Genomic DNA, 106,487 nt, shown 5'->3' on the forward strand with positions numbered 1-106,487 from the left:
CATCTTGTGTGTTTTGAAGTTATGAGCAAAGAGGTATGTTGAGTAAGACTACTAGCTAGAAAAGTAGTCTCTTGGACTGCATGGACTTCTGAATATGTTGAGTATGGTTATGTTGAAGAGGTTCGGTATATGGTGAACCAAGAAAGCTCTAAGCTATTTTGAAAATATGCAACACCAGCACATTTTCTTGTTTGCTGAAAGTTTGTGGCATGATTCGATCTATAAACAAGGGAGGAGACCATTCTTGGTAATGCGTTCATTTATATATTTTTTGAATGTGGTTTATTTGCAAGGGGAAGGAAGCAAAGCTAAAACTTATTTCAAGAGGATGCAGTGTGATCACTTCTTGCCAAATACAATCACCTCCATTTGCATATTCAAGGCTTGTTCAAGTACAAGGGCTTTACATAGAGGAAAAACACAGAAAGTGCAAGAGAATTGGTTGTACATACTAAAATGAAATTAGATTTTGGGATGGATGCAGGAATTGCGCTATAGATTGGCTTCGATAGTTGCACAATCTCTACGGAAAGCATAGTGTTGTAGTTGATGTGCTTTTTTTTAAACTAATGGAACGATATTTTGTTTTGAAAAAAAAAGTGCCATAATCCCAAAATTCCATTAGTTCAATAAATAAATTTGGTTATGATATACAAATTCGATGGAAAGGAAACCAAACTAATTCCAAAACCATCATGTGAAAGTCGGTGATCTTTGTATATATCCAAAATAGCGGAAAACAACCAACAAGAGGAGAGAACTACTAGATCATCCTGCAATTTTTTATTTTATTTTTTGAATAAAGATTCGCCTTAGTATTAATGGAAAGATGCCCAAAGGCTACAAAGAACTCATACAATAAAATATTACCCTCATACCCACATCAACCAACATGTTGAGTAGCAAAAGCCCTCATGCATGGTCCTTCCATGACAGGGGTGGAAGAAACCATCTTGGTGGAGCATATCTCCACTTTATTTTGTCCCCAAAAGAGGTGAAAACCTCTACCTTTTTCCAAATTTCTCAAAAATGTTGTTGCTTACGTAACAACAACCTCAGGCTCACCAGTTATTGCCTCATATTGACCTCTTCGAGTATGTAGGAGCATCAACCATATATCCTTAACTAACTCAACAACGTTTTGTTTGACTTTCTGAAATACACATTTACATATTGCCTTCTACAATACCCCAACTACTAAAGAAGATATCATCGAGATCATCCTGATGTCTTCCATCTCAAGATTTGGAATAGAAATCTAGAGCTTTTGGTAAGCTATTTGTAATAGTATATCCATAATCTATATGTATAACAAAGTGCCATAATTGATATGGTGTATGCGAAATCATATAACTACTATAATTTACAACCAACTAGTAATGGTTATGTGTTTGCATTTTGATTAATGCAACTCAAATAGAAACGAGAAACAATAATTGCACAAGTAAAACGTAGATTCTTGTCATAAAATTATCGATCATTTCTACAGACATGCGTCCTAAGATGCACACCTGTATGAGCACTCATATACAGTCACCTTTCATGTTGTAGAGTTTTGTTGTATCCTTCAAAAAGTTTGAGATTCTTTTGTAACTAGGATTTTTGCCCACTCATTCAACCCATTGATCTCTTACAAAGATCGTGGCAGAGTCTATTAATGAGGGATTTGCCAAGATTTGTTTTGAAAGTTCATGTACCTTAGTGTGAGATGTAGTCTATAAATATATTAGTTCCATAATGCACTTCAACATTTATTCCATACGTTGACACGTAAATTTCATACAACTGAACTAAGCCTTATAACCTATTAAAAACTACGAAATTTGAGAATGCATCTATTCACAACAATATCTTTCACATTGTGATTTTACAAATATGATTGAGCACAAAAGTGGCAACTTTAGCTTTACTCCTTAGCCATTATAGGAAACATACTTTCATAGATGTTCCGAATAAATGCACCTTTTTAGTTTGTAATCAATCTGACGGTTTGCACTTTTATATGCACGATATAAGTTTACATGTGTAAGTGTGTACATAAAATATATCATTAAGCTCTATATTATAGCCCAACCAGAGAAATTATTACCCACATATGATTCATCATAACTTTATTGATAGGCATACTTACGTTAATACTGTTTAGGAACTCTCTATGGGGCATCTTCCATTGTTATAAAGTTAAAGAAAAGATAAAATCATGGGAAATGAGGATCACATCCTTCGACCTTCAAATTCTATATAAGGCATGTGTAGTGTATATAGTTGCATTGTTTGTAATAAAATTACATGACCATTGATTGGAAAACACGCAACCAAAGGTGTTGGCTTTTTATATTTAAAATCTTTAATATGTATAGAAGATTATTTTTTACTGTACTCCAAACCACAAAATTAACCTTAATTTATTTAAATTAAGTAAATTCCTCTGAAGCAATAAATTCCTCTGAAATATAGTTTGAATTAAATTCCTCTGAAGCAATAAGAGAGTGTGCAAGCTTGAACAAATGTTATTTGGATTCTTAGTCGATATATCACTTAGCAACTAGTTCATTTCTTTTTTATCAATTACAATGCCACATTGATGTATAGCAAAATATACATTGGGTGGTGCAATATCATGCATAAAATTTGAAAATAACCTATCATTTCCATTTACAATTGTTTTGAAAAATGTTTTACATGATCCATTAGGAGTTCCCAATCCCGTAGTCACCAAAATCCTTTTCCACAAAGATTTGTGCCATTTTTTGATAATGTAAATGATAGGCAAGTGGTTAGGAAAGTGAATTGTGTTATTTTGTGTGTTGATCTAGGTTTGCATTTTGTCCATATCCAAGGACATGGAGTTTTTGTTCAATATAAGATGAATCATATTCTAAGATGGCCAAAACTTCCTTCAAGGTAATGGTAGTTCAATGGCAATTATTCTCACAATCCAAAGTTTGTACATGCGAACAATGTGCCACACCATATGTATTGAAGTCTCGTATAATTTTATAGTGGTTGGGGAATTGTGCACTTTCTACAAGGTTTGTCCAAACTCAACACGAATAGACACTTGCTATGAAATTCCCACAACACTACATTATTTTCTAGGACTCCATTTTGGTGAGTGATTTGGTCTCATTCCAAAAGTTGCTACCTAGTACATTTGATTTCTATAATGAGTAAGGTTTCGGGATTATGGACGATATGGATATCATACAACTACACGATTCCCCATCAACCCATTTTCCATGAAATGGTTTCTCCCAACACTCTTTGAAGCAATCAATGTATGATGGTTTTTGTTGCATGATATTTATATTTAGCAATTTTAGACATCTTTCAATGCGTTTGAGCACACTTTGTAAAGTAGTATTTTTTGTGGGTTTTCACCTCGTCTCCACGTTTCCACCATTAATATAAAGCATTGCATAAAAAAGTGGAAGTAATTTCTCAAAATTAGATGTTTAAATATATTTATGGATGAGGGGTTGTTGAAGGATTGTCCCCACCCATACCTTGAGATGTTATTTGTCTATAACTCTCATATTTATTCATTAATTCACATAAATGTTAAAAAGCTCATGTGGCCTAACTATTTATGCTAGATCCCAATGCTTGGTACCAAGCAAAGTAGTTTGGATTGGATATGTTTGATTAAGGTTCAATAATCTTATTGCCATAACTATTGTGTCCATCTCGATTCTCAAGTCATGGTCTTAACTATCTAACACATTTCTGAATCGTACTTTGTTGGACCCCTGATCTTGTGCTAGAACTAATTTCTTTAGATTTGAAGCTAGAGGTCCAAACCATTATTATAGGCTTCTGTTACTAGTGTAGAAAGTTTGTAGAAGTTTCCATTTCTCACAACACACTTGGCTATTGTCATTGCTTATTTTAAAGTTGAATGTACCAAAGCAAGTTCATGATTTACCAAAGCTAGTTGTGCTTCAGGCTTACACTCCAACACCACCTCAACCTCACAATATTATTATCTTCTTATGTCCAATGATGTTCATCAACGTAAGTTGCTTCCCTCCACCTTATTATGTAACGATGATGACTACCAAGTGTCGTGATACGTGTGTTTGGAGTTAGCAATTAAGTGTGAGAAACACATGCTTGTTGGAGAGTATGCCATATCTTCATGAAACAATAATCGTGTTAATATTAAAAAATTTATACCATGACAAATGTCATTCTCGAACCATTTGACGCCCATTTTGGATGAACTTCCTCAAATTATTTGAATATTAGATTCCCATGTGAACCCTAAAACTATTTACATCTATGTACATACTTTAGGTATAGATAGCTAATGTGAAGACAAAGGCTTTTCAAACTACACCAGAATACATTCGTTCTACTATATGTTAATCATTCCATTCCTCTCCAAATATATCTTTGTTATCTTAATGTACTTGGTTTTGGTATCTTCATAAATAAGTAAAAAATGCCAAATAATTGTATGCTTTTATAACCTCACTTGATTGGTTGTGTTCATCTTCTCTTCACAAATATATACATAAAAAAACCATAGTTGGTAATCTTCTTCTTCTTCTTCTTCTTCTTTTTTCAAAACAGAATATCCTTTCATTAGTCTTAGAAAAGGCATATCACCTACAACCATAGTATGAACCATACGTGCATTCGTATTCAAGAATGTTTCAATCATTCGAGTATGGTAAACAACCTCGAAGTATGGTAAATACCATACTTTTGTATTCATTATTTATTATAAGGTAAATTTTTTTAAGGTAAGAAAGTTAAGGTAAAAAGCGTATAAAAAAAGCATACGCATTCGTATGAAAAAGAATGTTTGCCAATGCATACTATGAAGCGGCTATCCTTCCCAAACCCGTCTTATGTAAGACAATGGCTAGCCATGGATCCTTCGTTTAAATGAGCTAAGGAAACAATTCTATATACATCCAAAGTAGAAGAAAACAAACAACAAATGGTGAGAAAACTTCCAAATTATCTTGCAACCTATCAATCGAAGGATTGGAATGCAACTCTAAAGCTTTCGAAAAGTTATGAACATCGTGTTCTATAAAGACCAAAACTTCTGAAAAGTTATGAATATAGTTTGTAATCTTCTTGGTTTATATATTTGTGAACAAGCAAGAGTGGTTCATATATTTCTTGAGCTTAAACTACGGTCATATGCCATTGTTTTATTAGATGAGCCCAAGAAATGCAAGCCCTTACCGTCTTTGTCAAACAATATTTACCAATTGATAGCATCTCATCTTGAAAGCCTCCAACATATCCCATTCAATACACTTATTTCTACATTGACATTTAGATGTTTAACAACCCATCACATTTTGTGAAAACACCTTTTATGCATCAAAATGAACATTAGTGATTTATTTTGCATGTATGCGCCACACAAGTAATGATTTCCAGATCAATAACAATTTACCTTTGAAAACGACAAATGACAAAAATAGTCAATAAGTATGCTAGCTACCATCCATAATTTTGTGAACCCTAGTACGTGTAAATATGCTTCATGCTTATAGGAAATATAAACACGCCTAGTACACATCAAGCATATTTACACTCACAATGGTTCGAAATTTCATTCCAATCGTAATATTGCACATGAATTTTCAAAACTTGTTACAAGTTTTAAGTGATTAAGGCAATCCTTATATATCAAGCCTATAAAGGATATCTTTAAATCAAACCCCAATTAAGTTACTTTAAATTTGGATTCATATCAAATTTGTTGGTTTCAAGAAAAACCTCATAGATTCTTTGAGATCGATTTCTATAAAGAACAGAAATCACAATCCTTGTATAATCTCTCTATTCAAAAAGAATAAATGCCATCATGTTCGAATTCTAGGAATCCACACTCTAAGTGTAATTTTACAAATGATTAAAGAATGTTTATGCCTTCTCCCAAATGATAAAGAGAGCCAATAGTTACAAAACATAGACATTAAAAAGAGTATCCAAGCAAAGTAAGATTTATTACTAGTACTTTTAGTAACAGACAACATGTGTTGGTTAACTTGGGAGTTGCTAACTTGTCATCCAAAATTACTTAGCTCTCATATGACGTGGGCTCCATAATCTCTTCAAAAGGGTATACATATCATAGAAAGCCGTAAGAATATAATAAAATCAAGTGTTTTTGTATTGAGCATGGGTGGAAATAAGAACCCTAGAATGTGCAGAAAGGATACAAGGATAGAAAGAAAGAAATGTGCATAAAGTCCAACTAGAAGATATTTAAGAATCACGAAAGAAGACAAGGAGCGAAAAAGAAATAGAGGTAGGGCTTGACAACATTTTGTCACTATCATAATCTTTAGGTAATATTGCTTTAGGGGGGGGGGGTCCTAGACAATAAATTGTGGTGGTGAATGATTGAGAAATCACTGTATGTGAAAAGTTAGAGAATGCATGAATGATGGCTATGCCTTTTGTCTCGTCACTTGGCCCTTATCATGATTCGGATGTAAGTGAGGGTTGACTTGATTTAGATTAGCTCTAACATACATTCCCAAAGAGGGACATATTTATATGCAAAAGGAAATGTCCGGGATCCTCACACAATTGTTGAGAATAAAATCTCTCTTTGTATGTCACAATGAGTGCAAGACAACTTGGAAAGGGTAACAAGATGGAAGTGATTGTGTGTTTACACGCCTATAAATACATGGGAGGTGTAACATTCAAAATGACAAAAATCATCTTCTCCTCAAAGAGAGAGCTAGAGTCATTTTGAAGTTTTATGAAAGGAGATTGAGTATCTTAGAGAGAGACAAAGACAAAGAGAGGAAGGGAGGGATTGAAGAGTCACAAGAAACAAGGAGTTGAGTTTTTTCCAAGAGGAGTTGCAACAAAGAAGACGTTTTATGAAAGGAGATTGAGTATCTTAGAGAGAGACAGAGACAAAGAGAGGAAGGGAGGGATTGAAGATTCACAAGAAACAAGGAATTGAGTTTTTTCCAAGAGGAGTTGCAACAAAGACGACGTTAGGTTTTTGGAAGTATATGAAAGAAGAGTGTCAAGCTATAAGGTTTCAAATATAAGGGTATCTTTGTGCCTTAAAAAGTAGATAGGCATACAACTATAAAAAGAAGAATGAATGGTGAAACTTGGAAGGTTAGGGAGGGGGTAGGCATGATGACAAGTGTCATGGTTTTGGGTGTATCCATGATAATACTTGTGATATGGAAGAGACTAAATAGTTGGTTGTACGAGCCAACATTGAAGAAGGGACACGCACCATTGCCACCTGGTGACTTCGGATGGCCTCTCCTTGGAAACATGCCTCATTTTTTGTTTGCCTTCAAAAGTGGGAATCCCCAAGCCTTCATAGGTCGCTATCTTTCCAGGTAAAAATATATACATATAAGTTTGTTGTTTTATCTTTAGACAAGCTATGTAATGTGAAACCATTCTAGTTTCTTCTTCTTGTAGCCATAGGTTGTTGGTTCATTTATTATTGAAATCTTTGGTTCAATGTGCCTTAGAGGCAATAACCGAATTCTTTCTATATAATTTTGTTTTTATATTGTATTTATTTGCTAATTTGAGGGTGTTAGGAAATCGTATGGTGTGTGTGGAATGAATATAAAACAACAATATAATAGAGGAAAAAAAAATCTAGAAAGAGAGGTAAAAAAAAATGTAATTATTCAAGAAGAATATAATATCTAGAGAGATCTATGGAAAGAGACAGTAATGAAGTATAATGGAATTAAGAAAAAAAAGCATAGTTTTGGAAAGGGGTGGAGACTCTATAGAGAGAGGATGTACAATGACACACGATCAATTTCAATGAAAAATGATGGTGTGAATTGTAGGTATGGGCGGACCGGCTTGTACAAGGCACTTATGTTCGGGCAAGCCACGGTGTTGGCCACAAGTGTGGAGACATGCAAGGCAGTGTTGATGGCCGAGGATGTGATGGTGACAGGTTGGCCAACATCCACGTGCGCCCTCATGGGCCCCAATTCCTTCACGTGCCTAGGACGAGCCGAACACCATCGCCTTCGTCGCCTCACCGCATCATCTTTTAATGGGCATGCTACGCTTGTCGCTTTCCTCCCCACCCTCCATACTTTCATAATCCCTGCCCTTGTCTCATGGGCATCTACCTCTTCCCCATCCTCTCCCATTCCCCTCCTTCCTCTTCTCAAAAAGGTAGATCATGTGACATCTCTCTAAGTGAATGGCTTTAGGAAAGTCATGCATACATAGACATGTGTAGAATGGTTGAGAAAGAGAACTTGGCACAAAGATTTTTGCTAGTTCAAGCATTTGTAAGGCCATATATCTTACAATGGTACAAGAGCAAGCTACTTGCCTATCTTATAGTCTTCCTTAACATGTGGCTAAAAATGCATGCTATTATCATGACAAGGCAATCAAAGAAACAATTTAGAGGAGAACTTAATACCCCATGAAACATCGAAGTAGTTGCCAATAGGTGAAGATGATGGTCCTCTAGGGTGAGGTGAAAAGACGAGGGTCATATGATAAATCAGGTTCTAAGAGAGATATGATACTACTTAGGCTTAATACATGAGTTAGGTCTTAAGCATATGATATCCAATGAAGTTTGCACAATGAACATGATCAAATGCATACTAGACACAATGAAAACAAGGTTCTTGAAAGACAAGGTTAGGGGTTCTTGACATTGCTAACTCACTTTTTGAATTTGTATGTGTATTATGCACACATGAGTGTGGGTATGCCTACTAAACGGGTAGCATAATTGCATATTGCTTTCATGGGAGGGTCTAGACCTTGGCTAATGAGATATAAGTTTTTTGTCTCATGCGAAAGATTCTTGTTGGAAATGTGGGGTAATGCACAATGGATATGCCAACTTTATGAAACAACCCAACGAAAAAGTATCAACAACACATTCTTGGAATAACAATCCTTAGTGACTTGAAATTTGTTTTAACAAATACAAACAATTTTAGCACTGAACATCTTTTTTTGGAAAAAAAAGGATAATTAGGGCTATATTATTAGAGCAAAGACATTTGAGGGGCATAATAATATTGAGCCAACCCTGAGTTTAACTGGCACCATACAAGTCGAGTGTTGAAGTCTCATTTATGTCAATATGTAGGATAGAGATGGTGTATTATCAATAGGCACTAAATTTGTATTACAAACTATTCTCAAACCTTTCAAATTTGATATCCAAATGGACATAAGTTTAATGGAAAAGAGACAGAAGGTGAAAAACTATGTGTGTCACCCAAGTGAAGTACTCAAAGCTCATTTAGGTCAGGGTGTATAATATATTATAGAGCATGTTGCATATTCATTTGGCCAATATGATCTATTTTCCTTGGAATCTATCAAACTAAGGGAGTAATTTCAATATAGACTAATGGCATGTAAACTATACATACTCATATACATTGTGTATAACTCATCTACTAGTGAAATAAACCTTATCTATCTTGCAGCTCACATTTCATATCATCGCAAAGATTCTCATTGGTTTCGAATATGGAGAAAGATATGATATATTGGAAAAAGCTTACAAAAATCTTAATCTTGGGATGAGAGCTATGGCAATAAACCTTCCTGGAACGGCATATAACACCGCGCTCAAGGTATGCATAAGTTCTAATTTGTATCATCAATAAAGTGGTTAGTTTCTATCACATTGAAGGAAATGTGAAAATATTTAGAGGTCACAAGTTCATCAATTTACAAATATAACACCTATTTGGGAATAAAGGTATATTGTTGTTGTCTTGCACAATGACAATTGTTGTTATTGAAACATTTTGGTGAACTTCCTGAATACTTCATATGGATTCTTGTTTTGATATTATCCATAGGATTCAATTTACCTACTTTCTTTCTCCATTTGTATACAACGTTCATTTCACTTGTCCTTAGTAATCATTATAATATCAAGAAACAATCTATATATCCAAATGTCATCATTGATATGGATATCTAGAGATAATAGTCATATATTAAGAGTTAGATTTGGGAACTATTGTCGGCATGTTTGGCATGATGAATCTTAGCGAAGAAGACAAATCAATGGTTCCTCCACAATGCTCATAAAGACATGAAATATCCATGCCAAGTCGATAAGTTAATGATTCCATTCCACAAATGTTCGTAAAACAAGGGGGGGAAATGAAAGCCCTACACCACCAAGCAGAAGTAGCCTAGAATAAAAAGGAAGTAGACAAAAGGTTAGTTAGGCTCACACAATATTATAGCATTATGAAGTTTTCTTGCAAGATGAGAGAGAGAGAGAGAGAGAGAGAGAGAGAGAGAGAGAGAGAGAGAGAGAGAGAGAGAGTGTGTGTGTGTGTGTGTGCGTCGTTTTCCTACTAGTGCGGGGAAATGCTATAATAATGGGCAAAAAGTAAATTTTCATCCAACTCTGATGTTTCAAATGCAAAGATATCTAAGCCTAGTTGGACCACCATTTCACAATAATTTCAAGATAATCTAAAGTAAGCTACTAGGTGTATAACAAGTTGTATTGGCGACCTAAGGATTGTCTCATGATACTCCTTTGTTATACGAACTTATGAATAGATACTTCTTTCAAAGAAAAGAATAATGCATAGTTTAGTCATTTGATAAAAAAGGAGCATATAATAAAGCATAAACTAATGATAAAAGCCTAAGTCGAGAATATATATAATACAATTCGCAAGACAAATCGTCTCCAACCTCAAATTTGATTTTTCCAACATCTACACCTATATTTTGTATTTCAAATCTCTTAGTTGGATTCACACTATATCAAAAGGAAAAACCATCGCCCTTTGGCCTTTTTGAATGAAAATCTGTTCTTCCACCATGATAGAGCATCACGCCATAAGGAAATTGTCACATGAGGCACTTGTCCTGGCTTAAACACTCTCTCTCATTTCAATACTATAGAACACATTACTTCTCCACTAGGAAGGTATTTCTTGTACACAAATTAGTGGGGCCAATGGGAGAAAAAGAAATAAATGTTGGATTGCCTTATATAAGGTTGTGTTTCTTCAAAAGTGTTTTGGTTCTCTTTGATCGACATACAAGAACCAATCTTAGGAATATCATTTTGCGAGTATTAGCACAAGTTAACCATGCAAAACAAATAGAATTGAAGGAGCTCTATGGTTTTGATCTATAACAACAAATACTAAGTAAAATAACTATTGAGTAGAGGATACATTCATAAACTAGAGAATTGATGAACGATGTGCCTTTGCTAAGTGTAAGACGTGACAACCATGAAGAGAAACTATAGCCTACAATAAAACATAAACAAATACTAAGTCATTAGGGATGTAGCATGTCAATGTATAGTTTTTGAAATAAATGCATAAAATAAAAATAAGGTGTGTAAATGTGCATTCTCAATGAATATGCATTTTGTTTGTTTTTATATTGTATACAACTATTGAGCAGCTAAACAACACTTCTGTTAGAGTTTAAGAGTAGCTAAATTGGGGATAGAATTAAACCATATGTAAAAGTGTTAAAGGTTATATTAACGAATTTAAAAATTGGTATATAATGATTCTGGTTTTGTATGTTTATATATTAATGATTTTTTACTTTCTTACAGTCACGCAAACTTCTTGTAAAATTGTTGGGACGAGCGATCGAGGAACGAAGAAAGTTGATGAGCTTTAATAAATCGAGGAAATGGAATGACACAATGGAGGCACTTATTGTAACTCAAGACGAGGATGGACGAGTATTGCGTAATGATGAAATTATAGATATATTACTTATGTACCTAAATGCTGGGCATGAGTCATCGGCTCATTCTATCATGTGGATACTCATATATTTGAAGAAATACCCCCAATATTTCCACAAAGTCAAGGTGAGGTTATCAGTCTAAAACTTATATACCAATTTGAATGATATATACCCTTCGATGGAAGGTGACGTAGTGCAATAATATTTTATTTATTTATTTATTTATCCAAAAAACTCCTTCCATTAGTTATAAAGATTTTACAAATGAGATTATTATACATATACAAATCCCTATAGGGACATGATAGGTCCATCTTATGTGGATGCCCATTGCCTCAAGAAAGGGAGAGGACAACCATTGTTGGATAAAGGCTAGTCGTTGTCTTTCAACTCTATTGGAGTCGCCCTTGAGGCCATCATATTGGCTCTTTAGAGTGGCTACAACTTCACTCCATATCTATTGCATTAACATTATTGGTTGCACGCTTTCGTTGGAGAAGACCCGTCTACACTGTTGTTTCCATAGAATCCAAAGAGTTATTGGGCTGACCAAGTCCAACACAACTTGAGATTTGGCACTAATAGGAGTGGATTGGATATTGCCGATGGTGGAGAAAAAAATCTCTTGTGCTTTTATAACCAAAGTCGTCCCTCTTCCTGATGCTCATAGCTATCAATTGGGGTCTCCCATGATAGCCAACATACATTGCCCCACTTGATTGAGCCTTGCACTTGATATAATTGCAATAAGTGGCCAACCCCCCGCCATATTCGATGGAACTCTGGGCAGTCCCATAGAGCGTGTCGTATGGATTTTAATATAGTTGGACACGCTACACAATAAGGAGAGCTGAGGTTCCCACGTTGCCATGCACCAACCGGTAGTGACTTATGTATTAATAGTCATTGGAAAGTGGTGATTCGCCTCGCGTGTTGTTGTTTCCAGAGTTTCTGGCAAAACTTGGTGATAATTGTGTAAGGAACATGATATGTGTGCCAGACCTTTGTAGTAGACGGCTCTCAGACGAATTGAGCGGCTATAATATGGTGACCCAATCTAGTTGTGAATTGAAAGAAAGGGATAGGTTTGCTTCCTTGCCTGGCGTAAGGATCACACCATGGCCATTGCGAAGGGTCCCAATTGACCTTACGTAGCCATGTGTTTTCATGAGTACATATGTGCCAATTTGGTTGTACTTTGATCGGATCAAGATCTACAATCCATTTATGCCTAGTATATGCTAGTACTTGAATTGCCTTATGTTATGTTGATGTCTAGTTGTCCTGCAATTCAGAGCCTTCGATCCGGTCCGGTGTGTCCCTACCTCTTGGGATCAAAGAGTTCTCCTCTTGTAGCCTATCCATTTCTCTGTTGTCGTCCTTTGATGAGCAGCTTCCCAAATCAGTAGTGTGTTAATGATTACAGAACTCATAGCCCATCCGCCCCTAATTCCATGGAGGATGTTGGCTTGGTCTTGTATTGGCAATGACATAAACCGTCTCCAACATTCTATACTTTTTCCTGGACCTTCCAACATGTATCCCCATGACAACCCCTTACTTGATCGAATTAGTTGATAAGATTCATCCCTAATACATGGGTTCCATAGGATACGTTGACTGAGCTAGGCAGGTTCGGAATTGGGTTGATCGCACTTGAGTCCTCGTCTAATGTCACACCACGCCTTCCACATGGATGTACTAAATCTATCCTCTAGTTGGCGGGAGAAACTAGGTTTGAGGTCCATGTTTAGAGTCCATCCAGTTTGGGGGGGCCAATTGGTCCCTTTTCGTGGCCTAAAGTAAGCGATGCGTAACCGTAGTAACATTTTACAACAGTCAATCATGATAGGTTATCATTAGACTAAATTAATTATATAAGATCTATTATTGAGGATTATACCTTATCATTTGCAGTATTATCAAGATAGAATTGTTCTTACATATCTAGACATTTGTAACTTAGTTGGTATGGTTGTTAAACAGAGAACCAAAGTTGACACGTTCAAAATCTACAATCCGCACTAGCATTTAATAAATTAGGAAAGATATAGGGTGTAAATTGTAATAAAGAAGTGGGAATGTCAAGCCTTGAACCCAAGACCTTATGTTGGTTGTATAATAGTTTCCCATTAGGTTAAGTTATTATGAAAAATGATATGATATTTTAATCACTATAGCTTATTTTTCATATTGTTTCAATGTAAAACATTTCCTGCATTTTGCGACTTGTTATTTTCATGGATATGCTATAGTCCTTTTGTATGTTTGATTAATAAGGTATGGCCTAACAACCCATGTTTCATTTACTAGGAGGAACAAATGCAAATTCGAAAGAGCAAAAAAGAACATGAAGAGTTGACCTATGATGATTGTCGAAAAATGAGATATTTATCTCGGGTAAGTGACAACATATGAATTTGTTTCATAGTTGTTAAAAAACACGTATTCTACGTTTAGATCATGTTTTACATTTTTGAAGTATTCTACGTTTTAGAACAACTATTTTTAAAAATTTGACGTATTCTACGCATTTAACAGGTATTTACCTCTTTTTTTTTAAAATTATTTTATTTTTTTGAAAAAGAAAGCTTTAAATTTTAAGAAGCATTTAACGTATTTTACAAGTATTCTAAGTATTCTTCACAGATTCTAAGTATTTAACGTATTTTATCTATAAAATATGTATTCTATGTAGTTTTAAAAAAAAGTTAGAATACTTAAGAGTACGTAATCTACACGCATTTTATGCTAAGTATTTTACAACAATGATTTGTTTATGTTGATTTTGCTCCTTACATTTCAACCTCTTCAAAATCCTCGTCACACCATGTTTTCAATTCAATTTATCTTACAATTGCAAAATCTTGTAAATTTACTTACGTGCATTGATATTCTTGTTGCTAGGTTATAGATGAGACACTAAGAATCATAAATATTTCACCAATGGTGTTTCGCAAGTCTCTGGAAGACGTGGAACTCAATGGTATGTAAATTTTCATAGCTTACAAGAGCAACTATGTATATTGCTTGCGTGATGATACATATCCTTTAACTGTCAAATAATAATCAAAGAACAATTGGCTTCTAGGTTACACAATTCCTAAAGGATGGCGTGTTCAAACATGGCTAAGACAAGTTCATTTGGATCCAGAAGTATATAACGATCCCCTAGAATTCAACCCTGATAGATGGGAGGTAATTTAACAATCAGGGTTCCCATTTTTGTTATAAATCATAAAAGTGTAATTGAGCCTTGATGCTAATGGTTACATTTTTTTCTTTTGCAACACTAGAACATAGTGCCAAAACCTGGAACATTTATTCCATTTGGGGCTGGCATTCACATGTGCCCGGGAAATGAGTTTGCCAAGCTAGAGATGTCTGTATTTATGCATTATGCCATCTTGGACTATGAGTAAGACATTGACTAGCTATGCTTAAACTTCATCTTTATAATTATTTATATGCATGTTTGGCGTTCTAATTGTAGAAATATGGTTGTAGGTTTGAGCCTTTAACTCCAAACGCACCTATTGTCTATCTCCCTCACCCTCGACCGAAGGACAACTACCTAGTTCATGTATATAGAAAGGAGCCATATAACCACAATGACGAAAAGTTTTCTCAACATTCTCTTCGGACACAGTTGAAGGTCAACAAGCACTCCTTTTAGCTTGCACATACAAGAACTCTATTTTGTGAAGTTGGGTAAGCATCGACAAAGGAACTTCTAATTTTTTACATGTATGTAATTATCGACATGGCAACATCTGAGTAATTTTCAACCCTAGACATCATTGAATCGATTGTGTGAAAAACATGAGTTTGTAAATTATGCTATGAGAAACTTATAGCTAACACTAACATTATATAATATAATATTTCAACATTTTGCAATACTTCAAAAGGTTTATTGTTTCTTCCACGCCTCTCTTGTGCAATATTAATTTATATTCACAATTTAGAACCATACTTAATGGAGGAAACAATTGTTAAATTAGTTATTTTTGTGTCTTGTTAAATAATGTTGCTACAAAAGAAAAGTCAATCATTCTGAAGTATGTAAAAATATGAGATTGGACAAGGGTACATTGTGAATATAAGCAACAAGGTTAGTCATAGTAACTTTATAATAAACCTATGATAATGTTGTAAATTTCATGGGGAACAAAATTTTTATATTGAAATGAAGAATCTTTAGTTCAACACAAAATCAAGAAAAACAACTTTCCACTTTTGTAATACTACCCTTGGTCATCACAACAATGAACCATAAATATAACAAATGTATTGCTCATGGCTAATTGGCAATTAGTGAAAGCAATTGTTAATGGCAATATACAACTGATCATTGATTACAATCTCAACTAATGGCTAGGTCTTGGATTTTGATTGAAGATGAACTCCAAGTTTGTAAACTATGATCTCTAATCATGTTTCATAGAATTATATCTTAAATCCAAGTTAAAGATAATAATGTTATCCTTGAATGGTTTGGAAAGTTTGTTTTGCATTTTACTCATGGGGGAGCTATACAAAAATGGAGTAAGACAGTATATTCTTCTTTGGAAAAAAAAAAAGAATCGAGGAAGACATTTTAAAAGTAGAGCCTTTTGCGGGGGAGACCGTTTGAAGAAGAGAGAGCTAAAATTAGGAGTCTTTTGTCATGTCCAAAACACTTTGGAAATTATTTTTGTAGCTTTTAAAGAAATCATCCGCCTATTCCATGGGAAGGTCATTGCCAATAATCAATCCATGGTTTGGTAGTCTTCTTTTTTTTTTTTCCAAAAAAACACTACTTCGCATTAGTTAGCAAACAAAATTACATCATAGAACACCCAAAGTTCTTCTCACCATCCCTCACTCTGGCCTTCCCACCAAAGTGGACATAGTCCCCACCTCATTTTCAACAACCGTATCCAAACAACTCCAATAACCTAATAATTTGTACCATATCTATACAGATTTACAGCACCTAGATGCTGTTGGAAACCGGAAACAGCCATCGGGGTGCTTGGTAGTTCCATTGAGGCCCTGATGAGGATCTGCCCACCATAGGAGAATTACCCCATTTCAGCAAGAACTTTGATCGAGATCTTTCAGCTGCATCAGATTCCCCCTTGATTGAGTCGTATCGTCCCCGCAGCCAAGATACCAACTCAAACCAGATATTTAATAATACCTCACCGCTAGGGATCTTTTGTTGTTGAAAAACAAATTTACAACGGTTGGTCCAAATGTGCCAGACCGATAAACAAGACACCATCATCCATATCTCCTCAAAAAATTCTGTGTTAGTGCCATGTCGAACTCCAGCCCGTTGAAACACCTTGCCATCCTGCACTATAAAACCATGTCCGTGGGGATTTAACTGTTCAGCCCAGCCTTCCCCTGTTAACTTCAGCCCTTGTACGGACCCCCATACAACTCTCCCATTCACTCCGCATGCTGCCACTATCCTGAGACTTCTACCCCAAATGTTAATAGCCTCGCTGCAGTTCCAAAACAAATGAGGAATTGATTCCAAAGGGTGTCCACACCTTTTGCATCCAGCCTCACCACCACGACACCTAAGCCACTCCCCCACTGGCACCGCTTTGTGGCTAAGAAGCCACAACCAAAGCTTTATTTTTTCTGGCATATCAAACGCCCATAGCCTCCTCCAAAACGACTTCAACCAGTCATCAGAAATGCCTTTATCCTTCCAACTATTGCGAATTAGGCCAGCACCCATCAATTTAGAGCCAATGATTTGCCTTCCTAGCTTGGTAGTGTACTCGAAAAACCGTTCAAGTTTGTCTGTACCCGGTTTCTGCCACCACACCTCTAGTGGATCCCAATCCAGATCACATATGGGCTTGTTGTCAACTATCCAGAGTTTACGATCAGATTCCAGCTTCCCTGGGTCCGGGTTTACTAGCCACTCCTTACCTTCCAACATTGCCACTCGCACTGCCAACCATTGGCCATTGTCTGCCAAAGCACTTAGGTTGCCCCACAAACGATACTCATTAGATGGGCACCTGCCTCGGATAATTTGCGCATCGCCCTCACCTACAAACCACCCAAACCAGACCCCCTCTTCTTCATTCAGCCTAGCTAGACCATCAACAGCCTTATCTATCAAGTGGGTAACCTTTTCCAGCCTGCCGGTAAATCTAGGACTTCCAACCAGACCCTCCCTTCTTCTCCTTTTGAACTCCTCCCAGTCTCTTACTGAACTAACATTGTACCCTACCATTTTTCCCCATGGCAAGTATTTTTTCTGACCAAACATCATACCATCATCACTTCGAATCCTGGGGTTCCAAAACAGAGGTTGACGGAGTTGTTCCTCCATTGTTTTTGGCTGCATTAAGACCAGCCCCTCTCTTAAACTTGACCAGGCCCTCATTATGGTGCGGGCCACCCTATCCTCCATGCTAGTAGGTTACAATCTACTAATAGGGTAGTCTTTGTTAACAATCTACTAATAGGTTACATGTTCTCCATTATGGACAATGAGCTTATCATAGAGTGTGTCTTTGACTAGGTGCGCATATTTGTATTATAATCCTAGTTGGTCTCTAGATTCATGAACCTTCTGAGTAAGAACTTGAACAATGGAGGTTTTAGTATCGTTGTACATATAAAGGACATCATTCTAAAGTCCATCGCAAAATGTTTGACTCCTAAGAAGAATTGTCCTAATAAATCTGTACATTGCATTGTTTGATGGTTACGTAACCACTAACATACAACAATACTCCACTTCGTATCTCTCAAACATTTGATCTTCTATCATTGTATGTGACGTTTGTCATCAATCCTCTACATTTGTGTGCCAAGGAAATGGGGATTTTGAACTCCACTTCTATTTATTTTTTTAAAATTTAGAGGTATCAAATATTGGTGTGCATGTGTTCCATTGTGCCCCCCTTTTAGCACACCCTTTTAAGCATACATGTACCTAAGCCAACCCACCCTTCTAGCACACCCTTTTTAGCACGCATGTAGCTAAGACAGCCCAAATGGGTACCCTTGTATCTGTTGGGGATTAGGTCCCTCCGGATGGGATCCGGAAACCGGATCTAGGGACATATCTGTAAATATGTTTTTGATATGCATGTCATGAGTCATGACTTAGGGCAATCACTTCCAAAAGCAGTGTTGTTGTAGTTGTTGTCATGATTTATTGTTGTATAGACTAAGAGAGAGAGAGAGAGAGAGATAAAGAAATCTTTTCTGTTGTAACCGCCAGTTAGCGAAGATATAGGGCTCCATGTCGTTGCCTCTGAGTCTCGCATTGTATCCTCTCCTTATAGTGATAGGAAGTTTAGGACTACCTTAGGTATTGGGTTTATTGGCCATTGTTTGTTGGTCTCAACTGAGAACGTGGGTTTCAAAGAAAGAATTGAACTTGATGATTCTCCCATCCTCTACATATACACTGTTTCTATGAGAGAGACACTCTTGGTCTAAATGAACAATTAACTCATTCATGCACATCAGTATTGCACCTTCAACATGAGTTGTGATTTGGAGGATCAAGGAACAAGAAGTCATTAGCATCATTGTTCCACTATCAACTTGAGTTTTGGACAAAGATAGTTTTTGTTAGAGTTCAATGGAATGAGAACTCATGCATGTCATAATTGCACCTTAAATGTATGAGTAGAGAGAGAGAGAGAGAGAGAGAGAGAGAGTCAAGGTGTTTATTTGGAGAGTTATGGTTGGAGTTTTACCATTAGAGGATGCATTAAAAAAAAGAAACATTACTAAAGGATTGTGTTTCTTTTGTTCGGTGGAATTGGAACATAGTAGGCATCAATTTATTTCATGCCCGATGGCAAGGATGGTTTGGAGGTGTATCAATTTAGTGTGGATGTCTCTAACAGGAGTAAGTTTATCTTCCTTCAGTTGGGTTTTTGCACATATGGAGAACAATGAACCGATGCCTCATTTTCAAATTATTTTTGAGTTCTTGAGGCCTATGGTTCAATTGGAATATGCGGAATGCCTTCATTTTTTATTCGCAAGTCGGGGTGAGAAAATATGTTCTAAAGTTAAAAGGACTTCTTTCGTGGCAATTGACAGTGCTAGAGAAGTCACGAAATCTCAACCAGGAAGAGAGAGAACTCTGCAAGGTCACATATCATCATACTCGCCATTTGAATTGGTGTGTAGGGTGGCATTGAGTTTGGTGTCGTAGTATTCTTTAGATCCCTAGATAGAAGGGTTCTATACTTTGTAGTAAGTTAGTCATGGTGGTGTTTTTTCTTTCGTAATGAAAGCCATTATTTACGAAGAGAGAGAGAGAGAGAGAGAGAGAGAGAGAGTCTTGGAAGTTGGTGTAATAGTTGGTCTCACAATCTCTTTATCAACACAAGTCATAAAGATATTTGAACATAAAATTAGTGCTAGATTTATTATATTAAGAAATATATCAAAGTCATGGTATGATACTCATATCATGTGTAGGCGATATGGAGTTCATGAATGACAATCAAAACTCGAATAGTTTGTCTTGGACAATATAAGAACTAACTTTCCTTTTATTCAAAGCATGGAAATAGGTATGTTCTTGATGAAAGGCTTCTTCTTTGGCACAGTAACCAAGAGGATACCATTCTCATCAAATGCAGTAATCTCCTCTGGCTTCACATACCCTGGAAGGAAAAACTTGCGAAAAAATGTGCCAGTGGCCCTCTCCTTTAAGTGCCATTTTCCATATGTAGTTTCCTCATTTTTACGCACGCCAGCTATTTGAAGAGTATCCCCACCAAGAACTTGTACTTTCACATCCGTGGCTTTCATACCTAAGTAAGAGAAAAGTCTTATTTTTATTATTAGAAAATAAGATCTTCATTACATATACATTTAAATTTAGACCGTATCAATGAAGCACCTTACGAGAAACATGAATAAGAGAATGAGGTTATGCACGATATAGTCTTTCCAAATTCCTATTCTAGAATTATTTTGAGAATAAAAATCTAAATTTATGGATGCAAAAAATAAGGTTCCTCAATATGCATGCATTTAAATTTAAATAGTGTCAATGAAAGACCTTACCAAAAACATGAATGATCAAATCAAAATAGGTATTTTGGTAAGGTGGAGTGGTTCTACTCAACACCAAAGTGCTTATTCAAGCCAATGGTTAGACTTTAGAAAAATATAGGGGATCGGTATAGCTTGTATGTTTAGCCTTATGGCGGTTTTCTAATACTAATGTAGTATCTTTTTTTTGAAAAAAAAAAAAATATATATATATAGGAAATGAGGTTATTGTAGTTCTAATATTTTCAATTCTAACACCTCTTTCACAACAAGTTTTAGTTTTAACATAATCAACCACCCTATTTAAAGTTTAATCATATTCTTAAACATTTTATGGGATGAAACACATTATGGACACATTAGCACCATACCTAATCAAGAGATGATGAGTACAATACAATCAATATTAAGGTCAATGAGAGAAATTTGGGATTACTGACATTTTCCATCATATAATCATATTATCCATTCGGTTGATGCCACTCATTCAACATATGCCGTAATTATTTAAAAATATTAACCATAGAAATTATTAGTGAGTGGTTAAAGCATGTACTAATGCAATCAAGTTTAGAAGAATATAATAATGACATACTTACTCTTTCAAGAGTATATTCTTTAGCTCTCCAAAAATCCTTACAAACTATGAAGCAAGTGTCTATGGGTGTTTCCCTATCCGATGATTGTTTTGAATTTCTAAGTGGGTATAGTTTATGCCCATACGGTATACCCATACCCATTAATACACTCAAATACTTGTCGTAAATTAGTATATTAATCGAAAAACTCCAAAAAGCTCTTAAGTTTCCCTTAATCCACAGAATACCTCTAATTTTTGTTATTTCTCCTAATGCCCTTGGTCAACCCCTTTTCAATCAAATACATGTCTTAGAGGGAACCACGAAACATAGCAAAAATTTGGGGGCATTCAGAAAAAGAAAGAAAAACTCGATGGTATTTCAAAGTTTCTCCCTAAAATATAATATTATACTTAACAACAATTCTATTGAATGTGTTGTCAAATCTAAGTATCATGATTAATGCATTCTAGTATTTGGAAAGCATGTTAGCGATGTTGCAGAAACCTGGCAAGTCAAATTTGAAGACATGAGCATTTTCATCCTCGAGCCAGTCCACATTGACATTGCCGTAATTAGAGGGAGAGGACATGATATGAATGTAGCGAGTGAGGTCGTGGTTGTGAGTTTTAAAGATATGATGGGCTTGGTGTAAGCAAGTTTGAGATGAATTGTTAATGACCCATTCATACTCCAATTTATATTGTATTCTCCATCATTATCCTTTACTTCCCCTTGCACTTGTCCCTTGCTTCACCTCAAAGTCATATGTTCAACCGAGGAATTTTCTCTATTTCATACTTTAATTCTTTATCCTATGCTTTGTTTTGCTTTTGACCTCCCCTAGAAATAGAGACATATTGGAAATTGTTTTTCTTCTATAAAAGTGGCAACGTATGCTTGGCCTAGTTCATATCATTTTCTCAAAGAGGCTCCTCCTTGGAAGGAATTGCATTGTGAGAGGATTTTGTTTTCCATATCAATCTATAACTCCTAAAAAAGGGAGAAGCCAAGACCTAATTACGTTTTGTCATGACTCATATGTATATTACATATATTTTTCTCACAAGGTTATGTCGGTTCATAGTCTCTATAGTGCATTGTGTTTAGACGCTTGTATTTTAAAGAATCGAGAAGAATGGAACATGAGACACAATGTCGTGGACCATGCCAATGTATGTCAATAAAGACAACAATTGATAACTAAATATACATGGTGTGATGGATTTCGTAAAGGAGCCAACGACATGGAAACATGTCACCACTTGCAAATCACCAAGCAAATCTTTTGAACATAAAAAACAGTATGTAATGTGTGCAATTAAAAATAGGGGTCATAAATCGTCATATAATTAAAAAATCTCCATTCATATATGGCCTAAATATCATGTATATCCTTGACAATGTTTACAAAAATTTCAACGTCACCCTTCCCAATACCAAGAGATTGAAGTAGAATTTTAATGTACATAATGATTACTTCATTGACGTAATCTTATCGTTTATTTCTTAATGGCTTCATTAAATAGCTTAATTAGATAGTTTGCGTAAAGGGTATCTAAGACACCTTAATTAAATGATGAGGGGTATTATTTAGATTACCCATTATTATTATTTTTATATATTCATGCAAGTGTTTTTTCATCCTTGTGGTCATACTTTTTTCCTTCAGGCTTTGTAGAAACTTTTTCTCAAATCCAAAATTATCACAATGGTTCCTATAAAAACCATACATTTTCTTCATCCTAAGATATCAATTCTACATACATAATTTGCTTTATTGATATATTTTTCTTAAACATATCTAAGGTAAAAAATTTATACCAAGACCCAAACCCAAACCACTCTTGGCCTCTGTTCTAATTTTGTTTTATTTTTAGGATGAATATTTTGTGGACAGATTGATGATGAATGTGCCTAGTTATCACATTTCTACTTAAGGATATAAAGTTTATTTCACGTCACTATCTTAAAACAAAAGGGCATCCATTGAAGTGAAATGAGAGATTTTACACATATGATATCACAACATGTGTACGAAAACAATATCTAGAACATACATATGGTGCTAGTCATGTGTCTATACAAATTTGTGTAATTTTTAAATGATTCAATGCTATGAAAAGAGTGTGATGATGGTGGTCAAATTTGATCACAATTGTTAAAATCACCTATTCTCTTTTTTTTGTTTTTTTTTTCCAAAAAAAACTCCTTCCATTAGTTATAAAAAAACACTTACTCTTAGCAAGATCTTGCACCATACAAAGTAAATAAAGTTGCACCATAAAAAGAAAGAGACCATTAAAACTTTGTCTATACGCTAAAAAGAAAAGGTGATTAGCAAGTTTCGAATCAAGTGATTTTTTTAAAAAGAATAAATCAATCAATCCAAAAGGCAAATCGGTTTGTAAACTTGGAAAAATGACGTTGAATTCCTACAACAACTATTTTATGGTTATCCTTGGTTAAAGATCTTAACTTTGAACTTTTATCAAATCAATATATAAGGTAAAATATATGTGGTATCATGAGAAAGCTGAAGTCCATTCACTAACATGTTTATGTCTTCCCAACGCTACAAATTTTTGTGGTGTTAAGAAGAAACTCATGTTTGTGCATGACCTCAATCTCTTATGTAACTTGGCCAACTAGCCTTATCCTTGGTGTGTCCTATTTACAACATTGTCGCACCAAAAGGCCACACATGACTAATAGTTTACAATCTCCATCTATGTACATGCATACACATAACTTGTGCATGCATCTACAATAGTAATTGTGCATGCATTACCACTCCTAGTTGTGTAGAAACTCCTCCACCTTGTACCCATTTCCTATTCATAGATACTGAATAAGTAGATTATTGGATTTGAAACATGTATCAGCTAGTCCCAATAATAAGCGCATTCATTGTGTTATTTGCCATGTTCACCGTCATAAGTGTGATCTTGTTCTACTTACTACAATCTTGAATGAAGTGATTTCACATTTCTTCTTTGAGAGCCATTGCGCTTAATGTTTGCACAATTTTCTAGCTACAAAGTGATGTAGATAGGATACATTAGAGGGGAACGTCAAATTGATCATTCATATATGTGTTCCAGATCATGTCTGTTAGAGGCACCTTAACAAGGTTTGGAAGAGGAGACACTAAGAAGAGAGACACGATTATAAAGAGAATGGATGTTTTGGTATTATTTAAGTTGTGCTCCAAGAGCAAAAAATTGTATAGCAAGAGTGTCTCGGCCCCAAATGTGAAACACCAAGCACATATCTTTGCATTGAACTCATGGCTAATCATTTGACATCTAGTTATATCCCTATTAAGGTCAAAAGTAAGACCTATTTAGGTCATACTGATGGGAGTATGGAGGTTTGAATTGGGGTGTTGATAGGAGATTGAGAAACATTAAAATGAGTATGATTTCTTGGATATCAAGGTCAAGGGTGTTGATATAGTTATCAACAATGTCCACCATGAGTCGACACGTCCCAAAGGGTGAGGGGTCTAAGCTAGCTAGTGTAGTGAATTGTTATGTGAGGGGGTGAAGCATAGGGAGGGTGTGGCCGTGCCTGCGACAATGTGGCAATTAAGCATCACATGATCTTTTCTCGGAACAAACATCACACGATCCTTCATTAGTCAGCACCACACGATCCTTTCCTAGAACAAACATGTCCATTGGTTGTGTAACAACAAACTTCCCGATACTTCGAAGATGTGTTAGCTTGATCTGATCATACATGCATGTCGGGACCATCTCCTTGGGAAATGGTTTCGAGTTTCATCGATCTATTGTTTCGGTCTAAATTCACTAATGACATTCCGTTACATCTCAGATCCTCTTTGGGAATGGTTCAAAACAGGAAAGGGTTTATTATTTGGGTGCTCAGTGAGAACTCAGGTGTATTCTGGTGATTGTTCCTTTTTGGCCTTGCACTTCGGCATTAGAGATGATGATATGTATATCTGTTCTTTGATTCTTAGCTATGCAGAGAGAAAATGATACCTATTTGTATTGGAACAACGAAGAGAGACCCTACCGTGTTTTGTTTTGCTTTTAGGTTTTCTGAATTGAAGTTTTTGGGATTGTGTTTCTCGTGTGCCTCTCGTTTTGTTGTGTTGTGTATGTAGATAGATGCCTATACCTGGAAAAGGAAAATGTAAGCAATTTATGACTGGAAATGATCATGCACATTTTGGGTTTGTGGAATTGCTCAAGGTTTGTGCCAAAAACAAGGATCTGTGTGAAGGAACAAAGCTGCATGGTGATGTTATTAGGAAAGGATTGCTTAATAAGAGTCCCTACATAGCTACAACATTGATCAATATGTATGCACAATGTGGTGCTCTTTCAAAAGCTCAACAAGTTCTTGAAAATCTCACCATTCGGAGTGTGGCCTCTTGGAATGCTTTGATATCCGGATTTGCCCGACATGGCCAAAGTTGTGAAGCATTCAATTGCTTTGAAAGAATGCAAAGAGAGGGTCTCTCTCCAAATGCCATCACTTTCACTTGTGCTTTGAAAGCTTGTGGAAGCATGGGCGACCTCAGAAAGGGTCGGCAAATTCATGATGAGATTGCATACAGGGGCTTCCTGGCAAAAGACATTTTGCTCTGCAATGCTTTGATTGACATGTATGCCAAATGCGGCGAGCTTGCAAAAGCAAAGGAAGTGCTCGAATCACAAACTCTTCGGAATGTGGTCACTTGGAACACACTAATTGCCGGATATGCCCAACAAGAACGAGGGCATGAAGCTCTCCAGTGTTTTGAGAGGATGCAATGGGATGAGGGTCTCTCTCCAGATGAGGTCACATTCACATGTGTTTTGAAAGCTTGTGGAAGCATACGAGCTATAGATGAGGGCAGACGTATACATGACCACATTGTTGAGAGAGGCCTCCTGGAAAACAACGTTGTACTTGGAAATGCTTTGGTGGATATGTATGCCAAATGTGGTATGCTTGAAAAGGCTCGGCATGTGCTTGAAGAGCTCCCAATAAGAAATGTAGTCTCATGGTCTGCCCTAATTGATGGTTATGCCCAGGAAGGGCGAGGTCATGAAGCACTGGAATGCTTCGAACGCATGAAACGTGAGGGCCATTCTCCAAATGATGTGACCTTTATTTCTATTCTTAAGGCCTGTTCTAACATAAAGGATGTTGAGAGAGGCAAACAAATTCACAATGAAATTGTCGATAAGTATATTTTGGAGAAGAAAATTGCTCTTGGAAATGCATTAGTGGACATGTATGTCAAATGTGGTGCACTTTCAAAAGCAAAGCAAGTGCTGGAGGAACTTTCGGTTCGAGACATAGTCTCATGGTCAGCACTAATTGCTGGATATGCTCAAGAGGGTAAAGGTCATGAAGCCTTGGATTGTTTTGAGCAGATGCAAAGGGAGGGTCTCTCTGCGGATGACGTCACCTTCATTTGCATTTTAAAGGCGTGCAGTAATTTACGGGCTATTGAGAAAGGAATGCAAATCCATGATGAGATTATTCATAGGAACTTACAGAAGAAAAATGTTGTGCTTGGCAATGGTTTGGTAGATATGTATGCGAAATGCGGTATGCTTGCAAAGGCTCGGCAAGTGCTCGAAGAGCTCCATGGCAGAGATGTAGTAACTTGGAATGCTCTAGTATCTGGATATGTTCAACACAATCAAGGTCACGAAGCACTAAATTCCTATGAACGGATGCAAAGAGAGGGGATTGCTCCAAATGGAGTCACCTTCACTTGTGTCTTGAAGGCTTGCAGTAGCATCGGAGCCATCAACAAGGGCAAACAAATTCATGATGAGATAATTACTAGGGGTTTGTTAGAGAAAAATATTGTGCTCGGCACCGCATTGGTGGATATGTATGCCCACTGTGGTCTTCTTACAAAAGCACAAGAAGTCCTTCAAGAGCTTCATGTCCGGGATGTGGTTGCATGGTCTACTCTTATTGCGGGGTATGCTCAAGAGGGGCATATTGAAGAAGCTTTGAAATGTTTTGTACAAATGCAAAAAGAAGGTCTTTCTCCTGACGATATAACCTTTGTGAGTGTGCTGAATGCCTGTAGTCACTCAGGAAAAATTGATGAAGCACAAGACTATTATGAGAATATGAAGAGCAAGTATGGGATAGCACCAAAGATAGAGCATTATACTTGCATGGTGGTGGTTTTTGGATATGCAGGGCGCTTTGACAAGGCCATTTCAGTAATCCGGACAATGCCTTCTCCTGATGACCCGTCAGTTTGGGTTGCACTGCTTAGTGCATGTCGGAAGCGTGGTAACGTGAAGCTTGGGAAACTGGCTTTCGAGCAAGCAATAGAGCTAGATAGTAGTTATTGTGCAGCATATGTTCTCATGGCTAATACCTATGCGGCAGCAGGCATGCAGGAGGATGCCGAAATGGTCGAAGCCATGAGATTGAGGTATGTTGCTTGAAAGACTTCAATGAGAAATGAGGATGCCAATTCAGATGTGGTTTTGCCTTTAATATCAACAATTTCAACATTTTGTGAGCTTTTTCATGGTGGATCCACTGACACTTAAGAGTGTAACAACCAAGCAAAACCAGTGATCTATGATGCATCTGGTTGTTTTGAAAAATATGCAAGAGCTCCTCGTAAGGTCTTTCATGCAACCAAAGATATATATTTATATTCATTTTTTATATGACCATAAATAATGCGTCAAGTTTTTTCAGATAATGGGGAAACATACATAGCTTGATATGTTTTAGAAGGCGACAAGGTGGGAAACTTCTGCATACCCAACCTGTTTCCAACTGAAAAAGAAAGAGGCATTAGTAATGGTAAAGAACCCAGCCAAAACCAAACTTTATGCTTTTTGGAGCATCGATGACCATGTGAACATTACTATCGGTGATGCATCTCTGAGGACTGTGTACAAAGTTCTAAATCTTTGCATTGGGTTGATTGCGATAAGATGTCCAATCACTTAGGATTGTGTTGACGGCCAATGAGTCTCCAATCACATAATGTGATAAATAAGAGGAGGCAAGCAAAAGCACATTGTCCTACTGCAATGTAAATAGATGTGTGTCATTGTTTTAAAGCATTCTGAACATTGTCTTGGATAATCACGTATGTTTTAATAAAATTGCCAACATTATTGGCTTTAGTGCTCAAACCTTTCTGTAGACCTTGGATTTTCATCACCCTTAAAAGCATTGAACCATTTAACTTATTTTATTGTAATCCATTTTCTAATTTGCAGTTGGTGAAATTGAAATTTCTATTTAACACCAATTGATATTTTATGACTCTTTATTGCCAAAATGTAGCATTTTTCTCCGCTTTTTGGCCCTATGATCATATCCCCAAAATTTTCCCAAGTTCTTTCTTTTGACCATTTTTAGAAAAATAATCTACCAAAAATCAACAAACACATGATAACCTCACCAAAATCATACTACGCGATATTTTGTTTCTTTAATAATTGTGTTAAATCTTAAAAGCGATATTGCTGGAACCAATCACTTCTTAGTTTCGGATAAGTGGTGCCAGAGACAGAGTAAGCAAGAAAGTGACAATATCCTCTAGTATAGCATGACTCTTAACCTTGATATACTTTTGCTATTTGGTTCGCACATGATCATTTTCAGGATATGGTGGCTAAATATGACCCTTGGGACCTAGAAAGTGTCCAATGTAGTCAACAATAACGGTGTAAGTGTTAGGGTGGAAACTTTGGGCAACTTTCTTTCCATTTTCTTTAAGTAGTGCCCTCTATTTTGTTATCATCCTCTCCAATCAATATAATCTTGATATGGTTTAGACTTTTTGGGTAGGAACTATCATAACAGATCATAAAAGCAAGATGAATCGCACCTCAATATATGAATGGTTTTGCCATGACACCAGTGGGAAAAAAAATTGGACAACCCTTGGTCGATGTAGATGGTAATGTGGCGCTAGAACATGTGGAAAAAAGCCTTGGTGTGGGTTCTATGAGAGGTGGAAAGAGAAGAGCCATTGTTGGTGGGTTCAGCTGTGAAGAAGGCTACTTTTATAAATAATACAAACGAAAGCCCTACTCCCATTCACATTATCCTCCCTCCCTCCTTCAAAAACAGAGGATCCTCTGTTCCCTTCTTCTTCTTCTTCTCCCCCCTTTGAAGAAGCAGTAAAAGAGAAGCTTTCATCACCATAGCCACAGATGCCATCTTCTTCACCATCATCTCTGTGTCTGCACATATATACACACATATTTGTGTGTATATGGTTTCATTGTAAGTTACCACTTCCTTCCATCCTTTTTTGTAAGATCTTCTTTTTTTTCTGTCTGCATTATGTACGACTTTATTCGTATGCTTTTCAAAAGTATCTCATAAATTTCCTATCTTATTTTATTAGCTGTAAGTTACATGTAACTTACCACTTTCTCGCATCTTTTCGAGGCTGTGTCTGACTTCAACACAAATATATGAATCTCCATGTTTTGTCTGACAGAAACCTCAACCCTTTTACTTTGTTTAATATGAAGCACTAGGTTTTACATAAGAGAGATTAAGAGCTATCTATCCTCCGAACAGATATGATAATACGATATATCTAAATTATAAACGTACACGTTGAATGACTTGATCATCTAGATTTTGACCTATTAATGATCATTTGCGTTGATTTTTAGGGACGCTTCATACAAATGTCATAATTTACCAGACTCCTTTTGATTGATTAAACTATCACGCTTAAAAACTTTGAGCAATTCCTTAATCTTAAGCTCATCTAAAAATATATTATCCTTCAAGTTTTACTGTATCGTAGTTTTTTCTTCCTTTCATGAACATTCAGGGAGAATATAATGCTGGATGTTGCATGTGCAACCTAAACATGTTGGAGGACATCATCTACCTAATCAAAAAATAATTACATGACGAGATTGTGATGAAGTGTAGCATATGCTACACATCCTAGGTTGATGATGATTCCAGACTCATTCAAATTTGAAAGCACGCTGATGACAATCATTCACATAGTTTTCCTTTGACATTGGCAATGGAAACCCACTACTTCAAAATTTTCAAATCTCCATTAATGGTGATAAAGCTAATGATTTAGTGCACTTGTTTGTCTTGAATGAGTATGGAGTCATCATCTACCTAAGCAATGTATAATTACGGGACCTATTGGAAGTGAATAAGCAATGTGTAATTACCTAACAGCAGGGTCTTTGGTCTTTGGTCATCAGAGTATTAAACTAGATTGGTGCAACTGAAAACATCATTCTTAGATCAAGTTAAACAAATATAATTACATCTGGGGAGCATATGCATATCTAAATGATCTGCTATGTACTATATGACATGGTTGACCCAAAAAATATTGCACTTAAAGAATGATCAGAGCGACTTACATATAATGCCCGTGTGCTCACATTGAAGTTCTGTTTTCGTTTGATTCAAGTTTGTACACCTGGTCACAGAAGGAGATTTATTATTTGATTGCGCATTTTTACCTTCTCATTTTGTGTAAATGTGTATTTGTGCCTGTGCTACCTGATTAGTTAGTCCTTGGTAATATTAAACATACTTTACAGGGAGCATTTTAATCAATGGTAGCATTCAAAAAGATGTGATGTTCTGATTTGTGACATTCATAAATTTTCACCTCGCAGTTACTCAACGTGGAACAGTCACACATCATTAATATTTTTAGGCCACAGCAATGCCACATGCTTGTCTGCACACTGATACACGATGGAAAGAGTAAAAAATGCAGCTGTGCCCAACTGATCAAATTTAACTCTAAAGAGGATATTAACAAATCATATTGGTCATTAAATATTAATGACATGTAAAGATTTAATGAATTAGGATTCCACATATTCAATTAAATAATTAAGAACACTTTTGATTACATAAATCAATTACTTACAGATCTAAGAGTTACAACAGTCCAAGGCAGGTACCATAGAACAAGCAAAGGCGAACAAATTTGCTCCTGATTTGCATGATTGCGTTATAGTGTGAAACTACAATACATTGGTGTATTGTTGCTATCATATATTTGGTCATTTAGGTCTAGCAGATGTTTGTGCTTTGAGATGTCTTCTTCAGAGTTACACAAGCAACACCATTGACTTGAATGTGTGCTTCCACTTAAATTACACTATGGTCAACTAATTAGCTCATGATCATTAATAGGTACTATGAGTGAGGCATCATCAGCTTGCTGTACACAATCCATAGAGATCTATACGTGCACACCTATGACTGCCACATCATTGCTCAACATTACATTTTCTATCTTGCCCCAAAAGTTGTGTATATTAATTATTTGAAACGCCAGACAAATACACCATAACTGTTTAAATAAAACTCCCCCCGTTATAACGTTTTCTAATTACAGAGGCTGAAGGCTTGCCACCTAATGAGAGCAAATTCTATATAGACTATTTTAGAAGAAATGTAACTTAGTAGTGAAAAGACACTTCTTGATACATCCATGATGTGAGCCAACACTAAGTAAGCAAACATTGATACTGACAAGAGCATCATCATGTGAAATGCTTCTGATGGCATACATACGTAGGCAAATGAGAAAGATGGGAAAGAGGGATATATACCACACACTTATTAAAAGCTAGTTTGAGCCAAAATTCGGCTGGCACCCCAACCCCCCCCTCCACAAGGAAACAAAGACGAGAGCATGAGAAACCAAGTAATAAATTGGTAGTAAAGGGTATATAGTATAGTGAGCATTTGCTGTTTATCCGAGTAAGAAGTGATCAGGTTTAGTGAGCATAACATGTATGAAACATTCCATTCACTCAAATGCTTCCCAAATATCATCACAAGAGAGACGGTGATTGAGTTGGCTGACACGCCGAGGTGTGGTTGCAGTCGAGATCATGGGTGTTGAAGGAGTTGATCGAGGTGTGGATGCATTTGATCGAGCTCGGAATTCGAATGATGTATCTGACGCTCCATCATCGCACTTTATTAGCAAACTACTTGTCATCACATTATTAGGGATCATCATCATCTTCCTTTCAGAGCACACATCTTCCGTGTGTTCCAACGCTTGCAGCATGCACTGATTTTCAGGTCTTGGCATCTCATCCACACATTGTTTCTCATCATTCTCTATCTCTTGTTTATGAGTAGCGGTAGTTGTTGCAGTCTGACAAAAACTAACATGTTTAAGCCAATGGAGAACTAGTGCATTTCTCTTAACTTTGTATCATTTGCTAGAAACGTCTACCTTAATACTCATGTTCGGGTTGTCAATGTTGCATGTCTCCAATGGCAATAACAAGAAGGCATCGGAATCCATCATCTCAACTCCAACATTTTTACAATCTTCGTTGCTCAATTTGATGATATCTGGAATGATCATTGGAATCAGGTGTTTGCGCTTTTCAAAAACATACAGTACAAATACTAAAGGACCTTCAATCCTCACTCTTGTAGCATAAATGCTAAAACCTTACCATCAAATCCTTTCCAATAAACGTCAAACCTTACCTCCAAAAACATTCATATTTAAACTCTTAAATCCCAAATGCCAAAGCCTTAACCATAGACCTTAAACTCTAAACTCCAATGGAAAACCCAAAACACTACATTCTAGACCGTAAACACTGAATGCTAAATCTAAGTGCTAAACTCTAAACCCTCAAAGCCAGATAGAAGTTCAACCTTAAACCCCCTAAGTCCTAAACTGATCGAATCCTAAGCTCACCCAAAGTCCAGCAATTTACTGTTTACCTTGTGAAGAATGTTGATTGTCGATTAAAGCAGGGATGGCACAATCTGTAATGTTTTCAGGGCTAGGATCATTGGCCTCGTTTTCATTGACCCTTGCTTGGTTATTATTGCCATGGTGCTGATAAGAAATCTCGTGGGAATAAGCAGGAATATTACTTGTCGGCAAATATTTGGCCTCGGTTTCAAGATATTCTCTAGTCCACTCCACAGGAGAGTTCATACATCCCTCATCATTATCTGGAATCAAACCAATGACATCCATTACATCAAAACTAGCACCATCCTGGGACATGTCCTTCTCCAATTCAACGACATTCCTAGCATATCTTTTATCATTGAGGCTTGAACCATTCTCAACAAGGTCAGTTTGCATAGGTGTGTCAGGTGATGTTGAAACCATCAAGCTTGAGACTAAATGGAGTGGATCTTTCACAGTTCTGGGCCATGAATTGGCTCGTGACGTGATGCATTTCCCGTTCAAACCCTCTACCTCGTCCTCTCTTTCTTGCATCTTGTTTTGCTCCATGATAGGGGCCAATTTCAGCGAATCAAGAACCATTCTCAATTGACTATAGAACACCATCTTTTGATCCTTACCCATCTCAGATTCCGCAATGGAGAGGAGATTTAGGACTTTCCGTATTTTCAAAGTATCAGCTTCAGTGTCAGTTAACTTCATGGCCATCAATGCAGCCAAGCCTGTCGGTTTTTTCCCAGATTCAAACTCTAACCCGAGCCCTTCTTGTGAACAAATGTTGGAATAGAAACTTGGCCTAGCAAACGCATCCATTGCAGCTTCTTTTAGCAGGATATTCCGAGCTTGTTGTGCTTTCATGTCTTTCCTCGGAGAAGAGGAACCTTGTACATTGAAAAGGTCAATATCACTCTCCATCTCAGCTTCAGACTCATCCATTTCTGACAAGAATGTGCTTTCTGTGTTCATTTCTGATAATGCCTCAATGATGGATCGTATCCGGTCATGCATTGTTCCCGGATACATTGCAAGGGTATCACTACAGTTTTCCTTGGGTTTTTCTTTCAAGCTTTCCTTGGATCTTACTTTAGAGTTCTCCTTAGAGTTCTCTTTAAATCTTTCCTTAGAGTTTTCCTTGTATCTTTCCTTACATATTTCCTTAGGCTTGGTTGTATAATAAAGAGATGGGTCCTCGATTTGCATTTTGCTTTGATGATTAGATAAACACTCCTCATAAACCTCATTTTCAATGATTGACATATCTTTGTTTTCCAAGCCTTCATTTAGCTTAGCTTTTGTAATAACTTTCTGCTTATGATGCTTCAATGGAACTTTCAAACCTACATCCACCAAGTTTGGTGTGCAATTGACAGATCTCTCTCTTAAAGCTGATCTTCCCTTCATTTGATTGTTCTTTGGAGAGCCACTTGCGTGCATTATCTAAACCAATACAACATTGCTTAGATTATATTCTTTAAACCCAATATTAGATAATATCCTGTACAAGATAGTCTGTGTGAAAATCCCTTAAAGGAAACACAATCACATGCGTATGTTCATGGAAAAAGGCCAATAAATAAACTCAAATTTGAAATTTTTTGTCACAACATTAATCAAGAAGACATCCAAATTCCTTCAAATTAATACAAAAAGAACAACCTTTGTTGCAATGATTTAGGTAGACAATAATACTGATTATGTGAGTAATTGACATATTGACCAAGATATCCTAATGATGCCAATTATACAGGGAAGAAACCCTTTTGATGCAATATGATTACGCTATCCTAACCATGCAAATGAATATGGAAAAATATTCCATTCACACATTAACCAAGACATCCTAACATGCAAATTGACATAGCAAAATTCCCTTACAATACAATGCGACTTCATTGAACAAATGCCAGATAGAGCAGATACAATGAGATCTTGCCAGCAATCCAGATATTGTAATCATAAAAGTCATATAGAAAAAGCATTAACTCAATCCAATTGGTAATTTGACAAGCCAACATTTGGTAAGACAAAATGCTAGATAGAATAGATAGCACACTAATGTTCCTAAAGTATCATAGTCTGTGATAACAAGTAATTGTTAAATTGATCAAGCTGTAGTGAATGTACGCCTTTAAGTACGCCTTTAAGGAACAACAACAAATATGAAGACGAAGACATGAAGAAGAGTAGAATAGAATCACCTGAGTGGCATTTTGATTTTCTTGAAAGTAGCCAAACTGGTCAACATCAGCCACTTTCCCAGAAGAAGAGTGTCGCAAGGGAGACCTTCTGGATGAGTGATTTGGATTCATATTGGAACTAGAGTAAGCCTTGAGGGCATGATCATCATCACCATAATCATTATTTTTCCTGTTCTGTCCTTTCTTCGCCATGGCTTGTCGAGCACAATATTGATCATCATCATGATTATGTTGCCGCCGTCCTTTCCTAGCAGCAGCTTGCCGGGCATGAACACGATACTCACCGGATGCTTCTTCTCTCCTCACGGAGAGCCTTGGAGAGAGGATCGGATGCTCGAGAACTGAGGCCGAACATATGGAAGAAGGAGTCATTCTCTTCAGATAGCTCGACTTCTCATCTCCGTCTCGGCTCGATGATCTCTTATGCGAGATCGCGGACGGGTTCTTAGTTGAGGATTCGGCGCACTTGTTGTAGAATCTCTTAGGAAGGGATCGAGAGCGAGTGGAGCGCTCTTCGAGCGTGTGCATCTTAGAGGGATTGTAGTGACGGAGGGGCGTGTGTGAAGATGCTCTTAGGGCAGCAGAGATGAGGTCGTGGGCACCATTGACACTGGGGGAGCGTCCAAGCGGAGATGAGAGGGCTGCAAGGTCACGAGAGAAGGCTGCAAGATCACGAGAGAAGGAAGCTCTGCTAACATAGAAGAGAGGCGGGGGCGGCAGAGAAATATAAGGGTTTGCTCCCATGGTTTCAACAGCATCACTACTTTCACCGCCATCGCTAGTTTCATCATCATCAGAATCACTTCCATCATCATCATCATCTTCTTCTTCTTCTTCTTCATCGTCATCATCTCTATCTCTACCTATTCCTTCTTCTCTAATTCTGTCCCTATCTCTACCTCCTTCTCTATCCTTATTTTTATCTCTATCTTCACTAATTCTATCTTTATATCTGTCTTCATCTTCTGCTTCTTCTGCTTCTCCTCCTCCTTCTTGCCTTGCTATTGAAGCCATGGCTTTTGCAGCAAGATTAGCCGAGCTTGGAGATGATTTGAACTTGCTCGGGGAGGCCATTGGTAGCCTTATCTCCACCACATGCTTATCTGTGGTGTTTGTCTCTTTGCTTTCTTCTCCAGAAGAAGAAGGTGAAGAGAGATAAGTAGAAGGGGTGGAGTATGGTCTGGCTATTGGGATTGGCAAGCTCGGTTCATAAGAATAAGGAGCAGTTAGTATTGTGGTGATAGTGTTAGTATTATTGGTAATGGCTATGGAGAATTGCTCCGTTTCTTGAGATTTCTGGGTTAGTGAAGGAGATGAAGACGAAGAAAGTAGTACAGAAGGAGCTACAGGAGTTTCGGCGCCTTTCTTGTCTTTGCTCATACAAGTCCCCATGGCTATGGATTATGTTTCTTACAGTATTAGTTCAGCTTCTTTAGCGCATGCTCTTTGTTTCTTCTTCTTCAGAGTATAAATGTTTTCTAATTTACTCTGTTTCTTCTCTTTCTTTGCTTATGTTCTCGTGTTTTTTTGCTCTTCTTCTTCTTCGAGACTATAAAGCTTTATTATTTCTACTCCATTTCTTCTTCTTCTTCTTCTTCTTCTTCTTCTTCTTCTTCTTCTTCTTCTTCTTCTGCTGCTGCTTCTTCTTCTTCAGACTATATAATGCACTGTTTTTTAACTTTGTTTTCTTCTAGAGCTTCTTTTTCGTAGAGCAAACTCCCCATTTTACTCTGTTGCTTGTTCATCTTCCCTCTTTCTTCCTCTACTTTCTTGATTCTTGGCTATGGTTGGGTGATGATGGAGAAAGGGGATGGTCTTCATCTTATGCACTTCTTCTTCAACTTTTACTCTGCTTTTCGTTTTTACTCTGTTTTTTCTTGTTTGGAAGGGGGGGGGGGGGGGGGGGCTGATTCTGTCAGAACCGATCAGAGAGAGAGAGAGAGAGAGAGAGAGAAAGCTCATTCATTTCATGCAATTCATTCATTTCATCTCATTCCTTCTTCTTTTCTTTGATCCGCTCCACCCCTGTTTTTAATTTGGATTAAATACTGAGGCATGTGTATGAGAGTGAGCGAGTGAGTGTACACACACACACACACAATTCACATGAAATGACATGAAAGCAGAGAAGGCAGAGGAGAGAAGGATTTCCACCATAGCTGAAAAGGCACACAAACAGAGTAGATACATAATACATACATACATACATATATGTATGTATACGTATATGTTGTATGTACGTATGTATACACACAGGGAGATACCAAGTAGTGGTGGTATGTATAAGAAGAAGAAGAATTCACAAAACTTGTCTACTTGTACACACACATACATACATACATACATACATATACATATACATACATACATATACATATACATACATACATATACATACATACATACATGCACACATGCATACATACATGCACACATGCATACATACATACACACACATGCATGCATGCATCGACAACTTGGGAGTTCAAGAACGAAAGAAGGAGACCGAACGCAAGAGATTTCCATACACTCTCGTAGACATGTAGGTGCCTCTCGTCTCTACTACTTAACCCGGCGTCCGAGCTTTTGTCACACATGTGACATAAAATTCTCTAACCCTCTCACGGAAATCTCCGACGTGGGCCAAAATCCATCCCCTAGTGGACGAAGCGCGTTCGGTTAGTGTCGGGTGGTCATTGCCTCGGTTCATCGATAACAAGAATGAAATGGCCGTTTTCCACGTCAAGAGGGAAGAGAGAGTGAGAGGAGCCCTCCAAATCCTTCTTTTTTGAAATTTGAATTTTTGTAGTCAAAGTCCTCCCCATCTAGGGAGGAGCCTTCTTGCTCTTTACCAATATGAAAAAGGCAAAAAGATATAGATAAAGACCATCCCATTCAATGAATATGCATTAACTAGGATGATAATAATAAAAATTGACATGTTCTTCTTCGTCGTCAAAATCCAAGCAAAAATAAAAAGCATCTCTCGAGTTTCCTGAGGTTCTGGGTCGGGTCCACGTTGCACACACATCCCCAGTCCACACACACTCATTCGCCAGCACCATCGATCTTTTGCCAACTATGCTCCGCTCCTCCACAGTACACACACACAATCCAATCGTGGCTTCATTCGTTAAAGCTTCATCTTCACCATCATTCGATGTCCTTGTGGCCATGTGTTAGTTAGCCCCTATCCTCGTAATTCGTCAAGTTATATGCTTTTAGCATCGTCACAAATATCTATGAGTCATGTCATGCCAAGGTACATAGATAACCTTCATCCCCTAAAATAATTCACATTGTTCGAGCCACACACACCTTCATCTATGGACTATATATCTATACATTATATATATTATGGACATTGAGAATGACATAACCCCCAATTTCCTAGGTATCCATCCATCCACTATAGGCAATAGTTCTCATGCTCCTAGGCATTCGATTATTGCCATTTACAAATAGAACTTCTTATCGTGATTGTACTTCTTGTTGTATCGAAGTAATGATTCAACTATTTACATTTGAGTACGACTAGATTCCACAAGGCCTACCTAGACATTCACGTTTCATGGCAATGCTCGTGTTGGTCCATATTTCAAGTTTATGTGTTCCAAAATATTCTTTGCAATTCATACCATTGGTTTATGCATTACAAATATTGTTCTTTGATTTTGAACCTTCCTTACACAAATCCTCTTAATTTTTTTGTGGGACTAAAATTTAAGTTAATGGTTTTTTCAACTTATCTCGTAATGCAACACTATGAGGAAATCCTCTTAATGTTCGAGTGGAATCATCACCCAAATCTATGTTTTGGAACTACTTATTTTGAATATGATACTCAATATAGCTCAGTCATAACTAAAATGGATGATTTCTAGCAACCTCATATGAATGTATGCTTTCTACTATAATTTTCTTGACTTAAAGTTACCTACTATTGATGTTTTTTAAATCTTCATCTTGAGTGTAATGAGTTTTGAGTATGATGCCAAGTAGCTTGGTCATGACCTAAATCAATGCTTTTCAAATACTTGTTTTGAACATGATTCCGAATAGGGGCGCCATAATCTAACTTCATGTTTTCTTAAGTGCTACATACTTGGTTTAAGTTTAGTGCCCTATAGCTAGCACCCTTTCTTAAATTTCGACGCCGGACCATTCTTAGATTAATGAAATGATTCTATTTATTTCAATTGTTCACCTTGACATGTGGATGCGGCAAACAATTTATATGGTGCATAAACACCCTTGTTGATCACATGTAATTCACACATGGGTTTTTATCATTTTTTAATCCTTCAAGTTGTATTCGTTAATATGTTTATTATCAAAACACTCGCACAATTGTTGGCGAATAAGCATGTTTAGTCTTCTCTATTGCAGTGCATTCATCTATATCTCTCTCTATGGGTATATGAAACACAAACTTGAATTCAAAGAATAAAGGTGAACTATTTGCCATTATCCAACCAATCATAAACTCAATCACAATATAATCAATCCAAAAAGCAACATTAACTAATGGAAGTAGAATTTTTTTGGAAAAAAACAACAACATTAAACATGGCTTAATCCCAATAAGTTCAACATATTGAACTAAAACATGGGGGTTCAACAACATGTTTTTTCTATTTTAGTAGACGATCAACACCCATACAATTATCTTGTTATGAAATTAGGTCATAGGCCTCAAGATCAATATTTCTTATCTTTGTACAAACATAATATTCACACGTTTATTATGTCGTGTTGATCTTTCTCTACAATGATACACGAGTAAAATAAAGTATGGTAAAAACATTAAAACAAAAACTTATATATTTTTCTTGATTTGTTTATTGTGAGAGAGTGACAAAAACCATTTGACTCGAAGGTCAATTATGACCTATGAGACCAAAATGCAACAAGTTTCACGGGGTGCATGGAGTTGATAAGTGATTAGTGATCTTGAAAAATTTACTAATAAATGTTTGCAACCAAGAATGCAAACCTTGGTTTGGAACTATGTTATGAGCTCCAAATCTCTATCAATCAATACAATTACAACCCAAAACTTACATTTTGTTATTCTCACTTCACAAATAAAACAAAATCATGATCAAATGTAGACCACAATTACGTCCCACTCTCGTTGAGAAAAGTAACAAGCAAGAATCAAGCAAGTTACTTTGCCATTAGAGGGAATAATCATATGTTGTTGTTTGCTTGGGGTCTTACCAAATGCGATAAATCTCCAAATCTTGGTGTGGATTTGGTATTTATTCTACTATTGCCATGACGAAACTCAGTTGGGAGTGGTTAAGGCAACACCTATGTAGATGATTCTTGAGTATTGATACTTAGAGGCAACCCTGAGTATTAAGGTCAATATTTGAAGAGATGTTTTCTACTCTCTCTATATCCTTTATATCACTCTTGTCTTATCGTTAAAGATCAAACTTTAATCATGTGTTCATTTTTATCTTCATTGTCAATCAAATAGCATGAAAGTTGATGATGTCAACTTGGGAGTGTTGAGGATTTGGTTCTCCCGTTGTTCGTTAGTGGAGCCACAATGTTAACGCCATCCATTACAACCCACGATAACAATTATGGGATAGAGAGAGAGAGAGAGAGAGAGAGAGAGAGAATGGAGGATTAAAACTAAAGCTTTAACATTCTTCCGTTTTCCAATAACCCTACGAAGCTTCTTCTTGTAGTTATGGAGTTCACTAGCAAGCAAGAATACATACACATATAGCCAAAGCTTAATTACCGCACAACCAAGCTCATGACTATAAAACACAAGAAATAGAGTTTACTCAAAGACTTGTGACTTGTGACTATTGAGATGGCCCGACAATACGAGGCATTAGAAACCCTCAAAGAGTTGAGGCCTAAAAACAAAATTTTATAGATCTCGTAATTGATTATATCATTATTGTAGCTTGAAAAAAAGTCACGAATGACATGCATTTGGAAGCAATTGTCCATTGCCTTTAGCTTGCAACAAGTGGATCCATAAGCTTCATCGGGTTAGTGTGAACTCAAATGGGGCATATTTTGCTTTAAGCTTTTGATCAACTCGATTTCTTTATTAGGTGCTATAAGGAGCAATTACTTCTATGAGTTATGGCAGTTAATGTATTATTTGGATTCACACATTCTTGATCCCATCACATCAAGATATTTGTATGGACAATTTTGCCAAATATGTCTTAGATAATATTATGACAATATTTTTATTATTATAAATTGTAAATGTTTTAGTTGGCATGATGGGCCACTCTTTCAAAAAACAATCCTTTGAAGCGCCTACTTATCCAAACATTATTGATTTCATTCATAAGGATATTTTTATGGATAAATTGTCAGAGATATTTTTTATAATATTATTCTTGTACAATTTGTAGATGGCCCAATTGGCACAACGGGTTACTCTTTCAAAACAATCATTTGAATAATTCATGGATTCAAGCATCCTTGATTCATGAACATATAAGTGTGGACAATTATGCCTAAGGTGTCTTAGATAATATTATTCCAAAATTGTATTATTGTACTAATTGTAAGTAGCCTAGTTGGCATGACATGCTACTCTTTTGAAAAAATCCTTTGTGTACTCTTGATGGCCCTTCTCAATTCCCAATCTTTCAATATTGTTGTGATGTGCCAATGGTTGGGAATTTTGGAGTCTTCAAAACTATAGAGTTCGTTACTCGTGAGTAATGGTGACCTAATCTTTGTATTTATCTAAAGGATTATGTTCGCATATTTGTTGTCATTGTCAATCTAAAATCACTTGACATCAGCCATGTGGATTTTTGCAACCATTAGCAATATCGATGGTTTGTGGAAATTCATTACCTAGACTTTATGGTAGATCTCTCACCACCCGAGTGTTTTTATGTCATCCTCGTCGTATGGATCAATTCATTAAAATGACATGTCTGTTTTGGCCATGCACCATGGTCCATGACTACCAATAGTGAATCGGAAGCCAAAACTAGTGATGAGACAAGTATTCAAACATTGCGGTTTCCCGAAAAATAAAAGTAGAACATTATAACCTTTTGAAATCTTCAAAGTTCAAGTGTTAAAGTTGTACAATAAGAGGATTGGTAACTAATAAAAACCTAATGATGGAAATAGTGCATTTCATCCATATGGCATTTGGAAAGGTGCTTTGATCGAAAAAAAACTATCATGGACGTTGGAGACTTGACAAATTCAAGTAACAACTTGGGGATTTTGTTAGTAGTTAACGAATGTTACAAACTCAAAAGGTTGATTTGTTATAGTTGTAACACTTCCTTCTTTTTTAATAAAAAATATCCTCCATTGGTATTAAAATTAAAGTGGTCATAGGCAATATACAAAACAGTCCACTATTCAATGAATATTGCATATCCTGTTATTAGTGATGTCCACGAGACAACATCTTTAACTGGAAAACTGTTGAACACTCATGTAGCTTCAGCAACCCAACCTTATTTACCATCCATATCAAGCAAGGAATTGCCACCAACAACATTGGTTAATTTTTTTAAAAAAAACTGTTTTTATAAGTTGACTACGGATTTCTTGGCCTTTATCAATGGATTCTATGCCATTGCAACCTTGAAATCCAAAGAAACTGTTATTGCATTCAGAGACACTCCCTCAAGCTGCGAACAAGCTTTGATAAGGGCCACAAAAATGTGTTGTACCATGTATTACTCAACATTCCTCCATTTTTTGATGCAATTTGATAGCATCATATGGCATTCGACATCTCACATGCAATTTTCTTATCTTCATCTATAATTGATAAGTTGACAAGGCAAGAAGTCAACTAACATCATTTATTTAAGTGCGTTTGTTACTATATTTACGCGGTGAAAACTCTAGATTGAGTTGTACCACTAATGTACGTAACAAGGTGAAACACATGAATGCTAGATTGTATTGGATATGAGTGGAATGCTCTTCAAAGTTCAAATATGGATGTTCGCCTATCTTTGTTTAGGAAACATTATTTTGTAGACAACTATGGAATCATTGGTTTCCATTCTTTTTGCTTCCTCAAAAGGGTAATGACATTGATTGGTTTGGTTATTGAATCTACATAAAAGAAAGTATAATTATGTGGTAGGTGTATATTCTTAGTGGATAATTGTGGCTCATGGTTTTTGTTGCTATTATTCTTGATGAGAAAAAGAAAATTATATTCTTTATGAAGACTTATTCATGTTTGCTTTCTTTGAGGTTATCATCTTCCCTTGTGTGTTGTGAGTGTTCAAATAGAACAAATTCTACGAGGGAATATTACATCTTCTCGTACATAAAAACAATGGGGGTTTACAAGCCTACCTTTACAAGACTTTTCCGAGTGTTCTTTCTTTGAGATTGTCCCCTTCCCTCGTGTGTTATGAATGTTCCAAGAGCAAATTCTACAATGGAATACTACATCTTCTCTTACACAGAAATAATGGGGGTTTACATACCTATATTCTGTCCATGTTGTATGTAATATGATAGCATAGCGCTTTGTCTCCCACAATACATTACTTCTATCACTATGGCTATCTAGATTTGTATAGGGTTATGTGTATTATTATGATACAACGATTCTTGTCGCGACATGCAACCTCCACTTCTTTTTTTCATGTGTGGTGTGACTCTTTGTAGGTTATTCCACGGTCGTGCTATCGAATACACATTTATCATGTCATATCCACTGATGTCTTTATACTACGAGTATTGACTATTCTAACCAAGAATGATGAAGACACATTTTAATACGTACATTTTACTTTTACATGCATGCATGTGCCAAACGACATTAAGCCTGTAATGTAGTTTGTTCACAAGTAAACATTTATCATCATTTGACATATCGTGCTTTGCAAAGGTCTTATGCATCTTGCCATACAAACACCAATGACAAAGCACATGAATGCATATCTTATATACAACATCCTACTCCTTGTCCACGAGTGAGCATTTAACATCACCCATCATATACGCTAACCAAGTGAGGAGAATATTCAAATTCGTGCAAAGGTTTTATGCATCTCGTCATACAACCTTGGAGACAAAGTGAGTGGATGCATATCTTATATGCAACATCCTTCTTTTGGGGTCTTTGGATGTATCGAGTTGTCTTCTAAAAAACTAACACAAGAATATATAATTTTATGTTGTCTAAAACAATAATCATATGTTGTGTGAAAAGGTTGCCTTTCACAGTTACCAAATGAGGCAAAAAACTCAACATAAAACAAAATTAAGTACTAGCTCTTGTTAATGACATGGTGACATCATTACGATTCAAAAAAAGTTACAAGTTTCAAACAAGGAAATTAAGTTTCATTGACAATCATGTGGATGACTTGTAATAGGGAAAATGGAATGTAAATGCTTTGTGGATAACAAAATTATAAACCCATATGAAGGTCACAACTTTAGTAAGGTCAACTCTAAGATCCTCGTAAAATGAGCACAACGGTAACACCACCATTGACACGATTCAAATAAGTCACAATCACAACATGAGGTGCTTCTCTCTTCCTCAAGGTTGGTTGCCACCAACATGATGTTAGCACCACGAGAGGCATCATTCAAAGCTCATCGCGTCGGCCACGATTCAAGATGGTTTTCTCTTTATTTATTTATTTTTCCGGATGGCTACCATCAAGACGATTCCAACACGATTCAAAAGGCCAGGATGGCAGTCAAGAAGCCACGATCGGAGATGGGCGAGAAATAGTCGAGTGATTGGAGCGTGTCATTGGTCAGTGTGCGATGGAAGCATGACGAGTCTGAGCAAGAGAGACGGGAACTCCATGAACCCAAGATACATGAACATGTTGGATTGGGGAAGAGGGCAAGAGGCCTTCATGCTTCTTCTATGTATGTATTTTTGCATGTATGTAAAATGTATGTAATAATGTATGTAATAATGTATGTAATAATGTATGTATGCATGTATGTATGCATGTATGTATATGTGTATTTATGTATGTATGTATGAGTATGTATACAGTATAAAGTCCAAAGTGTCGTCCACGCACAAAGACACACACACACACACACACACACACACACACACACACAGAACAGAATACAGCTCTCCTTCTCCTTCTCCTCTTCTCCTTCTCCTGCTGATTAGGGTTCCTGCACGTGAGACCGCACTGATTAGGGTTCCTACACGTGTGACGATGGCTGACATCCACATGAACGAAGAAGAAGAAGAAGAAGAATCCACCGCACCTTCTCCACTTCCTCCTCCATCTTCATCGTCTTCACCTTCGGTTCTCAAACGTAAGTCTGTCTCTCTCTGTCTCTCTCTTTCTCGCGTATGGATCACATCTGTTTCCTTTCGTAGCGTCCCATGATTAACGTTTTCTCATGCACTCTCCATTATTATTGTTTTATTATTATTATCTCGCTCCTCTCCATTTTTCTGCCTGCGGAAAAAAGGAATGACCGAATTAGAGGAAGAAGAAAAAGACATTATTTTCGTTGTTGTTGCAGAGCTAAAGAATGTAGCTTCCACGGTGGAGAGAGGAGCCATTTCCAAGGAAATCCGTCTCATTGGGAGAGCTCTCCGCACCATGATGCTCCTCAGGAAACGCCTCAACTACTCTATTGTCTCTGCTTTCCTCAAACATTACCTTCCATCCTCCTCCGATCTTCTGCCTCGACTCCTCTTTTGTGTATCAAATAAGGTACGTTCATGTTCTGTTGTTTCGTTTTTCTTATATGTTTCGAAGATTGCGTGTCAAATAAGGTAAGCTTGTGTTCTTTCTCTAGGTTTTTGTTGGTACTTTCTCATATGTAGACATGCTTGTGGCCTCTTTCTTATGTTTCTATCAAGGATATCTATGAAATTGCCACATTAACTTTTCCAAAACCTTTAACATATAAACGTGATAGCAGTATATTGTTGAAGATTGTGTTTTGAACTTTAATTCAGAAGCTACTCCTCCATCATAGCATCGTTTGCCGACAATTGAGAACGTAGAGAATATCTACAACAATTTGCCTCTGACTTCAACAAAAGAATTGAAAAATCTAATCATGGTACCTAGAATTTGATAGAAGCTACCTAAAGTGATGGCTCCATATACAAGGAAAATGAAGTTAATGTCCCTCGATCATCAAGAGTTGAGAGTCACTTTGTTCCCAGCTGGAGGGCTTTGATTGAGATGATATTGGAAGTATCTGCCATACTTCTTTGGAACTTTGAATTTTTGAAATAGGGCCATGCATTTGGAGTTATTTTTGCGGCCCAATGTTGCAATGTCCCATATCTCCTGCATTTTTCTCAGCAATCCACGGATATATTTGAATGGTGAGTGTATTAGTTGTTATGAACGCTTGCTCCAAATGTGAACTGTTTGTGAATGAAATTTCTTTGTACATCAACCACTTCCAGAAAGCATGTGCATGAACTTTGTGCATCATTGAATCAGCCAGGTTAATAACTAAATGCCTCCCTATTGTTGTCCTCCACTTGAGCATACAGAAGAGTAAGACTGGATGGCTGAAAGCTGACCCCAATATAGAGTGACTGGCTTGCTGCAGAACTCTATAAATTATGGCCTCCCAAAACGAGGGCAATTAATTAGTTTTATGTCATTGCCTAATCCATGAACAACCAACTCTGCTCTGGACAACTCAACTCATTCTTTGCCCATCATAAAACAAGCTTCACCCATGCCTCACAAAGTTGTGTCGTTGCTCGTAAAATTGTGAATGGCATGTTGGAATGCCAATGTTTGGGCTTTAAACCAACAAAGTGCAGCATCAACACTACCTATACAACAAAGGTATTCGTTTATCCATTGTTAGCTCCTGATATGCAAATCATTTAAGCTATCTTCATAGTGGATGCAAGGTGTGCCAATGGGGTAGAGTGGTGAATAGAACCAGTCCTACCATAGAACCTAGGAGCTCTAATTCGACCATGCATTTGATAGAAATTTTTATAATTAAGGAAAAGTTGCATAGTTCTGCATACTTTGTATGACACAGCACACTATTTCCCTATCCAGAGAAACTGATGTACATGTGAGTCATATTAGTTTTTCCAAGATGTTGTGAATGCAACACAAGTCATTTACAATCTTGTCACATTGCTAACAAATGCTTCTTATTTTCAATTTTTTTTAACATTAGTGTTTTTCGCGCCGTTAAAGTTAGATTCCTAAAGCGGTATTGCAAACTGGGCTCTTAAAAAATGTAAATACCCTCAAAGTCATAAATTGCTTTTCCAAACTAATGGAAAGTGAAGAAGTGAAAGTATCAATGCAGATTAGTACACCTTGCCAACACGGGCAAAAAAGTCTTCAAGATATGTTCTCCCCAAATCGGCCAAACACCTATTGAGTCAAAGCTTGAGCTCTTGGAAGGTTTTCCTTCAGTAGAGATTGAGTAATTATGAGAGGCAACAACATGGAGCTTGCTGAAATCAAAGGTGGGTTGTCTACCCTACAAAACACATGAGAAGTTTGAGACAATTTGGCACTGCTAAAGCAGAGTTTGGTGAAGCCAAGGAACAAATGGTGAAGCGTTTTATTGTAGAGATCATTGTGAATATCAATGAGGAAGAACATGTGGAGGGAGTTGGTACGTGTGCTCGAATAGGTCAACTCCCAAAAGGCTGATATGATCGAGAAGTTTTCACCGATGAAGAAAAAAATGAAGTTTTCATAGCATTGTTCATCTCATTGATCTAGGAGATCCATACTCCATCTACAAGAAATGGAAACATATCAGTCTCAAAAATAAAGAAACATGATGGAACAGTTTGAGTTCTTTGACAAGAGAACTTGCTAAGCTTTGGATGACAGGTTACCTTGCACCACTACAAGTTAAGGAATAAAAATGTCAAGCTTATGAGTTTTGGCCAAATGCAACAAGTGCGAGCAATGCTTTTTGGAAGCCTACTTCAACAATTCATACAATGCTCTTAAAACCAAAACTTAAAACAGATTATTTGTATGGTTATTTGTGGCTTTGATGCAAGAGTGGTTTTCAGATGATCAGTCTACAAATGTGTGAATTGCACTATGAAACCTCAGAAACTACTTGCATTCTGATGATAACCTTAAAATAACCATATATAGGAAAGAGTATGTCCTTGGCATGTACATACTAACAACAGCTAGTATCTCACTTAATCAGCAATAAACCTAGTTTAATACTATATCAGCAAATTGTGCCTTCATGTAAAAAGCTGTAATTGCATATGCATTTTCTATGTTGTTGAACCATGTTCTAAACAAATGGAAACTACACTGGCGTAATCATCTGTAGTCCATTCCATGACCTCCTAATATCCATGTACGCCAGAGTGGCAGAATGGCTATGGTTTTGTAGAGTACATGAAATGATAATATTAAATGCTTCTACAATGTTCACCTCAACATTGTATGTTATATTTTGTATTTTTACTGTAGGATGCTGGGAAGGAGATGGAAATCGATAACCCAGTACCAACTTCTAATGCAATTTCTTCAAAAACAACTGTGATCCCAGAGCTAGAGGTCCTATGCTACCTCTTGGTGCTTGTATTCCTAATTGATCAGAAGCAATACAAAGAGGTAAGATTTGCACACCTTAAGAAAATCTTTCATATGGTGATCTTGAGAATTGTTACATCTGAATGCTTGCATGCAGGGAAAAGAATGTGCTTCTATGGCAATTAATCGTTTAAAGACACTGACTAAGAGGACTGTAGATGTAATTGCAGCTAAGCTGTACTTTTTCTACTCCTATGTTTATGAATTGACCGATTCTCTTCTTGAGATACGAGGGTGCGTCTTGTGTTCTTAAAAAATCAGATGAATGATCAGTGTATGTAGTTCTAGTGTCAAATTATTCTCTTAATTTAAAACATTGACTTGAGCTTGATTGGGCATTTCAGTACTTTATTATCTCTCCATCGCACTGCTACTTCACGTCGCGATGAATTGGGCCAGGTATATTTGGGAGCTCTATATTAAGAGAGAAAATAATGCTCATGCATCTGATAGAGTATGATACAACAACATTTATACTACAGGAAACTTTGCTGAATCTCCTTTTGAGGAACTATCTTCAATACAATCTCTATGATCAGGCTGAGAAGTTGCGAGCAAAAACACAGCGTCTTGAATCACATTCAAATCAGCAGGTACCACAAATTTTAATTTACTTGGGGTTTCTTCTTCAGTTTTCACAAGTATTTGACAACACACTTTTGCCCCATAGCTTTGTCGCTACTTATTCTATTTGGGAAAAATAAGGACAATACAACTCGAGTATACAGATGCCAAAGATAGCCTTCTACAAGCAGCACGGAAGGCTCCTGGTAAAGCCAGAGGTTTTCGCATTCAATGTAACAAGTGGGCTGCTGTTGTCCGGTTGCTGCTGGGCGAAATACCTGAAAGAACAACTTTTATGCAGCCTGGCATGAAAAATGCTCTCAAACCCTACTTTGACTTAACAAATGTGAAGTATTAGATGTTTGCTTTCCTAAATTCGTTTTTTAATTTCGGAATCCTTCCATATGTGATTGAATTATTTATGTGCATATGATGATTGGAGTTCATAAATTCTCATTTGCATACTATGATTGGAGTCCATAAATTCTTAGTGTATGATTGGAATCCATAATGTATATGACTGAAATCCATAAATTCTTACTTATGTATGGCTTGAATCCATAAATTCTTATTTTGTATGTTTGGAATGCATAAATTCTTATTTGCATACTATGATTGGAGCCCATAAGTTCTTATGTGTATGATTGGAAACCATAAAGTCTCATTTATGTATATGACTGAAATCCATAAATTCTTACTTATGTATGGCTGGAATCCATAAGTTCTTATTTTGTGTGTTTGGAATGCATAAATTCTTATTTGCATACTATGATTGGAGCCCATAAATTCTTATGTGTGATTGGAAACCATAAAGTCTTATTTATGTATATGACTGAAATCCATAAATTCTTACTTATGTATGACTGGAATCCATAAGTTCTTAGTTTGTATGTTTGGAATGCATAAATTCTTATTTGCTTATGATTGGAATACATCTGTATTCATGAATCGTATAATGGCCTGCAGGCTGTTCGAATCGGAGATCTTGCCCTTTTTCATAGAGTTTCAGAGAAGTATTTGAGCGTATTTCATACTGATAAGACACACAACCTTATTGTGCGCCTGAGGCACAATGTGATAAGAACAGGGCTCCGGAATATTAGTGTCTCATATTCACGGATCTCACTAATTGATGTGGCAGGAAAACTCAGATTAAACTCCCTGACTGCAGTTGCTGATGCTGAAAGTATTGTAGCAAAGGCTGTTAGAGACGGTGGTATTGAAGCCTCTGTAGATCATGGCAATGGATGGATGCATTCCAAAGAAATGGGTGATATATATGCATCCAATGAACCTCAGCTTGCTTTTCATTCTCGGATTGCCTTCTGTTTGAACACACACAATGAAGCCATTCGAGCACTTCGTTTTCCGCCTAATGCTCACAAGAAAGAGCTGGAAAGTGATGAGAAGAGGCGTGAAAGGCAACAGCAGGAACAGGAATTGGCAAATCATATTGCAGAAGAGGATGATGGTGACTTCTAGTTCTAATTGTATATAACATCTAGGGGGGTAAAAGTGAAGAGTGCCTTAAGTTTGATGATCTATGTTTTTTATCTTCAGGGATTATGCTTTTATCGTCAGGGATTATTCTTTTGTCAAGAAGGGCTTTAGTTCTTGGTTCTCTTAGAGGGCTAATTATGTTTAATGAGCTTTTAGTGCTAAAACCTTTAGGAGGGCATATATATGCTTAATATTCATATAAACTTTGTCCCTAAGACCTGTACACCACCATAACTTATGCATCATTGTAAGAGGAGACTGATGTATGACCCATGCTTCTATTTATACACATCCATTCCCCACATCTCTTTTTATTTATGCACGATAAATGAGTCTTTTGGAAATAAAGAGATCAATCATATTCATTTAGTGCTATTTGTATGAGTAGTGTTATGATCAAAGCGGCAATTAGTATTACCCCATTCCAGAATGCTGCTTTAATATCTGTGAGACCTCATCAATTCTTTTGAATTACTACATGATGTTAAGTATTCGCAAATCATTTTTGGCAATTTTGAATTACTTTGAAGGCCTCATGGTAAGAGTATTACTTAACAATAAAGTCAATAGAGATACTTTTCTCATTGGCTTTTATTGTTTAATAATAGATTCTTAACAGGCTGAGATCACTATTGAGCACTTGTTGTCATACCATGGTTAAGAGGATATTACTAAACAAAAAAAATCCAAAGGGAAAGTATCTCTACGGGTTTTATTGTTTAGCGATAGAAACTTAACACAATTTTTTTATGAACACACAAACTGATTAACTATTGCATCAGCATTGGAATGATTGCAAATAGAGCAATTTGTCAATTAGAAATCTGTCGCAGGCTTGCAAGAAGAATTTCTTGACCTTAATACAAACCATAATATTATGGTAATTATTTTGAGAATTTTAGTATTATTATAAAACAAGTTTGAAGGGTTCCCATATCTCCACTGAGAAATTTGAAGCTTTAGCTCAATATAACTTACACTTCTGTTCTCACAACATAATGGAATGAGCACATTGGTTCTTGTACTTACATCTGACCATATGCACAGAACGAAGAAATGCCTTTGTTTAAGAAATCATTAATGATGAAATCAACTTTTCACAACTTGGTTGAAGACAATCAGAATAGGATATTCCAAACTCATGCAAAAAACGCTGTAATTGTGTCACAATTTGTGAGCTCTAATTCATCCTTATAGCAATTTTACCAGAATGCTGTTAACTGCAATAATTTAGAAGTATCATTATATATATTTAATTTTAACTAATGAGCACTTGTCAGATTAATATGAATTGTATTAGGTACGTGTTTTTTATAACTATTACATTTTCTACTTAGTAGAATACTCACAAATCTTGATATCACTCATAACAATTGTAACATTTTCATTAATGCAACTGAGTCCTTATTCATTATTAAAAAGAAACCTAATCATTTCAAATCAGCACTTCTCGTAAATTATGATTATTTTGGTGTTTTCAAAAAGAATTTAGGGATGTCCTCAAAATTTGTAGATAACTTTAAGGAATTTTTGGCGTTTCACATAGTAGCCGTATAAATCCACAACAAGTATCATACACTTATATACGCCAGTTTCACATGAAAAAAATGTATTCCTTAAAAGGCTGAAGAAAAAATATTTTTGAATCAATGGATCTCTAATGACGTGTAAAGAATGTTATGAGCCACTGTATGAATTCAAAATACCCATGCACTATCCAAGTGTTCATGTCACCGAGTAATACCAAGCAACACAGTATAAAGAAAAATTGTATTTGTATATATTATGAAATAAAACAGCGAGTAACACCAGCTTTCCATATGCATGGAATTTCCAGGCTCCTGACAGCTCACATTTTTATGCAGTATCTCAATTCACAGATTGAAAGAAAAATAATCAAATGTATCTAGAAACTCTCCTAAGTACAGTTTTTACCTACAAAAGTTTTTAAAAACAATTTCCATAAACTGAATATTCTCACCGTTGTCATTTTTAGATGGTCACTTCCAAAGCTTTTCCATCCATATCATCTGAAACATCAATAAGCTTTCCAATCCTTCTCCACTTACTGGGTTCATTAACGGGTCTTGATCCCGATTGTTTATCTTTGTGTGTGGTATCAGCCTCTGGCATCTTTGAAAAATTATTTGATGACGACGTTTTGGCTTGGTCAACCACGGTAGCATCCTTCTCCAAGGAGCTTAATTGTAACCAATATTCGTCCATTATGGAAGATCTTGTTGGGTAGTTCCGGAAAATGCTCAACATCTCCAAACCCAATTGAAATTGTACCTGTAATAACCACTTTTCTTGTAACCAGCCTCAAGTAGATGTCCTTTTTTCTACTTGTGTAGAGAAAAACATTAGAATAATTACTAAAATACTCCTACGCAATGGTACGTACACAGATATTCTGATTATTTTATACTCCTTAATTTGGGGTATTCCAGTAAATACCCAAATTTTTTATTACGGAGGGCTGTAATTAAGTTCTTGGAATCTGGATATATAGATAGATACCTCTTGACCATCTCTACTGTTTGTCACAGGCTTGCACTCATTGTTTTCTAATATTATATGCCGAAGCTGAGAGTTGGGTAGATCTTTTACTACATGCCACTTCACTGGGAAGGAGCCATTCCATTTATGTTGCTCCCAAAATGGCATTGATTTGGAGTAATCCACAGAACCAACCATCTCAGCAATGCCACAAAATTGTCTGCTCCCATTGACCTATTCCAAAGCATACTTGCCAAATTAGCAGTTTTTTTGAAAATCAGTAGAGATTCTCTATCAAAAGATTCTTTTGCATTTGGCTTTAGCAAATACACTTTTATGATTTTGAACGAACCAAGACAGAATGTTACTGCCTACATTATTATCATAAAGAGTATCTTTTATCTTAACTAGCACAAATAAGACATGAAATCAATTAAGTTAATCCCTCGGAATAATAATTTTGAATTGCATCTGGTCAAATACACATCTTCGTATTGAACAAGTACGAAACCACATCTCCTACATCATTAGAAATGTTATTACCACAAATGCTATTTTGTATCTCAACTAGCATATATAAGCTTCTCCTTGGAAAAATATTTGTGTATTGTCTTAAGAAAGACACATCTTAAGAGACTTTGGATTGACCAATAAAGAAAGTGTTTCCTATATTTCCCCCAGTTTTCATGAACAATATTTCTCATTGCAAATTGCATATAAGACATATATTACTAAAATTCTCATTCACACTATGGTGCGAACATCAGACTTATCCCTCTATTGGTTCAGGCTAAGGCCAATGGAATAATAGCAACAGAAAAAGGCATGCATACATCGCCAAAGAAAACACAGACAGAAAATTAAAAGAAAAACATACGGATACAAGCCAATTCAAGAAACACAAAGCATCCTTGCTTATAACTCACATAAACAAAGCAGTCTGCAAGATTATAAAGCAACAATATCAAAGTTCGTATCATATCATGAGATGTTATTGGTTATCAGAAACAATTGTTTGATTGAAAAGAAATCACATGAGAATAACCATATTATCAAATGGGGTGAAATCTGAAGTGATTTATTACTTATCACATGCAAATTAAGCAGGAATCTTAAGAAAAATATTGTTATTAATCTCCTGAATGTTTCTCAGTCTCCTATGATTTAGCCTTATCTTTGTTGTTACATTCTTCTGGTTGTACATGATCCTAAAGTCAATATTTAAAGTTAGGCATACTTTACATCCTTGAACACAAACACTAAGAAAACAGTTCCTCATAATTTATGGCGTCCTTTTCATTCTTTCCGATATAGTAACCGTTCCTCATAAATATAGGACTGCAATTATTGGCATTTTTGAATCTGTAACTTTTTCTTTCTCTCCATCCATTATAGTAAAGTCAACTTTACAAATCTCTCCTTGTTCTTTTATCCTTTTTGAGCTTCTCAAAGTTCAATTGTTTCTAGAAGAACATATGGCTTGAGAAAAACCTATTATGTTAAAATGAACGAGTTTCTCTTTTAATTGAAAAGTTGTGGATTACTATGTAGCTTTTGAATTTAAGGTTTGAGCTCATATTGCAACAACTAATGATCTACAGACCTTGTTTCACTTTCAGCTTCATACTAGTTATAGTTTGAATGGCTGCCAGTGCATTTGTTTAGGGAGCTCTATGAGATTTCTTCGTAGAGACAGGCTAAAGAGTTTTTGAGGGTAATAAAGAAAATGTCAGACATGTCCCTACAATGTCAGTCTTGTACTTTATAATAACCACCATGTCTAGAACTATGTCTCTGGTTACAAATTGCAAGATATTTACAAGAACATAGCATGCAAGAAAGCATTACACAGAAGGTATGTGGAATACATACAGAGAAGAAAAGGAATATAGGACATCCCTGAGGCTTATCTTTAGCTCGCACTTGAGCCTCTTCGAACGCTTCATTAAGCTTCTTGTTACCGCATGCTGTGCTTGCCCACACATTGAACTTTATACTTTTATAGACATTATCCTCACTGTACGATTTGATTATGAAGAATTTTGCATCAGTAAAACTAGATTCAAGAAAGGAAGAAGTTTGAGATTGCCTCTTTACATGATTATTTTTCACATCATTATAGTCGTGATTGGACCCATATAAAACGTGCTTGTTCGCAGGTACCTCCCTTTCTTTTGTTTGGGAAGCATAAGAACTATTGGCATGTTTTTGTCTTCTAGCATCTAGGTTCGCTTTCAATTTCAATTCCACAACCTTCGAGGCATTAATAGAAGGCCTTGTTATCATAGATGAATCAACCCTCGAAGTACTTTGACAGACAGTTCTTTGATGACCTTGAACATCTGGAGGTAACTCATTCATTCCCAAGCTAGTAGCAGAAAACTTTATTCCTTTTAGTGATGTATGGCCCAAAGTTTGGTTAGTTGGAATGGAATGTTGATGAGTACTAGCAGAAGATCGCAGAGAAACCAAAGGATTAGCTCTACCAATAAAATTTACATCCATAGACTGATTATGAGTGTGTGGACTTTGAATTTGTGGATGACCCACTTGGGTACTTGATGGCGCTGCTGACTGTGGTTGATTAAGAAAAGCCTGACCACTACCACAGGAACCTCGATAATATTCATTTTGTGGGTACTGGTATATCTGAGGCCAATACATCACATTGTTGGTGTTATTATCGTGAGATTGACAAGAATTCTGAGCACTGGCACCTACACTCGAGCAACCATATTTGTAAACCTGTTGGCCAAAATTTTATGAATCATTGTTTTGCTCAAAAGAAAACACAAACCAAGATCCTATAGTTTCACAAGTGCAATATAAACCGAGAATCTGCTTACAGGTTAACTCACATGACCATGATAGCTTGGGTTGTTGGCAGAATAACGATCATAATGAGGTGCATTTGAAGTTGGATATTGAGATGCATAATGACAACCTAAGAGAAAATTGCTAAATTAGTGCCAGATCATTTTATTCAGAATGCAAAATGCATGTACATCCACAAATAGCATACCATCACATGTACATTCATTAGGGGACATCTTAGCATACCCTCCCACATCAATTCAAAAATATATCTTAGCATACCATCATACCTACATTCACAGCTGGACAACTTTGCATATCATCAGCCGTCCATTCACAAGAGGGCACCCTAGTACACTACGAATCATACATACATTCACAGGGAGCACCTTGCATACCATCATATGCCCATTCACAAAAGGTTCTCTTATCATACCAAGGATCATCACCGTTATAGACATTCAGGAGAAGGGAAGTCATCATACCATTAACCATATAAGCAGAAAAGAGCATATGAACATACCATCATATGCATTCATAAGAGGGTATCGTGATCCATTGGAAGCAAGCTGTAGACCAGGTATAACAGATGAATAAGTGGCAGCATCCTGGTCGATATTTGTTGAAGCAACCTGCCACAACCATCATATGCTTAAACCTCAACCATGGATAGATGTAGCTATGTTAGTCAGTACTTAAAGAAGTCAAGATGATTATATTCTAAGAACACACCCTCACTACCCTAAGCAATAGCTTAGCCAAGATCCGTCACTGGAAAGTATCCAAAAATGGGAAAACAACATGAATATGTGGTAATCAAAAGCCAAGAGGTTCACCGCTAAGTGACTCCAAAACATAACAAATATCAACCCAACACAAAACATGAGATAAATATCCATAAAGCCTCACCGTTAGGGTTAAACATTAATCATGATTACATTAGGCTATGAAATTTATCACAGGAACCCAACATAAGACATGTTGTAATAATCACATAACCTCAGTCACATGATTAAACGTTTACCATGGTTTATACCATAGAACCCAACATAAGACATGCTCAGTGGATCATTGCTAAATGTGTCTAACACAGAGAGAGATATAACATGGAACCAACACAGGAAATGTTATAGAAAGCACAAAGTCTTCTCTTTACGCTTAACACTTAAAAATAGTTAAGTTAAGCTAAGGTATGAGGGTCAGTGCTAAAAGAGCCCAAAACAGAATGAAAAACGTATCCAAACAGAGAATATGAGGTAACTAAACACAGAATCTTACCTTTGATATAAAAACTTAACCAAAGGCAGGTTAAACCACGTGGAAAAAAATTACGGCACATGTGTTAATTAAGCACGAGAAGCTTACTTTTGTGGTTAAGGGTAACCATGCTAAAATTAAGATGTGTGGGTCTTTACTTAAGCATTTTGTACAACTCTTCGAACCGATAACACCTTACCCTTGAGAGATTGCAATGCGGATTGATGCTCATGGTCTGCAGCCTTGTGTTGATATCTGGACAAAAGGAGAAATATTGATGGGTTTTTATATAATTAGGGTATCACGCGGAGAAAAGAAAAGAGGACCATGAGACAACAGAAAGAAGCGATGAAAGAAAAAGGGTGTGTGTGTGTGTGTGTGTGTGTGTGAGAGAGAGAGAGAGAGAGAGAGAAAGAAAAAGCTTACCAGAATTGGGTTCCTCGACATCTGCCATTCTTCTTCTTCTTATTCTTCTTCTTCTTTCTGAGTGATGGTGTGATCCTTGTTGCTTCGCATCCTCAGTGAAGCTTTTAGGGCTTTAGATAGAATTGATAGAGATGATGGATGGCATACATACCATAATCATAATACCAAAAGACAACCCACTCCAAAACTTTGGCTTTCCTACCTCTCTCTCTCTCTCCCTCCTCCCTCTCTATTGGTTCACTAAAAGCCCCGGTGACCCACCCACCCAACCCACATACATACATACATACATACATACATACATGCATGCATACATAACATAACATAACATACATACATACATACATACATACATACATGCATGCATGCATACATAACATAACATAACATACATACATACATCTTTGCCTCTCACATTGTCCTAACTAGGATGATCTTCATGCCCCTAAGTCTTTTAAGCCATCACACGTTAGTCAATACGTATGTTGCTAGTATGTACTTGTGAAAAATCTCAACCCCGACTCGCCTCCACTTGAGAGTACCTCATCGATTCTCATCATGAACACACGACATATCGCATGCCCTCAAAAGTATTAGTATTTAATGTCGGTGTTGCCGAGTTGTTATCGAGCTCTGACATAAGCCCGTTGTGCCTTCAAAGCAAGCATGTACATCTCCATGCGATTCGCAACAATGATCCACATGGTTTTACTTATGCGGCTTGTGTCTTCCTATTTCTGTTTCTTTTTTGGCCCCTGTCTCCACTCATATCTTGCGACTACATGTCGACTCTAGTTTCTCTATGTTAGATGTTCAGATGATTGATGATATGCACAAGACCTCTGGTGGAAGTACCTATACTTACATGCTCGAGTGCAATGAACATTTAACTGCACACTTGATCTTGATAAATGCTCAGTCTATATCACTCAGGTTGTATCCACATATATAAATAACTACACACTTGCGTACACAATATCAACCAATAATGGCTCGCCCAAAGTGCAATCCATCCATAAATAAGTTCAGTTGAGGAAAAACTCCGGAAAATGCCGTATCGAGAAGAATATTGGTGGGTTCCTCCGGATGCCCCCACACACACCAAAACATTCTTTATTTCTTCTGAATGCCCCCCCCCCCACCAACCTTTCTTTATTTCCTCAAATGCCCCCCCCCCTCCCCTGCATACATCATACCCTGCCGGTTTTGCGCAGAGAAAGAGAGAGAGAGAGAGTGTGTGAGCAAGTGAGAGAGCGAACAATGGCGATGGATTTCAGAGCAGCTCTGCAGAGCGCTTCCGCCATCGCTGACCAGAGGCAGAAGATCGAGCAGTACAAGAACCTCCTCTCCTCCATCATCTCTACCAACAATGTCGCTTCTGCCAAGTCCTTCCTCGATCACAGTTAACTCTCTTCTTCTTCGCATCCATCCATCTTGTTCTATGTGTTATTTCCCCAAAAAATTCCTTAGGGTTTGGGATTCTTTTTCTAAGTTTTCACCCTATTATGTGCCGTTTTTTCTCTTGTGATTTTCATACATGTCACACATGTATATATATATATATATATGTTGCTTATGTTTTCTTCACAGGGATTGAACATTTTTATTTGTTTTCCTCGGTTTTAGATACTAATTTCACGGGTTTTTTCTAGTACACCTTGTGCATGTATGTATTTTCTGGAAGGGTTAAAAGTTTGTTTTTGTATATTTTTCCCCTCCGGATTCAATGTTTCTTGTGCTTTTCGTCTAACTCTTGGAATTCTAGGTATTCTATGTGTTTTAATTTTAGTTTTAAATCATGGAGCTCAAATTCTGTATGTTTTGGCCATTGGTTTCTGAAGTTTTGCTTCGTGTGTTTCCTTCTCCCTAGGGCTTAGAATTCTGTATCCTCCCATAGGGTTTATGCCTGTGTTATTTTGCCCCGGTGATTCTTAATAAAGGAACTTTGCAGTGGTTTCGGATGAGGTTCCTCTGGTCGCATCTCGTCAGCTCCTGCAAGCTTTTGCGCAGGATCTTGTGAAGATGGAGACAGAGGCTCATAAAGAGGTGGCTCAGTATGCACTGATGCAAATTCAGCCTCGCGTCGTCTCGTTTGAAGAGCAAGTAAGTTTTCCTTCTTAAAGTAAGTTGTTATGCCTTTCTTTACATAGAGATTCACGGAGCATGTAAGGTTTGTGAAGTTTCACAGTGAGAGTATTGATCTTGGAGCTCCTTCGCTTTGTTGAGCATTTTAAGTATGTGTTCAGTATCTAGGAAAAGACTATTTTGGTTTGTTGGAGATTTAAATTTCCTTTTTCAGCACAAAGAGTAGGAAATTATGATAAAACACAAGAAATCATAAGGAGTGAGATGAAATTGTTCTAACTGGGAACTTCCAAATCCCAACCAGTTTTTAAGTGAATTGAGGGGTACCATTTTCACAACCACTTGCCTGTATATTTTTTATTGCTGCATTAAGTCTTGGGGGTTAACTGGGAAGATTTGCTATTTTGTTCTCACTCTACTGATAAGATGAGAATCATCAGTAATCCAAAAGAATATAGAACCACTATCATAACCAGTATCCTTGCATGTTCCATGCACTTCATGAAATGTTAAGTTTCCTACTTATATTTGTGAACTTCGCCATAACCTCACTCCACTGCATCCACCAACCTTGAATATGATGTCCTCTTACCACTTTTCAGCTCATACAAATTAATTCTTTCTTGTAAACCATTTTGAATCAATTCATCTCATGAATTAAGATCATTAAAATTCAAGAATATTAATTACGTAATTCTTGCTTGTAGGCCATCTCAAATAAATTCATCTCGTGCATTTAGTTCATTATCATGGATCTTAGGAAACCTAAAGATTTTATTTATGTGTTTGTATAGACAACTCTAGGAGATGAATTTGTCTTTCTATTTCCTTTCTTTCTCCTTCTCTAACACACATTGATAGATAGATCTTTAATGTGTTGCTTAATGATCATTGATAATGCTTCAATAGTTCTTTACATACATCAGAAAATTGTACACAATTCTGTCTACTCTAGAGTTTATATGTCTACATGTGTCCAATCTATGGGTAACTAGAGGTCATATAGAATTTTGGAGTTCATATGCCTACTATAGGGTTCATGTTTGTCTGCATAATTGTTCTAAATGAGAGAAAAATGTAAGCTTTTCTGTGTGTTTCACAGTTCTCTAAAATACTTTCATGCACAATGCAGTTGCCTTTAGGTTGAGCTAGGTCATTATGGTGAATGGATGTGTAGTTTATCCTTAATGTTAATATTGTTTTCATGAGTTTAGGACAGAAGTTTAGGCAGGGTCTCGTTCATGTATTTCTTACTCGAATCAATAATACATTACAAGACAATTCATGTGTTGTTTGATAGGTTTCTGTGATTCGGGAAGGACTTGCAGATCTTTATGTGAATGAGGAAGAGTGGTCAAAAGCAGCACAAATGCTTAGTGGCATTGATTTAGATTCAGGAATCAGGTAAGCTGATGTAAATGAATGAAAATTTTGCAGTACATAAGACTCTCATTGATGTTTTCATGGAAATACATCGTTGGTTTAGATTGATACAATTGTTTTTCAAAATTTATCTTGTAGGATTTTGGATGACACATACAAACTTTCAAAATGTGTAAAGATTGCGCTCTTGTACCTTGAGGTAGTCTATTTGTTACTATTGTCTACTTCACATTTTGCAAACCAAAACCATTTTCTGATATTATTAATCTAGCAGAAGAGAGTAGGTTTACTTTTGTGTTTCCACATGGTTCAAAATTCTAATAGAGTTTAGCACTATCTATGTCCATGAGGTGTTTAAAAGGATCACCAATGTTCTTTGAATCTTTGGCACCATCAACGGGAACCTCATTAATGTTGATGTATACCCTCTTTTTTCCAAAGCAGCTTGAATGTGAACTTTTATTGTTAATATCTTTGAATTCCTCATTGTCTTTAGTATACACAAAGGCACTGAAAATATAAAACTCTCTTTTTAAAGTCATTTAACCTCTGCATCTCATGCATGTTCACACTTTACTCATTCTTTACTTGCCATTCTCTTTCAATTCAATCACCCTCCAAAAATTCTATGTGTGAAAAGATGTACCAAATTATTTCATCTATTATGTTTTTCTATTTGAAATTCTTAATTTTTATTCTGGGCAGGATGACGATGCAGTGAATGCTGAGACCTTTATTAAAAAAGCATCTTTCCTTGTAAATAATGGCAAAGATGAGGGCCTGAATCTTCAATATAAGGTGCTCGAATAAAATTGGTTTTTTACTATACCTAACTTCTTTGAATTCTACACTGCTTTCTTACCATCACCTTATTTTATTTCAGGTATGCTATGCTCGTGTTTTGGATCTGAAAAGGAAGTTTCTGGAGGCCGCATTGCGATATTATGAACTATCACAAATCGAGAAACGGGAATTTGAAGGAAGGCATGGACAAATTGTTTTCTGGTGTTTGATCTTGTTTTTGTTTCTTCTTTTTTCAATTTCTTCTCTGTAGCCTTATAGAAGTTTTCTCAAAATTTAGAGGTTGTCCTGTACATTTTGTCTGTTAAAGTTGATTGCATGTGTGTAATGCAAGCAGACAAGTGGATGAAGAAGAGTTGCAACAAGCACTTACAGCAGCAGTCACATGTACAATTCTTGCTGCAGCTGGTCCACAGAGATCGAGAGTCCTAGCCACATTGTATAAGGTTGTTATTGGATGTTATATTTTTCATGCTGATGTGCCTCTCTCATATTTTGGTTATTTTGGATTCTTTATTTCCTATTAATATGCAGGATGAGAGATGCTCCAAACTAAAGATTTACCCAATTCTGCAAAAGGTAGATGGCCTTAAATGGCTTCTGAATGTTATTGATTAGCATTCTGTTCTTAAAAATATATGATGAAAGCAGGTTTATTTAGAACGTATTTTGCGTAAACCTGAAGTGGATGCATTTGCTGAAGAGCTCAAGCCTCATCAGGTAAGACATCCAATTGTATTGTGAAAGTATTCATTCTTTCTTCACTGCCTACTAACTTTTTATATATCTTCTCGCCAGAAAGCTTTATTGCCAGATAATTCAACTGTGCTAGATCGAGCTATGATTGAGCACAACCTCCTTAGTGCAAGCAAGTTGTATACAAACATAAGGCGACCTATCCAATCCTCTAAGATCTTGTGTATAAATGTTTTCACTTTCAGTAGGCAAAATAGGTCTCATGGTTTTCATGTTCCACTGGTTTACAGTTTTGAAGAATTGGGTGCGTTGCTTGGCATTGGAGCATCAAAGGTGAATATGTGTGTTCCCATTTTATAAAAATGAGTAGTGTTGGTGTTCTCTATTTTTTATACACGTTTTAGGTCAAATTACATAGTGAAATATTCACATTGTGATAATTGATATCTGCGATGATGCATGATGATCAATTAAGAGTTATAACCATCCATATGCAGGTACAGTTGTTTCCGGTTGTTATTTCCAAGTAAAACCTGTATGAAATATTAGTGGACTCTGCTGAGAATGTTGTAGGGATAACCCTAAACGGGGCTTATTTAGTATTTGTGGTCCATTAGAAACTTGTTATATACTAGTGTTGCTAATAACAAATTGTTATCACCTTGCATTAGGCTGAAAAGATAGCTGCAAGGATGATATCAGAAGATCGGATGAAGGGATCTATTGATCAGGTATATCTTTGAAGTCTTAGATATGTTTTCAAATAATTTGTATAGTGTCCTTGTAGATGTAAAGTGCTGGTGCAGAAAAGTGAGACTATTTTAGTTCTAGAATGTTAACCAAAATTGGAAGGCTGAAATGCTTCTTTCTATTATTGGCTTGCAGCACAAGCAATCCACAAATTAAGCTGAAGATTTGTGCATGATATGTTAGGATCAATAGTTTAAAACCTATTTTTCAATTGCGTAATGAAATAGTTAATCTTTTAGAAATGCATGTCCTCTCACGATGTTTTAAAAAGAGAGAATGGGCCAAATTTAGATTTAATAGAACTAGAGAGTCCCTTCATTTTGCTAGTGCTGTAGTGATGGCTCAGGTAGAGGGAAGTAGTCTGTATTTTTAATTGCATGTTGTCTTGTGAGTAATATTTATTGACATATTTGTTTTCTTTTGAAGGTAGAAGGTGTGATTCACTTTGGAACTGATATTGAGGAGCTGCAGCAGTGGGATCAGCAGGTTTGTGCCCTTCTTTAAAGTGTGTTTGGCAAAGCACCATACATGCTTTTTGTATTTTGTTAAATGCACAGTTTTTGCTTAATTAATCTGAAAAATGCATGAATCAAGCACATATTAACTGTGTAACATGCTATCAAATAATCAAGATTTAGGCACTAATTAAATAGTGTGATGTCAAATAATGAAAATATACCTGATGAAGTAATTTGCTGCTAATTAATAAATTGATTGAGTGAAATGTGCCACATTTTGGAAATGGATGCTTTATAGCTCAATGTCTATTTTTTTTGGATACAGATAGTTGGTATTTGCCAAGCTCTAAATGATGTTCTGGACAGCATGGCTAAGAAAGGTCTTCCAGTAGCTGTATAGTAGCATCAGATATACTTCTTTTGCATGAAAGCAAAGATTATATTAAGAGATGTGAAATCAAAGGGTGTCCCGTCGTCTTTCAGATTGGACAAAACGTATTCCTTTGTTTTTGCATGAAATGCTTAGCAAAGAGAACCAGTATTCTGACATGGATGAATCTGTAGTTATCTGGATTTACATTCAAATGAAGAAAATGCATAGCCTGGTGTTTTCAACCAATGCTATAATGTAACATGGTGAAAAGGTAGTGTAGCTTATGTTTTTAAGCTTTTCGTGTTGATGCTAAATGAATTTGTTGATTGCTTGATGTATTTGAGTTCATCGTAGTCTGTAATGATGCCACAAAATGGTTTAGTATTTCCTCTACTGAAAAATATGAATTTATGTTCTTTTCCACAAACATGCAGAGGGCATAAAAAATAATACTTACTAGTATGTTATATGTGCTATTCCCCCCCCCTCAAACATGCCTGCACAAATGTTTGATGGTCAGTGCCTATGGTTTCAAACGTGGGGCTAATCATACCCTTTTTTGGCGGTGGTGTTGAAGAGTACAGAGGCCTTGTCCAGAGTGACATCATAGACCACGTGCAACAAATACTGTTTTTGTGTAGTATTTAACATTTTGGAGTCTTCAAAGGAGTTGCTTTATAATCTCCATTGTTGAAGGTATTGTTTCCCATATTCAGAAGACTTTTCGACTCTTGATGTAGGTTCATTATCATGTCACCTTGGTATTATTATGAGAAAGAGCACAAAGGCAAGGACATTTGTAAATTGACCTATAAACTACATCTCAGTTCATTATCACGTCACCTTGCTGTTATGAGAAAGCACAAATGCATGCACATTGCTAAATTAACCTCTGGAACACATCTGTTCATTATCATGTCACTTTGCTGTCAAGAGAAAGGTCAAAAGCATGCATGTGCACTATAGATTTCGTTATGAGTACCCTGAGTATGTAATGTTCAACAATTGAATTTAAGTCCTGACAAAAGAGTGCAAATAGTTCACAGTGAATGAATGATAAAACTGGAGATTCAGTTCTTTTTATATTCTCAGCTTGCAATGAATGATTGGGATCATTTCTACTTCCAACCACAGGGCATTGATATGTGCATGCTGTCGGGTGCCTACAAATGCATGTGGTAGCTAAGAGGAACATAGCATCCATGGTAGCTACGGCACACCTACTCAATGCACGTCTAATATTAGTTGCAAGCACTAATGGATTTCACTCAAATTTTCTCACCATAAATTACTGCAAGAAAATCATGGACTCCCTTTATAAAAGTATTGTCTTCTCTTCATAAATTATTCAAGTAAGAAAAGATTGGCTTGGGAACCAAGGCTTACATCTTTTATAGGTCTCCTATACATCTTTTATAGGTCGGCCAGACAAGTTAGCCAGTTCAGTCCTGGACATGAAATGGGATATAAGACAACATATGGAATATGGTCCATATAAGCAGCTCGTTTACTTTAGATGACGATTAGGTCAGAGAGACCTCAAGTCATTGTCTGAACTACATAACATTACCTTTGACAGGGAGGCTAATGGGCCTACAGCTTGTTGTCAATGGAAACTGCATAGGCGACCATCAAATAAGAAAATATTGGCTGAGGAACCAAGGCTGCACATCTTTTATGGGTGTCCTTGACAGTTTGTAGACGACTTGAGGCATATGGGCCGCTCAATGGTCGGCCCAACCAGTTAGCCAGTTAAGTCCTGGACATGAATATGAGATAAAAGACAACTGTTGAGAATTTGGGGATCAAACTCTTCTCCCTCCATTTCTATTATCAATACACAAATTGGAGTGCAAGACATGCACATTTTCTTGATCCTGCAATGTCATAAGAAACATTGATTGTCAAGGCTCATATCCTTAATAGGTTTTCTTCAGGGAGGATGAGGATGACTCAAGGCATCTGAATACCAACATGAGATATGAGACGACAGTCGGGAGGTCAATGTTCATTTTCTTCTTACCACATTTCCATTGTCTCTACACATTTGAAGCATGAGATTCTCATTGGCTTGACTCTACACTCCCATGAGTCCTTTTTCATGTCAGTGTCGCTGTGCATGAAATTCCTCATTGTTATTTCAATATTTGGACACAATTTCGTCGATCATTTCCTCTTTTGCCATATGGTTCAATAGTACTATACAGGAAGAACATGATCTTCTTCATGGAGCCAAGTTCATGATTTTGCATCTTTTGTGGGGCTACTTCATGTCATTGCACATCATCATCGTATTTGTCTTCCTTGTAATACTGGGCTTACCCTTCTATTAGAACAGTCTGAACATTATTCCATTAAATTGCGATTACCAAGTCAAAACTTGCAAACATGAGTATCTACGGTAAGTATTTATTGTTCATATCTTCTTTACAACAGCAATCACCATTTTCAAAACGATGTATGCAAAATGTGTCGACAACTATGATTTCACGGAGTTCAGCTTTGGAAATAATTCGGAATGCATTGTGGCAATCAGCACACATGCGAAGATTCTTCGACACTCTGATGGTTGTGCCTTCAGGTGTTGAAAGCAGGCCGAATGCAAGAGCCAGTTTCTCAGAATGCCCACATAATAAATCTTGATTACTTTTCTCATCTTTTGAATCAAAAGATGAATTCGATTGTGGTTTGTATCCTAACTTTTCTATTTTCTTCATTAGGATGTCAAGCCGTGTATATATTTGTTCATGCTGAGAGTGAGCTTTGTCCCCAACTGTAAAACTGTGCACTTGGGTGCCAACTTCAATAAAAGACTTTGCAGGTTTCTTCCATTTGCATGTTTTCTTCCTTGCTTCTTCCAGTTGTTTGGCATCCTCATACAAACCAGCTTGTAGATATATGGTCGACATGGGTGTAACATACCCTGCGGCATCTTCGGGCTCAAGTTTCATAAGGTGATTAAAGCATCGCCTTCCCAAATGCACATTTCCATGCTTTCTACATGAGCTTAGTAGAGATGTCCACCCTATAACATTTGATGGTAATGAAAGTGACTCAAGCAAGTCCTCTGCCTCAGTCAGCCTTCCCACATGCCCAAGAAGATAAACCATAGTATTATAATGCTCTAAGATTGGCATAATGCCATGTTGATCCATCATTGAGTTGAAAAAGGAACGTGCTTCATCAAGTAACCCAGCATGACTACATGCTGAAAGAAGACATATGAAGGTCACAGCATCTGGTTTTAACCCTGTTCTCAGCAAACACTCATAACATTGGAACGTCTGTTGATAATTGCACTGTAATGCATACCCTTTCATTAAAGAACTCCATCCTAGAATGTCACAAGTAGTAATTACTTGCAAAACAAGATGTGCATCTTCAAGGTCTCCACATTTCACATACATATCTATGAGTGCATTTCCCAGCAATGGATCAATATGGAATCCATGATCGATAAGTTGAGAATGAACTTGCCTTCCCTGTTCCAGGGCTGATATACTTGAGCATGCTTTTAACACACAGATGAAGGTGATCTGATTAGGTTCAATATTCTGCTGCCTCATCTGCTTAAATATTTGGAGGGCCTCTATTCCACATTCATGTTGAGTATAACCAGAAATCAAGGTTGTCCATGCTAGAACATCCCTCGATGACAACTTGTTGAATTCAATCAGTGCATCCTCAAGGGTTCTACACTTACAATACATATCAACTAAAACAGTGCTACTATTTACACCTAGGGAAAATCCTTGTTCTATCAAGTCAGCATGAATCCTCTTACCTCGGTCTAAATCTAAAATGCTAGCACATGCTTTCATGACCGCAATAAAAGTGACTTCATTTGCTTTGATTCTGGCTTGTTGCATCTTTTCAAAGGCAGCTAATGCTTCCCAACCATGCCCATGTTGGGTATATCCTGTGATTAACGAGGTCCAAGAAACTAAGTCTCTCTCCGGCAATCTGTTGAAGATCGTAGATGCATCACAAAGGCTTCCACAATTCACATACATATCAATTAAACAGTTTCCCAGAAATAAGTCAGATTCAAATCCACATTCAATCACTTTGGCATGAATCTGCCTTCCATTTTCTAACAATGCTGGTTCAATACATGCTCTTAAGATGCATGAGAAGATGATTTCATTCGGTTTTATACCTTCCTTTTTCATTCCTTCAAATAAATAAAAAGCAATTTCAATTGCCTTCTCCTGAACATACCCTGCAAGTAACGCACTCCATGTCACAACATTCCATCTAGGTAATGTAAAAAATGTTACAGTAGCATCTATGATGCTCCCACATTTTGCATACATATCAATAAGAGAACTACCGAGAAACAAGTCACTAATTACCCCTCGGTTTATTATATGACTGTGGATTTCCCTTCCCCATTGTAAGGAACCAATACTTGAACATGCACTTAAGACAGCCAGGTAAGTAACACGATCTGGTTCTACGTTGTACATACCCATTTTCTGAAAATCTTCCAGAGCCTGTATCCAATATCCATACTGAACGTAAGCTGAGATTATAATATTCCATGTAACAATGTCTTGCTTCAATAATCTATTAAACATAACTTGTGCATCTACGAGATTTCCACATTTGGCATACATACAAACAAGAGTATTGCCAACATAATCTATGGTTTCAAAATCACATTCTACTATGCTGACATGTATCTGTTTCCCCTGCTCCAGATCTGAGATATTTGCACATGCTTTAAGAAGAGATACATAAGTTATGTGGTTTGGTTCCACCCTTCTCTCCTTCATTTTCTTGAATAACATATAAGCATGCTTGGCATTACCATGGTGAGCATAACCTGTAATCAAAGTATTCCACATAATAATATTGGTTCTAATGAAGTTATTAAAAACCATGTGTGCACTATCATAACACCCAAACTTCATATAAATTTCAATGAGGCTACTCCCAACATACATGTCAAATTCAAGAGCAGCTTCAATAATGTCTGCATGAATCTCATATGCTACCTCAACTTTCATGCAGGATTTTACCATGGCTACAAAGACATGACTATCCAGAAGAATGTCATTATTGCGCATTTGCTTATATAATTGAAGGGCCTCATTGTTTTCTCCAAGTTTGGTGTGAGCTACAACAATAGCACTGCACGCAAAGGCACTTGGTTCATGTAACCTTGTGAAAACTTGGTTTGCCTCAGCTAAACTCCCAATAGAGGCAAACAAGTAGATTAAGTGGGCTGCCAGATAAGAGTCCATCTCAAATGCAGCTCGATCGCTCAAGTAACATAAGTCCCTTCCTGCTATAAGATCATTTGTGCCAAGACAACGTTCTCGAAGATGAGCAATTTTCCGATCAAGGGGTCTTATTCTCGTGTCATCTATATGAACTGTGCAATGCGCTTGATCAAGTTTCTCTTTGATACTTATGGAAGTCAGAGTCTGTGATGTTATATTAGGATAATCGACATATTCTTGGCTGCAAACATAAACATATACAGTTCAAAAGTAATGCGTTAAGAACCCAATAATTATACCTTACCATCAAACAAGTTACCACTGCAATGTTTTAATAGCCATACTTTGGTGTATGTGAAAAAAATGATGTAAGAACTTCATGTACACATTACAGTCACAGTGTGTAAGAAACTGCACAAAGGCTAAAATCTTCTACCTAATCTCTTTTCTCTAACTTTCCCCCATTCTCCCATCCCTTTATACACTACAGATAGATTTACTTGCCACTGCTCAATCACCCCTCTTTGGCATCTCAACCTAGTTTGTGCAAATCAATCATGCCAAACATGATGATTACAAAAAGAATTACTTACAAAAATTCCATACATTGGACTAGATTCAATCAAAGAATTGGAATTCCATTTGATGTTTAAAAGTCATAGTTGGACTAGATTCAAGAAGCCAAACCTACTGGATGAATAAGGTTAAAATTATCACAATTTCACTCCAGTTTTCCATAATTCCCAAGATGTGACTCACATTAACCGAATTATCAAATGCGACAGAAGTATTATTTTCAAAATTTAGCAAATGATTACTCTAATTGAGAAAGCAGTTATCGTCAAATAACTGCACTTATTTCATTAGGTTTTTATTAGTAGATAATCATCTTAAATCAACAAGGTTGAAACTTTGAAAATTTGTTAACTAGTCATAACTTCTGCTTGATTAGTCTTGTACTTGATGCTATCCAGATCAATTAAAAGACTAATGATGATATTCCTTATTACATGTGATTTTTTCAAAGTTAAGAAAGGCTTAGTTTTGTAGCATATTGAAGATAATTTGTTAAACTTGAATGCCATTTGTGGATGGAAAACAAGAGTTGCATTTGGATAATTTGCCCATGAATTAATATGCTAAATCATAGCAATTCCAAAGCTTTAAAACCCCACCTTGAGAGACCCATATGAGATCTTGAGCTTTTATCTGATGAAACCGCCAAGAATATTTCAGACTGGAGATGGTTGAAGGTTGGCATATTTACAATTGCCATCGTGACTCAAGAGAATTAGGACCAATCTGCACTCATCTGCTACTCTGTTTTTATGCAAGTTTTGTTAGAATCTTTACAGAAAACCGCATATGGCTTTGATTTATGCAAACTTTCTCTCGTTACAAATAATGACATACATTACTATAAAAAACCACACAAATGGAAATTCTGATCAAAATTTTAAATTTCTTTTATATGCAGATACATGCTTCAGTGTAAGAAAACATAAGAACCTTGCCCTTGTGGCAAGGAAAAAATTAAAAAGCATAAAAATATACTATCTTGAAAATCATAAATCAGAGAACCTAGATCGCTTACATGCGAGAATGTAAAGAATGCATGCATTTGACAGTAAAACAATCCTGCAAACTTATAACAAGTCTGTTTGTTGAATATAACAATAGATGTGGACATGGAAAGGCCAGTATATCCAACATAAAAACCGAATAAACCCAAGCCCAAAAACCTAAAAACCTAAAATATAAAAATCATAAAACCATAAAAGCTTAAACCCAAAAAACCGAAACCATAAAAACTCTAAATCCTAAACCCTAAAACACAGAAAACACTACGCTTACTTGACTTCGGTTGAAAGCTAAAACTGCAGCCATTGCATGGCTAATCGACGTCCTACATTCATCTTTGGCCGAGAAGAAGTCCTCATAAGCTTTATCTTCTTCTTCTCTCGCGTTTGGCTGACAAAAAGTTCCACCCAAGTCAAAGCAAAACTCTCTCTCTCTCTCTCTCTCTTTCTCGTTAGACTACTACTAACCTTGGGTTCAAAAGGTGTCTTTATTTTCTCTCTTTTGTATTTCTACTATAATTAGCTTACTAGCGCGACGTCTAGGGTTCGAAACCCAAATTTCTCACTTCTCTATTACTTCAAACATATCTCTTGATGCCACCGTGGAATGTAGGGGCTGAACCCATGGCCTCCATGCCTCCATTGGGCTCTCTCTTGTCCCTTAGATAAGTGATAAGTTTAATAGTGTATTGCAACATCGTATGCCTCATGGTTGGATTACAAATTGAACCAAGCAAGTGTTTACGTAAACAGAGAAACATTAATAATGTAAACAATGATTAGACAAACATGGTCGCTCCTCCTATGGCAAAGTTATTTGGATATATGGTTATGGATGTTGAAGTTAAGGGCATATAGGTTGAAAATAATCAAAGAAGGTTTACATTCAATTTGATATTTGAAAACACAATTGATCACTTTTTCACTCTTTTGGCGTTAATAGAGGAAAGTTGTTTGCTTCATGAGTCATGGATTTTGAGAAACCTCTTGAGATGGTGGCTCACGCACATCTTTTGAGATGCATTAAAGAACTTGAGTTGTTGATTGAAAATATGCATGCAATTTCTCAAACCTATTAGAAGGTGATGTGCTCTTTGCAAATGGGATGTGGAAATTTAGATTTTTTCACAAGCACTGTTAATGTTGAGCAAGATGAAGTAATGAATTCGTACAAATGGTGGACGAGTTTCTAAGCATGAAAGCATTGAGTAAGTTACCATATATGTACAGATGATGTGCGTTGATGACCTTGCACAGTCATCACTATGAATTTCAACTATATACTCTAGATTAGCTTAATGAGAATTTTCTTGATCTTCGTGCTCTATAAAATAGCCACTAATGAAGATTATTGAGGTTCGTGCTCAACATTTAAGTTATTGTCCATATTCCTCTCTCAATTTTTTTCTAGGATCAATTTGTTTGCTTTGAGCAATTGGATTTATCAATAGATCTCCAATATATTTATTGTTTAATACTAATAGCCCAGACGATTTTATTGATCATCAGTTGGTATGGATGTTGGAACTTTGAGCACAAGTTCACTTAGAGGTTGGAAGAATAACCTTCAATTGGGCAATTCAAACATAATCAATCTACATAGATTTATTTGTAAAAAGGGTTGATTTTCATGCGATAAAGACTAAGATCCAATAACGTATTATTGGGTTTATCCTTTGTTTTATGATATAAAAACACTATAAATAAGTATTATTGGGTTTATCCTTTGTTGTATAATATAAAAGCACTATTCTTCATCCATTGATTTGATCAACCATTCTGTCACCGTTAGATTAAACGATGTTTCATACTTTATTCAATGTACATAAGTTCCTTCACATTCTCTTCTTTCTTCAACGTTTATTCAAGTATTTGTGTTCTTTGTTATATTGTTGCATGATTGATCCAATAATTCAATGTTATGATGTGAATTAATCTCTTCTTATGAACGACACTCGGTCAATTCGATATTAAATGATTTTGAAGATGTTTTCTATATGGAACTACTATCTAATGTGCATCCCAATTGTAAAGTTAACCACAAATGTGGTCTCACACTAAGTATTGCTCCTATGAGCACCCCATCATATTGATTTAATTGACTTGAAGAGGATGAGATTGCAATCTAGGTTAAGGATGAGTCAAATTCATCATAGGAAATCTTCTTAGTTTGTGCAAGTTATACTAGTCAAGACAAAGGAAGAAACATGGCAAAAGTGTCTTCATAACTGATGTCATCTCAATAAAGTGACCATTGACCATTAAGAAAATGTATACGTGGTCATGTGCTATTGACTTAATTGATTGTATGTAAGATGGACAACACTTCACCAAGTTTGATTTACGAATTGGTTACCCTCACATCACATAAGAATTGTTGGGGAGGATATCACTAAAACAATATTATGTACACGCTATGACCATTATGAATTATTAGTCATGCCATTTGGGTTTACTGATGTTACAATCACCTTTTAGCAAGAAATGAATTACATTTCTAGGAATCAATTGGACCACTTTTTCTTTGTTTTCTTAGATGATATTCTTGTTTTTGTACTTTAGATGAGCATCACAAGTATGTCCGTTCTATTATATAAACATTGAGAGGGAAACATTTTATGCCAAAATTTAGAAATAAAAGCTTTTTGAAAAGATCAATTACCAAACTCGAGGACACTTCATATTAAAGGGCATTTATTTAGGCTTTCAATTACCGAACGAACGAGGTGTTTAGAATGGGGGAAAGTGAAACTCTAGCCAATTCCTCCTAATATTTGAAAATTTATTTCATTCCTTGGTTTGTAGAAAACACTTCTTAACTTTTCACATTTTATTTTGCCTTTGACTAATATTTAGAAGGGTCGAATGCATGCTTCAGCTAAATCAATTCCATGATATACCATCAACTAGGCATGGTAAAATATATTGAACACTCATTGTAATCTCTATAAACCTTTTCTTAACTAAATTACATCATGACGAACAAAATTATCTTTGTGTGTAGTACCTTCAAATTCGAAAATATATCTAGGAGTAAGTGTGTTAAATTAGCCTTTCATTAGCATGGACCTTTCATCATCCTAAAGCATATTGATTAATCTGCTTATGATCGTGTTCTTCTTGGTGGTGTTGATATCATTTCATCTTGTTTTTTAGGTTAATCATCTAAAAGAACTTCATGATTTTGACAACAATAGTAAAACCATAGAAGATCTAGTAATTCATGAGGATTTATCTTCTAAGCCTCAATCGTTCAAAAACAATCTCAATACTCGAATTAAATATTTGAGATATGAACAAATTCAAGAATTCAAAATTAATAGTTAGATCAAATTGTGCATAGAACTCGAGACAACATGTGGGAACACATGGTAGTGTGGGGGCTATAGAACTTTCGACAAACCTATAAGGACTTGTTACATGGTCGAGCTATATAAAGGGGACAAGCCTGAGCCCGTGCTGGCTGGCGATGATTGTCACTAGTTTATAGCGCAAAATACCTACTTACATCAAGTAGAAAGTAAGAGAGGATAGGTACGTAGTCTCATATTCTTGAACTAGGCCGGGGGTGATTCCCTGACTTACATACATACTTATATAGTCTTTCTATAAAAATCTCTCCTAACTAATGGGAAAGTAGCTCCTGCTTACCCCTTTATTAGATCATCTCTTAGATGTTTTTGAGACACTATTGGTGAGACAAAGCTATTTTTATTCGGGTCCACATTAATCTTGACTCCAAGTTACAATATGACTACCATATTTTGTGGTATGGGACACCAATGAGGTTTAGTTTTCTATTGCCCTTCTCTCGAGGTGGTTGGTGTGGTTATGCACCCTTCAACCATTATTTTCTTTAATCTTCTCAATACTCGCTTAACATTATTATTTGATTGCAATAGTACCTTGTTGCCTTCACAACCCATTATTGTATACACACTTATACACACATTGAACATTCAACTCATCGAACAAGTTGATGCACTTTTGTAGCTTAGTAATGTCATCAAGGTCATCAAATTAATGTCCTTTAATAGGAATTGTAGAGATAATTGAGAATTCATTGTATAAATGACACTCCTACTTGTCATTTCATTCAATTTAGTTGATCCAAAGCGAGTGCACCAGGGACAAGGGAAACCGGGATTCAATATCGGCATGGCAAACATCTAAGGCATAACCTGGATGAAGTGCTTGCGAAATAGATGCATTCGGTGAAACCCGTGAACTGCATTTCCACATTTTTATTAATTTTACTACATGGTTTAAGAGATCAATTGCAAACATTGACGCATTTATGTGTGGATGTAGCCTCTATCTAATTATGAACGATATTTCAAGTTGTTAGTGTATGCATGTGGGCACTAGTAATAAACTAAAATCATTGTCACGTGTGAGTGTGGACCATAGGCCCAATGACAATTACAGATGATACGAGTCATGGTACTCTGATGCATGTGTACTTGGAGTACTCCGACATATGTTGGCCCCGTTACCCCCATCTTATTTAGTAGAGTATGCAATGAGGGGTGGGTGCCTCACATGAGTGGCGAACACACATATGTATGTATGTATGTATGTATGCATGCATGCATGCATGTATGTATGTATGTATGTATGTATGTATGCATGCATCTATGTATGTATGTATGTATGTATGCATGCATGCATGTATGTATGTATGCATGCATGCATGTATGTATGTATGTATGTATGTATGTATGTATGTATGCATGCATGCATGCATGTATGTATGTATGTATGTATGGATGTATGTATGTATGTATGTATGTATGTATGTATGTATGTATGTATGTGTGAACACGGCTAGTTTGAGAGAGCCAATTGAGATGTGAAAGCAGGAGAGGCAAGCAACGTTACCACTTCTTGATGAATTAGAGTGAGAAATGGAGAGTTATATGCATACGTTATACCACCACCACTACTATAAAAGAAAGAGCAACTATTTTAGACTGCGGTCATCAACAACAAATCAATCCTTAGTAGTTACATAAAAACAAGACCCATAATCACCCGGCATTGTGATCATTAAAGCCGATGAATTCACATAATCATACTAAATCTTGCTGTAAGTCAATTATCTTATTGATGCCAGTTTTAGTAGCTTCCTTGATCATGCTGCTGGTTGTAGCTGATGCGACCATCATCACGCCTAGCTCCTCTTCTTCTGGCGGCAATGCTACAGTTAATCTTGGTGAGTTATGTCATTTCATTCATCCCAATCCTAATAATGCAGCTAGTCATGGGATTAAGCTAAAAGATGATTGGACCTGCTGATTAACAAGTTTTAAGCTAAAAGTTTGATGCTCTAATTCATAATGTGGTTGAGCCTAACGTGTTGATAATGCTAGTCATGGGTGGGATTAAGCTAAGAGATTGATTGGTGCTAATCATGTAATTAACAATCGTTGTGATCGATCTATCTAGATGGGGCGCATGCAGAGGAGAAGGCTGAGGTCAGTGGTGTTGTGAGGCGGTCTCTGCTACCAGGGGGCACATACATTGAAGATGAGGAGATGGAGGTTTGGTCCCATGTCGTTCTTATCCGGACCCCCAATGATGGGGTAGGGACAGGTCTATTACTCAAGAAGAACTATGTCCTCACATCACACAGTGTGGTTAAGACATATATAGACCCTTTTGAATTAACCATCCACCTAGGGCAACAAGTCTGCCATGCTTTCCAAGTGTTCATTCACCCTCATGAAGACCTAGCTGTCCTCAAGATTCATCCACCCATGAAGAAAACCACTAGATTGCCTGCCCCTCACTCCCCAAAAGGCTTCTTCTGGCCCATCTCTCAACAAGACCCAAAACCCAATTCCACCATTAAGCTTTATGGCTATGGCTCTGCCTCTGCCTCTGCCTCTGGTTCTGGTTCATCATCATCTGCAAGCCATCATCATCATGGCATCCCTTCTTCTTTGACCCCTCGCAGCCATGCCTACTTGACATCGAAAGTAATCTCGGTTACCGATAAACCATATCACAATCTTCCCCATCACCACCACCACCACCATCACATTAGGACCAAGTCCACCATATCAATTACCTCAGAAGATGTGGGCGGTCCGGGGTTCTTGAGCCACAGTAATGTCGTCGGGGGCATCCTCATACCATCAAGGAAATCTCCTGGACAAGGTGAATTGATGTCTCTCGCACACACACGAGAATGGGTGTTTGATGCAATGAAGACGAGTTGCAATAGGGAGGAGCAAGTGTTCTCAAGAATGTCGATAGGGAAAGATCCAGATGTTCTGGTATACTACCATTGCATGGTTGATCGGGCAGAGGAGCTTCGCGTCTACATACGTTCCAAACCATCATGTAATTCCAAGTGGAAGGCTGTCATCATAACCAATGCCTATGGCAAGGTTCTTGGTATGGTGAGTACCCATCCTAAGAGGGAGAAAGATAAACTAATCATGACTAGCCATAGTCTCAAATCAACTGAGATTTTCTATATTGAGTTGTGGAAGTCCAAGTTCCATGGCATTCATACCAAGATGGCTACATATGGTCCATTCCATGTTGAGGATTTTATCGATGGAGGGCTTCATTTCGAGTGGTGTGAAGGCTAAATCCATGTTGTTTTGCCTCAAATTCTAATAAACTAAATAGCTCTCTCTCAATGCATCTAGAATAAAACCCCATATTAACTGCATATTCATTTTTGTTTATCTTCTATGTAGTATTGGACCCGTTGAAATATACATATACACAGTATATACAGAAGTCAATTGGTTTGTTGCATACACCCATTGCCTTCACATTTTGAACCCCTTATTTTTTATGCTAAGGGAGTGAGTTCACTCTCATGTTTTCTTAATGCTCTCCACCTCACCATTGATCACCATTGATCTATTGCAAAAGGAAAAGAGAAGAATGAATTCTCTTGTATTTTTTCAGTGCTCTCCATTTTGCCAATGATCCATGGCTAAAATGAGAACTCATCATATATTATACATAATATATAGATCAATTGTTTTGCATTTGGAATAGTAAATCATCTTCTTCATCACATACGCTTGAAATTTGTTCACATAATCAATCAGAAACAGTCAAAATTTTAAAATACAACAGTTTCAGAAACAATAAAATCTTTGCAGAACAGATATAAATATGATATCCAGCATTACATTTTTGCACACAACGTCAAGAAGAAACCCACTTTGCTGTCACTTTAACATTTAAATAGATAGAGATATGATTGATTTTATAGATGCTTAAACCAAGTAAAAAATTAGTATTACTGAAGTGTGAAAAATACAAAGGGCCCAAAGGGATGGCAAAATGAAGCACAAACAGAATGCATTGCACCTTGTTTCCTGTTCCTCTACCAGGAAATCCTAACTGCCATTTTCCAGAAACAACAGTGAAGGAGAAATGCATTCTGTTTTGGCTGTCTCTTTTTTGAACAAATTTTCTTCTTTTTGTTTCATTCCATGGATTTTTTCTTTTCTTTTGTGAGTATTTCTTCCCTCTTTACTCACAACGGTTCAGATCCAAACTTGGCATTCAAAGCTGTTATTAATGGCGATGGAAAAAACATGGACATTGCCCACCCACAAACTCTGGCCAAGTTTTTAGAGTTGAACACCAAAAATCCATAACAATCTAGATCTAGCTTTCACTATATGTTTAAATTATATCACATCTTGTCCATTCTCATCCTCTTCCACCACAAGGTCACTGCTACTTGAAAGGTTAAGATGGTTAAGCTCTCTCGTAACATAATCAGGGTCAAGGAACCTCGCGACGAAAGCCCATAACTTATGTACATCTTTGAAGTCAGACAGCAGGCCTAATGAAGCAGTCAGCACTTCAACTCTAGACGGCACATTGTCAGGTTTAGTAGTTGCATCGATGGCATCAAGATCAACAAATCCAGCAACAGGAGTCTTGATAAGGTTACCCCGGAGATAGATGTTTCGAAGAAAACCAAGACCGAGGGATATATTGATGTCATCTGCCAACATCCTTATGAGATCCGGATTAAGCAACTTCCCATTCTGATCAAATAGATTAAAAGCCACGGATGCACCTCTGTCATACCTCACTTGTGGACCATAGATCCTTACTAGAGAAAGATCCTTGCCTGGATGTTTGAGCCTTAGCAAAGAGCTGATTAGCCAATTGATAAGGAATCTTAGTCTGAAACTAGTCTTGTTTAGCCCCATCATATCAGCATGATCAAGACACCGACAAATTAACTCAGGTTCTTGTATCCTGTTTTTTTCTTCATCATCAACTTGCTCTTCACCTTCACCCGTCCTTGAGCTTCTTCCAAAGGATAAATCTTCATGGGTTCCCGGGAAGATCGATCTCGAATGCGACGATTCATTACTGGGACACCCTGTAGATAATATCTTGGAAAGCGAGAAACGGTCACTATCCCGACGACCCAAGAGTCGGAACCCACCCTCTGTTTCCCTGCAAATGGCACTATCCTTTTGGCTAGACAAAATCCGTGCTCTATCTTTAGAAGAAGAATTGGATTCAAACTTTGACAATTTAGCACCATCACTGACCATTGAATCTTGTTGTGAATATAGCATAGATTGGTCTATCTCCATCTCGATTTCCTCAATGGTTTCCAAATCTCGTAGGCCTAATTTCTCCTCGTCTTGGTCTTGTAGTTGCAAAGACCACTCATCGTTCCCTAATGCAAGTTGCTCTTCTTTATATTTCTTCAGCACAAGCATTAGCCTCTCTCTAACTTTCTCCTCTTTGCTGCCCAATTCAAACCTAATTGACTGGAGCTTTGAAACATCAGTCAAAGTAAGCTTATCAGGATGTGGTTCTATTAAGTGCTTTAATAAATTGAGATCTTTATCTTTTCTCCCATCTTCTTGTTCCTCTTCTTCAATGTTATCTCCACTATTTCCCACCCTTCCAGTGTGCAAATGCAACAAACCTGAGCATAGATCCTTGATTCGGATTCGAGCATCTTTTCTTCCTTGAATGATGTGACTGTTCAATGAAGCAATTTGCCCTTTCGGTTCTTGTTGGAGAGGGCCACTTAGAGGTTCTTCAGCAAAGCCAGCAGGGCTCGATGAAGTGCCATGAAAGAATGGGTTATCATTGCCATCTTCGCTAAAAATAGGACTTCTTCCTATACCATCTACCGACACAACATCAGGATCTTCACAAGCAGAACTATAGTTATCCTCGCATAGTGCTGGGTTTTCAATGCATCTTGGCATATGATGAAATGAAGGTCCATCATTATCTTCGAATGAAGGCACTGGACCAGAAAATGCACTTACCATCATTTTAGGTACATCTAGAGCTTCACTATCTCCCGATGTTGAAGAAGTGACAAATCCTTGATGAGGTGGAAGAGGCGTGATTCGAACCATCCCTGAGACTTGAGCTCCAGAGGGGTCTTGGATGCTCTGAGCAACTGAATTTTTTATGAGAAGACATCCGAACCCTGATGGGTCCCCGCCAAATAGCTTATAGAAAGAAGCTGTAATGAAATCGGGGCGAAATAGAGAGAGGCCAAGTGAATCCATGTCTTTTGGACCCAATGCCGACGCATCAAGCATCACATGCCATTGATTCTGTTGCGCAAGAGACATCCATTGGTACGAATATTTCGAACCTGACACTCGAGATTGTACTGGGAATACAAACAACCCTTTCTTTTCTTTGCTTTGGTCTTGTTTGAGGTGGTGAGACGAAACTTTCTCTAACCAAGATCCTATACCAAGAAGAGATGAGGTCTGTGGGTTACTATGCTTCCTCTTTCCAGAGCCAATGAGAAGCTCTCTTTTAAGCTCCGATGAGCAAACCCTTAGCGAGGGCCATCGGAACCTTGCTCGGAAAACACGAGACCCTCTCTCTGCAGCTCTATGTTCCATCCAGCCTACCGATTCGCTCTCATAGTCATACATAGTCACAAGCCTCGTTCGCTCATTCCAAGGGTAAGCATCAGAGAGAAGCTTGAAGGAAGATCCACGGCTTGCAGTGAAGACCAAAGAATACTCAGACTCGGGGATATTAAGAAATTCCATGATCCGTGTTCGAATGCTCCACTCCATGGTTCCTTCATGTGCAGAGCCAAACAAAGCGTGGGACCATAGATTTGCGGGGACCTCGGAAAGGCTGAAATTGGAAGTGGTGCCTTCTTCTTCTTCGATCATTCCCTCTCTTTGAGCATGAGAAAAGAGGCCAAACCCGCAATAATCAAGACAGACAAGCTCGTTTCCTTGTCCCTGTCGTTGGTCTTGTCCTGGTCCAAGTTCTTCTTCTCCTCCTCCTTCTTCACCTTCTTCTTCTTCTTCTTCTTCTTCTTCATTTTCGAGATGGTAATATTCTCTTGCACGGAGCTCGTCTAATGCTCGGGTTTCCACAAATCGAGGGTATGCAGACAGAAAGTGAGAGAACGCAGTCTCCAGTGATGGTAGAGCAAGAGGTGATGAGATCTTACCTCCTTCGCTGCCTCGCGCAGTGGATCGGAGAAACTCTCGGTGTGCCTGAGAGCTCGATCTACGGATTGAGAAGCCTTCTTTCCCTGAGGTTCTCTTCGGAATTTCGGAGATTCCTTTGGAGCCCTCGGGGATTCTCCTCCTCATGTCTTTATCAGAGGTTCTCATCGGACTTGCTTCAGAGATCCTGTCCTGCTCTTTGGGGATTCCGGCGGGGCTTGCTACAGAGATCCTCTTTGGCTCCACTACAAGCTCGAGGGCAGCATCCGTCTGCTTTCTCTGCGTTTCCTTCTTCTTCTTCTTCTTGCCTTTGTGTAGAAGAAGGGCGGAGCATAAGGCTATAGGCTTGCAAGGCATGAAGGAGAGAAACAGGGGATGGGGATCTAATAGAAGTGCTGTGTTCGATGGTTATACAGGCCTCTTCTGTGTCTAGCGATGATGATAAGGTTCTACGAGCAAGTGCAGAGTGCATTTGCAACTCTACAGATCTAGCGACGCCGAAGAAGAAGAAGAAGAAGAAGGAGGAGGAGGAGCTAGAGGTAGAAGACCCAGGAAGCCATAGCCATAGCCATCGCCATAGCAACAACAGAACAGAACAGAGAGAAACAGAGTAACTTGATTCAGCTCATTTGGGCTACTCTCACTGTGCATAATCTCAATCAGAGTTAAAAGAGTTTAGAGTTACAAGAGAGAATCCAGAGAGAGAGAGAGAGAGAGAGAGAAAGACACACAGGGGTCGTAGAAGAAGAAGAAAGGAAGCTTTTTGTGCGCCTCCCACTCTCTCTCTCTAGCTTCTCTCTCTAAACGGAGCTCCCCTCTCTATCTAGACACGGACTCTCTCTCTCTCTCTCTGGATTATCTCTCTACACACACACTCTCTCTCTCTCTCTCTGGATTCTCTCTCTACACACACTCCCTCTCTCTCTCTGGATTATCTCTCTACACACACACTGTCTCTCTCTCTCTGGATTCTCTCTCTACACACACACTCTCTCTCTCTGGATTCCCTCTCTACACACACTCTCTCTCTCTCTCTGGATTATCTCTCTACACACACACTCTCTCTCTCTCTCTGGATTCTCTCTCTACACACACTCTCTCTCACTCTGGATTCCCTCTCTACACACACTCTCTCTCTTTTGCTCGCTCACACATACACACACACACATTGTGTCTATCTCTCTCTACTGCCTGTGGGCTATGGAGGAGTTTAATGGGTCCAGCTCAGAAGAGAGAGAGAGAGAGAGAGAGAGAAGGGCGGGGGGGGGGGCACCTACCCCATTTACTGTTTGTTATTTCAATTTCATTTTCTGATTTTTCTAAATTCCATTTAGTGTTTTGTTTCCATTCGGCAGATACACATGTATTATGTATATATATATCTGCAAGCAGGCAGCAGCTCTCATGTCCCTGTGTCTCAAACCCTAGCAAGAAAAGAATGCTAACCCCCCCCCATCTTCTCTTTCTACAGAGATAGGGAGACAGAGTCAGGTCAATGGTTTAGGATTTAGGGTTTATACATATATATTTGGTCAATGGTTTAGGATTTAGGGTTTATTATGCATACATACATACTTTCATACGAGGTCAATGGTTAGGAGTTAAGGTTTAGAGTTTATTATTCATACATACATACATATATTTGAAGTCAATGGTTTAGGATTTAGGGTTTAGGACTCACCTGGCTAGCGTGTGGTGTCACTTCCTTCCTTTGATTGATCGCTTCCCACACAATTTGCTTCCTTGAATTTGTACTCCACCCGCCCACCTTGCTTTAACAATTTACCTCATATGTCCGGGTTAACTAGGCTTGGCCAGTGGTGCATTGGTGAACCCGGTAACAGGCACACACACACTCTTGAGAAAGCAACGGATTTCATGTTTAAGGCAGCTTTTCCATGGGTTGGTGAACGGCATTCCTTTTCAACCCCCATTTTGTTGGAGTCTTGGGTTTGTCATGGAATGGCAGTGTTAAGGTACGACAAGGTTTGTGAAAAGTGTATCGGCGTGTGCTCTTTTTTAGATTACACGGCATAATTCATAGGACAGAATGGATTTGAGACACTGAAACTACAAACATAAGGTTAAAAACAAACAACTGCTTTCATGCTATTGAAGAATTTTAAACTTCAAGCATGCATATTTGAGGTTTAATCGATTTAACAAGGCAATGCCCTCACATCGCAGTCGGTATTTTATATTTAATTTCCATTGTTACCTTCTTCTTTTTCCTATCATTATTCCTAATTTACTTGTAGTCACTCCTAAATTTAAGTTTGCTTGCAAGTTTCCAAAGCTGTTTTTTATTTTTCTTGTTTCTTCCCAAACAAAAAAAGAACAAGCATATTTCTTAGTTTGTCCACCTTTTTCCTCATTATGAGTTTCCACAACTTTGTCTTGTGAGAAACGACGAAAACATAATATTACACATACATACATACAACTTGAATTGTTCATCTTTCAAATTTAATAGGTTTGTTGACGATATAACAACTTTCACATTTCATGCATATTGGATTTATATGATGCAAATGGACCCACAATAGAGGCCCTCGTTCTTAAAGGTATGTGTGTGTATGCACGCCCCTACGAGTAACCTGATTATTAGTCTATAGCAAGACTTAGATTTCATGAAAGTGGGCAATAAATAACAAAGTTAGTTATCTGAAATCCTTAGATGGCTAGATGATCATATACAAACCAAGGTTGAAAGTTTGATTTGTTTGATCAAATTGGTCGAGGTTATCATATATCCTTTGAAGCAATCAATAACGATTGATGTATGTAAGTGCTTGCATGAGTGGAACTAAAGTTCAGCCACATGCATTGCCTCGTGTTGAGGTTGCGTGGTGACATGCACGTGGCCACGTCCGTTTGTGTGTGCACATGCACACTCTCTATAATAATCTTATTCATAAATAGAGATAACATGGCGATCAAGTAAGTCAATGACTATTGAGAGAGTGCATATTTGGGCCCATTCTAATTGAGTTTCTCGACTTTGAAAAGAATCCTACAAATGGAGGGTTACAAAGGGGTGTGGGGTTTAAATGTTGAACGGGATTTCGAGCCTTTCTCATTTGCAATGCTCGACAATAAATGTTCTGAGAATGGATTAGAATTTATTCCAACATCGTTTATGTGCCTCAAAACTCTTTATCCAATGCACCTATTAGATTTGTAGTTGCTATTTATAATAGGAGGCCATTCATTACTAAAGAAGCTTTTGGTGGGATTTGATCGCTTCCTTTCATTATATTAATTATGATGTGTCTAGATGGTCACCTACTACACTTCCTAGATCATAATGAATAAAAGTGAAGTGACCAACCGGGGTAATTCCATGTTTCTTTACAGGTGTGTCAACATCATCCATTGAAATGTGTTCTCATTGTGAGTGCTATGATCTTGGCTCCCTTGAATGTTCAAAAAAGTTAGTTAACATTAAAAGGATTCCACTCACCGATGAATAATCTTTCACTACACAACCAATATTGAATATTGTAATTGACTTATATATATTGTCGTATTCAGTTCATATCAAGCAAGTAGGTATGTTGAGTTTCTTTTTGTAATCAATATCTCTCCATCTTAAGAGTCAATTTAGGGAACGTAGACTTAACGCTAAATACTATCTTAGTCTCTTTATTGTTTTAAATTTCCTTTTGCTTGGAAAAAATGTCTCTTGTTTGCGTTAGCCTTGCATTTGTGTTTCCTCTTGATATTCACGCAATGCCATCATTTATAGAAGACAAAATTAATAATTCAACCAACTGGGTCTTCATGTTTTATTTTAAAAAACCATTAGTTTGCACTTTTGTTTTAGGTGCATGTTCTAATTTGGTGCTGTTTCAACAAAAAAGCCCTACCATCTAATTGTAAATATAAAAGATTTCTTATGTGTGTGTGTGTGTGTGTGTGCAATTGAAAATCCTTTATTAACAATAGTTCAAAGAGTACATTTTTGTGCTTGATTAATGAACTATTTGTTTTTTGTCAATGTTCCATCCATGTTGTTTGCAAAAAGCAAACTTCCACACTTGTGTAATTGAGAATACTCCCTCACTTTCATTGGAAATTAATTTATTGTTATTTTAGTTGTTCTGCACAATGTTCAAACATCAATTTTTTGAAGAGAGGTAATTGCTAGTGTACTTTTCAAGAACAATTGGGAATATTTAAGTTGTATGTAAACATTTACGAATCCTTCCTATATTTGTATAATTAAGTGGCTTGTTGTGACCAATGTCCCATTGTGTACATCATATGTTGCAAACACGAACATTCACATAGATGATCGGTCTGGTAAGGATGTAATAGAACACTCTGGCGCATTTCTCCTTAATAGTCAAGATAAGTATTCCTTGTGGTGAAGTTATTAAACTTAAGTAGCATGTTTGTGATGTTGACAATAGCACTCAAGTGTTCTCACCTAATCCCCACAATTTTTGCATACATTTGAGGAGTTCTTGCTAGAGAATTGAACACTTTGGTGAACCATCCATTCATGATGGGCTATTTTGAGGAGTGAGCTCCAAACAAGTGCTTCATGTAGGTACCAATGGGCAGTCGTGTTCATCAAAGTTTGGAGTAGGGTAAGAGAGTTGTCTTTGAGAAAGAACTTGCAATTGAATCTTCCTCAATCCCATATAACTTAAATCATTTGAAATGTTATTAAGGACACTTAGATTCCGAAAGGTTGTTGACCATTCTTTGTGCAAAGGAGGAATCTCCCCCCAAAATAGGACATTATGTTAATCCTCCTCATTTGTGGTAACTCAATCGTGAGTAAATATTAGGCTATTGATCAGGTAAACAAGTTTTGAAGGGGAGGGAGTTTTGAAGGGGAGGGACACCCCTTTCGACAATGTGTTTTTTTCAAAGAATATGTATATATATATATATGTATATATTGTGTGTGTGTGTGTGTGTGTGTGTGTGTGTATGGATATGTGTTCCATGAGTAATGAAACAATCAATAGTAGTCAACTCAAGATAAGGATCATGATGCATATTACCTCATTTTTTATTTGTACATGAATAAGACTTGCATATACATACTATACCCATTGCTGACTATCTATCCCAGTATGTGCATTTCTCCGCATTTAAATACAACCAATTGATTCTCGAACAAACAACCAATGCATTATTTCTTAAATAATTTGTCTTCCATCGATTTCCTCTAATCCATGTGTTAGATATTCATGATTGTGATATTATATTTCTATAAGTAAGATGGCATCATGAAAGAAAACCATGATATCACCATATTTCTATAGAGAACGCACATTCATTGTAGGGTGTCATCAAGATATTGTAAACTTCATGGTATTGACATAAGACACTTTGACTTGATTTTTATATATAGCATCTATTCTATCCATGGTGTGAATTCCATTAGGGCAAATGTCATGGGGTTTTCAAATAGGATGAAAATTTAATGTGTTTACTTCACTGTGATGCATATAATATTGTGCATCTATTTTTATACATAACATTTAAATAAGATAATGGTCCATCACACTCCCAAAAGTGCAATACAAGTGTTGGCATCCAAGTAAAAAAAATGTTATGGATATGTGATTATTGAACTTGGTTGTATAGTTAGATAATAGAAAGTAGACACGAGATTTCCATTTCTTTTCTTGTGTTGAAGAAATGTTTATGCATTATTTGCTTTCGATGCAAAGTTAATTCACCCAATTTATTATAGGGTCCTTTCAATAACCACACACATCTCCCAACTTGGTCATTGACTAATGCATAACCATTACCAAGAAGTCACATAGGCTTTACTATTGGAGGACTTCATTTAGGCCAAGCATTTCCCCTATCTCCTATCCTCAATTGTCTTAATTTCAACCTTAGATGTTTAATTATTAATCATTATATCCTTATCTTACAAGGTTCTCACACTCATTCTTATGGCTAATTCTATTACTCATTACACAAGTGACAAGGGCATACTATTTTGTGTTTCTTCCTCACATTTTCCTTATCAAGGTTCAAAACCCATAATCCTTGTTTTTCCTTGTTTTGTCATTGTATTAGGGTTCACTCTTTCTGCCCATTTGAGGCACGCATGAGACATACTTTACTTCTTTAGCACAACATGAGAAGTTTCCAATTCCAACCCAAAACCACCCTTGACTTTTGGTGACTCATCGTAGTATGTGCAATATTACATATTTCTCATGTTATTTGATGTCAATGTTTAACCCTTTAGGTAAAACTTCTATTATGGGTCTTTGTAGGCAAAACTTTTGGGTGATTTGGCTTAAGAGCATGTGGTATACTTGTAGAAAAAGAAGAAAAAATAGGGATGTCGAAAGAAGTTCCATTTGATGTAGGGGAGATAGAGAATGCCATGAATTGATCCAATGAAGATCAAGGCTTATGTAGGGGAGCTGGATAATGATTTGACTCAAGAAAAGTGCCATGGAAGAGGATATCAAGATCAATACAAAATATAAGCATGTGGATTGGAAAGTTGACTTGGTGGCTACCTCCCTACTAGAAGATAGCTAGCAAGGGATGAAAGGGGTTGCAACCAATCAAAGAAATAGGAGGGTTGCTTCAAGTTCCTCTTACCTAAAGAGGAGAAAATGTTTATTGAGATGGTGGAAAGACATAGAAGATCTTGTTTTTTTCAAAACAAAATATCCCTCCATTAGTTATATAAAAAGGTCATAACGGCTACAACATACAAAGATTTTTTTCCCCAAGCCCGTCTTTGTGCAAGACAATGACCAAGAAAACAAATCTATGTACGCCAAAGTAGAGAAAACAGTCCTGTAATTACAAGCTATTCCATAGACACATTGCAAGGTATCCATATCCATAGACAACAAAAAAAGTAGCTCTATTCGGAAACAAACCCTCTCAGGTCATAGTTATGAACCATTTCAATACTTCTTCAACATGCTCTTGTTCAACATAATCTTTATCCAAAGAACCGATGCTACCACAAGCTTTCAAGGTAGATAACATTGTATTCCATGCATGTACATCTCGGATTTGAAGGCGATCAACTACGTTGTTTGCTTTTTCAAGAAAACCACATTTCACATTCGTGACTGTAAACTCAACAACTATGCCTCCTCTTTCCACATCAACCATCTCACCGGATTACCACCAAATTCCAGTACATACAACAACAAATTAAGTCAAGTTTCCGCCTCTCCTCATGAGCTTATTCTTCGCCCCCCACACCATCATCACTCGTCCTTATCAAAAACATAAAAACCGTTTCGTTAAATCCTCATCAACTGTCTTGCCGATTACTACCAAATTCCTCATCTCCTCATGAGAATATGCTTCAGCCTCCACACCATCATCACTCATCCTTATCCAAAACATAAATTCTACTTCATGAAGTCCACACCAACCATCTCGTTGAATACCATCAAAATCTTGCACATACAACAATACAATGAGTCTTGTTTCCTCATCTCCTCATGAGAGTATGCTCCCCCCCCCCCCCCCCCACACACACACACACCCTCATCACTCATCCTTATCCAAAAACATACATCCTGCTTCATCAAGTCCACATCAAATATTTCGTAGATTATCGCCAAAATCCTGTACATACAAACAACTAAATGAGTCTAGTCTTTTGAAGAGACTATGCTTCAGCCCCCACACCACCATCACTCATCCTTATAAAAAACATGAATTGTGCTTCATTAATCCACATCAACCATCTCACTCTTGTTGATTTACCACCAAAATTGTGTACCTACAAAAACAAAATGACACTACTGTCCTCATGTCCAGATTAAATTGTGTTACAACCCTCAACACCATCATCACTCATCCTTATCCAAAATTAGAAGATGCTTCATTTTCCGCATCCACCATCTCGGCCTTGTCACTCCATAGGACTACCCCAATCACATCCGCCTCTTTTATGTCCTTCCTATCAATGTATAAGTTAAAGAGAAAAGAAGAAACTATATACCTCACAATTATCTTTGAAATAAGAATGGACTAGGAGGAGGGAATAGCCAATGTGGTGGAGCATAATTCCAACGATCTTCATGTGACTCATCCAACCTGAGAGGTATTGGCCACCATATTTTTCATTTTTTTCGCCTTTTCTTATGCACCTTTTCCGGTGTTCCTTTAATACTATCACACTCTCCCTTAACTGTGTGCATCGAGTTGTCCCATAACATCTTAATCATATCCACCACATTGTACTCAATGCCTTCATATTTCTTGCTCCAACGACACTTCCACCACACCCATAAAGCATTAACTGAAACAATATTACTAACAAAAGAATTACTAAAAAATTTACCACCAAGAATGTTAGGAAGAACCGCTTTAGTTGTATTCTCCGACACACGTACAACTTCTGTGAATTGCTCTGCCTAGTACAAAGATACCTGCACATCTAAAGACCCCCAAAAAACAATCCCCCTTCTCCCTTATATTTACAAGAAAACATCCTCAATATTCTTCCCCATACTTTCGAGCTACACTGCAAGTCCAAAACAAATGTTTCAAAGTTTCCTCCTATACTTGGCAACACACACAATGGCAATCATCGACTTGTCCTTTTAAATGAAAACCTACAGGTAAAACATAATGAAGCATTAACCACTTAAAAGAAATTGCTCTTCGTAGACATGGTAGAGCCCATAAACTTTTCCAATAAGCCACCATATATTGATGCAATATAACACCTAACTCCCAATACTTTTGTGCAACAAGATTTACGCAATGACGTTGCAATTACCTCTCCCATATGCCGCAAAGTATTGGAAAAAGGGAAGAATGTTGGGATTACGGTCCCTCCGGATGGGATGGTCGGATGTCCGGGAATCGGGAATGAAGACCCGGATGATGAGTACCCGGCTACGGAGCCGGATGATGAAGACCCCGGCTACGGAGCCGGATGATGAAGACCCCGGCTACGGAGCCGGATGACGAATGTATCCGGAGAGAGATCCGGATGCGGGGACATATTTGTGAATATGTTTGCCAAGGGCCCTCGAGGCTATATTTGTAAATAGCCCGAAAGTCATATGTGTATAAATATGACTTAGGGTAAACTGTTTAGTGCTGTTGTAAGTTGTTGTTTATTGTGTATTGCCACTCTTATGTGTGCAAGAGAGTGAAGAGAGCAGCCGAGAGAGAGAGAGAGAGAGAGAGAGAGAGAGAGAGAGAGAGAGAGAGAGACGAAGAGGTCGTTGCCTCTGTGTATTACCGCCGCCTGTGGCGAAGACAGTGAGCTCAAGGTTGTTGCCTTGTAGCTTCACCATTGTACATCTCTGTTTATAGTGATAGTTGGAGTTTGAGGACTCCCGTGGTTTTTCCCATTTAGGGTTTTCCACGTAAAACATCCTGTGTACTCTTCTCTCTATTGTCTTCGTGCATTTTGTATTTCCTGTTTTCTGTGAGTTGATCCTATTCCTCGGTTGTGGCCGAGCACTGTGTTTAACAAAGTGGTATCAGAGCAACGGTAACACAGAAAATGGAAGGCGGCGGTAGTGGGCCTCCGGGCATGATGGTGTTGAACTCACAGAACTACGCCGACTGGAAGATAAAGATGGAAGACCTTCTCATCGTCCGAGACCTGTACGAACCGATCGACAATGCCGAGATACCCAACTTAGGGGGTAATAGAGTCGGAGTGGAAGCTCCTGAACCGGAAAGCCGTAGCGACGATCCGGCAATATGTCGATGTAAGTGTTCTGCAACATGTGGCGAACGATACGAACGCCTATGAGATGTGGCAGAAGCTGTCCGGACTGTATGAGAGGAAGAATGCTCTGACCCGGACCTCCCTGATGAGGAAGATAGTGAATCTTAAGTACCGGGACGGCGAGAGCATGGTCGAACACGTCAGCACGTTCATGGGATTCGTGAACCAGCTTGCGGCGATCAAGTTCTCGTTGGATGACGCAATGCAAGCCATCATGCTGATGTGTACCCTTCCGGAGAGCTGGGAGAACTTGGTAGTTACTCTCAGCACCTCCTGTAAGGAAGAGAACTTGTCTTTACTAACGGTAAAGACAAGTATTCTAAATGAAGAGGCGCGTCGGAGAGATAAAGAACCGGCCTCCGACTCGAAGGCGTTGCTTACCGAATCGGAACGGGGAAGACAACGGAACCGGAGTCCGCAAAGACGGGAGAAGTCGGGGACACGGTCGCAGTCGAGGGGAAGACCTACATGCTTCTACTGTGGGAAGCCGGGGCACTTCCAGAAGAACTGTCGACATTTCCGGAAAGACAACGGAACCGACGGTACCGATTCGAAGAAGTCACCGGAGCGAAACGGTGCATACCGGGGAGCCACGGACCGGAGAGGTCCGGATCGGCGAGGGCAGGACCGGAAAGGAACGACGGCACTCGCGGCAAGTGAAGAAGAGATAATGCTCATTACCGAAGAGAGGGAGCTGAACCTTGCCGGTGAAGAGATGACCTGGGTGGTCGATTCCGGAGCGTCGTTCCACCTGACCCCGGAGAAGAAATACTTCTCATCCTACACAGCCGGTGAGCATGGCTGTGTTCGGATGGGAAATGAAGGTACGTGCCGGATTGCCGGCATAGGAGACGTGTGGTTGACAACCTCGACCGGATGCAAAATGTTGCTGAAGGATGTCCGACACGTTTCGGAGGTTCGATTGAACCTGATTTCGGCCGGGAGGCTAGATGATGAAGGCTACACAGGTAGCATCCGGAATGGTGTAATGAAGTTCAGCAAGGGGAGCCTGATAGTGGCTCGGGCCCGGAAAGTCAACACACTGTACCTTATGAATGCCTGGTTGTGTCCGGAGGAGTTGAACGTGGCAGCCGACACTGCCGGTGAGCTGTGGCACAAGAGACTGTGCCACATGAGTGAGAAGGGGATGAAGAGGCTTGCAGAAGACAACCTTATTCCAGTGAAGCATGTGCACCTGGAGAAGTGCACCGATTTCCTGGCCGGTAAGCAGAACTGAACCTCCTTCCACTCAAGGCCACCGACAAGACGTAGCGCACCATTGGAGTTGGTGCACACTGACGTGTGTCAAGTAGAAACGAAGTCACATGGCGGAGCCCAGTACTTCGTGACATTCATTGATGACCACAGCGGGAAGCTGTGGACGGCACCGTTGAAGACAAAGGACCAAGTGTTGTGCGTCTTCAAAGAACTCCACGTGAGAGTGGAAAGGGAATCCGACAAGAAGCTGAAAGCGATACGAGCGGATAACGGAGGGGAATACCGGGGGCAGTTCGAGGAGTACTGTCGCTTGAAGGGAATCCGGCTCGAGTTTACTGTGCCGAAGACGCCGGAACTGAACGGGCTGGCCGAGAGGATGAACCGGACCATAATGGAGAGGGTCCGGAGTATGCTGGCGCATGCGAAATTACCCAAGGGGTTTTGGGCTGAGGCAATGTCGACGGCGACATACGTGATAAACAGATCACCCTCAGTACCTTTGGACGGAGACACGCCGCAGAGAGTGTGGACCGGTAGGGAAGTATCCTACCGGCATCTGAAGGTGTTCGGGTGTCTCGTATATGTGCATGTGGCAAAGGACCGGAGAGGAAAGCTAGATCCAAAGACCCGGCCATGCATATTCCTCGGTTACGGCGATGACGAGTTCGGCTACCGAGTATGGGACCCGGTCGACAAAAAGATATTCCGGAGTCGCGATATCATCTTCATGGAGGACAAGACACTCGCCGACTGGGAGTCGGAGAAGAAGATGAAGAGCTCCAAGTCGACCGGTGAGGATCAACTCTACGAGGAGCAGTCCCGACCGGCAAGGGACCGGTTAGCACTCGAGGATCCGGCCGAAGACGGTGAAGAAACAGAACCGGCCGAGGAAGATGAAACTGATACCGGAACCGGCTCCGATCCCGAAATGGATTCGGATGAAGAGGAAACGGAGGAGCCGGTTACCGAAGCTCCGGAACGGAGATATCCTCTAAGAGAGAGAAGGGCCCCCCGGAGATTTCCGGAACCAGAGCACGTGCTGCTAACCGACGAGGGGGAGCCGGAGAGCTTTGAAGAAGCAAAGCTTGACACCCATAGCCGCAGGTGGTTAAGTGCCATGCAGGAAGAGATGGATTCCCTGCATGAGAACCACACATATGAACTTGTGGAGTTGCCGAAAGGAAAGCGGGCACTTCGAAACAAGTGGGTGTTCAAGCTGAAACCGGGAGATGCCGGAAACCCCCCGAGATACAAAGCCAGGATCGTGGTGAAGGGGTTCCAGCAGAAGAAGGGCGTCGACTTCGACGAGATATTTGCCCCGGTAGTGAAGATGACCTCCATCCGGACGGTGCTGAGCATAGCGGCAAGCATGGACCTCGAGGTAGAACAGATGGACGTGAAGACGACATTCCTTCACGGTGACCTCGAAGAAGAGATCTACATGCAGCAACCGGAAGGATTTGAGAAGAAAGGGAAGGAGCACCTGGTATGCCGGTTGAAGAAGAGCCTTTACGGACTGAAGCAGGCTCCCCGGCAATGGTATCGGAAGTTCGACTCTTTCATGACCGACGAAGGGTACCACAAAACGCAATCCGATCACTGCGTGTTTGTGAAGAAGTTCGAAGGAGGAGACTTTCTAATACTCCTCCTGTACGTGGACGACATGTTGATCGTCGGACGGGACCAGGTCAAGATACGGATGCTGAAGAAAGCGCTTCACCGAACCTTCTCAATGAAGGACCTGGGTCCGGCGAGGCAAATACTAGGGATGCACATTATCCGGGACCGGAAGAAGAAGCAGTTGTGGCTGTCACAGGAGAAGTACGTGACAAAGGTGGTTCACCGGTTCAACATGTCGGAAGCAAGACCGGTCGGGTCAACCCTCCCGGCAAACTGCAAGTTGTCCAGCAAACAAAGCCCCAAGACAAAGGCTGAGAAGGAGGACATGATGAAAGTACCATATGCCTCTGCCGTCGGAAGCCTGATGTACGCAATGGTGTGTACAAGACCGGACATAGGATATGCAGTCGGAGTGGTGAGCCGGTACATGAGCAATCCCGGCAAAGAGCACTGGAACGCGGCCAAGTGGATACTCCGATACCTGAAGGGCACGACAAACGTGTGCCTCCGATTCGGCTCCGGTAAGCCCGAACTCGACGGCTTTACCGATTTGGATATGTCGGCTGATGCAGATACCAGCCGGTCCACATCAGGGTATGTGATGACGTATGCAGGGGGAGCTGTTTCGTGGCAGTCGAGGCTGCAGAAGACGGTTGCGTTGTCAACCACGGAGGCGGAGTACATGGCGGCTGTTGAAGACGGCAAGGAAATAATATGGATGAAGGACTTCATTAGAGAGCTCGGTATCCGGCAGGAGGAGTACCGACTCTACTGCGACAGTCAGAGTGCCATCCACCTTGCGAAGAACGCGGCCTATCACTCCCGGACGAAGCACATCCAGCGAAGATATCACTGGATCCGGGAAAGGATAGAAGACCAGGAGTTCGTGCTGACGAAGATCCACACGGACGAGAACGGGTCAGATATGCTGACCAAAGTGCTCACACCCGACAAGCTGGAAGCGTGCCGGAAGAGGGTCGGATTGGAAAGACATCCCATGCCGAAGTGAAGGGGGAGTTTGTTGGGATTACGGTCCCTCCGGATGGGATGGTCGGATGTCCGGGAATCGGGAATGAAGACCCGGATGATGAGTACCTGGCTACGGAGCCGGATGATGAAGACCCCGGCTACGGAGCCGGATGACGAATGTACCCGGAGAGAGATCCGGATGCGGGGACATATTTGTGAATATGTTTGCCAAGGGCCCTCGAGGCTATATTTGTAAATAGCCCGAAAGTCATATGTGTATAAATATGACTTAGGGTAAACTGTTTAGTGCTGCTGTAAGTTGTTGTTTATTGTGTATTGCCACTCTTATGTGTGCAAGAGAGTGAAGAGAGCAGCCGAGAGAGAGAGAGAGAGAGAGAGAGAGAGAGAGAGAGAGAGAGAGAGAGAGAGAGACGAAGAGGTCGTTGCCTCTGTGTATTACCGCCGCCTGTGGCGAAGACAGTGAGCTCAAGGTTGTTGCCTTGTAGCTTCACCATTGTACATCTCTGTTTATAGTGATAGTTGGAGTTTGAGGACTCCCGTGGTTTTTCCCATTTAGGGTTTTCCACGTAAAACATCCTGTGTACTCTTCTCTCTATTGTCTTCGTGCATTTTGTATTTCCTGTTTTCTGTGAGTTGATCCTATTCCTCGGTTGTGGCCGAGCACTGTGTTTAACAAAGAATCCTACTCTCTTGTTCATTTGTCAAGGAACGGCCAACCAACCGCCATGCATAATCAGCTGGGTCCCAATTAAGATGTGCACCGACTTACTTTGGAATGCCCATATTTGTATTGCATGGTCTGCCAAAAAAGGGCTCGGATCTAAGAAAATCTCCTTGTCTAACCGAGAAATAACCCTAATGGGGTTTCAAAGGCTAATTGCATAACTTCAACTTCTTCATCCACTAAATATAAAAGACCATCATCGTCAACCTCATAAAATCTTAGTTGACCCTGGTTAGCATATGATCGGGCACCTATTAAAACACCCAAAGGAGAGAAAAGACCATACCATGTATAAGTATTAGCCAAATTAAGTTGCCTTTGACAATTCTTTAAAGCCTGCTAAATCTAGTCGTACATCAAACAATCCCCACGCAAGGAAGATGAGAATTGTTTTTTGTCCTTCTCCAAGAGCAGTTGAAACCGGTCCCAAGCAGCCATAGAGGTAGCTGGTCATGAGTCCATTTTTTCCCATGATAAACGCGGCCTAATTCCTAAAACACAGCCAGAGTTATCAGTAAACGAAGGATTCCATAACAACAATTGCCTTAAAAATTGGGCTTCTGTCGATGGAAGTTGACATAGGGGACCCTCTCTAATATCCTTCCATGCCCTCAAAATACCTGTAAAGAATCTCATAAAACCAACATTATGAGCCTTAATTGGAAATTCAAAGTTAAACAACCATCGAAAACTATCATGCCACTGTCCTACTATTGTAGGTTTAATGTTATGAAGATATAACAACCATAACTTTTTCCATAACTCAATTCCCATGCATAAATCCTCTCACAACATGCTTTGCAAGAAGGGCCTATTAAGCCAAGTCCATCTTCACTTATTGGTCAGATTAAAACCGACCGCGCAACTTTTGCAACAACCCTTGATCCCAATGGGGCACCCCAAATAAAATTACGAACTAAACATTGTAGTTTCAATATAATAAACCGTGAAAATAGCTAGGTTGATGCAACATACCAGTAACCACATCGATGCAAGCAAAACCGAGTTTGCCACAATCACCCTTCCTTGTAGAGACAAATTAGTGCTTTCCCAATACAACAACTTATTTCTAACCCGTAATAAAAGGGGTGTTACCATCTCTTCTGCTGACAAATCTATCCCCACTTGACAACCCAAATACCTTACGACTGTACCTCAAGGTACCCAAATAAAACCTGGAGTTGGCGCGACGCATCTTATGGAGGAGAAGACGATGCAACCCAAAATCCCATGGACTTGTCCCAATTGATCAAAGCTCCTGAAGCATCTCAAAAATCGGATAACATTTGTTGAAGGTTCAACAAGTTCCCCTTATCTACAGAAACATATAAAGCGATGTCATCAACAAATTATGAATCAATAGTAGAGGTTGCATATCCTTGTATAGGTAAGGCTATACCATGAATATCAACATTCCTACCCCTAAGAAAGACATAAAAGATCTTTCACTTTCTCCTTCAAAGAAATTGGGTGGGTCCTTAATCTGAACGAGATATAGTTGATGGTCCTTTTCATGTTCCTCACATACCAAGGAACTTGAACCCAATACTTGTTCCTAACTCCCATATACCTAGTATAATAATCTTACTGTACCAATTGTTTGTACGAGTATATCATTGCTTTCTAATGAGCCTTACTCAAACAAATGGTTCATGGTTTTAAAAAAGGATCAATTCACAAGGGGCACCTTATCACAAGGGGCTTCGAATTTGGTGTCATACATAATAAAATCAGTAATAAAGGCCAAAGGACAACATATCATTCTTGGATGAGATTCTGATTAAGGGTTGCTTGGAAGAGGAGAAGGGTAGAGCTAAATCAGAACGCGTGTAGGCTAGAAAATGCAAATGGAGCATTTTCAATTAAAAGTTTGGATGTGGGTTGATAGACACTCTAGTAGTCGAGTATTTGTGTGCCCTCTAAGGTTGTCCATTGCCTCTGTTGAAGGGCAATGTGATCCAAGATGTTACGGGCATGACCATCTAATATGCCGTGGTCAGAATTTACCGTAGTATTCTATACACGTGGATAAGTGTGAGGGTTAAACAAGAGTGTAAAGAAGGGGAGGATTACTTTTAAATCCTCGGGATTGAGACAACCCATTAGGCCAAGTGTGAACATGGTTGGGGGCCTTGGGTATCGCCATAAATAGAGGCCTAGCTACCCTCATTTCATCATCTTGTTGACTACGTCGAGACTCTATCTTGTGGTGGGTCAACTCTTGTAGCGAGCACGCTAGCACCAGGTACGACTCGACGCCACGACGGTGGTATGGGATGCCGATCAAGGCTCGAGTCCGTCTCGATCCCTTCGCTCGGGGGTGGTTGGGTGGATCAGCACCCTTCTTTCTCTCTCTTCTTTCTAGATCTATCTATTCATCTATATTCTATCCTTATCTAATGCTTACATTAGTCTATGTCTCTAATAGTTGGTATCAGAGCTGATTTTCTAATGTTTCTTTTGTTGTGTTTTGTGTTCTTGGTTGATGGCGTCGATCTACGTGCGGTCGGCCTTCATGCAGACAAGGATCAACAAAAGAACTTCGGTAATCTTTCTTGTTTTTTCTATTCTTTCTTCTCCCAATTTAATCATGTGTATGGTTAATATGTAATTTTTCTTATAGATTCAATGATGTTGTAGTGGTAATTAATTGGTTATATAAAACATTTACATATGTGCACAAGGTCAATACCTCATTTGACGTATATTGAATATGTGATGAGCGTCGTATGTGTGCGAGGTTAATACCTCAATTGCGTATTAATATTGAATATGTTACGTTTGTGTATGAGGTCAATACCTCGATTTGTTGTAGATGATATGCGTTTGGTCTCGTATGCGTAAGAGATCAATACCTCAATTGTGTATTACGATTAACCCTTATTTTTGGATGTCTCATGTGCGTAGAGGTATATGCCTCGATTACGTATCTAGATTACGTCATTTTTGGCTATTAAATATAACGATTTCTTTAATATAGGCATATGTGGTCACGTGTATACGTAGTTGATCGTATATATGTGATGATATACATATGTGTATATAAGTTATTACGTGATTTTAAATCGAATGTTTTCCTTTTCAAGGAAAGCGTTGTCACCATCCCTTTTTTCAATAATTTTTTATTGTTGAAATCCCCGTTGGTGACTTCGATATTTCATTATGTAAAGAAACGCCTATAGCCATAATGATGTTGAGTACATAGGGCTTGGCCCACTTCATGTGAGGTCGCTCCTATGACACACATATCCAACATCCCTCCCTCATTACATGGATACGATGCCACCATGAGATCATTCTTACGAGAGGCACGTGGGCCTACTACGAAAAGAGGGCTCATTTGGCTTGACCATTAGGTTTCATTTTGGTGTATGCCATCGTAATTACGAGACTTGAGGTTAGGTAACGTACCAACATAGTTGTAGTAAATGAGGGCGAAATAAGGACTCTTGACATATATGTTTCTTTTAAAAAAACATATATGGGCTCATGCCTCACATATCTCTTATAAGCATGTCACATTAAGCATTCAAAGAAGAGCGATCTACTTGGTTGGCTCAAGTGTTTAATGTATTTATTCTCGAGGTCTCGAGTTCAAATATGACCAAGACCATACAACATCGTTGATACATATGACTATAACACATGTTTAGACTTGAGGTCTAAGTGCACTTCGGGGATCGTTGATACATATGACTATAACACATGTTTAGACTTGAGGTCTAAGTGCACTTCGGGGTCCTCGTAATAGGACTTAAAGAGCCGAAACCACATATGTGGGCACCGAAACATAGTTTATTGTTAACATTTTTTTCGTGTATAAACTATTCATGACCCGACCATACATGGTTGAGCCTCGAGGAGCCACCATGAAAAAAATCGATATAGAGATCAGGGAAAGACATTTATTTGTCACCCCCTTGGTTTTTAAAACACCTTTGTGTTACCATAGTAACCTGATCTTGAACCTCATCTCATACGTCTAGAGGGGTATTGATGTGAGATAATGATATCGATTAATGTTCACCCATGATATGTTTACATCACGACATGATGTTAGGACTATCTCTCTGACCTTATCCTATTTCTTTTCCAGAAATAATCATTTAATGGCTCAAAATAACGACCCAATGTCATCCGCTCAAGCGGAAGGAACTCAAGGGAATCCTCCTGGACAAATGTCCATTGAGATGTATTTTTCGCAAATAACCCAATACCTTAGTTTCACCGCTCAACAGATGACCGAACTTCGGCAATCTCAAAGTGCTCTCGAGGCACGTGTCATTAGTCTACAACGTGAGACTAATAGACCTGATGAGCTAAAGGGTGAACCATTGTTTGTCGTTAAGCCATTTACGGGAGAAAAAAAGGAAAGAACTGAAGAAGCAATCTGCATGTGGTTGGGCCGATGGGAGTCTCATTTTGAGCTCTATCCCATGCCAAATAGTACGAAGATTGCATATATCGGCCGAGAACTAGGGGGTAAGGCTCTTGCCTGGTGGTGTGGGCTCCGTACTTTGGGGAAATTGCCTGATACCTGGACAAATTTTGTCATAGTTTTCAAGGGCCAATTTCTGCAACCTCCCTCTTGAACTGAGGCAACACAAGCTTTAATGAACCTCTCTAGCAGGAAGTTTTCCTCGCTAGAAGACTATGTCCACCATGCTAGAACCCAAATCCAAAAATCGGGTCTAGAAGGGGACAACTGGTTAATAGCTTGTTTTGTCAATGGCATCCCCAATTCGGACTATCATTGGATAGTGCACGATAAGGATCCAAAATCCTTCGAAGAGTCTGTTGAAATAGTTCTTCACTATCCACGCACTTCGAAGAAGGACCACAACAAACCAACGAAGCGCCTGAGACTAAGCAGTCGCAATTCATTGGGAAATGCAAGACACCCAACGAATTTGTGGATCGCGATTGTAAGCCACAACATCCTTTTTGCGTATTCTACAAAAAGAAGGGTCATACAAAAGAGCAATGTCGAAAGCTCCAACAGAAAGAGCACGACAACAAAGCTAAAGCTGCAGACCATAAAGGTGAGATTCCTAACGTCCTTAAGGTCTATACACATCATTTAAGTAATTGCCAATGTTCTTTCCCTCACTTTGTATTGGGTCCCAATGATTTACTACGTGCAAACGGGTATATCAATGGATCTCCCGTACAATTTTTATTTGATTTGGGAAGCTCACACAACTTTGTCAATGATTGTTTGGTTCAGATATGGGGAATCCAACCCACCGTAAGTGATCACACCTACACGGTGCACTTGGCTGATGGAAGAGTACAATACATCAATGGGGCGATTCATTCATTAGGAATTTCTATTGACACTTATATAGAGGAAGTAGACTTCCATGTAATGAATCTTTGTACCACCGATGTAATACTAGGTTATCCCTGGTTTTATAATAAAAACTCTTCTTTATCTATTGATTGGGTTCATCATTCAATTACATTTGTACTGAATGATTGTACTCATTTTATTCAATGTGTAAAAAAACAATCCCTCTCGATTGTTTCCTTGTCTTGTTCTACTCTATTTTATTGTGTACTTGATCCGGACATTCACGTTTACAATATCGATAATGTCTCAGTTCAATTAACATATTTTGAACAACAACAACTTGATGAAATCTTAAATGATTTTCGTGATGTTTTTCCGAGTGAACTACCAGGTGGTTTACCTCCTAAACGTAATATACACCATCGTATAGATATTGTACTTGGTGTTGCACCAATAAGTATACCTCCTTATCGCTTAAGTCGATCCGAAGAGGATGAGGTATCTAAGCAACTCAAGGACTATTTACGAATGGGTTATATGCGTTATAGTAAATCTCCATGGGGTGCACCAGTTCTCTTGGTTAAAAAGAAAGAGGGCACATGGCGTATGTGTATTAATTACCGACGCTTGAATAAAGTGACGATCAAGAATTCGTATCCATTCCCCCGAGCTGACTATCTAATTGACCGTCTCCAGGGAGCTCGGTATTTTACGAAACTTGATCTTCGTATTGGCTACCATCAAATTCGTATAAGTGAGGACGATGTTTCTAAAACGGCATTTCGTACGCGCTATGGCCATTATGAGTTTTTGGTTATGCCTTTTGGTTTGACCAATGCTCTGGCTACATTTCAACAAGAAATGAATGACATTTTCCGAGAACAACTTGGAAAATTTGTCGTTATTTTCTTGGATGATATTTTAGTTTATAACCGTACATTACAAGAATATGCTAAACATGTCTGCTTTGTTTTACAAACATTGCGTGACAAACAGTTTTACGCGAAGATCTCAAAATGTAAGTTCTTCAAGAAATCAATTACTTATCTTGGACATCTCATAACCGAACGAGGAGTTGAAATTGATCCTTCTCGCATCGAGAAAATCAAGCTTTGGCCCACTCTTCGGAATATTCGAGAATTTTGATCATTCCTTGGTTTTGTCGGGTTTTTGCAAAAATCCCTTCGTAATTACTCCCAATTGACGACGCCGTTTACTGATCTTTTAAAAGGTCAAACGCACAAGTCTACAAAACCTATTGTCTGGAATGCTACAGTAGACCTCGCCTTTAAGGAACTCAAGGACCTGGTATGCAAGGCTCCTTCACTTCTTTTACCCGATCCTTCAAAACCTTTTGAGGTTGAAACCGATGCAAGCAATTATGCTATAGGTGCTGTCTTATATCAAGATGGTAAACCAATAGCATTCGAGAGTAAGAAATTTGATTCTGGTCAATGTCGGTATACCGTTCAAGAAAAGGAGTTATTTGCAGTTATACATGCACTCAAAACTAACTTCCCTAACTTTCCATTGCAAAAATGCAATGTTTTAAAGAGGGGGGAGTATGTTACGGGCATGACCATCTAATATCCCGTGGTCAGAATTTACCGTAGTATTCTATACATGTGGATAAGTGTGAGGGTTAAACAAGAGTGTAAAGAAGGGGAGGATTACTTTTAAATCCTCGGGGTTGAGACAACCCATTAGGCCAAGTGTGAACATGGCTGGGGGCCTTGGGTATCGCTATAAATAAAGGCCTAGCTACCCTCATTTCATCATCTTGTTGACTACGTCGAGACTCTGTCTTGTGGTGGGTCAACTCTTGTAGCGAGCGCGCCAGCACCAAGTACAACTGGACGCCACGGCGGTGGTATGGGATGCCGATCGAGGCTCGAGTCCATCTCGATCTCTTCGCTCGGGGGTGGTCGGGTGGATCGACACCCTTCTTTCTCTCTCTCCTTTCTATCTATTCATCTATATTCTATCCTTATCTAATGCTTACATTAGTCTATGTCTCTAATACAAGATATGAAGGAAGTGTTTCAATAACAAGCAAAGTGGTGTGTGCATTTTATCATGTTTGGATACTCATAGGGATGGAAGTGATCATCAAGAAATATTGTCTCCCATTCTTTAATGATCTCTAGTGTTTGCTTCTAGATTTTTTAATGCTATGATGAGTAGCTTAACCTAGAGATGGATAATTTGCCAAGTAAACATAACAATACTTGAAGATATTCCATCAAGAGCTAGATATAAGAAGGACGAAGAAATGTACCCTGGAAATGAGGGTTTGGACTTAGAATTCTTCATGTCTTCCCATACACCTGTGCTTACTATTTTTTGAGAAGATGAATAGGAAGGAGAATGTCATACTTTGGGAATAGGTTGAATATGCCACTACATGTGGTTTGGAAAAAGGAAGAGCAATAAGCATTGATATTTTAGTTTCATGGTATGGGCCACAATTTTAAACCTAGGAAAGGCATTGGCATCTAGAATACGCAGGGCTTTTTTTTTTTTTCCTTCAAAGATTTTCCTCATTAGTATTGTGGTGTGCATGTGTTCCTTTGTGCCACCCTTTTAGCTCACCCTTTTTAGGATGCGTGTGCCCAAAATGACCCACCCTTTTAGCACACCCTTTTTAGCCAAGCCAACCCAAATGGGTTCCGTTGTATCAACTATAAATTGATTAAGAAGTAAGAAGCTAAGTAGACTGGTTTTGATCTCTTATGTGCATTTCACATATTGGTGGAGATGACGGGGTACCAGTCCCCCACATCCAAGCATCCGCCTCTTCCGCTTCGTAGGTAGCATCGCCCTCACCACCATCACCGACACTCTTGTTAGTCTCTTGTAGTAGTATCTCTTCTATTAGCACCGCCTTAGTTCACTAGTTAGGCCTCCCGATATCCACCGCTTCATCATCAACATCGCTTCATTGTCTCTATTTTTTAGTTTCTTTCGTGTTCGTGTTCGTGTTCTAGTTCCTGGTGAGGGTCGCATGGTCGCTCATGCCCGTTCGTGTTTGAGTTCTCGATGAGGGCCGCACATGGCCGGCCGCTCACTCCAACTATTGTTCGTGTTCCAGATCCCGGTGAGGACCAACATGGTCGCTCATGCCCGTTGTTGTTCATGTTCCAGTTCCCGGTGAGGGCCACATGGTCACTCACTCGTTCGTGTTCCAATTCTCGGTGAGGACAACATGGTTGCTCACGCCCGTTGGTGTTCGTGTTCCAACTCTCAGCGAGGACCGTTCCAGTTCCCGGCAAGGACCACACATGGTCACTCATGCCCCTCAATCTCTTGTTTCTCGCAGGGGGGAAATGTGGTGTGCATGTGTTCCTTTGTGCCACCCTTTTAGCTCACCCTTTTTAGGATGCGTGTGCCCAAAATGACCCTCCCTTTTAGCACACCCTTTTTAGCCAAGCCAACCCAAATGGGTTCCGTTGTATCAACTATAAATTGATTAAGAAGTAAGAAGCTAAGTAGACTGGTTTTGATCTCTTATGTGCATTTCACAGTATTAAGAAAAACATGTGAATGCTATAGCTTAAGCATATGTACCCAAAAGCTTACAAATTTCATGTACAATGATATACGATAATCCTAAGACCAAAGCTAGAACTTTGTAAAAGGTTTTTTTCCTTTTTCTCTTTTTGCATTCTATCGTGCTTCACTGTTAATCAAGAAAGGGTCCAAGGAAGTTGATAGTTCCATTGAGGCCCTTGAGTTGACTCGAAGAATAGGGTAACTTTTTCCATAAGTGAAGGAGCTTCTTCTTTCTCTTGTTCACAATCTCTAGTGAACCCTGCATGTTGTCATACTAGTTGCGGACTACTGCCACCAAGTTCTCCCATATCTCACGCAAGACATCTGAGAGACACTGATATGTCGCATCATAACGTCGGTTGCATCAACATTTCCATAATGCCCATAACGTTGTCGCGAAGATTCGCGTGTGCGTGTGCTACTCAACCGACCACTGGGATCTTGGATTGGGGAGGACGTTCGCAGAATTATCAAAGAGATGACGATCAACGTAAGATTGGATGAAATTTGTTCACTTGAGAAGAAGAAAGATTGTACACTTGAGAAGTAGAAAAATATGAAGAAGATAAAGATGAATATAATTATATTTATGATAGTGGTGTTGGTGATATCACATATTGAGCCCCCCCTTACACAAGCCTTACTAGAGGCTTTTATAGGTCTCTCCATGCTTGTGACATGCACAAAACCATGGGCTAAAACCATGGTTTTGTGCACATGGTTTTGCTTATGACAGGCACAAAACCATGGGCTAAAACCCATGATTTTGTGTACACGGTTTTGACTGTTTGCTACCTACGAGATACTGAATATGAAAAGAAAATATACAAAATGTAAAGCATGTAGTAGTAGCTTTAGTGGTATGATAATTGCTTCTTATCTTAGACATGCAATGTTCAAATCCTACTTGCAACCCTCAAAATGCACTCAGTGCCATCATGTCCTAGGTTTATTTATTATTATTTTCATTTTTAGAAGTATTTGTGTAATGTGCATGTATCCTCAATTTTTCACTTTTTCTTGCATTAAACACGCCACATCACGACAACGTTATTGTAGTCATTGTTTTCCATATCTGGGCAGATCGCACCTGCTTTCGAGGTTGTTGAAAGGGGCTGACCAATATCAATCTTCTACTATGTACCATCATTGCCTCTTGAACATCGATTGCCTCATACAACATCAAACTGGAATGTAACACTCCCCACATTGCTGATCCCCATGAAAATAAGCAACCAACATTCATTGTTAAAAATAATGAAAGAACTTTATTCCATACTTGTTGAGCCAAGGAACATGACCAAAGGGCATGCTTGGTAGTCTCTTGCGCTTCGTGGCAAAAGTCACATTGTCAAAGATTAGGTGTTACATCTTTTAATGAGTGACCAACTGGTAAGGCCATATGCACTAATAGCCATCTGAAGAGAGAAAATTTCGTTGGCCCCTTGAATGACCAAATCCATTTCCAGTAGGTTTTCAAATGCAAAGTTGAGACCCCCCAAGTGGTCCAATGTTTCTGAGTTGCACCTCTTAGGTGAAACTACCTTGATAGCCACCAATGTGTCACTTATGAAGCATCCAAACCACATATGTTCCTTGGTGGGTTGAAAGGTTGTAGAAAACAAAGAATATGTTGTTGATATACTAGTGGTCATTATCTTGGCACCATGAACTGATTGTAATTGTGCAAGACGATCTT

General features: G+C 38.1%; 10 protein-coding genes across 11 annotated transcripts; 5 read left to right on the forward strand and 5 right to left on the reverse strand.

The window, feature by feature from the left end:
* Nucleotides 1–6,913: 6,913 nt before the first annotated feature.
* Nucleotides 6,914–15,620, forward strand: LOC147870078 (ent-kaurenoic acid oxidase 2-like). Its single transcript, XM_087336728.1, has 9 exons — nucleotides 6,914–7,349; nucleotides 7,821–8,160; nucleotides 9,450–9,599; nucleotides 11,579–11,842; nucleotides 14,032–14,118; nucleotides 14,626–14,704; nucleotides 14,810–14,916; nucleotides 15,015–15,136; nucleotides 15,226–15,620. The coding sequence occupies exons 1-9, from the start codon at nucleotides 7,096–7,098 to the stop codon at nucleotides 15,392–15,394; spliced, it is 1,572 nt and encodes a 523-aa protein (XP_087192854.1). The 5' UTR covers nucleotides 6,914–7,095; the 3' UTR covers nucleotides 15,395–15,620.
* A 4,496-nt stretch (nucleotides 15,621–20,116) lies between these two features.
* LOC147870079 (17.4 kDa class I heat shock protein-like) lies at nucleotides 20,117–22,030 on the reverse strand. Its single transcript, XM_087336751.1, has 2 exons — nucleotides 21,849–22,030; nucleotides 20,117–20,519 (listed from the first exon to the last, which is right to left on the reverse strand). The coding sequence occupies exons 1-2, from the start codon at nucleotides 21,931–21,933 to the stop codon at nucleotides 20,260–20,262; spliced, it is 345 nt and encodes a 114-aa protein (XP_087192877.1). The 5' UTR covers nucleotides 21,934–22,030; the 3' UTR covers nucleotides 20,117–20,259.
* A 2,741-nt stretch (nucleotides 22,031–24,771) lies between these two features.
* Nucleotides 24,772–28,001, forward strand: LOC147870080 (pentatricopeptide repeat-containing protein At4g13650-like). The gene has a single exon (XM_087336740.1). The coding sequence runs from the start codon at nucleotides 25,481–25,483 to the stop codon at nucleotides 27,779–27,781; it is 2,301 nt and encodes a 766-aa protein (XP_087192866.1). The 5' UTR covers nucleotides 24,772–25,480; the 3' UTR covers nucleotides 27,782–28,001.
* Nucleotides 28,002–31,690: 3,689 nt separating this feature from the next.
* On the reverse strand, nucleotides 31,691–36,727 carry LOC147870081 (uncharacterized). Its single transcript, XM_087336758.1, has 4 exons — nucleotides 35,250–36,727; nucleotides 33,075–34,488; nucleotides 32,569–32,690; nucleotides 31,691–32,487 (listed from the first exon to the last, which is right to left on the reverse strand). Exons 1-4 carry the CDS (start codon nucleotides 36,639–36,641, stop codon nucleotides 32,131–32,133), a joined length of 3,285 nt encoding a protein of 1,094 aa, XP_087192884.1. The 5' UTR covers nucleotides 36,642–36,727; the 3' UTR covers nucleotides 31,691–32,130.
* An 8,654-nt stretch (nucleotides 36,728–45,381) lies between these two features.
* On the forward strand, nucleotides 45,382–51,238 carry LOC147870082 (putative 26S proteasome non-ATPase regulatory subunit 3). Its single transcript, XM_087336768.1, has 8 exons — nucleotides 45,382–45,539; nucleotides 45,753–45,946; nucleotides 48,683–48,826; nucleotides 48,903–49,039; nucleotides 49,150–49,204; nucleotides 49,288–49,398; nucleotides 49,476–49,715; nucleotides 50,336–51,238. The coding sequence occupies exons 1-8, from the start codon at nucleotides 45,437–45,439 to the stop codon at nucleotides 50,849–50,851; spliced, it is 1,500 nt and encodes a 499-aa protein (XP_087192894.1). The 5' UTR covers nucleotides 45,382–45,436; the 3' UTR covers nucleotides 50,852–51,238.
* Nucleotides 51,239–52,627: 1,389 nt separating this feature from the next.
* LOC147870083 (uncharacterized) lies at nucleotides 52,628–58,013 on the reverse strand. Its single transcript, XM_087336776.1, has 7 exons — nucleotides 57,866–58,013; nucleotides 57,639–57,694; nucleotides 56,706–56,814; nucleotides 56,227–56,312; nucleotides 55,241–56,113; nucleotides 53,390–53,602; nucleotides 52,628–53,161 (listed from the first exon to the last, which is right to left on the reverse strand). The coding sequence occupies exons 1-7, from the start codon at nucleotides 57,891–57,893 to the stop codon at nucleotides 52,862–52,864; spliced, it is 1,665 nt and encodes a 554-aa protein (XP_087192902.1). The 5' UTR covers nucleotides 57,894–58,013; the 3' UTR covers nucleotides 52,628–52,861.
* A 1,070-nt stretch (nucleotides 58,014–59,083) lies between these two features.
* Nucleotides 59,084–64,745, forward strand: COP8 (Proteasome component (PCI) domain protein). Its single transcript, XM_087336783.1, has 14 exons — nucleotides 59,084–59,267; nucleotides 59,817–59,968; nucleotides 61,251–61,354; nucleotides 61,472–61,532; nucleotides 62,039–62,131; nucleotides 62,217–62,317; nucleotides 62,472–62,580; nucleotides 62,669–62,713; nucleotides 62,786–62,854; nucleotides 62,933–63,024; nucleotides 63,121–63,163; nucleotides 63,502–63,561; nucleotides 64,007–64,066; nucleotides 64,364–64,745. Exons 1-14 carry the CDS (start codon nucleotides 59,126–59,128, stop codon nucleotides 64,436–64,438), a joined length of 1,206 nt encoding a protein of 401 aa, XP_087192909.1. The 5' UTR covers nucleotides 59,084–59,125; the 3' UTR covers nucleotides 64,439–64,745.
* Nucleotides 64,746–66,205: 1,460 nt separating this feature from the next.
* Nucleotides 66,206–71,638, reverse strand: LOC147870085 (pentatricopeptide repeat-containing protein At2g33680-like). Of its 2 annotated transcripts, XM_087336790.1 has the most exons (3): nucleotides 71,494–71,638; nucleotides 70,815–70,959; nucleotides 66,206–69,880 (listed from the first exon to the last, which is right to left on the reverse strand). In XM_087336790.1, the coding sequence occupies exons 2-3, from the start codon at nucleotides 70,913–70,915 to the stop codon at nucleotides 66,808–66,810; spliced, it is 3,174 nt and encodes a 1,057-aa protein (XP_087192916.1). In that variant the 5' UTR covers nucleotides 70,916–70,959; nucleotides 71,494–71,638; the 3' UTR covers nucleotides 66,206–66,807. The 2 variants fall into 2 exon arrangements, with proteins under 2 accessions (XP_087192916.1, XP_087192921.1); XM_087336795.1 differs by lacking the exon at nucleotides 70,815–70,959.
* A 4,690-nt stretch (nucleotides 71,639–76,328) lies between these two features.
* LOC147870086 (uncharacterized) lies at nucleotides 76,329–78,147 on the forward strand. The gene is made up of 2 exons (XM_087329303.1): nucleotides 76,329–76,434; nucleotides 76,668–78,147. Exons 1-2 carry the CDS (start codon nucleotides 76,329–76,331, stop codon nucleotides 77,819–77,821), a joined length of 1,260 nt encoding a protein of 419 aa, XP_087185429.1. The 3' UTR covers nucleotides 77,822–78,147.
* A 319-nt stretch (nucleotides 78,148–78,466) lies between these two features.
* Nucleotides 78,467–82,354, reverse strand: LOC147870087 (uncharacterized). The gene has a single exon (XM_087336802.1). The coding sequence runs from the start codon at nucleotides 82,028–82,030 to the stop codon at nucleotides 78,887–78,889; it is 3,144 nt and encodes a 1,047-aa protein (XP_087192928.1). The 5' UTR covers nucleotides 82,031–82,354; the 3' UTR covers nucleotides 78,467–78,886.
* Between the last annotated feature and the right edge of the window lie 24,133 nt (nucleotides 82,355–106,487).

This window comes from Azolla caroliniana, unplaced genomic scaffold (assembly GCF_043228905.1).
Source record: "Azolla caroliniana isolate FFs.n. ecotype wild unplaced genomic scaffold, voAzoCaro1.0.p SCAF_1, whole genome shotgun sequence".
NCBI classification, from domain to species: Eukaryota; Viridiplantae; Streptophyta; class Polypodiopsida; order Salviniales; family Salviniaceae; genus Azolla; species Azolla caroliniana.

Bases quoted from the DNA above. Each gene is read 5' to 3' on its own strand.
- LOC147870081 (XM_087336758.1), bottom strand. From the start codon at position 36,641: ATGGGGACTTGTATGAGCAAAGACAAGAAAGGCGCCGAAACTCCTGTA. The intron at 32,691-33,074 runs GTAAACAGTAAA...TGATCATTCCAG, and splicing joins CAATCAACATTCTTCACAAG to ATATCATCAAATTGAGCAAC. The intron at 32,488-32,568 runs GTAGACGTTTCT...AGTTTTTGTCAG, and splicing joins ACCCGAACATGAGTATTAAG to ACTGCAACAACTACCGCTAC.
- LOC147870082 (XM_087336768.1), top strand. From the start codon at position 45,437: ATGGCTGACATCCACATGAACGAAGAAGAAGAAGAAGAAGAATCCACC. The intron at 49,040-49,149 runs GTGCGTCTTGTG...TGGGCATTTCAG, and splicing joins TCTCTTCTTGAGATACGAGG to TACTTTATTATCTCTCCATC. The intron at 49,716-50,335 runs GTGAAGTATTAG...AATGGCCTGCAG, and splicing joins CCTACTTTGACTTAACAAAT to GCTGTTCGAATCGGAGATCT.
- LOC147870079 (XM_087336751.1), bottom strand. From the start codon at position 21,933: ATGTCCTCTCCCTCTAATTACGGCAATGTCAATGTGGACTGGCTCGAG. The intron at 20,520-21,848 runs GTTTCTGCAACA...TCTCTTACTTAG, and splicing joins CTTCAAATTTGACTTGCCAG to GTATGAAAGCCACGGATGTG.
- LOC147870078 (XM_087336728.1), top strand. From the start codon at position 7,096: ATGAATGGTGAAACTTGGAAGGTTAGGGAGGGGGTAGGCATGATGACA. The intron at 7,350-7,820 runs GTAAAAATATAT...TGTGAATTGTAG, and splicing joins ATAGGTCGCTATCTTTCCAG to GTATGGGCGGACCGGCTTGT. The intron at 11,843-14,031 runs GTGAGGTTATCA...TTCATTTACTAG, and splicing joins AATATTTCCACAAAGTCAAG to GAGGAACAAATGCAAATTCG.
- LOC147870087 (XM_087336802.1), bottom strand. From the start codon at position 82,030: ATGCCTTGCAAGCCTATAGCCTTATGCTCCGCCCTTCTTCTACACAAA.
- LOC147870085 (XM_087336790.1), bottom strand. From the start codon at position 70,915: ATGGCAATTGTAAATATGCCAACCTTCAACCATCTCCAGTCTGAAATA. The intron at 69,881-70,814 runs GTGGGGTTTTAA...TTATGTTTGCAG, and splicing joins TCTCATATGGGTCTCTCAAG to CCAAGAATATGTCGATTATC.
- LOC147870083 (XM_087336776.1), bottom strand. From the start codon at position 57,893: ATGGCAGATGTCGAGGAACCCAATTCTG. The intron at 57,695-57,865 runs GTAAGCTTTTTC...CCTTTTGTCCAG, and splicing joins TGTCGAGGAACCCAATTCTG to ATATCAACACAAGGCTGCAG. The intron at 56,815-57,638 runs GTAAGGTGTTAT...TGGTTGTGGCAG, and splicing joins CGCATTGCAATCTCTCAAGG to GTTGCTTCAACAAATATCGA.
- LOC147870086 (XM_087329303.1), top strand. From the start codon at position 76,329: ATGCCAGTTTTAGTAGCTTCCTTGATCATGCTGCTGGTTGTAGCTGAT. The intron at 76,435-76,667 runs GTGAGTTATGTC...CGATCTATCTAG, and splicing joins CAATGCTACAGTTAATCTTG to ATGGGGCGCATGCAGAGGAG.
- LOC147870080 (XM_087336740.1), top strand. From the start codon at position 25,481: ATGCCTATACCTGGAAAAGGAAAATGTAAGCAATTTATGACTGGAAAT.
- COP8 (XM_087336783.1), top strand. From the start codon at position 59,126: ATGGCGATGGATTTCAGAGCAGCTCTGCAGAGCGCTTCCGCCATCGCT. The intron at 59,268-59,816 runs GTTAACTCTCTT...GGAACTTTGCAG, and splicing joins CAAGTCCTTCCTCGATCACA to TGGTTTCGGATGAGGTTCCT. The intron at 62,714-62,785 runs GTAGATGGCCTT...TGATGAAAGCAG, and splicing joins TTTACCCAATTCTGCAAAAG to GTTTATTTAGAACGTATTTT.